Below are 139,617 nucleotides of genomic sequence, written 5' to 3'. Positions count from 1 at the left end.
ATTAAAATAATATAAGACTGTTTTCAGTACCTGAGCTACAGTGATGGAAGAAGTACCCAGATCCTGTACTTACTTCAGTAACAGTAAAACAATTTTAAAACACTTTCTGTTACAAGTATTAAAAATTCTACTTGAGTCGAATCACAAATTAAATTAAATGTTCTTAGTATGTAAGCTTCCAAAATATTGGGAGTTATTCCCTGTTCCCAACATTTATCTTTAATAATGCTTTGCTTATTGAAAAGTAACCAGTAATGACCTCTGTCACATGAATGTGGTGTAGTAAAAAGTACAATATTTCCCTCTGAAGTGCAGGGGTTTATCAGTACAAAGAACATATAATGCTTACTCGAGTAAAGCACATGTACCTAAAAACGGTACTTAACTCCGGCTCTTGAGTAAATATATGGCTATTTTGACACCTTTTCTATGAGGCTCATGTGAATGTTACACACACATTTAAATGCACAGAGCAAACAGAAACCATTTATCTTGCTGCTGCTGCTGCTGCTTCGTTGTGCCCTTGCTTTCATCTCAACAGTTCAACAGGGTTCTTCCCATGCATTAGGATCATTTTCTCAAGAAGATATTCAAACGATATTCAAGGTTTTCTTTCTAAGAAATGCATATTACTTTTGGGAGAGGGTGGATGGGCACAGAACAAACAGCAGTCTTATCTCAAGGCTGCAAAAAGAGGGAAGCCTGACGTGGGAAGTTTTTCTGTGACCCAGAGAGCTCTGCAGCCGAGCAAAGGGTTGAGGGGTGCAGGGCAATGGGGTTAAAATGTGAAATTAACCATCCACATAAATACATTTGGCAGCATTAAAGGAAGCTTTAAGGCTGGTGTTTAAATACATTATATTGTCTCATTTAATGGGATTCTAAGCTAAATGTAATTGACAACCACCGGTTAATAATAAATAGCCAACAGATCAGCATTTGATTCAATTATACTGTAATGACTTGTGTATCAAGGTCAATAACAATTCAATACCTGCTCTCATTTAAACAATCTAACTTTTTTTTTAAAGCACTCATTTGGTCAACATTTTCTTTTAGGTTCCCGTTAATGACTTATTGAGTATTTTCTTTCATCAGTTAATTAGCATTCAAATACAGAAGGTACTTAATTTCAAAGCAATTATCGCCTGATTGGTTGGCCCACATGAAAAAGTCGCCCACTCTTCGTTCAGTTAAATCCTTGTGGATTTCTGCTTGAACTGATTTACCTGTGTGTGTGTGTGTGTGTGTGTGTGTGTGTGTGTGTGTGTGTGTGTGTGTGTGTGTGTGTGTGTGTGTGTGTGTGTGTGTGTGTGTGTGTGTGTGTGTGTCTTGGTGTGCTTGTATATTCACACAGGGCCGGTAAATGTGTGTGTCTGTGTATATAAGTACAAAAATACCTTATACCCTTGACTGCGTCCAAGTAGCTCCTTGACTGTTTTATATTCTCTCAGTCAAGCAGGCAGATACCAAGTAGCAGGTGGACAACATCTGCTGTGCAAAGTGAGGCTACAAATGGAAGGAAACATGCAAACACAAGGTATTCCATCAATATAATTACTTTCACACAAATGGGCACCCTCACACATACACACAATGTGGATGTATAACATTAGGCCTTCAGAGAGCTCTGGGATCATGGTCTTTCTTGTAGTGCGAAGAGATAAACAGAAAAAGCTTTCTGCAGCAGTCAGCTACTTTGTCCTATCAACCCCCGCTCGGCATTTATCTGCAAAGAATCCCGTGTACACATGCTGCAAAATGCCTTGAGATTTTAAAAGTTAATTACAGCATCAAATTAAGTGCATGACAAGTGCCAATAGAAGGCCAGTGGAAGGGTCTTTAATCCCCTTTGCTCCACGGCACCTCAAACGCCACCTCAGCTACTGTTTACCAAATTAAAACAATCCCTGCAGTAGAAGGCAATCAACATGTGCGTGGATTTACGATACTCCATCCCCCTCACTTGTTTGTTTGTGTGTTATTGAAAGGAAAGTGACGCATGATTTAATTGAATGAGGTCCCTTTTTGCAGTCAGTTTGAGAGGTAAATTTGATTGCAGTTTTAATTAACCAGCATATAGTTCGCCCTTTCATCGGTCGAAGGGATTACAATTATGAACACAATGAAGCAGCAGTTGCGTGGTGATTTTGTAAAGGTGGCTGCAGTGGGAATTTAAGGGCACTTTATTCCAGGATATGAAGATGTGCAGTTCAATATGTATGCAGAACTGTTATAAAAAAAAAAAAAATTAACTGTTTAATGGTGTATTGTAATAATGTTTGTAAAAAGGTTATTTATTTTATTCTTATAATATGTATTTATTCTGTATATCTTGAATTGTATGCTTGCCTATAGACACATTTCCCATTTGTGCACATTCTGTAACGGCCGAGAAATAACAGCAGGCTTAAACCCAAAAGCATCACTCACAGGTGGACAGGTTAAGATAAAGGTTCATTTGAATCAGAAGAAAACAGGCAAACGTATTTAAAGGGGGAAGGCAGAGAATAATCAGGCAGAAGGTCAGCAACAGGTAACAAGGGACAGGCTCAGGATCAGGTGGCTGGAAAGTAAAGGCGTAAGCATCCCTGACGATCTGGCAGGATATAAGTGGAGATGGGCCGGTATCCTGCAACGCTGGTTAGGGAAATGAGGACCAGGTGATGGAAAAGGCAGGAAAGGGGTTACTGCAAGTGGCTGGGTCTGCAATGGCAGGAAAGTTAGCAAGGTGGCAAACAAACTCACAGGGCAGACAACAGGAGGAATAATAGGAGGTGGTTGAAGTTGTGACACATTCAGCTGACATGTTGATTATTACACTAAATTACACTTAATTAGATATTAAGTAATTAAGTAATTTTCTCTGTTTTACCTATAATTAGTGCTAAATAACAGTTATTATCAGGGAACTTCAGTGGAAATTATTAATCATTTATGGACTTGTAAAATAAAGCATAGTACTACATAGCACTAGTATATCACAATGTATTTTATGTACCTTCTTGATGCAGAAAAGGTTGAAATAGTAGAGTTTAGTCAAATGAACCACAAAGAGCTCAGCTATGTTGGCTTCCCTTGTGCAGAAAGAAAGAAACTGCCAGAGTCCTTTAGTAATTCGATTTCACCACCTGGATTTTATCTCACCGGTGCTAATAGGAAGCTTTCCTTCTGTTTGAGCTGTGGGCCAGACAAACACTCTTTGTTTCTCTGCATCTCCTTCTTTATCTTGTTCCTTTAACAACAAGGAGGGATGTTAGCAGAGAAGCTGCTGTAACTTGGTTCAAGGGCCACTGATCTTGATTCTATAAATGATATTGCCTCATTGAGATTATAGTTTGCTCCATTGGACGTTTAATATGAGTCATTACACAAATAAACAGAGTCACTTTATAGTGAAAGTGGTAACCGTCACTGCCACTTATCAGATGAACAAGAGTTGCAGTGACACATGGGAACAAAATAAGATTACGCAACAACATGGCCACGTTACAACATTTTCAGTATTTATACAGTATTAGAAACGTTTTACACTATAATGCTTAACAATAAAACAACACCACTAACTACAACCTCATGAATTACAATGAAGTAGTTGAATCATCATCTGTTTGATAAAGTGACGACAAAAACTGAATAAGCTGAACAAATTAAAACCTTGTTGGCTTCGATTTAACAAAAATCAACCATTTCATTGACATCTTTTCATACAAACACAGGTTACACCTTTCTTCATCTATTATTCATACATTAGATATAATTTGTTTTAGAGATGTCATTCTAAATATATTTTCCGTTATATAACATCTGTGTTTTCTTTTCAATCAAACATTATCTCTTTGTTTTCTTCCCAAAAATACAAAGTTAGGATTAATATAGAATAAAGATTTGTTTATTATCTTTATTGAATCAGTTTACTTTGGTGCAGTTACACTTTTCACTTTAAAAACAGAAGAAAGAAAAAAGAAAAGAAAATGGATGTATTCATGGGAATGTGAATGATGATAAAAAAGGTGTTAAAAACCAGACGTGTCGCTTTAGCCTGTATTTTACTCTAAATGGGACCATAATTTACTAAATGAACATCATACTGCATTGAAGAAGACTTGAAACTAGCGATTGAGACCATAAACTCGACAGGAAAATGTTTAGTGAGGTAATAAATCAAGTGAGAAGTTGCGTCCTTTTGTCATAGACCTCTAAACAACTGAACGTAAAGACAGATGTTATGGCAGGGCTGTTTTATTGAATTGCATCAGATTGTAAAGGTGTACCTAATAAAGTGTATATAGCACCAATAAATGCATTATGTGTACATGGTATTTTACAATACGTACAGTATATGACATGGTATGAAGACTTGCTATACCACGAATATTGCAAATATCACTTAACTGTTTATGAGTGTGATGGTGTGTGCGGAGGAACAATTCTTGTGTCTGGTTGTTCTGGCGTGCAGTGCTCTGCAGTGCCTACAAGAGGGGAGAAGTTAAAACAGGTGACATCCCGGGTCCCTGTACAGGAACATTAAACATTCTGGAGAAGCCTCACGTGCAGTAACAGTGTACTTAATGTTCAACAGATGATGCTCAAGTTGCGACGTCTCTCTCTCTCTAACGGTGCTGCTAACAGCCGGACAAGGTCAAGAGGGCGAGGCGGACACAGACAGAACCTCCCCCTTCCATACTGTAAATGAGCAGAGCTGGTGTAGATCAGCTCCTCCTGGCCAAATGGGTTGTGTCAGCTCACAGAGAGCATCATCATCATGCTGCTTAGTTTAGACTGGCACTCTGCTGGGAGGAGTGAGCTAATGCATTACAATTCACAGACACACATGCACATGCACAGCATGCACGGCACACATATGTAAATGCACACACACACACACACACACACACACACACACACACACACACACACACACACACACACACACACACACAGAAAGGAGATTCAACAGAACAGAAAGACGGAGGTTGCTGCAGAGAGGTGGACAGATGTTGGACGGAATTTAGATACATTAACAAATGAAGTCATGTGAAGGCTGATTTACCTTGAGACTTCAAACACACACACACACACACACACACACACACACACACACACACACACACACACACACTCAATTGTACACTCACTGAGGCACACATCCAACATTATCCTTCACATGAAGGATACAACAAAAACAAAAAATTGGAATAATGTACCTTCATACACGTTCTCTTTCTGTATGTACAGTTTTGTGATACGGCACAGGGCCCTGGTGGCCGTGTGGGTTTAATGCCACACTGATTAGGTCAAACAGAGAGGGGAGTCAGGTTAATTGGCAGCTGCTCACCAAAACTCAGGTTGAACAATGATTACAATTCCTCCAAATGTTAACGGGAGGGGGGGAAGGACAAATATAGCTTCCAGTTCAGCTGAATGGGAATGTGGAGCAGTGTGACGACAGGAAGAATCTTCCCAGGAGATACTATCTCTCAAAATTAGGTTATGATACCGTACTAGATAGAGGGAGGGACAATTATCACATTTCCTCCCATTCAACCACACTGAGTGATTGATAAGACGCCCTGTGGGTCCGACTGTTGTTCGCCAGGATCCGACAAAGTCAAGGGTGAAAGTAGCATTCAGTCACTCATATCAGTGTGATGTCACCGAAGTAATTCTCTTGTGTAGTTTGGGGTATTTCTAAAGCAAGAGGAAGAAAGTATTAAGCACATATACTCAAGTACATTAAGTTTTTGAATTTCCAATTTACAGTATTATTCTAAATATTGTATTTGTAAATTAACCACATAAAATAATCAATCAATAATCAATCAGAACTGCAGTATTTAAATGATGGTCAGTAATAGTTAGTTTACATATAAAGACTTTACATCAACTAGCTCCAAGTCGAATATAACATAAGCTCAATATGACACTTGTAGGGCCAAAATATTGTAATACAATAATGTTGGTGTGTTAACAGAGCCAAGAGTTTGTGAGCGAGTGAGCCTGTTCCTGCAGGTCACACTGTCTGGAGCAAACAGAGAAGAAACACATCCAAGAAAGAGATGGAGAAAGAGGAGAGGGGGACAAAGGAACCAGAAGATTGAAAGTATGTTATTGGACTTCATGCTAACATTCTGCCTTTCAACAGAAGCAGGGTTTTAACTGAAGGCAGGAATACACAAATATATCTTTTTAAATGGAGCCACATTACACTGTTGTTTGATTTTTGTTGTCTTTTTGTTTTTTTGTCTTGGTAGAAACTGTGCATCAATTCGGATCTCAACAGCTTCAATTTTTCTTCTTCTCTCTGACTGCACATCCCACACACATACACTCACACCCACACATAAATGTATGATTTTTTTCAGAACACTTCCCACATCTCTCCACCGACATTCCCTTCCTCACAGAGATAGCAGCACATGTATAATTGCAGTGTGCAACAGTGCGCACCTTAGAGGAAATAATTACCACCATAAAAAGAGCAATTACTAACCTGGCAGAGAGTTGCAGTGGATTTTAATGCTTCTGCCAGTAACGTCTGCTCACATACCGCTCTTTGTTTGTTTGACTAATGGTTTCTTTTGAAGGATAAACAAGCAACATTTAGCAATACCCAAATGCTGTCTGCACACAGAAGTAAAAACACAGCTTGCAGGTTCTGTGACAATCAGAGTGAGCGTTGGAAGAGAAACAGGGCTGAAGGTTAATATGAGTTTGGTTCACGTAACCAAACATTAAAGAGTTTTTATAAGAAATGACTGTTGAGAGGATCCTGCTTTAATTCAATGCTTAATATCCAGTTTTGATTAGCTCATGTGTCATTTCAATCCCTTTCATGTGTGAATAAATGCTTGCCAAACCGGCTGTCAGTGTAGGACACTTATTCATTTTCTTCTTAAACGTCATTATGAGAGGATCACTAAAAAGATGAGAAGACTGGAGTGAGTGAGTGGCTTTGTAATTTGCATTACAACCGCTCAGCTCTGCGTGCAGAAAATGAGAAGATGCATTAAGGCGCATATACTGTTGTCACACACACCATTAACAGAAAAAAAGGGGAAATAACTGCAGCAATTGTTTTTACTACTTCCGGCAAATCACTTTGTTAGAGAATTAATCACAATCTGTTCCCTGCCTGCTTCAGAGAATACGACCATCTATCAAAGCCTTCGCTCATCCTAACTACATCACAGTATTTACTCGTCATCTCACAACTATTGTCTCTGGGCTTCAATGGTCTGATTGATTTTTTAAGACAGCTACTGGAGATTATCTCGGCATCATATCCTGCATCATATCCTGCGTGTAATTGCACAGTATTGACTAATGCTAACTCATAGCCAACGTAAGTATTGAAGTAATGAGTAACAATTCCTCTGTCTTCACTGGTCATTTGATAAAATTCAGGAGTAGAAGATCAATGATCCTCACCTGAGGCACAAACTAAGCTTAAGATTGTTGAACATTTTGAAACAGGTTTCACTTTATAACAAGTCACCCTTGATAAGGAGCTTTTAAGTTGTAAATAATGGCTTTTTTAATGGTTTATTTATCAAATTATAACATCAATAGGGGGAAAAAAGTCATGCAAAAGAAATGGTTTAATTGACGCATTGACAGTCAGCACTGAGTGGATTAGAGAAACAATATTACAGCCATGGACTTGGTCAGGTATCAAATCTTCGATATGAAAACACAATATCATCTTTATTCTAAAGCCACAGGCTGCTGCAGGAGTCACACACCTGATAAATACAGCGTCAATAACTGTAAAAACATGATTACAATTATAGAAACAGTTGTGTTTTTTAGTGAAATATTTCATCAATTGTTGGAGGGATTATCTGGAAAGTTTGTTCAGTCCACATGTTGCCTGCAGCACGAATGGTTACAACTAAACATTTTCAATTTATTTGTTCAGTACTTTGGTTCATAACTGCACAACTAATTACATTCCCATCATCCTCTGTTGTTCTTTTTGTGTAATGATGATTAGCAAATAATATCATTCTAACACGCTGGATTAAGATGGTTTACATGGTAAGCATCACACCTGCTGCCCATCATTGGTTAGCATTGTCATTGTGAGCATGTAGCATGCTGACAACAGTGTTTAGCTTTAAGCACCGCTGTGCCTGAGCGCAGGCTAGCATGGCTGTAGACTCATCTTCCCCATTAATGGTTAGATGAAGCAAAAAAAGTGTCATTAAGTAGTAAAACTGACTGTGAGCATGTGATAGTTTTTCCCAAATCTGCTTCTTTTTAAAAGTCATAACTTCCTCCTATAAGATGCGTTTAAAATGTCAGTTTAATTATTCAGTGAGTTTATTCCATCCAGTGTAAAACAGTAGTACTGTACATTTTCAAGCGAGTTTGGGAGGGAGGCCAGGCTTTAAATACTACAAGAGCACACTCATGATCACATTCCCACGATTCAGCACGCTAACAGATTGCTTGCTGGGTTAGGGAGCGATCAGCGTCGCTCTTGCTAGCGGTTTAAGTAACACAATCTGGTGTCTAATTTCAAACAGCTGTCTGCTCCGCCACAGGACAAGAGCGGGGGCAGAGGGCCAGAAACACCTTGATGATTCATGGCCTGCGAAATGAAGATGAATATTTTATATAAACTGGCATTAAGAGGTTTCAACACAGTCATCCAGATCAAACACAACAGCCTGGCAACACAGTTCTACTGTCTGTCTGCGAGGCTGCCGGCTGTAACACAGTCAATTATGTAGTGGGTTGGCGTAAAGTTCAGCTTTAATATGCATAATGGAGTATTTGTTCTTACTGGAAATTAATGACACATACTAACTGATACCTGTATTTTCATCATTTAATGTTCTTAATCCAGTTAACTAATGTGGATTGCATGTTTTTACGGATGCATGTGTGTCAACAGCATACATACATGCCACCCCACAGCATGTGGATGCCGCCATGTCTGTTCCCTCCCTAACTAGGTTTGCAGGGGTAAATTGAGTGTGTGACTGCAAATAATTCACTCTCAGAACAGCCCGATTTCCCTCTGCCTGCCTGCTTGATCACACTGATTCAATGCAACGGTAGCAGCACAAAATCCATACCAATAAATTTCACCTCCAAGGGGGTTGCATGTCCCATCAGCCAGGGATCCCCCTGCTAGAAACCAAACCATAGCTGGTTAGCCACAAGAAGCAGGCTGCAATTGCCCCTCTGTGCTCATCTCAGGGTGCTTTTACCCTTTTTCCATTATGGTTTTATTGTTATGATTACTTAACCCTGGACCGAGCTTTCAGAACACATCCACACTCATCCGCCACTATCATCAATGTGTTATAATATGTTGTTAAATCAAGGCAAACCCACAGGGCTGACTGCGTTGGTCATCTCATTTGGTCTGTAATGGCCGATCGCTGTCCCCATGATGGATTCTTCTTATTTGACGAGCATCTCGACGAGGGTCACAGGCCAGGCTTAGATCAGCCACAGCAGTCAGACTTCAATACTCAGATGTGATGCATGCACCATTTCTACAAGCAACAATCTGGATTTTATACATAACAGTCCCTTCACACACCATTAACCTGCCCAGGGTCTTCATGTCATTATCGATTCTCAGAGGCTACATGGGCTGTAAACATTCCCGATGCCCTTCAGAGATATGGCTCCTAATCACCCTGGGACACTCAAACGTGCGAGAAGAAAAGGAGACACTAAGCAGAGAGGTACACTGTAATCTCATGCATGCCATCTTATTGTGTTCATCAAGTGTGTGTGTTTGTATGCCGCGTGGGTGTTGCATGCAAAATGGCGGTTTGTTAATAAAAAAAACCTCTCTGCTGTTACTGAAACAAAGCCATGTACTGCTTTCACACTGAAGAGCCACGGAGGAAAACAAAGACAGCCAAAGTGAGAGCTGAGTGATTCAACAATCTGTCTCAACAGTTTGGCCATTTTTCAGATAGGAGCCACAAGCGCTCCCTCATCACTCTGCTGAGATCCCTCAGAGTCCTTATTAATATTCACAGATGAGACTATAGTTTAGCAAAACATTATCACTGCTGATTAACTGGGGATTGCAGCGAGGGACAGATTTTCCCTGGCATTTCGATTCATGTTTTGATTTTTCAAGCATGTTGAACTGTGGATACGGTGCATCACCAAGGTCCTAATTAATTGTAATGAGTCTAACAGCGCAGACTGAGATAACAGCAGTGTTCCTTTTTTATATTCTCAAGTATGCCTTTGCAGACCAGTGTGCTGTAAGTCACCTCCTGTCATGGCCGTGCTAGGATGAGGCTATATGGGGCCATAGCCACGCTATGAATTACAATGGCCTCACTGTATATCCACCGATGCCGTGTTTCATTAGTAATTTCACTTCCCCTCAGCCCCTGGTATTATGTAACAGCATGGAGAACAGAGGGAAAGTTATATTATAATGCACCTGCCCTTGTACTTTCAGCAAAAATTGTCGTGGATCGACCTCATAAGCTTAACGCTACACTACTACACATCATTAGATACCTACCTGAACACTCATTTCAATAAGGCGAAGGCGTCTTCTGTGGATAATTGCGATACGTCGGCGCTTTGTAATTAGCTGCATTAGTTTCTCATTTAGAATTTTCTGTTTGTGAGCTCTATCATGATTATCTTAATGCTACAGATTTATGATATCATGTAAAACATCTAATTTTTCATGCGTTTACAGGTAATGTTGGTAATAAAGAAATCACACAAGCTGAACAATTCAAGTAAACAAGTCGTTTTTAACTGTAATTAGTTATGTGGCATCTTTCAGTAAAATATCAATTTCTCAATGAGATTTTCTTAAGAAACTATCTGCCTATCTGAAACTAGATATACTATATATATATATATATATATATATATATATATATATATATATATATATATATATATATATATACTATACAGACCTACAAGATATATTAGAAAAACTGAAAAGCATTTTAGAACATATTTAGACATATAGATATGTATTATATTTCATTTTTATTTCTCATATGATTTATTTTCCATTTTATTCATTGTGTCCTTCTTTGGTGTTAAGCAACTGGAGTTTTACGTACTTTACATCTGCCTAACCACGGATGTATTTTCTTTCCCCAAATTCCCAACTGCAATGCATTGTGGGAGGCATACACCACTAGAGTGACCATCGTCGCTCCCTCAGCCCTGCAATGGTCGATCTCACCATTTCATCAGTTTTTCAGACAAATGTAACGACACTTATGATGAATGAATTCCAAAGAGGTCATGTTGAACGACTAATGAAGCGCAGCCCAAGACATTACCAGATGTTTGACATACAACATCCAGTCTGCTTTCCTTTATTTCGCTGTCGTTTCTCCAATTCTCTAGTTCACCTCACCCAGTGGAGTTCATTTTGCTCACGTCATGACACGTAAGATGTACAAGGAACAAGCTGTGTACACAACACTGACATAGTACTTTGACGTTGATGTGCGGAACTTGTTAGCAAATAGTTGCTCATTTACACATTCAGCAGTTACAAAACAACATAAGCAAATAAGCCATGTGATGAAAGTAAGACCAATATTTAACATCCTTTTTCCTTTTATAAATATGTGGGTGTCTGTTTGCTGCGCAGGTAGCGTACAGTCGTTTTTGAGAGCAATAATGCTGAAAACAGCAACGTGCAGCTGAGAACAAGTTGATGAGAGCTGTGAGAGTGAACCAAAACAGTAAAGTTGTGGCCCAAACAAAACAATGAGCTGAAAGACTGGGTGTGTTAATACTGCGATCCTTTTTACTAGTTTAACTATCTTTCTGAGGACAGTGGTGTTATGCGGCTCTTCACTGATTACATTTTTCTTCAGTACTACTAGTAGTACTAGTAGTTCTTCCGTTGCTTGTCTACTAGTACTGTACACAAGCGACCGAAGAAAATGTCTTTTAAATCGTTTGGCTATTGCTCTCTGTAGCTGTGAAGTTTATTTTTGGTTTGTAGAAGATATACTACAAACATTTGAAATTGTCTTTTTATTAGTGTATTGACAAAAAAAGATCCATAGCTTCACCAATCATTAATGAAGCCCCAGACTATCCCCAGCCAGAAAGAAAATCTAGTACAGAAAATACAGATCCCTGAGTTGTGCTAGTAAACTTGACTGCATCATGACCTTAAACCTTGTGAATGACTGTTGTTTTAGGCACATCGTTACCCTCTGGGAACTCAAAAAATATGGCAGGTTCCCGTCCAGCTCGGGAAGTGATATACTTGATAGATATCCACGCGTTTCACGCTGTCACTTGGTCACTAATGGACCAATAAACAGGATGATGGGAAGAAATGGAAGATGATGGAATAAATGTATTTTTCTCTCTCTCCTGCGAACATGGTCAACTGTGTTATTACGCCTAGCTTCAAATTTATACTCCTATTATGGATGATAAGGCTTATGTCTCCCATTAAAGTGTCCTGAGCAATGAGCCACCTAATAGTAAATGTGTATCTTAAGCTGCAGTTAATATCTCCAAATAACATTAGCAGTAGCCTTATTAGATAACACTATTAATGCTTAAAGAGTGTATGAGAATGGATGATAGCCTTTGCATTAATGCTGAAGTCCACTTGTCATGTATTGATTCATTGTGAAAACTGTCTTCTATTCAATGAGGTTTGACCACGTTGAGGTGTGTGCCTTTATGTTTGTGTATTGTGTGTGAGTGATGCAGCAAATTGTCCATTTGCAGTATATCCGATGGGCTCAGGGATGTCATTAGTCACAGCGTGCTCGTTCTCATTAAATGGCCCAGTCGCCATGGCAGCCCCACAAAGGCCAACCCCTCCTCCTCCTCCAGCGCACGGAGAGTGACAGGCCAATTAGAGCAGGGCGCTGTGACATGCAGTCTGCTGTGATTATAGCTCTGAGGGGAGAGGAGCAACGCAGGGGACACCATACACCGGCAAGGTCCCAACAAGATCCATCTACAAACAAACGCGATGAGCCGGGGCCCTGGAGGTCATGTCTGCTGCGAGAGCGCAACATCCTCATCCCTCCATTACATGTGGCACCTACCATCAAGAGCAGTTAGTTACGATACCAATGGGGAGAGCAGTAGAAACTACACCACCCAGAGGGCTTTCGGCACACATTGGACGCCAAGAAGTTGCGTTTATTCTGTGTTGGAGATCTTCATCACCTTCACACACCACACACACACTGCTTTGCCATGATCCTCTCAAGTCTGCATCTTTTAGGTAAACCGTGTGAACATTTAGTCAAATACCAGCAGACGCAGCAGGAGACAGGAAGGAAATATTTGAATCTCGGCAATAATGAAATGGAGTGTGGCACCGAATCTGTCAGCTTTTCTCCGTGATGCATTCAAGGTATAACAAATACCACTACAATGGCACTCAGAGAGCGTAGAACTCAATCAAGGCCATGACTTATTTTGCAATGTTAACGAAAGTGAAAAATAATTTGTATCCACCCTGTGAATCCGCTCCAAAGATTCAATGTACTTTGTGGTGAGATTGCTTTGACAAACTTGTGTTTCTAAGGCCAAGAATGAATTTCACTTTAAGAAGAATAGAATATGTCACGGTCCATCTATAGGTTTTTTTTTGTAACTTTTGAATGTATACCACCACTTCCCTCAGTTGTCATCATGTGACCTGTGTGCAGAACTTGATAACAAATCAGGTGGACTGGAAAGGTGTCAATGTCACCTTCAAGGACTCAGTTAGTAAACATGCGGACTCATTTTTAAAACCAAATCCTCAAACTGACGTCCAACAACGTCTGTTCTTCCAGAGAATTATTTATTAACTCTTTAAAAAAAAATGTCAATAAAAACTCTTTCAACGTGTGCACAACAATGATGACTCCATGTTCAATAGAAGTTTCATTAGTCTGGTCTGTGGCTTGATTTGGGAACCTGAATCTGGAGAATCAAAATAGGTTTGGCCGACTTGTCAAAGTGGCCAGAAAATTGGGGTGAGTCAGCTGCAGCTCTCTGCACTCCACTATAGGCAGGTCTTAACAAAACACTTGGTAGAAATCCCACTGTCTCTGATTTTTTGTAGTAATTGGAAAGGTAATGATGAAGTAATGACTATTTAGTAACTATTCAGTATTATGTATTACTTCAATTGGGGGAGGGGACAATAGCTGCTGTTTTAGAGTTAATCAAGATCAACTCATGAAAGAGGTTAAAGTGGTAAAATTGTAAATGGACTAATGAACCCCCGACACTCTGACTGGTGGATGACAACTTTACCTCCTGAGCCACAGCCGCCCCGTGGTCAGTATGATCGATTCAGATATATTCATGAACAGTAGTTCATTACTTAATTATTCATTAATACAGGATCTCCCAGTCTGTGCTCTAGAAAGTAATCATTATCTAAGTAGTTATTAATGATTCATCAATTATCAAGTCGTTCCTGATTCGTTCCTCAATCAATTTTCAATGAACTAATCCTTAACTAATCATTAGCTACTATATGAAATTTGATTTGGAGTTACTCATTAAATAATGGTTTAAGGCCCCCAGGAGGCGGGGCAGGATGTGGGCGGTGCCGCTGAGGAGGCCGGCGCGGAGGCCGGCGCGGAGGCCGGCGCGGAGGCCAGTGGAGCCGCTCAGGAGGCTGGCGGGGAGGCCAGGCAGGAGGAAGCACTAGGGTCTCGGGAAGTGAGGGGAGTGAAGGGTTCTCAGGAGAGAGGGAGCGAAGGGGTCTCGGGAAGAGAGGGGAGCGAAGGGGTCTCAGGGAAGAGAGAGGAGCGAAGGGTTCTCAGGAGAGAGGGGAGCGAAGGGGTCTCGGGAAGAGAGGGGAGCGAAGGGGTCTCGGGAAGAGAGGGGAGCGAAGGGGTCTCGGGAAGAGAGGGGAGCGAAGGGTTCTCGGGAAGAGAGGGGAGCGAAGGGGTCTCGGGAAGAGAGGGGAGCGAAGGGGTCTCGGAAGGAGATGGGAGCACAGGGGTCTCGGAAGGAGATGGGAGCACAGGGGTCTCGGAAGGAGATGGGAGCACAGGGGTCTCGGGAAGAGATGGGAGCACAGGGGTCTCGGGAAGCGATGGGAGCACAGGGGTCTCGGGAAGCGATGGGAGCACAGGGGTCTCGGGAGGAGAGGGGATCACAGGAGCTGGTGTCCCGAGGGACAGAGGGATCACAGGGGCTGGGGTCCCGAGGGACAGAGGGATCACAGGGGCTGGGGTCTCGAGCGACGGAGGGAGCACAGGGGCTGGGGTCTCGAGGGGCAGCTGGTGAACGGCTGGGATCTCAAGGGGCAGCTGGGGAACAGCTGGGGCGGATGTCAGCAGAGATCCAGCAGCAGGGATGGGGGTCTGCGGAGGTCCGGCAGAGGGGGTCTGCGGAGGTCCAGCAGCGGAAAACTGGAGTCTGCGGAGGTCCGGCAGCGGGAACTGAAGTCTGCGGAGGTCCGGCAGCGGGAACTGAAGTCTGCGGAGGTCCGGCAGCGGGAACTGAAGTCTGCGGAGGTCCGGCAGGGGGAACTGAAGTCTGCGGAGGTCCAGCAGCGGGAACTAGAGGCTGTCGCGGCCCAACAGCGGAAACAGGAGGCTGTCGCGGCCCGGCAGCGGAATCAGGGGGCTGTCGCGGCCCGGCAGCAGAAACAGGGGGCCGTCGCGGCCCGGCAGCAGGAACTGGAGGCTGTCGCGGCCCAACAGCATAAACAGGGGGCTGTCGCAGCCCGGCAGCAGAAACAGGGGGCTGTCGCGGCCCGGCAGCAGGAACTGGAGGATGTCGCGGCCCGGCAGCGGAAACTGGAGGCTGTCGCGGCCCAACAGCGGAAAAAGGGGGCTGTCGCGGCCTGACAGCAGGAACGGAGGGCTGTCGCGGCCCGGCAGGGAGACGGCCGGGGTCTGCAGAGGCGGCAGGGGGACGGCCGGGGTCTGTAGAGGCGGCAGGGGGACGGCCGGGGTCTGTAGAGGCAGCAGGGGGACGGCCGGGGTCTGCAGACGTCCGGCTGCAGGAACGGAGGTCTGCCGAGCTGACGGAAAGGCAGACCAATCGGCAAGGTTGAGGAAATCCCTGAGTACCTCAGGCAGAAGACTCCTCAACCAGGGCTTCTTAGCTACCTCCCCACGGGCCTCTCGAAGAAGGGCCTGCTGGTCCCTTCCACAGGCGGCCTCTTTCCATTCCCGCAAGTAATATATTATCTTGACATAAAGACAAAGATAATCCTCGTCGTCAAGCACTGCTGGGTCCATTTTTGGTGGGATTGTACTGTCACGGTGTGGTGAAGGTGACGACCCAAATGCAGTTCACACACACGACGATGTTAACAAAAAAACGAGCTTTATTGAAAACAAAGCCGAAGCTGACAATGTACAAAAATATAAAGTAACAAACAACACAACCGAGCAGGACACGAGCAGGACACACGAGCAGGACACGAGCAGGACACGAGCAGGACACGAATGACAATCCCACAAAACACACTGGGGCAGACAGGGATAAATACACAGACACCAAACGAGGGAACAAGACACAGCTGGGGAGAAAGGCAGAAACACAAGGGCAGAGTAAATGGACACAGGAGGAACACATTAACAATCAGAAGGGGAGGGTAAAGACACAGACAGGAAGTACCACTAGACATATAACAAGGGGGAGTGAACACTTAAACATAAAACAGGACACCAAAGAACAATCCGATTGTTACATCATTTGGATTTGTTGGACAGGCCGCTCCCCTTCGATATATACGACCACTTGTTATGACGTGACCAAAGTTTGGTGCTTAGGTTACATAATGCTAAAGAAGGCCGAGGATTTTGTTCAAAATGAACGTTGCGTTTGGAATAATAAATTGGAAATTAAGCAGACAACCAAGTTAAGCTGATTTATTCAGATGATTTCCACTGGAATCAACAATTATTTAACAAACATAACAGATGTAAACATTTAAAAGAAAGATGAAGCCCCAGTATGTCTTTTGTGGCAATGATGCCGCCATCTTACAGTAACCTGTGACATCACGGTTGTTGGCTTGGCTGAGTTCAACAGATACAACGATAGAGCCAGTGAAAGATAGAGACTCATGAGTTACAGGACAGAAGAAGACAAAAGAAGGGCCACTGATATTGATACTGATACTTTTTCAACGCAAAGTGTTGATCGTCAACAGTCAACCAATGGAGGCGAACCAACCCCGTGTTCCCTCGTCACTCCAAAATGGGGGCTCAAGCTGATTTCAAGCATGGTAGTTTTTCAAATATATTTGACATTCAAGTTTCATCTCATTTTTTACATTAACTGAATCCCACTACAATAGAAAAGAATAGATATAGCCGGCATGCAGGTATGTTCATGTGTACATGGAGAGAAAAGAGCAGAGTTTAGCTGCTGAAGGCCATGTCTGCAGCGAGTAGAAGAGTTAAATGCCACTTAAAGCTTTTTCTGTGAGCCACCAAAGAGAGAAAAAAGGGAAAAGAAAAGAACATTCTGTGGGCAGATCGAGCAATTGGCCTCTCTCACTGCACATCTTTTGTATTTCTGGGAGAATGGTTCACTGCTTTTTGACAATAAAAACCATGGGAGAAAAAACACATAATTTTCTTCAGGCAATGCTGTCTTTCATTGCTAGCTACTACATGAACAGCTTCACAAAAAGCTGGAAATATGCATTTTGGTTGCAGTTTTGTGTGAATTGCATTTCTACCCGTACATAGACATACTGATTTTTTTTCATCCAAAAGAGGCAGAGACAACATGGTACAAAGGCTGCAACAGAATAATGCTTTAATTGCTGGCAAGGAGGAAAAGTAAGCAAATGCTGTGATTTTGTTTTCCAATATTTATCTTGTCAAATAGAATTACACCCCTAACACAAGGTTATAACTACAACACAAGCATGCGCACAACAAATTCCTTCATGGGAAGATTATCCAGAAATACTTTGTTTAGCAATAGTTTAGCGAAAATTGTTGTGTTTGGATTTCTATAAGGACATGAATGGATAGAAATAACTGAGATAGTAGTGCACAGGTATTCAACGTTTTATAACCTTTTTTAGTCTTTTGTTCAGACTCCTGAACACCTGAAATGCTTTTTCAGGTGCTCCGCTCTCCTTAACTTTATTCATAGAAACCTTTTTCCGGGAACATAGAGAGCCTAAGGAGGTGAGTACTATATGCATATATTATACTATAATGCTATACTATATACTATATGCAAAAAAACTAATATTTGGTGAACTATTCCTTTAAAGGATAAGAAAACAACATTTGACTCCAATATGAACAATACCTCGCCCCTTACCTTGCCTTCTGCCTCATGACCTCAGCACATTTTATATGTTACGACCCTGCCATAACATCTGGGGCTACACATGTTTGCCCTAGAGCCTGACACACACACACACACACACACACACACACACACACACACACACACACACACACACACACACACACACACACACACACACACACACATAAACAAACACAAACACACTCACAAACAAACACACACACACACTCACTCAAACACACACACACACACACACACACACACACATAAACAAACACAAACACACTCACAAACAAACACACACACACACACTCACTCAAACACACACACACACACACACACACACACACACACACACACACACACACACACACACACACACACACACACACACAAACATACAATCGCTTAAGGACTGTTTAGATCATGTAGGTGTAAGTAAATGTTACTCCAAACAAAACAAATGTGATACCTATGAGCTTAAGTGTGCACAATCTTAAATCTCATTTACATAGCCAAAAATATGCAGATCTGAATATTGCACTCCTATGTAATTGTAAAAGTAAATTGTAAACGCTATTACAACAGCTTACACACTTCTGGGAAGACTTTCTACTTGATGTTGGAACCTTTTGTATATTTTACATAACGGGCTCACTGCTTCCTGCACTGGCTCTGCACATGTGCGCTGGACATATATTGTGTGGAATCGTCTCATATGAACTGGGCTGTGGACTATTCTCCGACTGCAATCCTGCATACAGATAAACCAGCACACCAACAGTTTGTTCAGGTATCCAATATTATATTAATACAATATTAAGACAGTCATCCGTTATGTTCGGCAACCTATTGCTGTAAAGAACATTGCTCTCCTTTATCTATTTCTTTCAATCTTTTGCTCTCCCTGAGGACACAAAACTGACTGAAATTCAAGATGACAGGACAAGGTGAGTGAGAGGAGAAGAGGCTCTAAGTGACTTAAGAGTAAGAACTCCAAAAAAAACAAAAAAAAATGAGAGGGTGACACAAGCCAAGAGTGAGAGTCGAAAGAAATGTCTTTGAGTGGCAATAGAGTGAGGGAGTCCGGGACTTTGAAAATGAAAGGAAAAGTGTAAAGAGAGAGAGAGAAGGAGACAAAGAGAAAGAGAGAGGACAGTGGTAGAAGGGTTAAAGGTGAAGTTGGAGTCTATGTGACAGTATCAAAGCCACAGGAGCAGCAGAGAAAAGCTGTTAACGGGAGCTCACCGTGCCTTAATCGATTGTGAACTGTGCTGCAGAGCACAGCCAATCACAAGAGCTCCTGGAGACTTCTCTGGGTTAGAGCACTTACACGCTGTCTGCCGCCCGATCAGGGAGACGACACAGGGAGAGGAGAGTGAAAGAGACAGAAAGAGAAAGAGGAAAAAAAACAAAGAGATGAAGAGAGAGGGTGGTGTTAGTCAGGGAGAGAGAACTTTAACATTATGGTTTCGCTTTTTCATCTTGGTGACCTCTAAAGCCCTTGTTAGGGGGTGTTTCTTGGAGTGAATATGCATCAAGTGTCCTTTCTCTTGCTCCATTTGTCTGTCTTATATCTATCTGCCTGATTACCTTTCAGATGTCTTTCTTTAACTTCACATGGGCCTTTTTCTAGTTGACAATACGTTGTATGCGTGACCTTTAAAGGCACGTCACATGGCATCAAAAGAGGATCTGAACATTATAACAGCACATGACATTTTGTAAGGAACATCATGAATGGACAAATCTCTTTGACGTGAAACTTCTGGAAAATTTTGCTCTTGCAGAATATAAAAAAGAAAAAGCCCCCCAGATTTGTCTTGGATACAACGTCTGCACTCACAAAGAAAAACCCAGATGGAATAATATTTTTCCTGACATAATAGATGCAGCAAAGCAGCTTCTATGATCTAGTTCTGTCATCTTCATTTATTTGTTTAATCTAACTAGTCCAGGTTTTGACATTGCAACTGTCTCATCCAATAAACGCATCAATTTAAGACTGATGTGACTTGAGACAGAATTAACTGACTAAAGCTACAACGTCTCTTTTTGACAACTCCAGGACTAATTTATATACTGCTTCAGCCTTCAGTCTAATTAACGTTTGCTTGCTGTAATTGGAATTTTGTAAATGAGCGTTGTAACATCTCAGAACTGACTCAGTAAATTGTCGCTTTTTGTTTATTTTGGGTGTTTTGCAGCAGCCTGCCGGATACCCCGACTGTGAACCCAAACTGCTCACATTTATAAAAAAAATATGAGTTTGCAAAAATGATACGACAGCAATTTTGTATAAACTAATCTTTCATTCGGTATGTTGTCAGTATAATTTACTGACAATAAGATATTTCTCTGTACATCATGATAGAATAATCTACAAGGGGAACGAAGAGTAGCAAGTCTTTAAGTACTTAAAATCCCCCGCAGACATTTCACAGGAAGTTATAAGTTCAGAAAATAAATTGAGTCCAATCTACTGTACCTATCCAATCTAATTAATCACATCTCGAAAGCTTTTTGGAAAGAACTACATTTTAAAATTATCTTTGTTCTTTTTTAAAGCATAATCGCTGTATTTGATTCGCTTGAGCGAAAATGAATAGAATAATGGAAATGGTAAAATTCTAGTTAAAAAATACACGTTGAATAGAATCCAGGCTGGACCAATACAATCGTATCCTCACAGTCCAACATTAAATTGATTATTTATAAATTGCCTATCTTGCTCTAGAACCGGCTTCTTGGGTAAATAAAGTTGTGTATCATCAGCGTAGCATGTAAGAGGATTATAATTAAACCCACATCAGCAGTGACACTTACTGACTGAGAATTCTAGTGGCGCATTTAATTGATAAATGAAAAAATTAGCCTCTTTATAACTGTTTTACTGAAAAGAAGATTTTTAATGCAGATTGTTAGAATGCAATCATAGATTTTGTGTATTTACAGTAATTTTTATTTAAAGGTCATTTTCATTTATATTCATTTTTAGAATAGATCCTTGTGGGAAAAAAAACCTTTGAGTTATATACCAGAGCTCCTTTTTTTTCTTTACAGGCAACCTGCCACATGTTACAAACAGTTGAACAAATCTTCGTCACTGACCAGCTCTACTTGCCAGGAGTACCACAGTTGCTATACGAGTCCCCATGTGGTTTGGGAAAACGTTAAAGATACAACACGGTAAACACAAAGGCTGTGAATTACACAATTAAAAACTGCGTAAGTCCTAGAACCTTACTGAAGTACACAAGCAATGTACAAGAAAGAAGAACATTTTTATAGTTATTGTTTTTGTTAAGGTGCACTCTTTTTTGCATTTTTTACCAAATACCTCGATAATGATACTGCAACGATATTGTGGGGTTGACTATTGGTACAACGTTTCCCCTCAAATTCACAGTGCACAAGTGTTAAAAAAGTAATTACTTGTGTTTCGATGAGAAAAGTCATTAGTCTAGTAGAGGTTCTATCAATGGGTGAAATATGATGGTGATTAAGTATAAATCCAGCTTGAAAATAAGGATATCTTGGACTATGCTGCTTCAATCCTTCAAATGTTTGAGTCCAGCAGTCTTTTAGAGGTGCAGTGAAGTTAATTTTTAAAGCATAAGAGCATCCCTCTGTCATTTACGTGCCACTTTTAAGGTACAATATCAGTTTCTGCAAAGAGGCAACACCTGTGCAGCTATTCTGAGGTGAGAAATCTCATTATTTGTGCTTCAAATAATGGTGTTTCACTTGTAAGTGACTAATTTAGCCATAATCCTCAGAAGGAAACAGGAGATGGGCTGCCAGATTGAGACATAAGGCTCTGTGTTGATAACATGGAAAACCTTGAAGGAGTAGGAGGAGGGGAGAAAATTCTCCTCCACATACATCTTATGTTTTAATTTTAATTTGGTGGTGTGGTGGTTGTACTGCAGGGTGCCAAGGTCTAGATAAACCTGTTATTCAGCTTCTCAACTGGCCTGCTTGATCATTTCAGCCACAATCCAAATGTAGGCTGCTTTGCTTCATTACACAGTATGACTCAAATCCATCCTCAGTGGAAATATTTTCTGGAAATTAAAATGTAAGATTGTTCCACCCTGTTCCTCCATCCAAAAGGAAACGTTCACTTGCAGTTTGCAGTTAACGTTGTTTGTCCTTCTACAACATCCAGCTATCAGCTGCCATACAGGGACAGTAAGTTTGTAGAGAGCTTCAGGGGGAAATTATGAAACAGTCACAGGTTGAACCAAACAGTTTTCAAGTACAAGCAGAGTGCTGGTCAAGGACAAACAGTCAATAACCAGAGCCGCCCCTTGCCCCTTTAAATGTCAGTTGTCTTGGAAACAGGTGCAAAAATGAAACATTTGGATGGTGACTGAGCAACCAGGGAGCCATCGTTTAGCAACGCCCAAGAACAACAGCATGCCAAGCCGAATGTCACCCCGTGGAGCCACGCTGCTTCACTGAAGCACTGAAAGATGCAATTCAAGCAAACTGGGGAGTAGAGGAGCGTGAAAAACAGCAGAGAGACCGCCTGATGTTATAATCCTCATCTTCAGTGTAATTCATGGAAAATAAGTGTGGAACTCACAAAACATGCAGAAGTAAACTGTTGAATGGTTGTTTAAATCGACATTTCCCACATGCTTCTGTGGTGAAATTCTCCTGCAGTTAACACGCATGTCTTCGAATTCATACATAAATGAATACCTAATGATAAAAAAGTCATATTGAATTCTTTGCCACCAGTTCCTGAATGTACAATTCTGGCACACTGCCTACCACAGCCTTACATCTGTTTGTATTTTCAGAGATTACTATCACCTATAAGCCCACTCATCACACTCAAATTGTATTCCACTACAAGAGGCACAACAATCACTGGAAGAAAAATACAGACGTATGAACTAGCCCAGAATTACTGAATCGCTGTAGACTTTGTCTCTCAGTAGAAACATTATTCACTACTGCCCCCTGCTGTGAGCATAGATGTGAACCTGGACTCTAATGTATCACAAGTGAACACTTTTAGCAGAGGTGGACATTCTTCCTATGTAGAAGTAATGTAACTACACTTTATATAATAGTGAAGTAAAAGTTACGTGTGATGAAAACTATTCAGTAGAAGCACAAAAGCAGCTTATTTGAGCAGAAATGGTCACAAATGAAAACTGTTAAGTGATGGTTTGTATCAGACATTAGGCACTCCCCTCAACAGATTCCCACTGTAACCAGGTCTAAGAATGATGAGGACTGTCAACCACCTAAACCTTAACTATCCAGGTTAGGTCAAAGGGTGATCGAGCGTTTGCTGTACTGTTAGTATTTTTGATCTGCTGACACATTTCTTTTCTTTTCGCCTGACAACTAGTCTCATTTGTTTACATAAAACAGCTGTTATGCAACCACCTGATTTAAATTTTATTTTAATAGTTTGACTTGTTCTGTTGTTGTTTTTTATGCTTTCTATGGAAATCATGTTGTGCTCTCAGCTTGAAAAGTGCTTTACAAATAAAATAATTATTATCTTTCTTCCTAATTGAATAGTCCTTGACAACCAGCCCTTCTCCTATTCATTGATGCTTTTTCAAATGTCTGACTTATAAGATAAAGGAAATTCAAAGCAAAGTGAATATCTTCACAAACAGATGCATCTTATTCTATAATTATTTCAATGTATTGAGTAGTTCAGTGTAAAAAAAAAAAAATCATCAAAAATCAATGTAAGTAAAAGAAGAAAGGGCTTCAAAATAGTTTTATATAGATAGGTATCTGTGTAATTATGTTTAATTTCTAAAACATTGTTTAGGATAATCAGAGATATAAAGTACCTGATTTGTCTCACATATTCAGCAACAGAGCAAAGTTTCAAAGGCTGGAGTCGTTTTAAAATGTCCTCTCCATCCTCCATCGGAAGAATCCAACAGGGTGACAAATTATTTATTGTAGTGCAACAGAGCAATGTGCAATAAATACACGAGCACTTTAGCACTTAAATTCTTACAGGTTGTTTTTAAAAGCTGCCTTGTTGTCAATGTCAAATATCTCTTATGTTTTAAGATGTTTTCATGTTGTTTTTCGGATGTTTTCTTATGTAATGCTGGATTGTAACACTGTTTGAGACAAACTTCTACTCGGGGACAATAAAGTTTATCTATTTTATCTCTCAAACTGTTTTAATGTCCATGAGTCACCTGGATGCACTTTGGGTTTAATGTTGTGTTATCACTTGATCTATGTTTTATGTGGGTTTATGGGGTGGCGCGGCTCGAGGGATTGCATTGATGATTTATAAATTAGTTGGTCAGTTGATGGGCAGATACAACACTTTTGTCCTAAAATATCTTTACGACTTTTAGAAGGATTGCCATAAAAGATTGTTACAGAACATTTCCCTCAAAGCACCACTGTGCCTAAGTACAGCCTCACAGGGCTGCTAATGTGTTGACTCTTGTTATTATACATTTTATGTTTCTTATTATGTTCAAGTCTGTGTGTGTTCTGTGTTTCACCTGGCTGCAAGACAAATCCTCCCTGGAGAACAATAAAGTTAAAAGTAAGTCACAGTAATGAACAGAACATGAATACAAATGAATTATTAAACCGTTTCCTTACTTTACTCTACCAATAAGTGTTATTATCAACGTGCCAGAGAAAATAAAGATGGAGTTAAGATAGAAGAAAGAATCCCTGCAGCTGTCTTTTGTTTTTTCTTCTTCTTAATGCAACATGGTTTATGTAATGCAGATCTCCATTTGTCTATCCAAGTTGACATCAAGGACATCCTCTGATCTGTTTGGTTTAAACAAAGAGCTGGCATTGTCACTTTCATAACTCATGACCTGTTGTGACAGATACACATGTCAGCACTTCTGCAAACACATCTGCCTCTAATACCACACCAGTCTCTTCTCCACACAGTCCCTCTCATATGCTACTCTCCTACCATTTAAGCTAAGATTTAAAATAAACAAGAGCAGCTGAGACATGTGAAAATAATTTGGCAGCACTTTATTTGGATAGTCTGCCTACAAATAGTTCATATTTGTAAAATTTCAACATCTTATTACAATTCAACTGTTTCTCTTTAAAACACACCTACATATTCTCAGATTGATTTAGTTAAACTTCAAAGTTCAAATTCACCTAAATTATTCTGGAATATGTAAGGAGGCTATGTTCATGAATTGTTCATATATATTCTAGAGATAATCTGTTAAACATCTACACACAAAGAGAAACAGTTGAATTGATGAATCTCAACTAATAAGCTGTTCAAATACTCTATAAACCTTTTGTAAGCGGATCATCCATATAAAGTGTTTCCATTCATTTTTTATTTATTTTCTGTCACGTTTCTTCACATCCTCCATCCTCTCCTTTCCCAACAGACCCGGCTCCTATTCTCCAGCCACAGCTGATTAATTGAGGGCAGGGAGATGCAGATATGGCGGGACAGATGAGATCCTTGAAACTTTGCAACGTACCGTATAGTGCTGGTGTTGCTGAACTGTGGAGGCAAGATAGCCAGTGGGCATGACTTGGATGGGGACCTTTCAAATCCAATCGCATCGCGTTTGGTGCTCCGTCCCGGCCCCGCCATATTAGAGCAGATAATGTGCTCCAGTAAAGGTTACGACTCACAATGACATTTGTGTTGAGACCCAGCAATCCTCGAATCCTGGGGACTAATCTGGAAATCATATAAGTGTGTGTGTGTGTGTGTGTGTGTGTGTGTGTGTGTGTGTGTGTGTGTGTGTGTGTGTGTGTGTGTGTGTGTGTGTGTGTGTGTGTGTGTGTGTGTGTGTGTGTGCGCATGGGCACCTGTTGTTGTTTATAATAAAAGTTGGTAAATCAAAAATAGGAGGAACAGACAGTCGATTAAGATAGTGAAATAGGAGTCATGAATCCCATTAAATCACATTCAGCCTTTATGTATTTTAGTATCAGAGACCACAACACTTTCCAGAGGCAGGAAATGACTGTTGCACCACTTTGTTGACCTTATTAATAAATATAATAATATAAAGACGTGGAATCATCTATGAGACTTGCTCTCTTTAAAACTGTAATTTGTCTACTGAAAATGTAGGAACTGAGCTTTTTTTTAATGCACGGCATGTTGAGTTGAGGTGAAATAAACATGATAGGAAGACAATCACTTCAGTGCGTTAAAAATAAAAGGGAGATTATGGTATCTGAGCTCAAATTTAATTTCACTCACAGATGTACAATAAAAACATACATTGTTTCACCGTCTCTGACTTCTTTGTGCAATCATGTGTGTGTTACTGTGCGTGTGTTGTGTGTAGTGCATGCTAAATCATGACTCTAGAAAGTTTATGTGTTGACTTTTCGAGGGGCTTTTCAACAAGAAAATACAGCTACACAATATATGGCCAAGAGCATGTGGAAACCTGAACAATACACAATATTTTATATTTTTACAACTGCATGTTACTATATTCCTCTCCAGGAACCATCACCTTATCGTGGTGGAGAGGTTCGTGTGTCCCTATGAACCTGAGAGCTGTGTTGTGTGGAGCCTTGTGCTCCTGGTAGTGTCTCCCAAGGCAAATTAGTCTCAGACGAGGGGCCAGACTAAGAATGGTTCAATACGACCTCATGAAAAAAAGGGAAAGAGAAGGAGAGACCCTACCCGGAGAAAGCCCGGGGCCCCATCTGGAGCCAGGCCCAGAGGGAGGGCCCGACAGTGAGCGCCTGGTGGCCGGGTTTGCCACAGAGCCCGGTTGGGCACAGCCCGAAGAAGCTACGTGGTGCCTCCCATCCATCCATCCTGTGGGCCCACCATTCACAGGAAGAACCGCTGGGGTCGGGTGCTCTGTCACACGGGTGGCAGTGATGGTCAGGAGCGGGAGGTGGAGCGCTACCAGTTGGATTTGGTGGGGCTTACCTCTACGCACAGTCTTGGCTCTGGAACCGTACTCCTGGATAGGGGTTGGACTCTATTCTTCTGCGGAGTTGCCCAAGGTGTGAGGCGTCAGGCGGATGTGGGGATACTCACAAGCCCCCGGCTGAGCGCCATTACGTTGGAGTTCACCCAAGTGGATGAGAGGGTCGCCTCCCTACGCCTTCGGGTTATGGGGGGATAACTCTGACTGTTGTTTGTGCCTATGCCCCAAACCGCAGTTCGGAGTATTCAACCTTCTTGGAGACCCTGAATGGAGCAGGGGGCTCCAGTAGGGGACTCCGTAGTCTTGCTGGGAGACTTTAACGCGCACGTGGGAAACAATGGAGACACCTGGATAGGCATGATTGGGAGGAACGGCCTCCCTGATCTAAACCCGAACGGTAGTTCACCATCTGGTGGTGAGTTGGATCAAGGGGTGGGGGAAGACTCTGGACAGACCTGGCAAGCCCAAACGGGTAGTGCGGGTGAACTGGGAATGTCTGGAGGAAGACCCTGTCCGGGAGATCTTCAACTCGCACCTCCGGCGGAGCTTTTCAGACATCCCTGTGGAGGTTGGGGGCATTGAACCTGAGTGGGCGATGTTCAAAACCTCTATTGCTGAAGCTGCGGTGAGGAGCTGTGGTCTCAAGGTCTTAGGTGCCTCAAGGGGCGGTAACCCTCGAACACCGTGGTGGACCCCGGTGGTCAGGGAAGCCGTTCAACTGAAGAAGGAGTCCTTCCGGGTTATGTTATCCGGGAGGACTCTGGAAACAGTTGCAGGATACCGACGGACTCGAAGGGTGGTGGCAGAGGCAAAGCAGCGGGTGTGGGAGAAGTTTGGAGAAGCTATGGAGAAGGATTTTTGGTCGGCACCAAGGTGCTTCTGGAAAACCGTCCGGAACCTCAGGAGGGGGAAGCGGGGAACCATCCAAGCTGTGTACAGCAAGGGTGGGACCCTGCTGACTTCGATTGAGAAGGTTATCGGGCGGTGGAAGGAGCACTTTGAGGAACTCCTGAACCCGACTAACATGCCCTCTATGGTAGAGGCAGAGCTGGAGGCTGATGGGGGACCATCGTCAATTTCCCTGTTGGAAGTCACTGAGGTAGTCAAACAACTCCACAGTGGCAAAGCCGCAGGGGTTGATGAGATTCGTCCAGAAATGCTGAAGGCTTTGGGTGTTGAGGGGTTATCTTGGTTGACACGCCTCGTCAACATTGCGTGGAAGTCTGGGACAGTGCCTAGGGGGTGGCAGACCGGGGTGGTGGTTCCCCTATTCAAAAAGGGGGACCAGAGAGTGTGTGCCAACTACAGGGGTATCACACTTCTCAGCCTCCCCGGTAAAGTCTACTCCAAGGTGCTGGAAAGGAGGGTTCGGCCGATAGTCGAGCCTCTGATTGAAGAGGAACAATGCGGATTCCGTCCTGGACGTGGAACAACGGACCAATTCTTCACTCTTGCAAGGATCCTGGAGGGGGCCTGGGAGTACGCCCAACCGGTCTACATGTGTTTTGTGGATCTGGAGAAGGCGTATGACCGGGTCCCCCGGGTGATACTGTGGGAGGTGCTGCTCCCTTAGAGATAGGGTGAGAAGCTCAGCCATCCGTGAGAGAGTCGGAGTAGAGCCGCTGCTCCTTTGCGTTGAAAGGAGCCAGTTGAGGTGGTTTGGGCATCTAGTAAGGATGCCACCTGGCCGCCTCCCTAGGTGTTCCAGGCACGTCCAGCTGGGAAGAGACCCCGGGGAAGACCCAGGACTCGGTGGAGAGATTATATCTCCTCACTGGCCTGGGAACGCCTCGGGATCCCCCAGTTGGAGCTGGCGGATGTGGCCCGGAGAAGGGAAGTTTGGGGTTCCTTACTGGAGCTGCTGCCCCCGCGACCTGACCCCGGATAAGCGGTAGATGATGGATGGATGGATGGATGGATGGATGGATGGATGGATGTTACTATATTGTCATTCCTTATTAGTTTATACAGCAGTCTGATATACTGCCTATAAATGCTAAATAGGGGGGGATTAAGTTCATTTAAAGTTTTACTAACCTCAACAACAACAAGACAAACTTTAATAGTGTTGGTGGTGACAAGTCTTCTAGTCTACAATCCAACATGGAGACTGGCTCTTTGGTGCTTTGTGTATAAAACCCCACCTTCTTATTTCCAAAAACACCCGGCTCATCGCTCTTGACATTCAAACTTTGTCCACAAAAAAATTACAAATCATTATTAGTATTCTGCATTAGATTAAATCTAGTATCCAATCAGCAATTTCCCCACTGAGGTGACCAGTGTGACACTCCTTAGTGCCACTGCAGTCTCCACTCTCATAACAAAAGCATTTTTCTTCTGAGATCCACTTCATTACCCGGACTAATATGGAACAAAATATTTATTCAAATGAGCCTAGATCAAATCCTTTAAAATGAATGAGGAAACGCTGAAATGGATTATGCTTGCAGAAGAAGAAAAAAATCACATTTGAATTAATTAGAAACTGAAAGGACGCTTGGGTTGAAAAAATGCTTATTCTCTTTCCACTCCCTTAGTTTTTTTCTGATTAGCTTGCATTTATTTACTCTCATCATCCGTCACCGCCCTACGCCATCAATATGTGTCCATGAAACAGGAGAATAATCACACTTTATCAGGATCAACATGACAGCGACAGGCATTGTGAGCAACCGATTGGCCGTTGTTTCAAGGAGAAAGCACACAGTGAGCTTTTGATTGGCCACTACCAGAGGAAAGACTTTCTATTAGCAATTGATTGGGCAGTGTAATTTTCCACCTGAATGGCTCCTGAGGGCGCACACAGTTACTGTGTGGCTTTGGCAGGATTCACCTTTGAGTGAATGTGAGTTTCCTTTTTGCTCTTAAGCTCTGATGGGGTCTTGCAGGGGGGGGGGACAGTGCTGCCCGTCTCAGGATAAGTCACATGGGACAGTCTGTCAGGTCACCTCTCATCAGGAGGCATACAGCAGAGAAAGCAAATCCTCAACAGCAATAACACACACAAATTACACTTCACACACACACACACAAGACACAGTGATCTGTTTTTGCTGCACATCCTTACGATCTGATTTATGTGCATTAATACATTGATCACCGTCAGCTTGTCTGCGACTCCTGCAGGATGTGGTCTGACTGCTGCTGGTGGTGATCCTGCCCGTCAACAAACTAAGTGCAGAGATATCAGAGCTCCATCTCTTGAAGAAATAGGACACTGTGACCTCTCTCACACTCGCCTTTCATTTCATGTCTCCGATTCCCTGCTCTGATTTCATTTACGTACATGGAGATGTGATAAAAAGTGATTCAAGGACCCATCTCCGTCGGTTTTTACAGCCTACTCACTCACAATCGGTAGCTTTAAGTGTGAAATTGTGGCATGTTATTCCAGATCATAAAAAAGGTGTGGTTTACCATCTGCCAAAAGCAGATAAGTACGGAAGCCCTAAGAGGCAAGAAAGAATAATCTTTCTAAATTCCTTCATTTCCATCGATGGAAACAGGTGAACAGGTTTTTTTTAGGATAAAAACATTTACTTAGAAAAATTATCCTGGCAAAACCTTTTTTCCCACCAGTTCTTGAGTCATAAACACAAGAGAGAAAACAATTATATTTTTTTCTCACTTGACTTCCATAGATTTCATTACAGGAATAGTTCAACATTTTGGGACACATGTTTCTAAAAATAAAATAAAAACAATTAAAGAACTTAGAAAGATTATCCTGGCGAAACCTTTTTTTTTTCCAGCCCTGAAAGTCTAGTAAGAAAATAAATGATGTTGTTGTCTCTCTTGTGTTTATGACATAAGAACTGGTGGGGAAATGTTTCCAAGAAATTTTTTTTAACCCAAAAACAATGTTTGCCAGTTTACACAGATGACAAAAGAAATTAATCCATAAACAAAGGAGCGAAAACAAACAAACAAAAAGATTCCGTAGATTTCTATAGATAGTGTGCAAACACGTGACAAAACTGTGTGACGTATGCGTGCGACTCCATTTTGGATGAATAACAAATCAACAATGGCGTCTAAAGCGAACAACAACAACTCTGACTTCTTCAAAGTATTTTGACTCTCTGGAGTCCTCTGCAAAGTCAAGATTCAGAGAAAAAGTCCAAATTTGCAGCCGTGACCTGTACACGCTAAAGCCCTCGGATTATATTGGCGATTTAGATTCATTACCGCCGACTGAATATCCGGATATTGTGAACTACCTTGTGCTACAAACGTTGTGGGCAACCAACGCACAAATGAAGGCATACAAGAGCTTAGATGCTTATAATTTCTTTGTTTCTGGCTGGGTTGGTAGTCTTCTTACCAAACCAGTGAAAGATGACAGGGTGCTCGTCCATGCCCGTGTAAATCACTCTCAAAGAGCTCGAGATACACCGCTCAAGCCGTGGTTTGTGAGTGAGAAGAGCGGCGATGTTATCCTTGCACACTGTGATTGTATGGCTGGAGTAAGCGAAGCATGTTCTCACATTGGTGCTTTGCTTTTCGCAAGTGAAGTAGGCTCAAGAATAAGCAAAACAAGAACATTCACAGAAGAAAAGAGCAAATGGCTGCTATCACATGTAAAGAAAGTGCCTTATTTACCAGTCAGCGATACGGAGAAGTAAGGTCTTACAGTGTTCGGGTACAGTATATCTCAAAAGTGAGTACACCCTTTAGATTTTTGCAAATATTCTGTTATATCCTTTCAGGGGATAACATTATCCTACTGAAACTTTGATATAACTTAAAGTAGTCAGTGTGCTGCTTGAATAACAGTATAGATTTATTGTCCTTTGAAAATTACTCAGTACACAGCTGTTAATGTCTAAACAGCTGGCAACAAAAGTGAGTACACCCCATAGTGAACATGTCTAAATTGTGCCCAAAGTGTCAATATTTTGTGTGACCACCATTGTTATCTAGCACTGCTTTAACCCTCCTGGGCATGGAATTCACCAGAGCTGCACAGGTTGCTTCTGGAATCTTCTTCCACTCCTCCACGACGACATCACGGAGCGCACGGATGTTGGACACCTTGCACTCCTCCACCTTCCTCTTGAGGATGCCCCACATGTGCTCAATTGGGTTTAGGTCTGGAGACATACTTGGCCAGTCCATCACCTTAACCTTCAGCTTCTTCAGCAAGGCCGTTGTCATCTTGGAGGTGTGTTTAGGGTCATTATCATGTTGGAAAACTGCCCTACGGCCCAGTTTCCGAAGAGAGGGGATCATGCTCTGCTGCAGGATGTCACAGTATATATTGGAATTCATGTGTCCCTCAATGAAATGCAGCTCCCCAGTGCCGGCAGCACTCATGCAGCCCCAGACCATGATGCTGCCACCACCATGCTTGACTGTAGGCAAAACACATTTGTCTTGGTACTCCTCACCAGGGTGCCGCCACACACGCCGGACACCATCTGACCCAAACAGGTTTATTTTGGTCTCATCAGACCACAGGACATGGTTCCAGTAACTCATGTTCTTGGATTCATTGTCTTCAGCAAACTGTTTGCGGGCTTTCTTATGCATCGGTTTCAGAAGGGGCTTCTGTCTGGGGCGACGGCCATACAAACCGATTTGATGCAGTGTGCGGCGTATGGTCTGGGCACTGACAGGCTGACATCCCACTTCTGCAACCTCTGCAGCAATGCTGGAAGCACTCGCACGTCTATTTTTGGAAACCAACCTCTGGATATGACGCTGAGCACGTGGACTCAACTTCTTTGGTCGACCCTGGCGAGGCCTGTTCCGAGTGGAACCTGTCCTGGAAAACCGCTGTATGATCTTAGCCACTGTGCTGCAACTCATTTTCATGGTGTTGGCAATCTTCTTATAGCCAAGACCATCTTTGTGAAGCGCAATAATCCTTTTTTTCAGCCGCTCAGAGAGTTCCTTGCCATGAGGTGCCATGTTGTCCAGCATTCAGAGAGAATTGTGCCCAAAACACCAAATTTAACAGCCCTGCTTATCATTTACACCTGAATCCTTGTAACACTAACGAGTCACATGACACCAGGGCGGGAAAACAACATCATTGGGCACAATTAGGACATGTTCACTATGGGGTGTACTCACTTTTGTTGCCAGCTGTTTAGACATTAACAGCTGTGTACTGAGTAATTTTCAAAGGACAATAAATCTATACTGTTATTCAAGCAGCACACTGACTACTTTAAGTTATATCAAAGTTTCAGTAGGATAATGTTATCCCCTGAAAGGATATAACAGAATATTTGCAAAAATCTAAAGGGTGTACTCACTTTTGAGATATACTGTATATCATAAGCACAAATGTTTAACGTAAACATTGAAAACATAGCTTTAGCATGAGCTCTTACCAGATATAAAGTGGACGCCACACACACGGGTGAATTGTGCTTTTTCTTCTGTTAAATCCTCACGAGTTATGTTGCTAAACCAGCTTACGGCGTTCGGTAGACAGCAATTCATCCCTCTTTTGTGGATCGTTGTTTTTGATGATTGTAGGAAATCTAAAGAACCGTTTCTCTGGGTCACGAGTAGCGTTATTACCACAATTATACACTGCGCACAAGGTTGGCATTTTCTTTCAATCTTGGACGTTTAAATACAAAGAAAATTACGAAGCAAGTGTTGCAGCAACTCACACATGAACGGGCGCGCAGTCTTGGTTGTGTATACATCCAAAATGGCTGACTTACGGGTTGGGAAATAAGCATGACGTCACATGCACACGATCTATACAGGAATAGTTCAACATTTTGGGACAAACACTAGAAACAGCTAACATGACGACCGGACCCTCAAATTAACACGTTACATCTTGTTTGTTTAATCTGTACAAAAACCAGCAGACAGTCCAACAAGTCTCTACTTCCGACCAAGAAATAGTCCAGCACATAAACACTTGGTTACAGTGAGGGAATGACTACGGTCACAGTTAAAAACAAATGTTGACTGATAGGAAACAGGAAACGATCTGGACTTCGTACCTCACACACAGCCAGGCTAAGAGTTTCCCCGTGTTTCCAGTCTTTGTGCAACATGCTGGTTGTAACTTCATATTTAAGGTCCAACTCTCAGCAAGAAAGCAAATAAGCGTACGTAGATCTATTCCTTTAAGTCACACATTTAATAGCCTGATCAATGCACACCACCATGTCTTTGGTGACATGTACGCACATAAATCATGTAAACAAGCGTGCATCAGATCTTTAAGAAACCTGATCAGAGAGTCGACTCCTCTGAAGGACAAAGACACAGAGCGTGACAAAACAGTTATTAAACCAAGTGCAAGCGAGACGATCTCTAGACCGAGCAGCAGGGAAAGGGGAGACGTGACCATGGAGGGGTGACAGAGCGAGACGCCAAAATGAAGAAATGCAGAGATGAGAGGATAGAGAAATAGAGGGCCTGCCAGACTTGACAGAGGGTGGAGGGAAAGAAGAAGACCACTCACACCCGATAAACAGATCACACTGGTTCTGTTCAATAGTCCCTTGACATTGAAAGGCAATTTTAAAGTTTGTGATGTCATTTAAAAAAGACTGCTCGTAATGTGTGAAATTCACCGTGTTATATTAAATAATTATGCAGTTGAAGTTTCAACCTATTGGGAAATGTCAAGTTTTTCTTTTGAATGTTCACGGTCTAAATGTGCAAACAAAAAAGTGGAAAAGTTTGAATATGACAATGCATTTGAAATATGATTTGAATATTGTAAAAATTAAAATAAAAAAAGGTCTTCAATAAACCCAAGCCGATTAAAATACAACACATAATTATTATAATTCCGTCTCCGTATTTGGACAGAGAGAGTGGATTTTCGGCTGCAAGGATGAAGAAAATAATAATAACGAATAGACTGACAAGCAACATTGAATGTCAATCAGGAGGAGAGCCTTGTTGTGTTTCGTCCTGCCATTATCACGTAACTACAGGTAAATATAGGATGGACAGTAAATTCTCTCCTCTGCATTTGAAAGCAAATTGTTTGTTTGGTTCAAGACACTGCACAATCAAAAGACCAAAATTATATTTATAAAAAGCACCTCGGCTGTGCCTATCTCTCCACAGCTTTCAGAAAAAGCCTCCATCTCTTCCTCATTTCCTCACGATGCAGCCGGTGATGATAAAGACGGAAGTAGGAAACAGTGGGACCTTGTGGGAGTCTGTTCTTCCAGCCTGCCGATCCTCGGGGGATGGAGGAGGGAAATCACAATCAACAACACCAGTTTGGACCAGCGGTGGCTATCAGATAAGACAACACTGTACTCGTAAATCAATCAAGGTCACCTTGTGCTCTCTCTGCTTCTGTGTCATAATTTAACCCATCATGAACACTTCAGCTGCAGAGTTGGAGTATAAAGTTAGCAGCATGTGACGTACTGAGTCAAAAATGTGTTTTCCTCTCCAGTGAATTGACTCTTCTAGTGATTACTAACACCCAAAGCTCTGACCTTGATGTCTCGTGCATCTCTTCTAGTTAGCTGTCCCACAACGCCACCTGCTGGTCAGAAACATTCACACAAATACCTTTTTAATGAAAGCCACAGCATGTTACTAATAAGCAAGTGGTGTTTACTAAATTAGCAAATGTTCCAATATAATGTTATTTCAATCAACATTTAAGATCCCATCATAAAAATACTCCATTACAAGTGTCCGGCATTTAAATTACTTAAGCAAAAGTACAGAAGTATTATTCATCAAATGTACTTAAAGTATCAAAAGTACTTATTATGCAGAATGGCCCCTTTGATTCCAATGAAATATTCGTGGTAGTTTAATCTCCTGCAATGAATAATATTTTACTGCCTGATCATATGCTGATGTATGCTTTCTATTGTAAAAACCCTAATCTGTAAAGTAACAGTAAATTCAACTGAGTAAAAAGTACAATAGTTCAATGAAAGATATCCAGAATATATACTGTATATGCAAATATTGTCAACATCAAAAGCTGCTGCATACAATATGTCTCCTATACTACACTGTAAAGTTCATTCTCAGTGCACTGGAGGTTTTCAGTTTCCACATCACACTTGTTGTCCAATAATCCGGCTCGTATTTACGCGTTGAAATCAGATTTAAGATGAGTGCAGACAAACCTTCACCGTGAAGGTGAAAACTGTTTTCTCGAGTCAAACTCTTCACATACATTATACTGCACAGTGACACTCACACATCCAAGTGAAGTGAATCAAGGGACATGTTTAAAAGGTAATTTATTAAGAAAACACACATTTCCTCATGAACTCACACAGGCCTCTGGGTTCATGTTCACACTTTTTACAGACATGACTGCTATTTATTAGAACAATACTGCCAGTGTCCTTTAAGAAAAGTCTTTCATCCCTGAATCAGTTTGGAGCAGCTCTCCCCGCCCCACCCTGGGTAACACTTGCACTGAAACTCAGACTTCATGAATGTTACCTCACGTGTTCTCATCTCTCCTAAAACAATGTAGTTCTGCCCTCCCTCTGGTTTCTTCTCAGACACTATCTTCCACACAGCAGGGTCCAGGTGGAGGTAGGCCCTTGAGTTCTGGTTCCTCCTCTGGCATCTTCCATGAGAGGAACACATGGTCTGGCTGCAAAGCGTGGCGGCTGCCGTGACGTTCACCAGGTAAGGACCCAGAGTCTCGTCGATGTAAGATTTGACAGCATCACATGTGGACTAAAGGAAGGAAAGAAACGAGAGAGTCAACGATAAATAAATTACACCTCTGTCTTAATGACAAAGAGTCAACACTTTAACACATAGATGATGCCAGCTTCTAATCAGGGCTGAATGTGAGCCAATACTCATGCAAAAAACTACTACTACTAATTTCCTCACAGTTGAAATATCATATGACTTACATGTGATGGGATTTATTGACAATAGAAGAGATACAGAATAATACCAGATGTTCTTTTAGAAGAACATTTTCTAAGACATTAACTAAAGAACAAGCTTCAATTTAACAGTTTCTTTTATTTTTTTAAACCATTGGGTAAGAGGTAAATCTCCATAACATATAATGGTACAATAAAGTTCACTGAAAGGATCAAGTTGCTTTCTTAATTGTCTAATTGTAAGAACACACAGAGTTTAAATTAAAACATGTCTCACAGCTCTTCTCCAGCTTTAGGTTTAGTCTTTTTTTTTGGCTATCTTGCCCTCATCTGGGTGTTTCCGGTTTCCGTATTTATCAGTCTTGTGACTCATAAATCACCATAGTCACTTAGTAAACAAAACAACATCATCATCTTTTTTGAAAAGCAAATACAAAATACTCTTGATTGATAAAGAGAAATACAAACAACCATAAACACAAAACGTGTATGGAAACATACTGTGTGGATGATAACAGGTCAGTTACTGTACCTGAGATTTGGAGAAGGCGTGGTCGCCCCAAAGCACCACCCCTGCAGATCCTAAAGCGGCACTCTCTCCAACCGTGTAGACCAGGTGCTCCTGCGGGAAGGAAAAAACAAAGCAGAACACTCAAAGCATGACCACCCCAAAAGTGCATGGAGCTAAAACATCTGCCACTTGCCTGCGAGAGGAAATCTAACGTGTATGTGTAGACGATGCGAGCGTAGGGGAACACAGGCGGTGCTGATGGAGCTCCTGCTGCTCTCATGGCCTCCAGGATGCGGTGGTGGGTGTAGAGGAGCACTTCTCTGCTGAGGTCTCTCAGCTCAAGGCTGAGGTAGATGTCCGGATAAAAAGCGGAGGAGACGTTCCACAACCACGACAGCTCGTCGTTCCTCTTCAACTCTACGGGTGGACACTCCCCTGTGTAGTTTGTGCTTTTGTGGCTGTAGTAGTTGTAGCAGTTGGGGAAACCATAATAACCCCACAGCCCATTTGGTCTCTCCTGCTGCCCCAGCTTCAGTGTTTCCTCCATGAACTTCCTCCCAGCTTCCTCAAACTCCACCCGTGCTGCGGCATCGACCTGTGCAGGGCTCCAGTCTGGATGCCTGGACTTCACTAGTGCCGTTGACTCTAACCAGTACACCTGTTTACTGTCCCAGTTTCTCTCCCATACAGGTCTCCAGCTCTCCCAGTCCACCACAGCCAGGCCCTGGAAATCCCTATCAGGGATCCAGGTGTGGATATCTTCAGAGGCCACTCTGAGGTGCTCATCAAGACTGGCGTTCTGCGGCAGCCCGCCATTGATAGCCTCTGCTTGGCTGGAGTACCTGGGATACAGACCGAGCTTTTCAGAGTAAAAGATTGTTATGTTTTCTCCCATAAAGGTCTGGTTCTCGTTCTGAACGATGCTGAACGTGCCCAAGTCAAGGTCCACGCCATATTGCGAGAGACAGCTGGCAGTAGGGGCATTCCACACTGTGAGGAAAGGCACCTGGGAAAAAGATGATTTTACAAACTGCAGCCCTGAAACAAGGCTGATCAGATTTAAGAAAAGCAGCACCTCATGATGAGAGGAACTCATCCCTGTAGAGAAGGGAAAGACAACACTGCTGATGTCACTCAACTGAGTTTTGAAACTTTGAAAGGATATTGCGAAATTATTATCTTCAATCAATGTTTGTTGTTGTTTGGTTGTATGTTGTGAGGCAACTGGAGTCTCAAAGTACAAAATTCTAAGCAAATTGAGATTCTTTCGGTTTTAAAAATCTGTACCAGGCACCAAAACATTTAGCTTTTGACCAAATATGTTCTTTTCTTTGTCTTATAATCCTGCATGACTTCCCAGATAACCACACATGTTGTTGTGGTGTAGCTATATGGGACGAAAGTAACAGACTATAATGTAATTTAGTGATTAAAAAAAGAGACGTTTGGAGAAAATGACAAACAGTAACTTACCTATTTAACAACTGGATAAGGATTTTTGGTTTGTACTTTGTGGTCTGGACGTGCAGTGAAAAGCAACCAGAAGTCTCATGATCTGTATGACACATGCATGAAAAAAAAAAAGGGAAGGAGCAAAAGCAGAACTACCTCTGGGAATTGTAACAACCAATCAGAGGTGAGCACATAATCTCTAACAACCAATCACAAGAGACATGCAGATCATTTAAAAGAGCAGATTTAAAGTCGCAGGCAAGTTTAAAATGGTTGTTTCTGTCCTGGACACAGCTTTTTAATTTTGTCTAACTGTAATTAAAAACAAACAGTTTACTGAAGAGCATTGACCTGGCAAGAGAATTTAGTTCTACTTTAAGTGGCTGTCAAGCAAGACATAATGAACTCATTACCCTGCAAATTTAAATGCATGCCTTGCTTAACTCTTAAAAGTAGTAAAAATAACTCTTGGTTTATCAGCACCCTGCAATTACATGGGAAGGGGGTTTGAGGCAGCAGCCTGCAAAATGAGTCCTTCCCTGAAGATTAGCTGGCTTTGCCTCCCCTCAGTGGACAATGATGACATGTTGTTCCCCCAGAAGCTTGTTTTTATTGACTACAAACAGCAGGACCATTCCTCCAATATCTGTAAACCTCTCCGCTCTTTATTGCGTTCAATACATTTTAAAAGAAATTACAAAAGGGCCTGAACAAAGAAGTTTATTTAATTAGACAAAAGTGTCAGAAATGTGCTTTTTACATTGTGCTTCTGATGTAAAATATCTGCTGAAATACAAAAAAGACTGTTTAAGAGAAAACTAGTAGTCATGTTTTGGACACAAAAATGTAAAAACATCATATAAAACACCTAAACATACATTCAAATAAATAGTAATACTGTAATTGCCTCCATAAAAACATCAGATGTCAGAGAGAGATCATGTTGACAAAGGATCAGGCACTTTGAATATATATTGTGCTATTACCAGATTTAAGTGCATCAATTCCATTTTCATCACACACTTACTGACATATATCAACTCGTTCATCACATTTCCACCCATAAAAGGTCCTCCCTATAAGAAACATGGAAGTTGACACCTCAGGAAACAGTTACCGAGAGGAAACTGAGAGAAAAATGTAAACAACGTCATTTCCAGCGAGCCCTCCATTGTTTAAAAAAAGATAAAAAGTTCTAAACAAATACAACTTGCAATTTCCACAGTGTTTCCATAAAGTTTCACTTTGTCATCCATATTTTACAGCAATTGAAACAATTAAAAATGACACATCTCACTCCCTAAAATACCCTCCCTGTCATCTCGTACGCTCCAGTATAGACGTATAACATGCAGCCATGTCTGCAGTATTTATGGTGTACTAACAGAGTAGCAGAGAGATAATCAGTAAGATCACACATTGCAGTTTTGATTCCATGATTTGAGATGCCGTCCCTCTTTGGTGAAGAGGGTCTGTCTGATCGCAGCCCTCTCCCTGGTAGCCGCTGTAACACTGGCACTGAAACTGGGTTAACAAACTTGTCTTTGCTAAACTGCCCGTCTGGCTGTCTGGATCCAGATGCAAGTAAACATCGCTGTCTGGATTTTTGCGCAGGCAGCGGCCGTGAGAACCACACAAGGTCTGGCTGCATAGCTCTGCTGCCGTGGAAACGTTGCGGAGGTATTGACCCAGCGGCCCCCGCAGATACGCGTCCAGGTCAGAACAGCTGTTCTGGAGAGGAAAAAGAAAAACACAGTCATCACTCACTTAGGTCAAGTATGCACTGTTTGACCTTTAACACCAAACCTGCCTGTCTTTCTATTTACATTAGTTATGTCTGTGACTTTAAAGTATGTTAACAGCTTTCTGTGAAACATTTTAGTATTCAGATCCTTTACTTAGGTGAAAGTAGTAATACCACTATATACACATAAAAGTACAATTTAGTGCAATCTAAATGTTACTTAAATAAAGGTACATGAACATAATCAGTAGAGTGTATCTAAGTGTCAAAGGTCAAAATACTCACTTTGCTAAATGGTTATATTATCATTATATGATTACATTATTGGATTCTTGTTAGTGATTGATTGAAGTGTCAGTCGCATTTTAATGTTGTAACTGGAGTTTTAACCATACGGTTAGGTAGTTTATTCTGTAACAATGCATCATATTAATTATATTAAGTACAGTACTAGAGCAAGCCCTTATCATTGAAAAGAATTGTGATAATGTACGTTTTAACTGATTCAGGACAAACTTTCATTGCAAGAAGTGATGCAAAAACTACATTCATGAAGTAAAAAAGATCCTGAATCTAAACTGCAACATCCAGAGTAGGGTGTGCTGAATAATCCAAAATAAATGCAAACAAAGGAAGAACACAATCAGGATAATATGTAGCATACAGTATATTCTATGTATTATGGAGAACGTATATATTCATATCAAAAGATGAGGACAACCAAAACATAACACGTGTTTATCATGATGAAAGTAGAATAAAGAGATTTCTCTCCAATGAATGCATGTCCAACCTGCACATTTTAAAGAAGTGTGTGGTCATTTAATGTGACAGCTATTTAAAAACTGATGAATGGGCAACGTTCATTCAGACAAATGCAAATCAACCAAAAAACATTTTCCCCTCTTTTTCTTCAATTTGAATGAATGCGAGTTATGCACTGTTCATAACTGATTTTAAGATTAGCTCCCTAAAATGTGACAAAGAAAAACCCACACAAACATCCCCTGTGTAGCTTGCCTATCTTAAGACCTCCATGTGACCAAAGACATTTGAACTGGAGCCCTGAGGAATAATATTTAGCTAAGAAGTGACTGCACACACTTATCAACTTACCAGATAACAATGTTTAAGGTCAAATGTGTAAGTAGTGTCTGATTGATTCATGTGTTTGTTGTATAATTGGCGTGTGGGTGCTTACTTTGCTGCTGGCATAAACTGCATCTCCCCACATGATGATTCCAGCTGCTCCCAGAGCCACGCTCTCCCCGATGGTGGAGACGAGGTCAGTCTGTAAAAGGTCAAGCACAAGAACAATACACTGTTCAGTATCACTATAACAAGGTCAACATTTTAGTGGGGCATGAGCTACTGTATGTGAAGTGCAGCATCAGCGCTTATCTGTTCATTATCCCATAAGGAAATGGTCGATAGATTTTCAACTTGACCAACACCCATCCTGCCCACTCCACATAAATGAGAAGTAATGGGGTGTCTGTCACCTACCAGAACAGGAAAGGACTGCGGCTGCCGATAAGGAAAAACTGAGCAAAAGCTCCATGCAGCATGCACTGATCAGAAAGAGAGAGAGCTGAAAGTTATAGAGTTAATCTCCGAGCAAAAAGTTTACATCCTCCGCTTCCTAAATGTGTATTATCGACTGCACAGCAACACATTACTCATTTTAACCTAGGTAAGCATGATATGGATTTTTTTCAGCTGATAAGATAAGTCATAGTTTTACAGTTTTGTATTTAAAAAAACAGTTCATAACCTGTATTGTATGCACAGCTGAGGGTAAGAAAGTGTAAGATGTAGTGAACTAAGAGGATGATTTAATATCCTCTAGCTCTGACCAAACCAAATCGAACTGACATCACTATTGTTAACACAACAAACTGTTGCGCTCGTTCTTCTTCTTCTCTGTGTTTGCGAGTCGAGATCGTGAGTGTGTGGATGCTTTGCTTGTTAATATAATGAGAGCAATTTGGCTTCGTATTATCGGCTGATAATTTATCATTATCTGAATAATATACAATACTATAAATGTACGATTATCGGCCCGGTATATATAGTGCATCCCTATTCTAAACATCACCAGAATGGGAAAGAAAAAAAGTTTCAGGAAGACAAACAGAACTTAGGACCAGCAGTGTTTCTAAAGTTAGAGCGTCACCTCTGTCAGCTGCTCCAGGGAATTGCTGTAGGTGGGCCGGGTGTACACAAAGACAGGACGCGCCAACCCATCGCCTGATGACGCTAAACGCATCCCCTCCTTCACTCGGTTCCGGACAAACTGACGTCCAGAATTTGAGGAACGCAGCACAGGTGCCATGTAGATGGAGGGGAAGAGAGCTGTGCTCTCAGTCCACAACCATTTCAGCAGCTCGTTGCGGGCCATCTCCACATCAGGACAGCGGCCTGTGTAGTTCTCCAGAGTGCGCCTGTAGTCGTGATTGTAGCAGTCGGGGAACAGGTAGAAACCCCACAGCTGGTTAGGCCTCAGGTTCTTGGCGTGCCTCAGAGTCTCCAGCATGAACTTCCTGGCAGACATCTCAAACTCCTGCTGGGCCACTTTTCCTATCTGTTCTGGAGGCCATGTCGGGTTCTTCTGACGCACCAACTCACGAGAATGTCTGCGGTAAACATCTTTTGTTTCCCAGTTACGTATCCAGAGTGGCCGCCACTCCTCCCAGTCAATAACTGCCAGGCCCTTGGCCCCTGGTTCCTGGATATACTTCTGCACTCCCTCGGGCATCTTCTCCAGGTGCTGTGTGAGACTGGCCCCCTGCGGCAACCCCCCGTTCACTGCCGTTTCACCTGGCTTAAAGTAGGGGTACAAGCCCAAGCGGTCCCCATAAAAGATGGTGAGGTTCTGCCTAACAAAGCCCTCATTGGGTGAGGCCACGATCTGGAAATGATCCAACTGAAAGTGAATACCATGCCGCGGGCCACAGTCCTCAGTCGGGGCATTCCAGGCGAGGACCAGAGGCTTTTGTGAATACAGTGGCCATCTCGTGGGTTTCAGTCCCAAAGCACAGAGACAGTCCCATAGCAGCACAGTCAGCAGCAGTACTTTCCAGTCAGGCAGAGTCCAGTGCAACATGTCTTCAGATTTGAATGGACAGATAGGACTGTCGCTCTCTGCTCTAGAAGTCACAGAGGAGATTGAAATGTAGTTTTCTTTTGTTATACTTTTCAAATAAGTGGCAGTCCCTATTACATTCCTTCATTAAATGTAGAGAGCCCAGTGAAGTTTTGTTTTACAGATAATTAATGCTACAATCGGAAACTAATGTGAACTGGCAGAAAGTCACTTTTTATAATTCAGAGGGAATTTAAATATGTTTATTTTATTTTTTTAAGTGGTAAAAATTCATTTATTAATCAATAGTTATCATTAATAAGCACGACAAAAGAGTACATTACATAATCAATTCTCAAAAAGCAGCCTCGATAAATAATGAGAAAACAAAAATCTAATCTTTTTTTTCATTTATTTTAAAAACAGAAAAAATATTTCCCAATAGTTTCATGTGCAGATAGACCAACCCTTTCTGATAGTCTATAGTTCACATAAACTGGCTTAAATTATATTACTTTATGGGCCTTTTATAGCAATGAATGACGTCAAGTCAACAGCATATTAAGTCTCAGTGCAGCTGGACAAACTTACCTTTACAGGCAGACTGAGGAAGCATTCCCAAAAAACAGAAGCCTGCAACTTCAAGCGGAGGTTTTTTTTGTGTGGCCTCAAAACAAATTGGAAAAATTCAAAATGAGCATTGCTTTGAGTAAGAAAATGACCACAGGGTGCATTTACATCGGCACGAGTAGCTGGTCAGTATCTTACAACTTTTGTCGGTCGGTAGAGAGAAGTGAAGTTGCCCCCTGCGATGTTGTCAGTTGCTACTCAGCGAGCCAAACCACTTTCAGGATGTTCCATTCACATCGGGAAAAGGGGGGAGAGGCGAAACAAACCAGACATCCCAACAACTCCGTCATCGTGTCCAATGTGTAAAAGCGACGTGCTTCTTTCACCTCGAGTCTACACATAACCTCAGGTATAAGTTAACTGACCGTAGGCTTTGATTTGATGGCGCTTTTAAAGACATGTCCCGTTTCCGAGAATGACTCAGTCCAAGAAGTTAGCCTCCACAGCCGTGAAACAGATACACTGTAACGAGCAATGTCAAGACTCAGAAGGTCACGGGGCCAGTATGCCACATCCCTAAAAATAAGATCATGCCCACAAATGATCACTGTATTCCCGTGACCTTTCAGCTACATTACAATCAGATATAGTTTATGAATAATATAGTATTTAGAAATTATGTGAAAACTTTATTCTAGTTTTAAAAAAGGAGGTGTATTTTGGTCCTTAAAACACCTAAAAACGAGTTTTAATCCACTCATTTCAAACCAGAGAGAGCACAAAACACAGAAATGTCTTCCGTAGGAAAAAATCTATATTATTCTATTTTTTGCTAGGAGTTAGTTCGTGTAGGATCCAATTGCTTATAATAAGTTAATAAATTATTCAAGACCTTTGAACCTGGTCCCAAATGCACAATTCAAATTCAAAACTATTGTTTAGTTTTAGAGATTAGAAAAGGAAAGTTCTCAAATCTGCTGAATTTATTTTATTTCTAATTTGTGAGACTTTTACTCCACAACATTATCATTTGGAAATGCTTTTACTTAACTTCAACTCCAAGAAATACATAAAGCCCGTAAATTATGACGCACTTACGATGTATGAAAAATGTTGCAGTAAAGCACCACACAGCTGGAAGAAGTATTCAGATATTTTTAGTCTGAATATGAGGATTTAAGTAGCAATACCACACAAATACTCCATCACAAGTATAAGTCAACAGTCAAAAGTAAAAGTACTCATTATGCAGCAGAACTTGTTAATGCATTATCATTCAGACATAATGTTATTGGTGTAGTAGGCAAGGTTAATCTAAATTTGAATTACTTTATATGCTGTTTGGCTGTTTAGTTAAAAGGTGTATTTGCCTTAAAAACATAGTAAGGTTCAAGTATAAAGTAACATAAAAGGGAAGCAAATTAGCACTTGTTTAAATGTATTTGAATGAATGCATTTACTAACAATACACCACGACAACATTAAAGGACTGCTAACACATATCATTGTATCAGTCACTGTGTGAGGTGACTGTTCATAATGAGTCCTTTTAAGATCATTTAAAAGTGGAAATTCGGAAAACAGCTTTGGTTACTTTACAGGAAATCTTTTGCTACTTTGCTGCGTGAGTGAAGTGGCTTTAATGTTTTTTCCACTAATGCTCCGAGCACACTTCTGACGGTGGGCACAAGGCATCTGGCATGCAGATGTCCCTGCCGCCCAGAGGCAAGTGATGACAGCCAGTGGCAATGGTTCAGTGAAGTAATCAAGTTCCACATGCCAACATGTTGCCAAGTACAGCCAATAAGACGGTGCAGAGCCGGGGGTAAGACCTGAGGGATGATGGCCATGGGAGAAGAAGGTAGAGGCCTCGTACTGACACGTAATTAACCAAATTTAACCACCGGTTTTCATACTATTGTGTAAATTGTCAAATGTTTCTGTCAATAAAATGTTGAAGAACGCTGTTCCTCTCAGGGTTGTTCTTTACAGATACACATGAGCTGGAAGATCCCACATGGGGTGAGGTGATGGCCTGGAAGTGAGATGATTTCCTGTGTCCGAGTCTGTTCCGCAGTTTGTTTTCCAAACTTTGCTGACTCACCTCACCATGTCATCAGTTTCTGTGTGTGTGTGTGTTTAAGGAAAATGCAGAGCATGAACGACCCATGTGAAAGAACAAATAGCTCGGTTTCCCTCTAGTCTCAGCTTGCCTTTGACCTCTGCCTCGTGGACATTACATTAGCAGAAATCAGGGACCTGCCAGGAAGCGAAAAAACAATGGCAGGGAAACTGAAAAACACACCCTGCCACCTTCACTTTGCGTCCCAAACACTTAAAGCATTGCGATACATTTAGATAATCGTGTGAGAGGGAAACAATTTGGATTGACATTAAAAGTTTACTATCTCACCAAAACACCTTATTTGTATGTAAATAAATGACATTTCCCCTGCTGCTGTTTGCACCTAAACCTACTTTCATGTGGCTTATTGTATTGATTAGATATACAGGATGTTACAGTACATTTTCGAGTTGCTCTGTCAGTCAGTCTGTGTATGATCACACTCAGTAACACACTGTGAATTGAGATAAAACAGGCTACACCAAACAATGCATTTTTAACTTTAAACAGCTACAGTATGTTAAGTGATCCCTGAGGAAAAGCAATATTGTTCTTTTGTTTGTAATTTAAGGTATGTTTTAGTTCTTTTTCAAGGCCGCTGATCATTATACTGACTATCTCTTTTAACCAAAGCCACATGGACAATGTGTCCCTTTTATGAAACACATTACACATCACAGAACACATTGGATGAATCAACTGAGCTGTACAGTGTCACATTCATGAAGTTCATACATTTTTATGGCTTTACAAGAAGAGGCTCATCCTATAATACAAGCTGGACTTTAAGCAGAACATCAAAGACCAGTGGAGAGGAAACACATCAAAGTGACTGACCTCTGGCCCAAAAACCCACACAATTACAGACACCAGACAGTGCACGCAAAGGAAGCCCTACCCATTTTGTGGGGATTTGTTAACTATGCACTGAAATATGTTTACATTGCTATTAAAGTTTGATATTGTGCCAGTTGGCAAAAGCATCCTCAACTGGTCACGATTTGAGTCTTTGAGCATTCAAATTTAATTACATCTTCAGCCCTTTTGGAAAGTCTAACTGCACAGCATTATCATTAGAGGTAAGAGAGTAAACATATATGACACAACAAACATAATCACACATGAACTTATTTAAGTTAGCACAGGTGTAGACTTCTGCTGCCATCTAGAGGTGGCATAACTTACATGTTACTGAAGTGTAAATGAATTGTATTTCAAAGTAAAGTCTGCAGGTTCTCTCTATTTTATCTCTAAAAATAAATAGAAATCTGGCTTTAGTTGCACACAGCGAAATTCAAGAAGGCAATAAAAGAAAAGCTAAAAATAAGACATGAGATATCAGGGTTATACTTACAGCTGTCATGGAAGTGCAGGATATGCTGACTACACTTTAAAAGTGACCACTTGATTGAATGCAAACTAAACTTGTCTATTCACACCCAGCAAACTAAAATCATTGCAGAGTACACCGAGTTTTCATTCTGAAACTGAGGTTCTTTCGGGGTACTTAAAGGAATAGTTCAGCTTTTTTGGTGATATGTTTAATCACTTATTTTTGTGGGGAATTAGATAAAAAGATGAACAACACTTGGAATTTGTATCAATCTTCTCATCTTATTTCCCAAGATGTTGATATATTCACTATTTCACTGTATTTGGTATCAAAAACCTTTGACATTCGGAGAGTCCTCTGGGACTTTGAAGAGGTTAAATGTAAGACGTGTATGGAACCAAGAAGTCAAATGTTGTTGTGTGATTGGACATAACTCAATAATAATAGAAGGCCATAACAAACATAATAGAACAAATATTGACTCCAGATATTCAGCTCAGTAAACCATTTATTCAAGTATTTCCAACTAAGAAATCTGATATTATTTACAGTACATTATGTTCACTAGTGCAGGTCTGAGCTCCGGTAACTGAGACAGACTCAGACGTGACAATACAGAACATGACCATATATACAATAAATTTCACAATCCTTCCTTATTCTACCCTGTAACTACATCTTCGGTCCCTCTGTCACACACATTCAAGCAAACAAACCTAAGTGCACACATGTACACATACAAAGACATACAGTTTCACTCTACGTCTCACAGAAGGCATAACACGTTAAAGCCTTTTCACATCAAGGATGTTTTTCCCTGCAAAAAACTCACAAGAGAAATACAACTTCATTCGATGTATTCTCTAAGACTGCTTACATATCAGCTGGGTAGTGAACACACAACCAGTACCAACACTACTTTTGTGAATATCAAAATATGGATATATGAACAGGGCACCCTCTGACAATAGTTGAATTAAAATGTATAACATTTCATTCAATATATCAGTTTGACTTTTTCTCACCAGACCACAACTCCAATCTTGACTGTAATGCTTGGACACTGGGACCAGACTTTGCTCCGAGAAGAGAAACTGTGGCTGCACTTCATAGTAGATCAGTCCTGTGCAACTTTTGACACCTCACAGAGGATGATGGGGAAATCTACATGTATACACGGGTGGTCGAGCTTCACAACTCCCTAAAAAAAATATACAAATTGACAAATCGTACAAAACATCAATCAAAAAGATCATTGCCAAAAATTGGTTCCTAGCTCACCTGCGGAATCAGATTTTTCTGGATCCTCTTCAACTTGGACTTTTTTCTGCCATTTTTTGTCACCACCGTCTCTTCATAGAACTCATGGGCAAGGTCACCGTCCTCGTCATAGTACAAAGAACTGCCAACACAGCAAGTAAACGTCAGTCGGAAACTTGCACCAGATCACATTCAAGGGAATATTATAAAGTCAGTTTACCTAAAACACAAAAATACTATAATTTATTGTCCTCACTTAAACACAATGGCAGCCAGCCAAGTTTAATGTGCAGAGGTTTTGAGATTACTACCCCCACTTCCCACTGCTGACTGATACGCCTAAGAAGTAGCACTTTTGTTGTTACTATGCACTTTGAACACTTTTTAGTATTGTTAATAGACTAGTGTGTTGGACTTTGGGAGATTTGTTTGCAGAAATGGTAAATAATACATATAACTATGTTTTCATTTGTGTGTAATCCGTAGAATGAGCCCTTCATATCTACACAGGGAGTGGGTCATCTTTACAGAGTACGCCATGTTGCACAGTCATGTTCTTACAGTAGGCTAGAATGGACAAATCAAACACTGGCTCCAGAGAGGGCCATTCGTGTTTGTATGTTACCTGAAGGCCACCGTAAGTTCTCTACACGCTTGTAAAGGGAGCAGTGAGAGGAGCGGTTTTCTGTTGGTTGTTTACTGCAACATCATCGCTAGATGCCACTTATTCCTACACACTGGGACCCTTTACTATTTATTGCATTATTTCATATTGAGCTGTGTGTGTGCTCTACCATCTACTCTTTTTGCCCCGCTGTGGAGGAATTAAGTTGTTAAATTTTAATGATCTGCCTGGGAAACCTAGTATAATCCACATACCTCACTTTGACTGTTTTTCATTGGGACTATTTTAGTTTGGAGCGCCCTGGTGGCCTAGGGGTTAGGGCGCTGACCATGATTCACAGCAATCCCGGTTCCAGCCATCCTGAGACCTTTGTTGCATATCATTCCCCATCTCTCTGTGTCCCCTCAGAGGGTGTAATTTCTCAATTTTCAGCTATATAATAGAAGCGTAAAATGCCTTTATTATATAGCCATTGACCTCCATTTTATCTCCTTGATATTGATATCCCAAAACCTCATTAAAAATAATAAAAATAAGTAAGAATATATATTGTGTTGTGGGCAAACTGATCATTTACCATTAACCAATAATGTATTATTTACCTCCTTCTGGTAAAAACAAATGGTGCTGCATTTCTGGAACTTTTGAGGCGGGCCACAGACTGCTCGTTCCCTTCACTGGCTGAATCCCCTCCAGCAGCTCCACTGCCTGAGAAAGGCCAGACACCTTTGGCTTTGGATCCACTTCCTCCCATTTTCAGACATAAGACATAGTTAGTCTCCAGTTAAAGCTTTCAATCTGGTTGGTGGCCAGACGCTGTCAATTTCTTACCAAAGCCAGGATCTGAAAATTAAAAGTGCACAAAGAACACATTCCCAATCAGACGTGCATTTCTCTGCCTGGTGGTGTGACTACTTGTGCATCTCTGCTGTCTACTGTAAAGCACTAAGTGGCTGTTAACTAGGTGGATCTAATTCTTGTTGATGAATGGTTACAGTACACTGGATTAAATGCCGTTCCTGCTATTTTACCCTGTAAAATGTCAGTTTGATTCAGAGATGCAATTGAATCAAAGATGCCGAAACACGAACTGTTGTCAAGCTTTACTTCGATGAAGGCACTATAAAAAATATCAGCTCACTAAACATGACAGTGTCGAGGCGGTCTGATTTAAGCTTTACATGAAGCTAACACTGGGCCATACAACTACTGAACCTAAAACGCAAGCAATCTGATTCTAAACGTTAGTTATATTGCTAAATTAAAGTATAAACACAACTGTCCTTTTATACCTAAAGCACTGTATACGTTTAATAAAAGCTAGCTAACTGTAGCTAACGGCACCTGCTTATTTAGGTGAGTTAGCCTGTTAGCTTCTGCCACTGACGCAGGTTAGCTTACATGAGCTAAATGATAACTAGTGAGACGAGGCAGCAATGTCTCCTAAACGAACACAGGGATATCTTTGCCCTACACAGCCAACAACGATGCGTTTAAACGTACTTCAGATCAATTTTCCTACCTTATCCTACAGTATTAAATCGCCATTTCCTTTCATAACTTTTACCACCGGCTATGTTGAGCTAGCGTTAGCTGTTTTGGTCCTTACGATAAGGTGATCAGCTGATCTGACAGACGTCGGCACGGAGACAGTTGAAGCAAAACATTGTAACCATTATTTTAGGGATGTTAATTAAAATAATGATCAGAAAAAAAAATGCATTTAACTCTAGGTCTAGGATTGGAATAGTGTTAATAGTTTAGTTAAAGGGTATGTTAAATTTCCATATTTTACTTTTTTTCGAAAAATATATTTTTCAATCACGTAAGATATCTGAAGAAATACAAAAACTTATTTGAACTGGAAAAAATGTTTTACTGAACGCCGTGCACATTTGTCACGACATTTTGAATTTTTGCTTCTACATGTAAATATGTGCATAAACGGATACAATGATAGTGAACTGAAAAACAGAAGACAAACATTTTCTTATAAAGGACAGAAAAAAACAAAGATATAGGGAATGAAAAAGTAGTGAAACACATGTATACCAATATTCATTCAAGATTCCAGTCAACCAGAGTGACACTGCTCTCTCTGACATTCATAGTTGCATACAAATGTCCATACATCAGTCAAACTCGCAATTTGACAGTAAAAAAAAAAAAAAGAGTTGCACCCATCAGGGGTGTCGAGAGGAACTGGCAGATTTTTGAGCCTGGGTCAAATGAAAATCCAAATACCTTTCAGCAACAAATGTGTATTTAACTTTCTAACAGGATAAACGAAAAATGTCAAAATGGACGTTGGTTTTTAAAGTAGGTTTTCAAGGACCAGATTTAGTTTACACTTGGCAGTAATGTCATGATTGGACAGGTTACCAATTGTATATTCTGGAGGAAAAAAAGGAATGTAACTTCCAGACGTTTGATTATCAGCTCAATTATAGCACAGGGCATGAGTTAAGTACGGCACCTAAAAATGTATAATCAACATACTTATTTATACCTAAAAATGGCAAAACCATCATTGACATTTTCTTTAAAGTTAAAGTGACACAGCTGAGGTATATAGGATAATCAGATGGTACCCAATAGCAAAAGACGTTACTGGATACAACCACAGTCTCATCTGCCAGTATTCACTTCTCTCAACTCATTCTCTCAGGCACATCAGACTCTCCAGGTGTAAGGCACTTCTCATCTCTCGCATCATTTCACACGCACATTCGCGCTAGCTCTCTCTCATTGTCTTGCGCCCTGTCTCACTCTCTCGTTCACCCAAGAGGTGTTTTGAGTTGTATTATCTGGGATCTTTGGATGCAGCGATGACTGGTCATCTTAAGGTGTCCAGCCAAGAGGTGCACGTTTAACCCCGAGCGCAGAGTCGTCTCAGCCGGGAGTCGATCCAGCCAGAGCATCCCGCATCTTAGTGCGGGCCAGAGCGTACCGCTGCACTATCTGCTTGACGTGCTCCTCCTCTTCACGCTGCAGAATGCGCAGGAAGTTCTTCAACTCAGGCATGGAGAAGGCATGCCACTGTAAGGGATAAACAATTGCATTAGTGTATGTACACTTTATAAACTAACCACATAGTTTGGATTCCCTTATTCTCAGGTTCATGGTATCTGCACACTTAAGAACAAATGTAATGACTTTTAAAATACCTTTTTAGTATCTCTAATTGAAAAGAATACCATTACTGCAGGCCGGAGGCAAAAGAAAAATCGACAAACTACACTATACACCGTTATTGATTTGGAATAGCTAAAATATTCCGTGCACAATAGCCAACATCCTTGCCTTCTCATTAATGAAAGTAAAAGAGGCCAAGTCCAATGGAAAACAATGTCCCATCAAATAAACATAAGAGTACACTGTAAAGACAACTTAAACTAATCAGGAGTGAAAAAAGGTGACAAAGATGCAAACCCCATATAATTAATGTAATCTCACTGCTACAAAGGTAATGCAAAGGGGGCAATAGTTAAGAGCACTAATAAAAAATTAATAAAAAAGATAAATGCACCCCAAACCCGAGACTGTTTAAGAACCATGGAGACCCTGATGTTGCACTCACATTGACTTCTCCAGTTTCATTCTCTTTCAGAACAAAGCTGAGGACCTTTTCATTGGGCCCGGTACACAGACGCAGACGGAGGGGGCGCTCGTTATCAGACACCTTGCGAATATAAACTGCAAGAGGCAGATAAAAAGACAACATTTAGTATTCAGAACGCAAATTCTGATTTAAATTAAGTGAATAACACTGCAGGAGTTCAAGGTGTAAACATAATGAAAACAGTAGCGGTACCTTGCTCATGGCGCTCGCTGCGCTCAAACAGAGCAAACTTGCCAGGATTGTCTACCACAGTAAACTTTTTCAACAAAGCCTCGATGACCTCACGAGCAGAAGTGCGTGAGCTTATGTGCAGGTGCTTGGATGTATCCTTTGGCAGGTAGAAAGAGGTGCGACGCTTCACCCCGCTAGCCCTCCCCCCCCTAGCAGCATGACCCCCTTTCTTTGGAGGTGGAACTGACACAGGTCGTGCCAACTTGAACTGCACTTTTATGAAGCCAGTGTAGGAACCATCTTTGTTCTGTTGATAAAAAATACAAATGTTACACTGAAGGAAAAACCCCATTACATAAAAATGTCATGGATTTGTTGAGTCTCATTAGTTCTCACCGTGTTCATGAACAGATTGCTGTTTATCTGAGCGTTGTATTCCTTCACCTTCTGCTGAATATCTGCAGTCGTCAACTCCTGCTTTCCCCATTCAATCTGTTCATCCTGGAGGGAACAGTGACAAGTTACAGTGTTAAACCACTAGATGTCAGTGCTCACCTTCAAACCACAACAGGAACAAACCGCCCCCCACACACACACACTTCTTCAAAATGTCAGACATTATGGACGACTTAAATTGTTCTTACCAACCCTCAAAACATGTAGGAAGTGTTGATGACCCTCTTTTACATTGGAAATACTTTCTTTAAAACATGCTGCTGTTGTATGAGAACATTGTAAGTCTCCAAATAGGTTTTTTCAAGAATTGAGAATGTGTTAAAGCATTACAAAGTTGGAAGGTGTGGCTCTAGCATGTAAAGGAAACAGTGGTGTGATCCAAATTAGATTTTAACAAGTTCTACTTTCAAAAATATTGCTGAATGTTGTTTAGAAGAGGTTTATAAAAAGCCACACTTTAGTTAAGGTGTTGTTAATTGACTTTGATAGGCTCCTGTTATTTCTAAGAGGAAGCACCAGTTGCATCAGATTCTCAACTTCCTGTCAACGTAGCAAGGCAAAAACGATGATGTCAGCTCTGCCCAATCCTGTTAGGCTGCTCCAATTCATCTGTCTAGGAGGGATAGAGGAAGGAGGGGTATGTGCAACTCGCAGCTGTTTGCAGTGACTGCGACCAACTGCATTACATTCCTCAACTTGGTATTCATGTAAAAATAGGCTCCTCTCTGACTCTCACAAGTGGGAGAGACAATGCCCTCCCTTGTTTTACAGGCACATCCTGTGAAGTCAGCTGCCTCATCAACCGCAAAATCGCAGTCATGTTTCAGGCCTTTATCATCTGCATGACCGTTAGCTCAATTAGAGCTTTTCCTGATTTCCTGAATTAATTTTCCAGACTGTACTACAGCTAGTTCCACGAGGTGGATAGGAGCAGGGGGGTTTCCTGAAGAGTAAAATCCTAATATGTATAACCAGCATCTATGGATGGATTTCTCCATTATTAAAAAGTAGCATTTCTGCATAAATGTATAGTTCTTATTTGAAAATGTATCCAATTCTACCCTGCCTCCATCTATTTACATGACCTCAGATTGTCTAATGAAAAGCAAACCAGGCAAAGTTGCAAGCTTTAAAAAGGGCTGGGTAGTTCATAAAATCGACGTCAAGCAGAACAAGATCAATAGTAGCAATCCTTAGGCAGATTGAAAGACTGTAGAGTTAATATGCTGCTGCTAACAAGTCAATAAATCAATAAGAAGGCCATGTTGAGCTTTCCCATATGGTAACAGTAGGAGGAAAAACATGCAAAAACCGTCTCTACATGTCCACAAAAGGAGTGTCACATCAAAAACAGAGTTGACAGTGCCAACAACATAAATCAAAAAATGGCTTCTGTACAGACAGCGAATGGTGAATGTCACTGAGTTTTACAACAAACAGCATTTGTTTCTCCATGAAGAAAGCTGATACCCGTGTGGGTGTGTTTGACAAAAAGCCAAAATAATCCATGATTCATCTGTGATTGAGACATTAGTATGAAAAACCTGAATAGTCAATGAATGGTGGGTGTTTGGCTGGAAACTTGAGAAGCCGGTGTGCGTCACAAAAGAAAATGACATTTGGGTTGTTTTTATCATGAGTTCAGCTGTGGGTATGTGATTGTTACAATTAAACAGATATATTGTGTTTTCACGCCCAAACTCTTAACTTCTTCTTTTTCCACCACCTCCCAGTGCTGACATGCTTTTTTATTATAGGTTCCCACAACTCAAGTCTGTTTACTCAAAACTGGAGGAACCAGAACTCCACCCTTAGAAAGCATCCTCTCTGCTGGGGTGCCCTTAAGCAAAATACACGGGGAGACTGACCTATAAAAAGTATGGATGAAGTGAGGTTACTCAATTTAAACAAACAAAAACTACCAGAAAGAGAGCAGAAATATCAAATCACGCGAGAGTTAACCAGCGATCACCCATCTATCTGGTTCCACTTCCCCTTTTTACATTGAGAACAGGACTTTATAATTCAAGCCTAAACGTTTAGTTTTGTTAACTTGTATGTACTTCTCACCTGCTTTACGTTAGCAGTAACGTTAGCAGCGACGTTATCTTTCCGGGTTTTGGGGAAGAAAGATGTCTTGGCCGTGAAGTACTGCTCAAACTCGGAGTCGGACTCCTCGTCGCTGCAGTAGCCGCTGCTGGTGGAGCTGCCCCAGGTCATCTCGAAGGAGGGAGTTTTGTCCGAGCTGCTGGCCGCGTTTGTCATTCTGACTACCGGTTAAACCTTTAACACTAGAGTCAACAAGCGGAATGTAAGATACGACGACTAAAAGTGTGACAATAAACCACTCTGGTCTCAGTTAGCGCAAAACAAAACCTTGTCTTAACAGAAGGTCTGGCTGAAATATCTAAATAACGGCAATTAACGGCTATTAACGGCTAACTTCAACTGGCTAATCTCTCGGAGGATGAAATATCTGTAGCGCCTTGGTAACAACTGTCTCTACTCGAAAAGATACCACTGACTTTTTTTCTTCCAACTTCAACCGGGCCACGTTTCCACTGTACAAACTCGGTCTGTGTGAAACAGGATGTATATTCAGGCCCCCGCCCTTGGTGCTTTGCTTCGCTTCCCCCACCACCCCCGCGCCGATGCCCCACCCAGGTCCGTTGAGTTGAGTTTGGAAAATACACAAAATCCCCGCAGCCGGTCGCGATTGGACGGCCAGGGGAAATGCCAAATACTCCCCCCCCTCTCTCTCTCTGCCGCATCCCTCTCCCACGGATGCTGCTGCCGCTGCTCCTTCCCCGCTGAATATGTCATGTGATGATCGGTCAGTCTGGTCACAACCCAGTCACACCACATCCAGAGACAACATGCGAGTCGTATTATTTCCCTTCTGCATTAAATAAACCTATGATTTGATAATAGCATCTTATTTAAATCTATTACTAAACCCATCCTCAACTCTATTATTACATTACAGTACCGTTCATTGATCTGATGCTTTTGTCCAAAGCAACTTACTATAAGTGCAAACAATCATGAGCATACAAACTCCGAACAGCAATAATCTTGTTAGTACTTTAGCTTCAAATAGATGAAATAATTTAAAGTGCGGTACAATAGCTTCAAATAAGCCAACCCGATGTAAATGCAACATACAGAAACAATAGAATAAAAACTCAACCATTAGCTTCACATAAGCCAACCAATGTAAGTGCTACATACAGAAATAAGATTATTGTATTTCATTTATTTTAATTATTGGCCAAGTGGCTGTCGAAACAGGTGGGGTTTCAGTCTACGACTGATAATTAATTTATCCAATGTATGTATTATTACTTTATGGCTTGATTCACCCGATTGGCTTTGCCCAAAGGTTCTTCAGCTGGAAAGCTTTTCTCAAAAGGACTCGTAATATACACAAATCTATGAAAGTGGTTTAGTGTTTTTCACAATGAGTTTTTTTCTTAAACGAAAGCCCCTAAATGAAAAATAAAACTGCAATGGAACCTTTCAGCACAATACAATAATATGATTTACCAAAAAAGCTCTAGCCCTTAATTCTTTCCTTAAGTCTTTTTTTTGTATGCACCTGATCCTATTGTTCTAAAGTTCTTTAAACAAATGATGTTTGTACATGAGAAGTTGTTTAATAGAAAAAGAGCTGTAAAGATATTGAATAGGCACCAAACTTAAATTCTAAAACGTAGACTGTCAAGTTACAGACTTCCTTATCTAGTTTGAAAAGCTTAAGAGTGGTGAAAACCATAACATCAGGGGAAAAGAGAGAGAACCTGAGGCCCCTTAAATGCCACCAAAAACATACTGATAGTATGCAAACACAATCACTTAGTTGATAATGGAGTGATGTTTTCAGTAGCATTGAAACATTTGGGCACTCCAGCGTTTAGACTTCCATACGGGACTCACAAAAAAGAATAAGATTAAAAAACAAAAACAAAATTGAAGCAGCAGAGGCCGCGATATCCTAACTTTTAGTTGCCAAATTTTTCTTAAAACACTGGATCCTACAATTCCCATAATGCAGTTCAATAGGCTCATTCATGCCATCGTTGGAGTTTCCAACTTGTAAAGAGTGTTAACGTCAACTTCCAAGTCGTTGATGTGGCGGATTTAATAAGTATGTGTTTCATTAAGGGATATAATAAAATGTGTTCTGTAATGGGTTTTATTAGTACATAATTGTAGTTTGATGGTTTATATATATATATGAATATATGAATGTGTGGTAATCAATTGTAAACCAATTTAAGTGGGAGAGGACAGCCCAAGCAAACATTCGGGGAAAAGGCCGAATAACAGCATTTAAGAGGTGAGAGTGTAAAGAAAGTCTCCCAGTTCATACTCGTAAAAAAGGAAGATTTATGAGGCCCTTTATATGATAGGGATAAGAATAACAAGCCCGGCCGGTGCCTGTCAAACTAGAATATACCAAAAAAAAAAAAAAAAGGAGATTCAGAGACACATATAGGGGACAGAACTGGCAGATTCCAGATACAAGAATCAGAGGGCATAGGTCAGAACATGTCAGATTGATTCACCGGATTGGAATACACTCTCTAACCTTTTAGGCTATAACCTTGGTTTTGTATGTACATTTCAGCCCCGCCATTTAGTTTCACCATGTGAAACAAGGTATAAAGAGGAGAGCTAGACCAGTACTTGGTTAGTGCGCAGCTGGCTGGGTACTCAGAGTTTGTTATGTACTTACGTGTGTAATAAACGCCACTTTGTATCTAACTTTGGACTTCTCCAGTGATCTTCTTTTCTCGGATGGAGATCTTCTTTTTTCTGACTAAGTATTACGTTAAAGAGAGACTGAGTTATACTAGATTTGCAGTAGCCATAAATAAGTTAAAGTAAATATTAGTGGTAGGAGTCCAGTCTTCTTCGCTGGCCCAGAGGACAGATTTTTATCCACAATATCGTAAACTCCAAATATATGCGTCTTGGCACGTACCAAATGTTTAGCTTTTGTAGTGAGAATCTTGCTATGGAAAACTAGAATCAAATGTTGATGAAATTGTCTTTAATTTCTGCTAGAAAATGAACAGCATTTAGTGCTGAGATGAACAGCTTCTGTTCAGTAGCTATGATTTTGAGACAGTTAAACAATCCTCTTTTTCCCCCTCCTTTTGTTTATCTGGAACACGCCATCCATAGCGTTCCCTTTTATTAATTCATTCAAGTATTAACACTGAGAACATAAAAAAAACAGAGGCCACGTATCCAACTGGTGAAGACATATCAGCACAAGTATTGGCTAATGCGTACTGGCAGGAAATACTAACCCAGAAATCCTCCAGCTGTTCTTCTTACATTAAACTCTGATTGAACCAAAGCTAAAACATTTCAGTGGGACAAACCTTACAGAAATGAAAGTGATAAAAAATGATAAGAAAACAATCTTGTCTTGCATGTTTTGTTTTGCAATAGATTATGTTTAATGCATGATATTTTAGTAACACGTGTTATTAGTTATAATCCTTAAAGCTGTTATTATTATTAGTCATATTTTCATAGTTGTTATTGTCGATAATCCTTTTACTAGTCATATTTACAGTTATTATCATATTGTTGACAACACCAGGTAGCAGTTTGATATCCTCCTGGATCCATCTTTTTCATACATGTTCACATTTTCATTTTGGTCATTAGGATTGTCTATGTTGTCATTTTAATTTGTAGTTAATTCTGTACACTCGACATGTTCCCAATAAAATTGGATTAATTGATGACAGGTGTTACCAATAACGTTAATTGTGGTTCTGGTACTTTACACGCTGACTGACGGGCTCTGCTTACTGGTGCACTCCCCTCAGTGGTATATTAGTTCCACCTGTGCGTTCCCTGCTATGCCAAGTCAAAACGTCTGCTGTGTAAAAGGTATATGCACACAAAAGCCCAAGCACCAAGAACATATCCAGCCATGTCTTCACACTGTAAATACTCAGCTGTAGAGCTTTCTGAAGTTCTTACATTCCTTCATCCTTTGATAAGCAGCAGGTGTTTGAATAAAACCTGTTACCAAGAGACCAAACCCCGCTGCCTTGAACAACTACTGGCTCATCGTAGCCTTGACTCCCTTTTTTTTTTTTTTTTATAACACTGTGGTGCCTGAAAAGTGAGGAGTCTTCTTCCAGTAAGATTTTAGATGTACAGCAGCCAGGACTTTACTTTGTATGTTTTATCTGGAGAGGGTATATTACAATGGGTTTTGGCACTTGTTATGCCTCTATAAAAAAAACTAGCATAGACATAAAGATCTACAACTACAGTGAACACATTTTATGATACATCATACTAAAAAATCTTGGCACATTGACTTCCTTTACTTTGTTGTTGCATTTGTTTCACTTAAATGTACAAAACAACATGTGTCACAGCATGATCACGGACTCTGCAAACAGATGTTCACTGTTTTAATTAAATAAACTGAACCAGATTTGGCAAAAGGTGTTGCCTGTAACGTTTGGTGTGTCTCGACAATAACAAACTTCCCCAGTGTGCAGTTAGTGGAACTGGATTAACAGTGTGTCCTCATTGCGTTCGAAAATGGTTCCCTTTTTTTGCCATTTATTTTGTTCCCTAAAGCATTCGTGCAGAATTATCAGGTAGCACAAACTGTAACCGTAACATGCAAAGTAGAGGCTTGTGGAGGCTACCAGAGTCCTCATTCATGGTCTCATTTTTAATGGTAACCTTAGTGGCACACTATGATAATAACTTGTTGATGTTGAAGAAACAGTGACGACTGACACTTTTGATTGTCTGTAAGACTGCTTATGATTGAAGAAATTAAAGAATACCAAGCCAGTCATACTGCCAAATACAAAGGTCCTTACCACATTTGTGTCCGTTTCTATGGTGTGCTCCACAACATATGTGTGGTCAGCCGCAGAGCCTCGGTCCCAGCTGCAGTCCAAGCGGATCCCATCGCGACAGCGGTGGTGGCACGTGAATCTACAATCTGTAAGTGCAGAAAATCAGAGTTTAGACAAACACTGCCACATGAAAACATACAGTTAGGTCCATAAATATTTGGACATTGACACAATGTTCATAATTCCGCCTCTGTACACGACCACAATGGACTTGAAATTAAACAAACAATATGTGCTTTAAGTGCAGACTTTCAGCTTTAATTTGAGGGTATTTATATCCAAATCAGACGAATGGTGGAGGAACTACAACACATTGTATACGTGGTATCCCCTTTTTAAGGAACCAAAAGTAATTGGACAAAGTAACATAATCATAAATTAAATTGTCACTTTTAATATTTGGTTGCAAATCCTTTGCAGTCAATGACAGCCTGAAGTCTGGAACCCATAGACGTCACCAGATGCTGGGTTTGGTTCCTGGTGATGCTCTGCCAGGCCTCTACTGCAGCTGTCTTCACTTCCTGCTTGTTCTTTGGGCAGTTTCCCTTCAGTGTTGTCTTCAGCAAGTGAAATGCTCAATCGGAGTCAGGTCAGGTGACTGACTTGGCCATTGCAGAACATTCCACTTCTTTGCCTTAACAAACTCTTTGGTTGCTTTCGCAGTGTGCTTTGGGTCATTGTCCATCTGCACTGTGAAGCGCCGTCCAATGAGTTCTGAAGCATTTGGCTGAATATGAGCAGATAATATTGCCCGAAACACTTCAGAGTTCATCCTGCTGCAGCAGTCACATCATCAATAAATACAAGGGAACCAGTTCCATTGGCAGCCATACATGCCCACGCCATAATACGACCACCACCATGCTTCACTGATGAGGTGGTGTGCTTTGGTTCATGAGCAGTTCCTTGCCTTCTCCATACTCTTCTCTTCCATCATTCTGGTACAAGTTGATCTTTGTCTCATCTGTCCACAGGATGTTGATCCAGAACTTTACAGACTTTTTTAGATGCGTTTTAGCAAACTAATCTGGTCTTCCTGTTGTTGAGGCTCACCAATGGTTTACATGGTGTGGTGAACCCTCTGTATTTACTCTGGTGAAGTCTTCTCTTGATTGTTGACTTTAACACAGATACACCGACTGTACCTCCTGGAGAGTGTTCTTGATCTGGCCAACTGTTGTGAAGGGCTTTTTCTTCACCATCATCATTCTTCTGTCATCCAACACAGTTGTCTTCCATGGTCTTCAAGATCTTTTGGTGTTGCTGAGCTCACCAGTGCGTTCTTTCTTTTTAAGAATGTACCAAACAGTTGATTTGGCCACACCTAATGTTTTTGTTATTTCTCTGATGGGTTTGTTTTGATGTTTCAGCCTAATGATGGCTTGCTTCACTGATAGTGACAGCTCTTTAGACTTCATATTGAAAGTTGACCTCAACAAATTCCAAATGCAAATACCACACTTGAAATGAACTCTAGACCTTTTATCTGCTCCTTGTAAATGAACTAACGAGGAAACAACACACACCTGGCCATGGAACAGCTGAGCAGCCAATTGTCCAATTACTTTTGGTCCCTTAAAAAGGGGATACCACGTATACAATGTGTTGTAGTTCCTCCACCATTCGTCTGATTTGGATGTAAATACCCTCAAATTAAAGCTGGAAGTCTGCACTTAAATCAGATATTGATTTCAAGTCCATTGTGGTCGTGTACGGAGCCAAAATTATGAATATTGTGTCAATGTCCAAATATTTATGGACCTAACTATGACATCCTCAACGGTAAACATGCATGTGATGTTTTTGAGGAGTGAAATTCTCTATGGGGGATGTCCTACTCAGTCCTACTTCAGTTAATCTAAGTTGGCTTCCCCCTGCTTTCAGTTGACATTGTTGGAAATTTATATATTTAAATGTATGTTTAACATTGAGGTCATAGTTAAAGATAATGGACTATGTCGTATTGAGAGGTGTTTCTAAGCTTTTGACTTGCTATTTACATGCATGAGGGGGCAGAATATTAGAAACACCTCTGAATATAATGCAGCTCAGTTCAACACCACCTTTTAGCCTATATACTATGACCTCAATAATTAACATACTGCATAATTGAAATTACACATTTCTGACAATGTCACCAAGAACTGAACATTATAGACATCATAAAAAATACACTTTATGGTAGAATAGTTGTATTAGATCGTCTGTGTGTGTCAGTGTTTCATTGTGATTTGATTGCGGTTTCATATTTAGGTTACTGTTAAGAAGTACTTTTTTCCTGCATGCTTAAGGCTTTACACAAACCACAGCTACATTTCAGTGGGTTTCAGTTGATGAAAGGAAGTTAAACACTAGTGCAATTGAAAGATGAGTCGTGAGCGAGAAGAGATACAGGTCTGAGCATCGATAATGATCTCACCACCAAAACCACTTGAACAACTGCATGCATGTTCGCTACTATTCCAAAAACAATTAACAACATGGAGAACATTTCTGGCAAACCAAGCAGAGAAAGTAATGATTTCTGAGTACAGGGTTATTTTTGGCTTCATCTTTCTCTGTTTAACCAAATTTCCTCCTACTCTCAGTCTTTGTCTCATTTCTGATCATGCATATGCACAGAGGCAATCACACATGCACACACCCAGGCGCACAAACAGCCTACTCACTGACACACCGCAGGCTCTGCTTGTACAGGCCCCAGATGAAGTCTCCACACAGGTCACACCACGTGGGCTGAGCGTGGCTGCAGGGCTGGAAGTTGTGTCCCTCTCCTTTCTCCTCAGTGAGCTGGGGGTCCTGGGTGCTGCTCAGGACTCTGATGATGCCCGCCCGGCTCAGCCGGTCTGGGACCTTCCCCGGGCTGATCCTTAGGGCGTTGGCTCTCTCCAGGCGTGGAGGTGAGCAGGGCAAATGTGAGCCGTGTATCAACTCTATCGTCTCTCTGTCTGCCCTCATGTCACGGAGCTCGATGAACTCCCCCCAAGACATTATGTCACCTCAGAGCCTGACTTCCTCCATTATCACTGACAGGCAGAAAAAGACACAATAACACACAGGTGCCAAAGACTCAGATGATCCATCAAATTTCACTTTGTGAGTTAGTCACAGGAACCTTCAGTGTTCAACCTGTTGTTGGTTATTTGGTGTTTTCAAAAAGGTTTTAAAAGGAGTACACAAGTATTATTAGCTAAATGTAACAAGTACTCATTATGCAGCAGAATGGCATATATTACACATACATACATACACACACATATACATATTATATTTCGGAGTTGTAGCCTCATGATTGTTTGCACTCAAGTCGCTTTGGTCAAAAGCGTCAGCTAAATGAACTGTAATGTAATATTGTAATGTTATATTGTAATGTTATAGCCAATCAACGTGGAGCTAATTTAAATTTTAACTCCTTTATTGGAAGTTTAATTTGTAACAATACATCATATTTTATAAACTGATCTTACTTGATAAAGTACAGCTGTCATACAGTAAAAAGTATAGTAGCATAGAATGGAAATACTCAAGTAAGAGGAAATGTATTAATTTACTTTGATTATAAATATATGGCGTTCTATTATATAATGTTTGTTTTTTTAGTTTTTGGACATTTTTATTTAGGCTACAGTAGATTTCAGACATTTTCTCTAACGTTCATTAATTTCGTATGATTGTATATGATGGTTTAGTAACCGAGTTTTGTTTATAGCACGTTAGTTTGTCATACATCCGTTAGCCTACAGTATGTAAGTAGGCTCATTATATAACAGTTCATGGTCTGCTAACGTAGCATAAGCAGCAGGGTATGAAAGTCGCCATAACAGCCTCATGTAAAACAAGTTACTGTAACATTTGAATGTATAGGCTACGTTTTACACAACTAAGTACTGTACATAAAGTAACTGTAAATAAAACAATGCATTTACGAGGAGGATGGACGTTGACTCCCAAAGAACACATTTAGTAAATTACAGTAATAACTTCCGAAACTTCAAAGTAAAATGAAAATCTTCAGTCTAACTTACCAAAACAGGGGAGAAATGCGCCCCGTGGCAGCCGCTTTGTCTCAAAACTTCTTCCATCCGAAGAGAAAAACTTTCCGCACAAAACTTCTGACGGTTTCCAAGTAACGGAGGTGTGCAGCCGCCGCTACATCTCTGGAAATAATCTATCATCCCCAGCGAGCGACGGAGGAGCGCCTGCTTTCTTTCAGTGTAACCGCGGTGTCTGAGCACTTCTGAGGACACTAACCATCTTCTGACTGTGTCACACGGAGTTGTAGAAGGAAGCAGCTTATCATAGAGTTTAGAGAGCGAGATGAGGTTGAACTGTACCGACATCCGGAATGTTTTCACATCGGGGGTGCTCCACCCCTCCAACCACTGTCTCCATAAACTGTGATGGCTCTGGTTTCATTTACCACTGGTGACAACCTTAGATGTATAGAGATGGAATAAATACTCGTTTAGTAATCTTTTTTCTTAAAGTAGCAATACTACAGTGTCAAAATTACAAGTAAAAGTCCTTCAACCTGCCCTTTGCCTGCTACCTATTGGTTCGTCCTTGTGGATTATTATCATCAAGCTGTGGATCTGTTTACTCGGCTATAACCTGCTCCTGACTACAAATAAAGGTCATTACCAATTATCCTTGGTTTCCTGTGTGCTGCACTTGAGTCCATCATCGACTTGTTGTGACACTTGCATTCCTTACTCAAATAAAAGTACAAAAGTATTAACATAGTAATCAAGTAGTCATTATGGAGAAGGGCCATTTCAGAATTATATATATATATATATATATATATATATATATATATATATATATATATATATATATATATATATATATATATATGTATATACATATACATATATATATATATATATATATATATATATATATATATATATATATATATATATATGTCACACAATGCCATCCCCATCGCAACACATATTTAAACTAAAAATGCATACAAATTGACGTAATCACATTAAAAATGTTTTGTAGTTTGTAAAATTGTGCAGTTATATGTACCATTAATTAATATTTTTTGAAAACACAAGGTATATTAAATCTTTTTTCTTTTAAAACAACTTTTTGTGGTGTGAAGGAAATGATGATTTCCTCTGAAAAATTGTATATTATTAAAAGAAATTCAGCATAGCCACTATCAGGAAGTGTTAATACACAGGATGTAGAAATATAAACATATTGAAACATTTCTCTAAATACATTTCATTTTTTCTCAAAAGTTCCAGACCAAAATGGTCCGTAGTTGAAGAATCACCCATATATATATATATATATATATATATATATATATATATATATATATATATATATATATATATATATATATATATATATATATATATATATATATATATATATATATATATATATTAATTAATGGATTATAGTTATTGATGCATTACTGTAATCTGTAGGCCTACGTATTGCAGCTGTTAAAGGTAATCATTTATTGTTTGATTATATATTTTTATTATTATTTATATTACTAAAGCTGTCAAGTAAATGCAGTGCAGTACAATATTTGATTTCTAAATTTAGTGTCGTACAAGGGCCTCAAAATTGTACTTAAGTATTGTACTTATTTACATTCCACCACTGAAAATATAAAATTATGCAAATATGAAAACATACATACTGTAAATAATCTGCAAGACTTCAAACTAATGATATTTATAATGCTTAATCCAACAGCTCGTCCTGTTATGTATTTACTGACAGAAAGTCAACAATCCAACATCCAGGCAGGGTAAAGTCTGAACAGAACTAGCAGGAATATTAACCAAGAAGAGGAGCCACAGCTTCACAGCTACTTTAACTAGGTGAGTATAAATATAAGTGATTCTATAGGTTGCACTCATTTGAAAATACCTATATGTCTTTGTTCATGAAGAGAAGGTAGAGAGAGTTATTAAAGCATTTTATTTGCTGCTGGTGTACTGAAGATAAATGTGTCGTGTCCACTGTGTTGAATAACACAATCATAGTAGAGAAGGAATCTCTTTCATTAAATACACAAATTATTGGTTAAAACAGAACGCCATAATGCAATAGGAATGCAAATTTGCATCGTGCACATGCAGATCTTCAACAGTCTCTCTCTGTTAGCTGCTGATGTGCAGGTCCCTCTGGATCTTCTCTGCGGCCCCAGCCATAAGCTGGCAGGCTCTCTTGTGTTTGGGCCAGTGCTTCACCTGACATTCTCTGTGAAAAAACAAGAAGATGGACGAGACTTTACATCAGCAGAAACATATCACACATTCATGAATGTTATCAATATAACAAAAACATTTATTAGGATATTCAGTATTACAGGAAAGTATGTTTGCCGGCAGACGTGGCAGCAGGTAACTCACACGTCCTTCTACCTAGACACATCCTCCTGCTCCTGGGTGACACATCACTGAGTCTGTCCCAGGACAGTTGGAGGTGCCTGGAATACTTCTATAAGGAGGCTTCCTAGTCAGATCCTCAAACCGCGGCAGCAGGATGAGTTTTGAAGTGAAGTGAAGTTTTTTTAGGATTTCTTTTTTGCCATTTTCTTACCAAGAGTGTAGATCCATCAAAATGGATCACTTTATTTTCATTTGAATTACACGATGGTTGATTATGATTGGATAAAGGGTCAAATGTTAGACGGCGTCGGCTTAGACATTATCCTTTCAACCGAAGGGAGCAGCGGTTCTACCCTGAGCTTCATCCTGATATCGGCACAGGAAACTAAATTCGGCAGCTTATATCCCAAACCTTATTCTTTCAGTCAAAGCTCTTGATCATAAGTGAGGGTTGAGTAATACATCCATTGATAAATTGCGACCTTGCCCCCAGGCTCGGCTCCCTCTTCACCATGGCAGCGTCTGCGTTACTTACTTATATCTACATATGTCTTACCTGTGACAGTACCATTCTCCCTGACACTGAGAGCATCTCTTCACAGCCTCTTTCCCGCAGGATCCACACTTTGGCTTCTCAGGGAGTAAACTCTCCAGCACATCCAAATTGTACACCCGGTCCAACCTGGTAAAACAATCTCAGTAATAATCACAGAGCAATTGGATGGAGTTGATGTCTGCGTATCTTAGACTCGTGTTTGAAGTATTACCTCTGTGCCTGCAGCCTCAGGTCCCTTTCAGATGGGCTGAACGTTTCTTTGACTTGATACTTTGCTATTGCCTTCCACTTGCCATTATTCTCTCTCACAATGTGGTTCCACATTTCTGGGATCTATGTATAAAGCAAAGCAGAGGGTATATACACAGGGGGACATAGTTACGTATAGAGAGATATGTGTGCATGTGTGAGTGTGTACCTGTTCCAAAATGAGTTCTTTTCTGGGGGGCGCAGGGTCTGTAAGGGCGAGATGAGCCAGGTAACGCTGCAGCTCCACCAGGTTTGGCAGCTGATCCATCAACACCTCTGTCAAGTAACCCCGGAGCTGTGGCACATCAACGATAAGCCCACAAATAATACAGCAGCAACAAAAACAATGTCAACTTCTGCACTATTTTCTACAATGAGCTACGTGGACTTCATAAGGAAAACAATCTGTTTACAGGAGGATGCACAAGGCTCTGGTTATATAACTAATGCAACAGGAAGAGGATGAGAAAGCGAATAATAGGAGGAAACATCTTAGTCAAAACAACCCTTGAAACTGAACCTGTGTTTTTAACAAGCAAGGAGATCAGATATGATGTTGGAGGACAATGATCTGGCACTCACACACTTCCTAAGCCTCAGTTTAAGCTAATGTACAACAGACACTTGGAGGAGGGGTTGATACAATTTAAAAACTTTGATTTACTAAAATAACTAAAGCAACACGGCACAAGAACATAAAGGAATAATCAAATGTGATGTCAGTCGACCTTTTATTGGCAGTGTACCTTAAGAAGCTGGTTCTTGTTGAAATTGTTGAAGTCATATTTCCTTTGGCAGTCTTCCTTCAGCAGCAGATTGTAAAGGGAAATCCAGATCTGACCATCCAGTTTTGTCATCTTTAAACGGTCCTCAACAGGAATCCTCTGCCATCTGCCATTTATGTACTTTTCTGCCTCGCCTTCAGTGGGAGAATGAAGGGTTATATATACTGCAGGTATATATATATATATATATATATATATATATATAGGGCAAAAATCACACGTTTTACATTTTTCCATGCACAAATTTAAGGACACATTTGATACAAAAGAGGTGTGATATACCTTGTTGACAGCGACTCCAAGGGCAGCAGTCAATCAGCTGAACCAGCACGCAAGGCATGTTGTGGGTGCACAGCATGCGATTGATGACACTGATACTGTAAAGCAAAAATCATCCATTTTCAAGCAAAAATGCCAAAAAATCCTGAATCCCAGATCCTCAAATGTGAGGATTTGCTGCTTTTTTTCTTTTATATTATTGTAAATTTAAAATATTTGGCATTTGGATGGTTGGTCAGACAAAACAAGCAGAAGATGTTAACCTTTGTTCTGAGAAATTGTGACAAAATGATTAATACAAATAAATAAATAATGAAAATAACTGTTATATAATAAGTTTTATTTGTATAGCACCTTTCATACAAGAATTGCAGCCCAAAGTGCTTCAAAGCAAAAACATAACAATTAGTACAAGGACAGCATAAGAGCAGTTCCAGTACAATAATCACAGTGTTGATGTAAATGAGTCTGAAGTACCATTTTAAAAATAGCAGAATTAAAATAGCCTGAAATAAAATAGTATAAAATAACATTGGAGCATTGTGCCTATCTGTGCAGTACTTAATGACCCTCCTGTCAGGGCCATATTTTGAAAGCATGAGATCAACAATGGGCCCCTGTGGCCCTTCAACTGGTTTACTCCCTTTGCTACCCATTATTTACGTTTACAGCGTCAACCTCTTTATTGACCTTTTAACGTATAAAACACAGACGTCTCTGGGAGTCCAGATTTTTTTTGGCAAAATCTTGGTTAAAGCCCGCTTCATAAACAAACCCCTGTTTGTTAAGTTTTATGAAACCTATCTGTTAAAGCCAGTTTTTCTCCAATATATTCTTTAATCTTTCACTTTTCCACTAATTATGTAACACATTTATCAGAGAAACGTCCTCTTTTTCCCGTGGTAACACAGTATTTGATCTCAAGTTTTTCAAAAATACACACTCTGAAAATGTATCCTAGTTACCTTTACACATTCAATGTTAAACCAGTAATAATTCACCATTAAAATGCTAAAGTAAAGAGATATGTTTTTAGCTTACTTTAGAAGATATTGAGCGAGCTTGCCTCCCTAATGTCTGCAGGTAAAGTGTTCCATAGCTTTGGTGCATAATTGCTAAAGGCTGCATCCCCAATTGTCTTTTTGATGTTTCTGGGAACATTTAATAAACCAGTAGTGGATGATCGTAATGTTCTTGGGGGCACATAGTTTATTAGAGAGTTGGCTCTTTGGCCTGTTTAGGGCTTTGTATACAAGAAGGAGGACCTTAAAGTCAATTCTAAAAGTTACTGGAAGCCAGTGTAGAGCGGCTAACACTGGACTGATGTGGTCTCTCCTCTTGGTTCTAGTCAGCAGCCTCGCTGCAGCGTTTTGGATGAGCTGAAGTCTCTCCGTTGTTTTTTTGGGAGGCCGGTAAAGAGTGCATTACAGTAATCGAGTCGGTTTGAGATAAAAGCATGGATTAGTTTTTCTGCATCCTTTTGATTTATAAATTGTCTGATTTTAGCTATATTTCTAAGGTGGAAGAATTATGTTTTTGTCACCTTGTTTATGTGGGATTTAAAGCTTAGATCTGAGTCTATGATAACACCAAGACTTGTAACTTCAGGTTTAAAGGAGTAAGTTTCCCCATGTTATTCAGCATCATCTCTCTTTTTGTTACAGGACCTACTAGTAGGATTTCAGTTTTGTTCTCATTTAATTTTAAGAAATTATTGCTCATCCATTTATTTATTGCTGACAGACATGTGGTGATGGAGTTAACAGCTGTAGTATCATTTGGTTCAGCAGAGATGTACAGTTGTGTGTCATCCGCATAGCTATGGAAGCACACATTGTGTTCTCTAATGATGTCCCCCAGTGGTAGCATGTATAGGGAGAACAGTAATGGACCGAGGCAGCTCCCTTGTGGAACTCCAAAGTCGGCATCATGCTTCTCTGACACATGATCTCCAAGCCTGACAAAATACTTTCTCCCTTTGATATATGTTCTGAACCAGTTTAATACACAGTCAGAAAGACCAACCAGTTTTTCTAGACGATTAATTAGGATGTCACCTTGATGCAGAGGACTGCGGAGGGGTGGGGGCAGTGTTCAGTAGTTGGTTAATAGTCGAGAATAGTATTCTAGAATTTCCAGCGTTCTCTGTGATAATCTTAGAAAAGTAATCCTTTCTTGCCAGCTGCATTGCTTTACCATAGGCAGCCATGGATTCTTTGTAGATATCATAGTTAACTGTGAGCTTAGTTTTCCTCCATCTTCGTTCAGCTGCTCTACAAGTCCTCTTAGTCTGAGTAACATTGCTGTTGTTTAACCATGGGGAGATTCTGTCAGTGGATTTCTTTTGTACCTTTAATGGAGCAACAGTATCCAGGGTAGATGACAATGGTGTTGTTTAGATTTTCAACCATGAGATTTAGGGAGCAGTGTGAGCATGGCTCAAATGATCTCATGATGTTAGAGAATGTTTCCTCTAGTGTGTCATCTAGTATTCTTTTTTTTAACCCCTATCTCTCTTTTGGTCTTTGTTAAGATTAGGTTAGCATCAAAAAACACACAGTGATGGTCAGATATTGGTAATTCGATTACTGAGACCTTATCGATGTCCAGCCTTGTCGTTATCACTAAGTCTAGTGTGTTACCATGCTGATGAGTGGCTTCACTGATATTTTGTTTTAGATCATAGCTGTCTAGTAGTACCCAAGCTGTCTTGGGATCATTCTTCTTATTTACGTGAATATTTAGGTCTCCATGCAGGATTATTCTTTCACGTGATGCTGAGTGAAATCAGCTCTGAGAATTCCTCTAGAAATAGTGCTGAATATTTTTGGTGGCCTGTACAATGTGATGATGAGCAAAGATAATTCTGCTTTGAGCTCAATAGCAAGATATTCAGATGATGTAAATTCACCCAGGTCAATGTCATTACATACAAGCAACGCTGTTAAGATAGCGGCAATCCCTCCCCCTTTCTTATTTTGCCTGACTGCCTGATAGTATTTATAGTTTGGAGGACACGTCTCAGTCAGTGTTGCCACACCAGTAATGTTGTTTAACCAGATCTCAACTAGAAACATACAGTGCAAGTTCTTTTGAACTATCATATCATTAATCAAAAAAGATTTGTTAGCCAGTGATCTGACATTCAGAATATGCAGCATTAGTCAGCAGCACTCTTACTATCTCAAAAGATTTAATGCAATGGTTGAGCTTGAATTGTAAATCCCTAAAAGTATCGGAAGATTTCTCAGCTTCGAATCATTAAACTTTATTGATGATCCAGACACGGACGTACCTCTCGGTGTGATCAGTGATGAAGCGCAGCACAGACACAGCCTTCAGGGAGATTTCAAACTCCAGTGCAGCACTCTGCATCTGCAATTCCTTTACCGAGAGAAACGCATGATGTGACTGATCAGTGTAAGTGTAAGAAAGACTCCTCTGCAGTAGACTGAACACTAAAACTAACAAAAGCACCATACATATCAGACTCCTGTACCTCTATAGAGGACACACCTGCCTTCCCTGTCAGGCTGTGTTGGCCCTCCCTGGTCGCTCTGCTGGCCAGCAGGGTGAGTTTGCGGTGGCAATAATCCACCAAGTCAAGAACAGAGTCACCAGCTGCCTCACAAGAATCCTGCACACACAAAACTGTTTCAACATATCCCAAAAAGCTAAATTCATAACAATATTTATAGAGAGAAAGATGTCTAAACTGCCTTACCGCATGATTATTTCCAATGCTTTAACACATATAAATTATGCAGAGTAATATCATTTAGGGGTTTGTTTTTGTGTACACACTGACCTTATTATACATTATCGTTTCAAGTAGGTTTATGATCGTGGCTTCATGGTGGATCTAACAAGGTTACATTAAAGTACACACACAATCAGTTATGAGCACTGCAAGCTGATCATCATTTTTACATCTCGTTTTAAACTCACCACCATGTAAAGATGAAATGTGCTCTTGGGATTAAAGTCCTGCAGCTGACATAAAACGGGGAACACTTTGTGCTTCCACACTTCGACAAGGATCATTTCATGGACCAGAACAGGTATCTAGAGAGGGACGAGGGAAATAAAAGATATTGTAGATAAAGGCTTTCTTTAATGTGCTCATCTTGCTATCATATATAATTCTAAGCAATAGAAACAACCACAAAAATTGTTTCGAGAGATTTTTTCTTTTCAGGGCTTCTCTAGATTCCACTGACATTTTAACATCACATGTAGGTAGCAGTCACCTTTCCATATGACACCAGGAGCTCCTCGACAAACTCATCGTGCATGACAGAAGCACTCAGTATCGCCTGCATGTTGAGTTTCTCGATGTGCTCATGCTGTCTGAACCACCTGTCAACACACAAAGAGTAAAATCGTGAAAAACCACTGAGTTAGACTTTATGAACAGTGCAGACCACATATCTGAAATAAACTCCCAAAAAACCTGAGATCTGCTCCGACTCGACTATTAATTGCTTGCTTATATCTTACTCGTTCATATATTTACTTCTTATGTTAAGTTGAATTGTCTTGTTCTTGAAAGGTGCTATGCAAATAAACTTGTCTTGCCTTTAGAATAACAATCTTGAAACCATCACTCACAAAAAAAGAGCCTGTTTTTAATTGACAGTTGCAGTTAAAGCTCAAGAATTCAACAGACACTTATTAATTCCACCAGACACCAGTACTCACACAGTTTCACAATCAGAACATGTTAACGTATTTATAAAAAAATATGTTGTGTGCGGTAAAATTGATCAAATCTATTATTTAATTTCAGTTGTTTTGTTTGTACTGTATTGTTGTTTGTTTCTGACTTGACATGGATGTGTGTGAGGAACTGACAGGGGAGATAATTGCCTTGAATTAACTTTTCTTTTTTGCACATCCTGCACAAGACTCTACAGCTCTCTCATTCTAAAACAATATATTATATTATATTGTATTGTACTACATTTTATGGTGCATATTTGTTATGGTATAGTCTTTTTAATAGTACATTTTTCGCGAGAGCGTGGTTAACTAATGTACAGAGGTTTTGTGTGTTTCTGAGTCCCAAGATATATCTTCATTGAAGTAGCTATTATAAACTGTTGAATGTAGTTTCCTCACCTTAATTTGTTTTTTTGTGTCAACACCTGCTGCACATGTAATGTATGTAAGACATAGATATACGTTCGTATATAGCCTATAGATATATATGTAGGTTACGCTAACGTAATTTAAGTCTTGCTAACGTTAGCATAAGTGTGTGTTAGCTGGTTAATTTTACCTCTCAGATCCCACTTCCTTGAGAGAGAAAGTTTCCAGACTTTTAACAAACGCTTCTGCTTCGATAGGTAGAATTACAGACGAGTCCATTTCGCTATAGGAAACTACTCAACAACCTATGAAGTAAAACAATAAGAGTTTCACTCTTCAGCAGTTTGTTTTGAAGTTAACGATACCCTTCTTTTTCTGTGGTTGTCATGGTGACTGTACACCAAGCACACCCCGCGCGCAGTTCCTCTCCGCCGCCAGAGAGGGGCGGTGCTTCTTCAAGTAAAACCAACAGCTAGCTGAGTATGAAAAGGTCACTAAAAAATTATAAATTGGCAAAAACTATTAGATTATTTAGACATTTAAATCGTAATCCAATTATTCAGCAGACCCCAAGGGTTTTTGTTATTCTTCTTTCCTTTTCTCTACATTTGTTGTACAATTAATTTATTTTTATACTAAATATATTTACTGCAACTTTTATAATGGAAAACGGGACCATGTTTATTCAGAGTATGTATTGGATCTTTCTGAGTATAAAAATGTCTAACATCAGCAGTGATGGAGGAAGTATTCAGAGGCACACACTATAAAAATAGACCATTACAAGTAGCCTAAGTATTACTAACAAAGTGTACTGTATTTGTACCCCTTTTTTTACACATTATTTATTTTTATACAACAAATTGTTTTGATCTGTTTTCTTTTAATTTATGACTTATCCGTTATATTTTGCTGCCTTTGTGAAACACTTTGTAACGTGGATTTTTAAAAGCACTCTATAAAGATTATTATTATTACATTTTACTTGCTGATGTAATTCTAATTAGCATTTTTACAGTTTACAAATAAAGATTTTACATACACAATATATGATCAACTTTAAAATATAATAAATTGTTAAAGATTAATCTACCCACCAGTTATAGTATAAAAGGTAACTATAGCTGTCAAATAAATGCAGTGGTGAAAAAGGTTTTCCAGAGAGTAAAGTACAAGTAGGCCTTCCTTACAGTACAGTGCTGAAGTAAAAGAAAAAGGTGAAAATGTATATTAACAATGTTTCTTATTGTATTTTCCAGTCTGATTCTCGTCTCATTTTTTATGGCTGTTTTAATCCCTGTTGTTTTATGCACTGTAATTTAAGACAAACTGTCACATCGTGGTATAATCTCTTTTATTAATCACAAATTCTCTTTTGTACAATATTAATAAATATCACTGTCCTCACTTAACCTAAACAGAATTGATGTTAATTATTCATGAGGACCTTTGTAATAAAACAAACAAACACTTATCTAACACAACGTTTACAAAATACTACTTCACGTTCACTGTAATGCCAAGAAGAGAGTCTTCCAGTCATTAAAGGCATCTTTGGTGGAGGCATCTCTGTATCTTTCAGTCTGTTTTCAAGTCACTTCCAGCACACCACGATGTTGGGATCATTTTCCAAACGTTCATCCAGCTCCTGGTAACTGATCCCTGTAAAATGATCACATTGTAAGCCGTTTTCTACCATTATTTATTAGGTAAACCAAACAAACCGAGAGAGCTTTAAAACCTGCCTGTTTTGCAGCAGATCTCATCATAACTATGACAACCGGTATAGAGTCGGGGCAGCCTGCTCCTCTCGTCACGGATCACCTTCACCGGATATTTCTGTAGCCGTCGAATAAGAGACTTCATCAGTCCAAATTGGATCAGCCTCCTGAAAGGCAGCACATGATGACGTGTCACACGTGTAAATACATGTCACTCTGACTTTTCAGGAGTTATGAAGTCTTGTCAGGAACTGATAAGGTGAATGATGCCAACCTTTCATCAACCCTTTGAAGCTGCTGCGAGTAGCGAGAACAAAGGTCTCGGACTGTGGTTCCTGGACTCAGACCACAGTACAGCTGGAAGACATCTCTCAGACCGGCACGCTTCTGACCTGACAGACAAGAAAACAATGAACGTAACAAAATAAAAGGAAAACTAGAATTACTTCCCCCAACCTGTCAAGTTGCATATGAACTCTTGGGTTATGGCCAAAATGTGTTTTGTGAGGTCACAGTGACCTTTTTTGACAGCCAAATTATAATCATTTCATCTTTGAGTTCAAGTGGATCTGGTGCCAAATTTGAAGAGAAATGCTTCCAGGTGTTCTTGAGATTCACGAGAATGGGACGGACGGACAACATGAAAACAAGATGTTGCCGGCACGGAGGCATAAAACCAACACAACAATCATGACCCTTATTTACCTTGCTTAGTGACGTAGCTGAGGCACTCCTCCTGAATGGACTTATCATCTACGAGGTTCTGGACTTTGGGGGTGGTGCAATAAACATTGGAGTACTGGAGGGAGGGGAGAAGGCACGATGTCGATTACCAAAATAAACAAACCCTTGAATAGTTATGACGGAAAATTAGGCCACTGTTAGGAAAAAGTAGTAGAATATAACTACTACTACTACTACTACTACTACTACTACTACTACTAGCTACTACTAGCACTACTACTACTACTACTACTACTACTACTACTACTAGTAGCACTACTACTACTACTACTACTGCTTCTACTACTACTACTACTACTACTAGCACTACTACTACTACTACTACTACTACTACTACTACCACTACTACTACTACTTCTAGCACCACTACTACTACTACTACTTCTACTGCTAATACTACTACTACTACTACTAGTAGCACTACTACTACTACTACTGCTTCTACTACTACTACTGCTTCTACTACTACTACTACTAGCACTACTACTACTACTACTACTACTAGCACTACTACTACTACTACTACTACTACTACTAGCACTACTACTACTACTACTACTAGCACTACTACTACTACTACTAGCACTACTACTACTAGCACTACTACTACTACTACTAGCACTACTACTACTACTACTACTAGCACTACTACTACTACTACTACTAGCACTACTACTACTACTACTAGCACTACTACTACTAGCACTACTACTTCTACTACTACTACTACTACTACTACTAGCACTACTACTACTACAATTTGTTTCTTGTAATACTACCCCAATACCAAAAATAGTACCACCATACCTGAAATATTGACACCAAGGTCACAACACCATAATACCTGTGAAGTAAAGGAGGATTTCAGTATCTCTCTTTTCATTTCTTTTGAAAATAAAAGTTGTACAACACTGAAGTGCAACACAAACACTCACATTGTATACATTTTCAATTAAAGAGCAAATGTATTAAAAGAATTGCTGCTGACGGCCAACAGCACAGATAGAATAGAATAGTGATTTGTCATGACATTTTGATTTGGATCAACCCCCGGGCTTACTGTCCATAAAAAACAATGGTTGAGGGTGTTTATATGCACGTTAGCTGCCGCTGGTGTGTGTGTTGCCATTTATTCACTGAAATGTACTCACAAGAGATTCTGCACCGCAATGCGAACAAGATTGAGCTCAACATCTGCTTCAGCAGAGATTTTCTGGATGTGTCTAAATCCATCAATATAGGGCAGGATCTGCAGTAAACATCATTACAGTAGCACATTATTGAGCTGTACTAAACTCAATGACCGGACTTTCTGAATTAAAAGCAATTCTTCACCCACAAAATGAAATGATCATTTGTATATCAATTACTGACCCGTGTTATCTGGAGTTATTTGAAGAAAACTTTGTTCGTCTCGCATGCCTCTACTGTTCACACTGCTGCTTAAACAGTCTCACGCTTGCACAGGCGCGCTACTCATCCGAGGTGTTTTTAAAAGTACGCTATTAGCGGAAAATGTTCAAAGCATACGACTAGCAAAATGAGACTTGGATTATAGTGCACGAGTTGTGTGAGAGTTTGTAAACAGATGTTTTAATATAGTTTTGCTGTTAATCGTGTCCCTCATTTACTTCAATTCATCAAGACTTTTCTGCGTTTTTTGATTCTTTGTTCACCGTCGAGGCATACGAGAAAAACAAAGTTTTCTTTAAGATATGAAGGTAACACGGGGTGAGTAGTTGATATACAAATGGTCATTTTGTGGGGGAAGAATTCCTTTAAGCAATAGATATCAAAGATACGAGTGTTTCAGCTCTGAATATCCCCGACTGTGACTTCAGTGATTTGAGTGCGGCCAGTGTTGCAATGTTGCAGCTCAGGAATGCAGACACATAGTCAATTGTATCCACATTAGTATAAACATGTTCTCAGTATGGATTTTCATCACATCTCTCCTCCCCACACCTTCCCAATCTTCTTTGAGCAATAAAAACTGCTGAAGTGCTCAAGCAGTAATTTGATCTCATGCGCCTGCTGACCTCATCTCTCCCAGTCAGTGTGGAGCTAATTGTCTTACATCCCACTTCTCCACCACGCAGGGAGTGAAGGTAGCACCAAGTGCTTATTTCACTCAAACGTAACACTTCTAATTGCATTATTAAAAGTGTTGAAGTATACATTTAATAAAAACCTGTATTTACATGTAAGTCAGCATTCTGTGTCGTACAAACCCACTTTGGACTGTGATGAAAAACAAAGAAGATGTGATGATATATTTTAACCAGGAAAACCAAGTCAAATTAATCTTTACGTTTGTTTGTCTGTTAGTGGGAATTTTGGAGTTACATTGCCCATGCGCTGTTATAAGATGCAATAAAAGTGACTAACATGTGGAATCTACACTATTATTCTTACCTGGATCTTGTAAGTCTATTACAGCAACACCACATTATTGTACCAATGAATGGCCCCTTCTCCTACAATAAAGCCTCCCTTTCATCCATAAAATAATGGGTGTGAAACAAGTGTCACTTCATGCACATCTGATAACAGGCCTTTAATCGCTAATCTTTCTCCTTTTCTTAGAATTTTAGCATGCAGTATATCTTATTATCAGCCACATTCCTACCTGCTGAGTGGTGAGATCCCACTGAGATTTGATGAAATGCTCTTTGCACTGTGTGAAGACGGGCACGTCGTACTCCTGGACAATCGGGGGGTCTTTTCGCAGCTGGATCAGCTTTAAGTGGATGGTGTTGGACTCGTCTGAAACATTAAAAGACACAGACACATTAAAAATAATCTTTACCACTATTATTAGTTTTCAAATGCCAAACCATGAACTTTAGTGCTCGATACTTTTCCTAAAAGAGTTCATCACAGTTAGAAGTCACTTTTTTGCTGCTAAGTCGAAAAAATATTTAAAGCATTGGTTAATTATTGTGCTTTTGAAGGATCAGTAAATGTTTCAAGCAATAATCTTCATTACTTCTAATCAGGTTTAGAAAAGGGTCTAGTTAGTTTGTTCGCTACCACAACTTGAAGATATATCAATATCTAGGAATAGATTACGGCATATTTTAGGACTCTTTATCATGAAATAATAAATGTGAGTTTAAATGCTGTCTTTAAACAGCAGTCTTTAACCCTAACTCTAGAAAGATAACTACTATTACAAAGCTTCACAACAACATACTGTCACCAGCCCATCCCTGAAAAAACACATTTTTGTCCGTTGGTCATGACATCATGACAGCTCATGCCTTACACTGCAGCTTGCACAGTGGTGCTGCCAAGTCTTGGGCCCTTACTTGTCTGTAATAAAACCAAAAGTATCACTAAATTCAATTTTTGGTCACTTTTGGTGCTGCTGTCACATCTTCGAAACTAGTCGGAACAAAATCAGCAGCTAAACAAGATGTTTTATACGAACACTTTCTCAACACGCACACAATTTGCATTTCACCACCTTAAGCTTGTATGTAAAGGCCCTGTCACACATATCCGTATGACAGAAGCGTATGCCGGAGCATACGAAAATTTGTCAGAGTCCAGATACGCATGTCTAACCTATTGATAGAGTATCACTTACTTATACAAAATGTATCAGACTAATGCATAACGTATACACAAATATGGCGTATACAAAATATCGGCAACACGCTGGTGTACGTTGATATAAGGTATAAGTAGTATTCGTTAAGAGCTCAGTGTGTTACGCTGGGGTGCGTTGTTGAACGCTGATGTTTTGAGCATGTTCAAAATTACCGGACGTACCCGACGTGTGCAGACGTTACGTGACGTTAGACATACGTGAATACAGAATACATACTGAATACCTACCTACGTAAATAAAGTACGTAAATACCTACGTGACTACATTAGAGGAACGTTAGATATAGGCTACGTCGGCTGACGGTGAATCCTTCAGCCAATTTATTGATAACGAGTGGATAACCTATTCCTACCCTATGTTAACATTATGCCTGACGACGGAGTAACTTATTAAACGTGTTTCTACAGTACAGCTAGCGTTCAGCATGTTAGCCGTTCTCCAGCATCAGCATGACGTGAACCAAATGGCACTTTTCCAGCTCCGTTGGCCAGACGCTCCTGATACGTTTTAAATAAGTAAGTGATACGCTATCAATGTTTGACATACGTATAATAATTTGTTATGTAGTCGTTATGTATACGTCAGCTACAACACCGTTGTGGAAAAGTTGGACGTATTTGGACTTTGACACATTTTGAGCTACTTTTCATATACGCCGGAATGTTTCTGCCATACGGAACTGTGTGACAGGGCCTTTAAAGAGACAGATGTTTTTTTGCCCTATGGTTGTGTATACAATACAATATGTTGTATGATGCAGGGGTTACGATACATTGCGATAGTGTTAGCAAGGTGACATATAGCACAAATATAATAAGCACAAACTGCTATATGCATAAATCTGAGAAAAACTTTTAAAAACTTTTTCCATGCAATCTGAACAGCTCTGTATTTGCATTCAACTCTTTGTAACTTCCAACAGGATTGCAGGATTCTTAAGGTAAACAAATATAAACAGACAGTGTTAGATACATATATATAGATGGTGTATATATATATATATATATATATATATATATATATATATATAATTTTTATTTTTTACTATATTATATATATATATATTATTATAATTTTAGTTTTTTCAAACATAATATTACGATACTCAAGTGTTCGATATTTTCTTACTACCTAAATAGATTAAACTGGAATATAGACAGTAAAATACAAAATAAAATACCTATGGGTAGGGTGCAGGCTCCTGTGGCGTTAAGTTCTTCTAACAAAGTTGACATAATGGGTAAAAGTTTCTGCTTGCTCTCCTCGTTGGATATAAAACCACTCTCCAGCTGCAACACGAGGCAGAAACATGTCAGATCGTATGAGATGTCTGAAAACAAACATCGAAGCAATCACATGTGACAAGTACAGATGTGAAAATGCATCATTCTCTACCTCCAGAGTTGTGAGATACCCAGACAGCTTCTTGACGATCGGCTCAAGGGCACACGTGTTGGTTTGGGCGTCACACACAAGGCCGAGGTTAAACAGGAGGGCATTTCTGCTGTACTTTTTATGCTCGATGCACACAGGACACCCGATTAACTTTTTTCCCATGGCAGTGCTAAAAAAAAGATTTTAAAAAAGCATTGAAGATAGTTTGACACTGAAAAAAGAGCAACAACAAAAAACAATGAATCATGGCAAGGAGAAAGAAGCATTAGAGGACATACACTGTTATCAATTTGTTTTGCAGTTCTGGCTTGGTGATGATATAAACCTGAACTGTGTCAAAGAGCTCTCGTGAAATGTATTCCTCTGGGACCTGTCAGGAAAGGACACAGGGGACACTGTATGAAAATACATCCTATAATATACACTAAGAAGATGATGTACGTTTCACTTCCAAGGTCAAAACCACACACATATGTAAAGGGATTAATACCTGGTAACCATTAATAAATATCCATTATTATTATTATTATTATTATTATTATTATTATTATTATATATACGGTCAAGCAGACTGTCCCAGATGTAACTATTTACCAAGATTTATGGCTACTTCTGATACTATTTTGAAAATATATGTCCACATACTTAAATGACTAAAATGATAAACAACACATTACACTTAAATGTACTTAATGATTATGATTTCAAATGATATCATAACTTTACTATAAGGTATATGTATTTGTTTTCATCGCCTTGTTTTACCACTTTAACATTGTATTATTATAGTGCCATTGCTATGTTCTGTTTTAATAGTTACTTTATTGTTTTTACTTTTGCCTTAGTTTGTATTGTCTTGTGAAGCACTTTTCAACATCTGTTTTGAAAAGGGCTATATACGTACATACATACATGTATTACTATTTGTATTACAATATAATAAGGATATTTATTGTTGGTAGTGATTATGGTAACTAATAGGACAGTTGTGCTCATTATATTACCTGTTCCCTTGTTAAAGAAAGCATTTGCTCACTTACCTGATACGTTATCTTTGGACCCAGGGTGGGGTGAAACTCACTGAAAAAGATACACTCTATTCGGGTGGTCATGGTCAACATTGAACCTTTTTGTCTGCGCAAAACTTAACGCAGATAATTCACCAAATGTTCAGTTTAACTAACTTCAACCAAACCGTCTGTTTCACAGGACAGCCTCCTGTTATTAGCAGCTGAAGCTAGCTGCTAGCTTCCTGCTTTAACGTTGAAAAACAAGCTCGTGACCTTCTGAGAAATACATTTAGCAGCTCTAACGTCCGGACAAATCTGTTTCACTGTACGTGAAATACAATGCTGTCAACCTAATAGCAAAGCATCCAACAACTCTCCATTACTCGACACATTCATTCACACCAGACTGCTAGGGAACAACACTACTGATGTCTTCACGAGCTCCTCGTAATTTACTAATTCAGATAACGTACGTTGTAAATACTAGTGGAGGATGTGTTTTTTAACAAAGAAGTAATAATAATAATAATAATAATAATAATAATAATAATAATAACAATAACACAATGTATTTTTCCCCCAACATCTTTGGTACATCTGCAGTTACATTGTTCTGTGGAAAAAGGACATTTTAAGGTTGATACATTCACTACCAGTTGTATATATACATTTTACTATCACCTGTTCACAGTATTTACATTATCTTGGTGTAATAAATATCAAAATTATTCGGGGTTTTAGTGCTAATAACTATATTGCTGGGCTTTTCGTGGTGTCCATACTCAAAAAACTAGTAATATTCGACAGTCCATAAATGCAACACTGTTCACCAGGCTCAGTGTTTTAAACATTCAATCATACACACATTGCAGACATGTACTCAACATAATGGTACAGAGAAACAAGAATATGAATCTTAATAAGAACATTTATTAGATTGTTTTATATTTTAAATATTAAGTGTACACAGCATTGCCAAAATTACATTTGTTTTCCAAATCTAAGAATTTGGAGGAATTTAGATTTGCTAGATATGTATTATGTACATGTTAGTTTTGCACTTCTTTAAGCTTGTTGTAAATACAGAATTGATATGATAATAGCATACCCTTATACATTCATGGTTCATTACCTATGATAATAATGTCGTCCCAAAAAGCTTTGCCTCAAGGGGGTCAGGTCGGCGCAGTGTGCGTCGCATTTGGAGACGTTTTGCGTCACGTCAACAGCGGAGAGGTTTGCTGCTCCATGTGTAGGAAATACTATCAACAGCACCAACGAGCGTGCCATCCGGCTACAGAAAGTGTAGTTTAATGTCCATTTAGGGCGATACAAGTGACCTTGAAAGTGTACATGTAGCACAACAGTAAGGATGCAGCGAGTACAGTTGATGTCTACACAAACTGTATGTTCCCGTACAGCTAAAAGAAGAATGATTTAAAGGTGGTGTGTGTTTAGATTAATCATGTGGAGAAGTGCAGGCTACAGATGCTTTGGACCAAAGGTAACTAACTAACTGGTCAAATACATGTTGTTGTTTTCAGGGAGTCCTCTTGGTACAGTAGATGTGATACTAACTGTTTAGCATAAATATTCTTTGTAGCAGCTAGACAACTAAATTGACTGACAAGTGCATATATATATGTATATGTATATGTACATGTGTATATAGCCTTATGCTTTATTTATTTATTGAGCCATTTATTGCTTGATGTGCGTTTACATTTGAGTGGATTTAAGATTTGTATTTAAAAGTGTACAGTTTTTATACCTATTTAAAAGTTGTCTTACTTAATATGGGTCAGGCAGTGGCCTCTAATTGTTTCTAAACAAAGGTTAAGATTTAATTTTATCTTCAGAAGGGACACATCTGTGTAATCACACGAACAGACCCATCAGCATGTATGACACGTTTATTAATCCTAAATGCAGTGAGGTAATATAACATTTAATTCTATTTGAAAATTTAAGTGGTCTAAATGTTATAGTAATTTTTAACAAGTGAAGAATGGGCTCATGTGTTTGAAATAAGTATGGCAGCCATTCATTGGAGAGTGGAGACACATGAAAACAAAAAAACCTTGTCAGATGTATAGTAATGGCTCAGAAACACGACCAGCTTGAACCTAGAAGTTGACAAAGACCGTTAAAGATAAAAGTTCTCGGTCAACGGTCAAAACCAGGTACTCAGTCCAAACAGGCCAAATTTCATCTTACAGTCGAGCAGGCGTAAACAAAGTGTGGACAGCTAGGACGGATGCAAACTAGATAATGTGGCAGTGAATGAGTGGAGATGGGCCAGCATATATTGAGGCAAATCAGAGATTTTCTATTAACAAAGTTGAGGGTTTTCAACGTCGACAGATCGCTCTTGAAAATGTTTTATTCATCTTTTATTGAGTTAATTTGAACTTTTGCAATAAATTGTTGGTTTGGCATCCTCAGAATGGTCAACATAAATAGGCTGGGAAACTTTGCCAAAAACCATTGGCCCTAACTTGAATGATTTTAGCCATATATGATGACATCTACTGTATGTTACATTTATTTAGGCCTCTGACTTTTGTTTATCTATTGTATGAAGTATATTTGTTGTGAAGATTTTTGTTTGCAAACCAGGGCTGCAACTAACGATTATTTTCATTATTGATTAATTTGCAGATTATTTTCTAGATTACTTGATGAATAATTTGGTCTATAAAAATGTCAGAAAATAGGGAAAATGTCCATCCCAGTTTCTCAATTTAATATGATATAAAACAGAGACAAACATCAAGTCCAGAAGGGGAGTCTCAAGGGGAAATCAATAAGTGCCTGTTAAACCAGAAACTCTATTTAATTTTTTAGGGACTTTTGGGCTACCTTGCAGTGCGTACATTCAGCGCTCCAGCCTTACCTGCAGGCAGGATCACAGCACTTCAGGCGATGGATTTCTGGAAGAGACACTTTGTGGAGAGAGGCGTGACGGAGCCTGACCACTCGAGTCATTACATCCTCGCTTATCTGCTCGGGGCTAAAACTGTAAGTGGAAATTTGCTGAGCTCATTCTACATTGCCTGATGTCTGGCCCGCCCACAGAAATGTGCTAACACAAGCTAATAGTTGGTTAAGATCAGTACATTTACCAGGCCATGTGGCCGCACCCAAGTTTTCTTTCTGTTTGTATACAAAAAAAAGACTGAAGTAACAATGAATACAATGTACATTTTTTTTGTTTTAACAAGTAATGGTGAATATAAATTGGTTATCATTACCTACATTTAGGATGAACATGGTCCTTGCAGCCCCAGAAAGCGTTACCCTTTTTATCCCCTCATGACTGATGTATGTCTGAATAGCCACATTCACAATTACCTTTTCCTGTACTTACATGATGTTTCTTTATCCAGATAGAAAGTCTTGAGCAGCGGAAGTTAACAGAGTTTCTCAGTCCAGAAAAAACAGAGCAAATGTGGAAGCTCTGCTCTAGACGCCTATCCAGGTATAAAGTATTAACACATACCTCTGTATAAATATATATTCAGATGTTTTTTTTTACTCATCAATGTGTGTGTCCGGCGCAGGATGCCTGTACAGTATGTGATTGAGGAGTGGGACTTCAGAGATCTGACTCTGAAGATGAGACCTCCTGTGTTCATACCAAGACCTGAAACTGAGGTTTGACAGAAGAAAATCAGGCCCTCACAAACGTAGTGAAATCCCAGTGATTGATCACACATAACCAGAGCCGTGTTTCTCTGTTGGTGCAGGAGTTGGTTGAACTCGTGCTCACTGATCTGCAGATGAAGTCCGGGACTGGAGTCGGTGCAGATAACCAGCATACATGCTTGGAAGTCGGATGTGGCTCTGGTGCCATTTCTCTTAGTCTGCTGAAGAGTCTGCCTCAGGTGATGTTAGTGTTTATTGTAGGACATACATTGTTATTCCTCTAGGAATGTCAGTTTGACTTTTCCTCTTGTGCCACCAGTAGGTCAAAGTTTTCACTTATTCAGTGAAATATCTTGACAATGAAAGATGTGTTGGCACCAAACTCTGTACAGACAATTACGACCTTTCGTCTAGCAACACTATGAGGTCAACAGTTGTGACCTCATTTGTGGTTTTGGGTGAAATATCTCAACAACTATTGGATGGATTGCCATGAAATTTGTTTCAGACATTCCTGTTCCCCTCAGGATGAATTGGATTAACTCTGGCGATCCCCTGACATTTCATGTGGTGCTAAAGACCTTTAAACTAATGACATTCAGTTATAATTAGCTAATGTTAGCATGCTAATACGCCAAACTAGGATGTTGACATGTGAAATGTGACACCTGCTACTCATGAGCATGTTGCAATGCTGACATTAACGCTCTCCTATGACATTGTCAAGATGTCGTCCCTTTGGATTCCATGCATTATTCTTGTTAAAACCTGGTGCCTACATTACCCAGAATTCAACATGACCACCAGCAGTTAGGTTGGAGCAGCTACAGAGGTCTGGTAAACTCAATTATTTCTTAATCCACACCCTTCTTTAACATATAATATGTGTGTAGGGTCGTAGTCTTGTTTTGTAAGTGTTGAGTTGATAAGTCAGTCGAGTGATAAGTAGGTTGAGAGAGAATGTATTTATTACAATTATTAATTATAATTAAATACAAAATTTGGGCTGGTTTTATGGTCTGGTGTATAGTTTGTCAGTTTCATATCCATATATGTTGAATACGTTGGTGTTTTAGGCTGCTGGTCAGACTTATTAAGTAATTCTGTTTTGGTAACAGGTGATAAAGCTTTAAAATCTCCCAATAGTATGCACAACCAGTTCTGTCGTAGGTAGGTAGGTAACATTAGTGCATACATGAGGGATATCGATTGATTATTTTCTCGATTAATTGTTCGTCTATAAAATGTCCGAAAATAGTGAAGAATGTACAAAACAACAAAAGTAGGAAATCTCCACATTCGAGAAGCTGAAAACAGCATTTTCTGCCATTTTTGCATGAAAAATTAAATTTACGATTATCAAAATAGTTAGGGGATTATTTTTCTGTCAATCGACTAAGGGATTAGACAATCATTGCAGCTCAATATCCAAGGTTTAGTGGTTACTGCAGTTACCAACTGAGAGAAGAGATGTTAGGTAGTTTGGAGGCTTCAACAGAGAGTTTTATGAATTAATAACACAAGATGGATATTTCTTTTTGACTGTAAGGAGCTCCATGTAACCGTTTAATACAGAGAACAATGATGAGTCCAAAATGAGTCTTTTGTGATGAAGATTAACGCACTGTGATACACGTATCTGGAATATTGATGGGACAGCATGACAATACTGAATATCTCTATAGTCAAGGACAGATATGAAGGATGATCGCAGAATATGATGATGATTAATCGCTTGATAGTAATAGTTTAATAGAATGATAGAAACGTCAGGAGGTTAATTGATGATGACAAACAAATTATTAGTTACAGCTGTAGAATAGATACACGTGGCAAAGTAAAAGGGCTTCATAGTAGAATACATTATTGTCTTCACATCACAAAACACAGTACGTATCATCAGCTCACTGACGCAAATGTACTTTCCACGATAACAATGTACTTTTCTCGACTATTAAAAGATCGTAAAGTTGTAAATATGTCTTAACCTTCTCATGCACACTAATTCCCCCGAGGTAGTTGTATCCAAACAGTAAACAGCACTTTTAATTTCTGTTTTTGTTTTTCTCTCACTAGCTTAAAGCCATTGCCGTGGATCAAAGCCAGGCTGCAGTAGATTTAACCGGAGAGAATGCGTTAAGGTAATTGCGTCATAGCACACGCAAGCAAGTTGTAAATGTTCGTATTGATTTACTTTTATTGTGGTTAAAGACTTACAATAAATGTGTTTTTTAATTGGGGTGTATGGAGGAATGCATGAAGTCTGATGAAGGATTTTCCTCTGCAGGTTGGGGCTTCAGGACAGATTACAGATTCATCATCTAGACGTAATGAAAGGTAAGCGAAAGCAGTAAATTGCAGTTATTCAAAAACAAACCTAAACATACTCCTGATGGATCATAGCGTATTATCATTCCCATAGTTGTAGTACATTATAACCTCATTATAGTTCATTATAATCACTATTATGAATGTATGTACAAACAACACACAAAACGTTTTCCTTTACATAAAGCAAACAATGAGCACTTAGAGTCACCTGCCAGTGACTGTTATGAAATATTATTATTATACTCATTATGAAATGCTTTATAATGGGTTATGATTATTGTTATAAAGTATAGTGCTTATAACTATAAATATACAGTGCTAAAAGCAGTTTATAAAGCATTATAGACAGAAAGTCATAGAAAGTGTTACCAAAACTTTTATTTTGTGTTGTGTTAGAAGCAGAAACTGTGCTGAGCCTCTCTAGCTCTGTCTCAGTTTTGGTCAGTAACCCCCCGTACCTGTTCTCAGAGGATATGACGACGCTGGAGCCTGAAATATTTTGGTGACTAAAACACATTCAGCCTCAATTAATACATTGTTTGTTTAACCCTTGTATTATGTTAAGGCTCAATTTGACCCATTTCAGTTTTTGAGTTGACCAAAGTTCTGGTTAACTCGTCATTTTCTTCCTGAAATGTTGTGACTTTTCCTCATTTAGGGTGATGAACTGGGGTGTAATATCTGAACACTGATGTTTAGTGGAAGGTCTGTGCAGAGTTTGTATACAAAGATGATGTTGCGGGTCATTTTGACGCAGACACTTTGATGTGGGTAGGTCGCTGTTCAGACCCAAAGAAAACATGTCTCTTTGAAGCAATTTCTTTTGATTGCATTTGTTTACATATTGACTGGCTCTGAACACCCATTTAGAACCAGGTGTGTGTGTAGATGAGGAGGAGGAGGACTTATCTTTCTCACGCTTGTCCTTGTCAGTGTTGTAATGTCATCTCTCTAAAAAAAAAAAAAAATGAGCTCCAAAAGATTTACAACTGAAGAAGCTTCATCACAGATTCTGGACTGTGATAGTGTAGAGGAAGAGGTTTTAGAGACCGAGGATCCTTCAGAGACCGACGACAATACTATTGACTATTCCGGATTATGAATATTCCTACGATGAAGATGATTCAGAGGACGATCCTGCCGTAGTCTCTCCATCAGATGAAAACCAAGGAATGCAGCGATCCTCGACAGAAGTGACACGTACATCTAAAGATGGTAACATAAAATGGTCAACATCACCACACCAAAGCCGAGGCAGACAGTCATCTTCCAATGTCATCAAGATGACTCCAGGTCCTACAAGATTTGCTGTCACACGAGTTGATGATATTCAATCAGCATTTCAGCTCTTCATATCCTCACAGAGGATCGTACATGACCAACTTGAAGACCAAGAGAAATGGAAGCCACTGGATCAGATTGACTTGCATGCGTACATTGTAATCCTGGTATTAGCCGCAGTGTGCAAGTCAAGGGGAGAAGCAGCTGCCAGTCTGTGGGATGAAGAGAATGGAAGGCCAATCTTTGGAGCAACAATGTCTCTGGAGTCATTTCACATGATAACTCGGGTGATCCGATTTGACAACCGTGACACCAGAACTGGTCAACGTGAAAGAGACAAACTAGCTGCGATCAGAGACGTCTGGGATAAATGGGTCGAAGCTCTTCCTTTGTTGTACAATCCTGGTCCCCGTGTTCCTGTAGACGAGCGCCTTGTTCCATTCAGTAAAACGAATCATCATGTGGAGAGCTGTGAGGAGAATATGTTGAGAAAAAAGTTACATTTATGTGTGATGAGGGGAAAAATGTTATGTAAAGAATTGTTAAATATATTGTTGGATGATGAATAGAAAATGTATTGTATGTCCCTTTTCATATGATCTAAATTGAAGTTCTTATTGGTTTTACCTGGATCGTGTATTTACACAGTAAGGGTCAATATGACCCTAAACATAATTAACGTAATTTCTTTTCAACATAATACAAGGGTTAACCTCCACATAGCATTTATAAGCAGTATAAATAGTTAATAACACGCTATAATAAACTATTATGCAGATTAAAAGTGTGTATTAATGGATTTGTCATCAATTACAACTCTCCCTTTGAAGTATCCATAACTGGAGAATAAATATCTTACATCATACACGCATGACCTAATCCTTATAATGTGCCATGAATTAATGATTTGTTAACTGTTCACACATGTGACTCATTCCCATTTATATGATTGTGGCAGTCCCTCATAATGTATTACTTGTTTTCATTTCCCGATTTATTTTAGCTGAATGTCACAATTCCCCTGATTGGAGGGTAACTCAGATCACCTGTTGGGGACTGGCTCCTAATTAACAATTGAAAGCAGCTTGGTGCATTTTACTCTTTTGACCAATCAGGGTGTGTTGACCCCGTTTGTTAGGGCTCCCTCCTTTATTTAATGCAAACCTCATTTCAACAGATATTGTTAGACAGAAACTCTGGTCTTTAGGTCCTCTTGAGACTTCGTTGCTGACTTAACTTTTCTGATTGAGAGTGATTTTGAGCATCCTAGCTGCAGTAAATATTTAAAAAAACACGTTTCCACTGGACGTAACCTGCACCCGGGCAAATATTAGTGCTATTTATTTTGTTTATTATTATTATTATTATTATTATTATTATTATTATTATTATTATTGAAGAGGCATTTTTTCAGTATTATTAAGGAGGCATTTTTTCATGTAAAGGCACTTGTGATATGTTTCTCACAGTAAATTTGTAATAAATTCTGTATTTTGTAGTCGGGAACTGGTTTTCAGTACCACCACATGATTACAATATTCATCAAGCATGAACCTTTTATGTACCAGTTATAGTTACAGAGAAATATGTGATCTTGATTAACACTGCACAATGTGTTTTTATCTTCAATAGCAGTAACTACAGAGAGAAAAAAAAAAAAAAAAATATATATATATATATATATATATATATATATATATATATATAAAACAAAGTAAATTATCAAGATGTTAGTTAATCAATATTAATATGTTTCAATTACAGGAAATGGCTATGGGGGGAAAGTAAATTAAGCTTTAGCTTGATTTGGCTGTCCTGCTTTAGCTGTGTGTTGATGACTGTTTGTTTTTTTAATTGTGTTTTGTAGTAACTGCAAATTTAACATACTGTTTTCTTTTAAATTAAACATTTCTCTGGCATAAAGAAAAGTTTAATTCTCAAACAGATGTCAACAAGTCTGATTCTGATCTTTTCTAAATTTTGACTAAACATAGGTACTTAATTTGGCTTTGTAGGCAGTACAGTGTGCTATAATGTGCAAAGAAAACATTTAATTAACTGTTTATAAATGCTAAACATGGGGGTTGAAATATAGTCATACTAATCATTTTATATTTATAAAAAGAAAGTGGTATGTTCTAAATTTGATTCCAGAGTAGCCAAATCACACCTTTAAAATTGCATGAAATGTCTGCAATTAATTTGCTTTATTATTATTAGAGATGAATTCTTTGGCATCAAATGTATTTAAGTGATTTATGGATTACTGTGTAACCAGGTTTGAAGACCACGCTGCTTTAGATGGAGGCAACGATGGCCTAAAAGTGATCAAACAGATCTTGACTCTGGCTCCACAGATTCTGTCAGATCATGGGTAAGGAACCCCACTCCCGGACACACACACACACACACACACACACACCTGGGTTTAATTTCTAAACGGCGACGGCTTGTCACAAGAACAGCATGTTCGGAAAAACACGGGTATCGTGTTGCCTCTTTAAAGAGTTCATCTTTTTTAAAGACTTCCAGTGAATTCAGTTCCAGACATGTGTCACTGCTCTCATCTCATCGTTGCTTCTGATAATCCCGTCCTGTTGATAACTCATTTTTAATCCATTTTGTGTTTTCTTTCTGGTGAATACCAGCCATGTTTACTTGGAGGTGGATCCCAGACACCCCCCGCTCATTCAACGGTGGGTGGAGGCGAATGTTGAAGACATGCATTATGTGGAGACACGGCACGACATCTGCGGCAGGTTTGTGTCTAGAGCTCTCAGCCTCTATGTCTGTCACCTGGCCATCATTAAATCAGTTTAACCTGCTGTAACTTTATGCTCAAGTGTTGATCTTAAGGCCCATCACTGTCCTTTTGATTTAAAGTAAAAGGCTACACTGTTAAAATCTTAGTTCAATTACAAAATTAAGCTCAATTACACCCCAGCTTTGTGCTTCTTTTGCATTTGAAGTCCAAATTCAGAGTCTATTTGTATTTGTTTCTTAGGCCGCGATTCTGCATCCTTCAGAGAGAGGAGTCGAACAGGGACCACAAACTGGATCTGGATTGAGAAACTGCGATCCTATTACGCTGGCTTTGGCCCAGGTCTCCACAGCCTCAGCTCCCCTACCCCCACTGAGCCGCCTAGCTCGCGCTCGCACCGATTTGATCACTCAATATTCACAATTTGTAGAAGCTCAAATCATTTTCATGTCACTGTTGCACTTTTAATCTGATAACACTTGTGATCACATCCTGCCCCACAATAATAATAAAACATGTGTGCGAGATGGCACAAAAGCAGCTCAAAGCTGAAGGTAATTACTGAGGCTTTTCTTAGAACCCTCCCTCTCAGAATCTCCCCCCTCCTCCCAGGAAGCATTCAGTAGTTCTGTGAATCCACTGATGAACGGTCCTCCCCTTTGCTCGTCCACTCGCTGACTCAGATGCAGGCTGTACGCATTGTTGAGCAAAAACACACACACGCACACAATGTGGCCTTTACTTCCTCACACAATCTGCGTCTCTCACACACTTAAAGCTCAAAGGCCACAAGGTCTTTGTGTTTCAAAAGGTGATTTGAAGCAGAACATATTTTGTAAAGAAAGTGTGGCAAGAGCAAGCCATCATGTGGTGGTGAATAATACAAAAGAATATGAAGATAGTATTTCTCTGTGAGTGCAACTGGCATTTAAAGAGAGAATGAGTTAAAGGACGGCAAGTTAAATGGTTCTTTTAATAGAAAAATGTACACATGTAAAAAAGGTAGAAAAAATGTTTTACTGAGGAAAATAAAATGGCGTAAAAGATGTCTCAATGGAATCAGTATACTTCTTGGAAACAGTATGTACATCCAGAACTGATGAGGTTAAAACAGACATGGACAATTCCCACACCCATCGTGAAATAAGTGATTACAGTACTGAGGTTTGCTCACAAGTCGTACTTCATCACCCAGCTCTCTTGACGAATCAAGTCTGGAACCAGGCACGTCAGTATTAACTGAATTTATACACATTTCGTCAGCAAAACATGACCTTGTGTCCAGTATTTTCGTGACTGGCCTCCAACTACTGGGGCAGCGATGTCATTTACAGGCACAAAGGACCTGTTTGACAGTTTTTTTGTCCTTTAATTCATAACAACTTGAGGGCCCCGTTATACCTTGAAGGGATAGTCCTGAATGTAACGCAGCAGAGGCCTCGGGAGTGGGAGCTGGTCGGGGCAGTCAGAGTGTCTGTTTATGACGAGGCGTGTGAGGTGCTGTAAGGAGGGGAGGCCCTGCGGCTTGTACACGGCCCGCTTTAGTTTTAATACCACAGAGGTCTCCTGCATTGTCTGCTGACAGGGTTTTGAAGGGGCCTCCTCCACCACCTTCCCCTCTTCTGCTTTCCTCTCTGGTCCCATGTAGTGTTGCACCAGGCTGGGCACGTTGGGGAAGGACGACAGGCTGGGCCGTGCCGGGGAGCTGGAGTCGAGCAAAAACTGTGCGCCGCTGTACTGGATCCGTATACTGGTGGGACCTCGTGCAGTCCTGACCGAGAGGGTCAACATGTACAGAGGGTGGCTGCTGTCCCGTATCAAAAAAGCTCCTTCAGATGCCTCTTGAAGTGCAGCGTGGGCCTGAGCTGCAGTTACAGCTCCCCAGTACCATCCTACACACACAGATTCCTAAATATTAGTCACTCTGTACAGTCTGTACTTTTATACACTGCCCTGTAAGTTGCTTGATTTTACAGTTAACAGTCCACAATTATGACATTTAACTAAATCTGTTACAGCAGAAGATACAGTTACTGGCACAGTTGTGGATTTTCAAGAATCTTGTTTTTGGCTTTAAATGTTTCACAATTTTCATAACAAACCTGAATTTTCTAGATAGCAGAAGTTGCTGGCAATCGCCCGCAAGTCCTTTGTGGGGTCCCATAGCGGAGGGGTGCTTTGAAGGCAAAGGGTAGGTGCAGTTCCTGCCCGCATCCCCTGTGGAGTTTCAGTGGACGGAGCAGCAGCCAGAGGAGCTCTCGGACTAGAAATAAGATGGAAAATATGGTTTAAAAACCCATACAAGAAAACAGTAACAGCAGGCGTTCCTCTTCAATGTGAATGGATGAATCCACTTCATTATTTGTAGTTCAGTGTTTACTTCTTAATAAGAAGAAACAGAGGAAGACATTTACTTGGTCACTTCTTTGTCCAGTTTGAACTTGAGAACCACAAAATGTGAATATTAAGTCTTACTTATGATCACATTTTTATGTAATTCTAATTTTGTGACATTTTGTCTTACTTGTCTTTTGTCTGTTAATGATGGTCAGGACAATCTTGTAAAAATAAAAGTTTAACCTCAGTCAGACGTTCCTGTCTAAATAAAGGTTAAATAAAAAAAAAGCACTTTTTAATTAATAGTACTTAGAGGTTTCTGATGAAGACCATTTTAATTTTGCAGGCCTTTGCATTTGGAATTGGTAGACTTGAGTTCAACAGTCCTAACCCTTAGAAAACATGTATAATTAACGCTCTTATTTAAAGCCTTTAAATATAACGTAACACTAATTAAGAGTACAATTATTTTAAAGATCATTGTTTTTTTATATGCTTTTAACAGACAGTTAAAGAGAAAACTAAGAAACAAAGAAAGTCAACTCACCCTGGTACACAAAGAATCATGCTATTTTTTTTAAGATCCAGTCAGTATTTCTTCCTCAGAAAATAACGAAAACATAGAGAGACTGAGCTCTGTCTTAAGAAAGAAAGAGAAGAAAAAAACACCACGAGAACATAAGCTTTAACATCGGCAAAGGGACTGTAAAAGAGCTCCGTGTACCCAGCCAGTCAGTGTCTTGTCCTGTAGTTTTTTTATAAGAACAACACTGGATATAAAAAATGAAAACAAAACATTTAAAACGTGAAAATATCCGTAGCTGCGGGTTGGAGTGTGTTGTCACCAGAACGGGATCCTAATGTGTGAGGAACAGAGTGTAAAGGCTTGGCTTTTAAAAAATACCGTTTCCTAGAAGTCTATTCTGAGAACAGCACCGGCGGCTCTGACGTCACACCGGCCGCACCAACTCCCATTTCGCCGCCGGTCGTCTCGCTCTAGCTGCTCCGGTATTGGCAGAGCTTTTGCTGGTAAAAATGTTTGTTTTCTTTCGGCTAATTCGCAGGATAACAGCGAGGCGACACCTGTCATTTTTTCGGCTCGTGTTATGAGACTTATCTCTCCCCTGTTCTTCTGCCGCGGGCGCCTGCCTTCGCTGAACCGAGCGCTCGCTCCCAGGAATCGCGCGGCAGCTTCTCCCTATCCGCTTTCCAGGAATAATTGCTGGGTTTGACTCCGCCCCGCCGGGCGGCCCTGACAGAGCTTTCTTTCTGGGAATTCACCGCCTCGACATTAAAGATAATATGAATGCACACACAGGCTGTTTCCAGTAATATAGATTTCCCCCAATCCATAGTGGAAAAACACGGCGAGAGCTTTTCTCGGAGGTTTTTCGGAGTAATTACGCTCCACACAGCAAGTTGTTATTGTGACAATAAACTATAAAACGGGTTAACTCTACTGCTAGGCCAGAGAAAATGTCATGCTGCTTACAGTTTGTTCCACCTTCTAACCCTGTCTTTTATGTTGGATTATGCTTGATTTGTTATGGTTGAGAGTGAAAAATCTTTTCTAGGGAATATATCTAGGAAATCCACTTCAGAGCAATCTCTCTTACTTTGAATTACTACATTCAGGCCAAGGCTGCCGACTATAACACTGATGCTGGATTTTCTCTACTAACTATTTATCGTGTGATGACTCAACAATAGTCTGAGCCATCACACACACACACACACACACACACATGGTAGCAACCAATGAAACTATTATGTATCATAATCAGAGCCTGCTGATACAGAATATCTCAATCTTTTTCCAAGAAATCCTGAAATATGCTTTTTTTCCCCGCAAGACGTTTTATGGACTTATCTATCCCTGCTGGATGCACTTAAACATATGGGTTTTTTAAAGTTCAGGACAAAAAAGAACACTGCAATTATTATTATTGTGAACCTTGATTTATTCTATTAGTTGGTATGGAAACGGGTGATCTCTTTTGCTAAACCTCACCAAACTGGAAACATACAATTAACAACAATCACATGTAGCACATTAAAACAGGACCTGACAGACACGTGATAAACCATATTTAAAGAAATGACATTCCTCATAAAGGATCGTTTGAATGTGGTGTTTGAATGCTTGATACAATGGCAGCATTTCAAACTGAATGTTGTGCGTCTTGATGTGTATAATATGAAAAGGCAGGCTTTCCAGGATCGAAGAGACTCCAGAGATAGGATCTAGTTTGGTAATTGGAGAACATTGTGCAGGGAAATCAGGGAAATTACCAAGAATTTTAAGATTAAAAAGAACATACTGTATGATCCTTCCTAGCTCTATGTACCCATTAACATCTTATGTTTGCTTTTGTTAGGGAACAAATACATTACAAAAGTTTTTTTGGAACTGGGAGTTTACTAATTGACTAATTGTTTCAGCGTGCAGAGCGTTACTTTTTACAAAACGGCAAATGGTCTTTACGCTGTTTATATACAGGCTTGTTGCTGGTTTGGCCTTTTCATATTGTACGTTTTCCAGTAAATTCTGGTGATTGTGTTTTTTTTTTTCCATCTTGATAATAAGATTACAAATTCTATGCAAGACAGGCAAGGAAAACGTAAGTGGACTGTACAGTATTTATGGTTCAGTAAAACCTCTAATCATTGTTCAGGTACAGCAGCACATATTGTGTATTAATAGTACATAACTAGACAGTAAAACCACTATTGACGCTTCACACAGAATATTTCTGTCTCTCTCTCTCTCTCTGTCTGTCTGTCTGTCTCTCTCTCAACATACCGAGAACATACTAAGTGAGATAATCAGTGAGATGTTTGGGACCCAATGAATAATGGTTGGCCTCTTCCAATGTGGAGGATTTTGGCTGTTTCCCAGAGGATTTCTGAGAAAAGCTTTAATTGCCTGGAATCAGCAACATAAACCTATCCGTTGTTTGTTGAGAGAGAGAAAACTTTTCATCAGCCGAGCTTTGTTAACAGAACAACAAGGCTGCCCTCCACCAAAGACGTTCTTTGTTAACTTAAACAATTTAAACTATAATTTAGTTGATTTATTTTGCAGATAAATGGGACAATGTTAAAAATGCAAAAAATTATTCTTTTTGCCATACTAGGTAGCAGCATTGCTCTAGTCTGGAGACAGCCTAGTTGATCCATCGCTTTGGTCCAGACAGAAATAACTTAATAACTATTGGATGGATTGTCGTGAAAGTTAATACAGAAACTCGTGGTCCCAGAGGATGTATCCTTTCGGCTTTGGTGTTCTCCTGACTCTTCATATAGCTCAACTATCAGGCCAACATTTTACTTTGTCCAGTTCTTTGGTTTATGACCGAATAGTCTAAAGGAATAATATAAATATAATAATAATAAGCTTTATTTGTATAGCACCTTTCATACAAGAATTGCAGCCCAAATTGTTTCACAGCAAAAACACAACAATTAGTACAAGGACAGAATAAAAGCATTTACAGTACAATAACCACAGTGTTGATGTAAATGAGTCTGAAGTACCATACTGAAGGAATGAAATCCCTATCAGCCCGTACTGTTGCACTTTGTGCTAATCAACACGTTAGCACGCTATATTAAGATCGCCAACATGGAAGATATTATACCTGCTAAAGATCAGAATAGGATTGTGAGCATGTCAGCCCGACTTTCAAAAAAAGCAAACATGAATAAATCTAATTAGCTCAAGATGTCTTAGTTACCCATGACCCTTTATGACCAATTAGTTCAAACCGACTAAGAGAGAGCAGCCCCTCTGCTGTGCATGCACATCATTAGCGGCAGTCTAAAAAGCGACCATGAGTCTGTAGTCCAGTTCCTCGCAGGCTTTGCAGAGGTATGTGGAAGAAGTTAACAACATGTACACAGACAGATCCAACAGCTGAGATGATTTTAAGATCTGTTATGAAAATTGCTGTTGTAACTAAGAATCTTGATTTGTTATTTGATGACGTTTCACATTTGTACTGTTTTCTGAGACAATACTGGCCAGAGCGACTGCTGAATTGAGTTTGATGCAGTTAAATCAACACAGTGCCGTCTTTCAAACACTGCAACCTCACTGCGGTCACAAGAGGGTTGTTGTCTGGATGCCTGCATGGACAGCTGTTGATCTAATTTAAAACTTCTCTAATGGGAGATTTAAGCAACAAACAACACTAAGTCCATCCTAACCATGTAGAATATTCAAAGGCACGTAACAGGAAATGTTTCCATGAATTAACCCCGATGCCACACTAACACGCTTTTGGCTTCTAAAATGTTCAATAATTTAAAGTGTTAATGCAAATACACATTTTGATAAAGTGTGTGTTGTAATTCTTTTCCTACGCATTTTGGAAGTTCAACCTCAGGTCCTATAATAAGTCTAAAATTAACAGTGTAGCCAAAATACAGACACTCAGACACTTGAGGACAAAAATATCCCTATTAAAAACACAAGTCGTGACCCCACAGCCCACACAGCATATAATCAGGCACTCTATTTCACCAGGCTTTCAATTTAGAGCCTTGGCTTCAAAATTGTAGTTTTTTTCAATTATTTTCCACCAGATTGAGACATTTCTTCAGGTTTGCCCTATCGCGCAAATAAATGCTATTTTTCCTGGTCTCCACTTATTGCTGCTGTATTATGTATTTGATACAATGCGTCAAAGTCAGTGTTGTTGCCAACAGTGGCATTATGTAAACAAACTGACACTTAAAGGGTTAACATTCTGAAAATGAATAAATATTTAGTTGTAAACGATTTAACTCAGTGAAATTTAAAAAACATTATTATTTTATATGTATTGTTATAGCCGTTTTAGTAATGGGAGATTTATTTTCCTTTAAGGACATCAGAGTAACTTTTTTAAAGTGAGGCACGAGGCTTAAACATTGCCTGCTGAATAAAAACACACAAATCTGTACAAAAAGGGTCTAATACCACAGTATAAACAACATTTATTTAGAATTTCCTTTCATATTGTCTTACAACCATTGTTGATACAAAACTTGTATTGAAGAGCAGACATGAGGACTGAAACATCTGGCTAAGCATTTACAATTCATTACGAGTCTATTATATTGTAAACTGCAGGTCTATTGCTATAGAATTATAAAATAACCAGACAGGTTAGATTCACAATAGCAAGGCCGCTGGACTGGTTTCAGCCTGATAGTTTTTGTAAATTGTGGAAGTTATCAATACACATGAGAGATTTTTGTTGTTTCTTAGATGTGTTACATATAGTATGTCTTCATATTTATTTACCTGTGGGAGAGACGGATCATTTATTAGCACATTTTCACCAAAAACATGTTATTTATATAGCACAAGTGTTTCAGTACACAAACAGCGGAGCAAATCCATCACTGTGCTCCTTCCTCTGGGCCTGACGAGGTGTTAGTGGGTCTGGGGAAATGGGGAGGGCTGGAACTGCAGACTTGACTACGGGAGAAATGTGTCCGCCTCTAGCTGCTCTGTATGGCCTCTCCTGTCCCCTTAATGAGGCGCTTGTGTCCCCTTTTTCCTGCTGGGCCTCTGGGTTTAGCAAAGGCCTGTTTGTGAGCGTGCTGCTTGGGATGGACCTCATCATACAGAAAGTCCTCTGTCAGTTCATCTCCGTTATCAATCTCCAACTGCACATACACGCAAAAACAAAAGAAGGAAATAAGCATGCAGGGGAATGAAACGTAGTTCTCAGAATTAGGCTGAACCTAAATAACATCTGAGGTTGTGTATACAACCAAGGCTGAAACCAGGATTTTAAAAACACTAAAGAGGTCATTTGTACAAATTCCCCCAAAGCACCCCTCCATATATTTTCCATTATTTATATTTTTAAATACTTTATATATTAACAGTTCAGCTACATTTTCCAACATGAAGGTCTGTACATCTGTCAAAGCCCCTCCACACGGCTAAGAAAACAATTCTAGCGGAGAAACACTGATTATCCTTTATTTATTTATTTATTTATATATGCATGCATGTCTAAAAGTAGTCAGATGTAAAAACACAGAAATCAGCCCCTAAGATTCTCACACACTGTGTGAAAAATGACAGAACACAAGACCTCAGTGTTGCCATTAGTAGCTACAACCCTGTATGACACTGTGTTATGATATTTCTTTATCTATCCATCCGTTACCTTTTTAGCAACTTCTAAATGGTAATCTTTCTCCACGTCCTCCAGTAGTCGACTCTTGCAGCTAGAATACAACATCCGCTCCTTAATGCTACAGCTGTATCCGGGCATGGAGTATATGAACACTGCACAGAGGGAAAGAGAAGATGATTTGTTTTATGTTGATGTCGATCAGTGGTTTGAAACCTTGGGACAAACCCCTCAAAGACATCCCAAGATTGATCTGGAGGGGCATTAGATGATTAAAGGAAAGTTTTTTTTCTTGTGAAATACTGATTACTTCCACCTCCCCAAGCCTGTACAAATCCCTGAAGTGAAACAATGAGAGAAGGAAAATTAATATTTGAACTGCTCACAGCCCGTCCACAACAACGTCATTTTCTGTTATGCAGGTCACAAGTAACTATTGCTTCATTTTCAAATAGCCAAAACAGTTGTTCTCTCTCTCTCTCTCTCTCTCTCTCTCTCTCTCTCTCTCTCTCTCTCTCTCTCTCTCTCTCTCTCTCTCTCTCTCTCTCTCTCTCTCTCTCTCTCTCTCTCTCTCTCTCTCTCTCAATGCCTCTCAGCATCTGCAATCCAGGTGTACCTCCTTGTGCGTGCTTGTACATATTAAAACAGATGTGAAAAGAGGAGAATTTTCAGGAAATCAGTGACATACCGACAGATTCCAGGTAGTCTCCTTCGTGGGAGTGTTTATAAAGGAAGAAGTGGTATCTGGGGGTGTCTGTGGGAACTCTGCGGGGCAAATCACGAGTTTCTGTCGGGTTAAAGTGGACCAGCTCGATCGTCTCCTTCTCTACATCCAACCTCTGAAACACATCAATGACGCACAGTTTACAGGATCTTTTAGAAGAAAACTTCAGAAGTCTAACATATCAACACTGACACCAAACTGCTCCGGATGATGACTTTTTGGCTCAGGAATTTTTTGGAGTAAACTCACTCTCATACTCTTAAACTCAACTCCTAAGGCTCACCAATTGTATGTAGTTAATGCGTTTTTGGGCAAGTTGCTGCAGGGCTTTTTTGGCTGTCTCCTGCAGAGGGAAAGCTAGACTCTGAAGTGTCTGGTGCTTACTCTCCACGCTGTTATCTGTATTCACCTGCAGAGGGCAGCAAGCACACATGCACAAATCTTGACTTGAAAAGTTTAATGGGATTAACATGGCTTTACATATTCTTTATTGTAGTACAAATGTATTTTCATAAATGATCACTTATTAAAATAATGAATGAATGAGGTTTTATGTGTCATGTGTGTTATGTGTCAATGAATGAATTCATATGGAAGATATAAAAAATGATGTACAAACATACCTGTTTAACCCGGCCCTGAAAGAAATCACAAGAAAAAGTTACATTTTAAATAAGGAAGTTACATTACAGAAACAAGGCACATGCAACAATGACAACACTGCTGAGGGCATGTTGACCTCTCACCTCTGTGAATTTGATCCTCTGGAGTTCCTGCTCGGCTAATGTGAGCGGGGCAGGACCCGAGCAGGATGACACGTGACGCTGGTAGCCCAGCAAACAGATGTCCTCCTAGTGTTGCAAGCAAACACGTCTAAAACACGTCGTCACAGCAAGACAGACACTCTGTCACGGTAAATAAAAATTAATTTAATTATGTCTGACCTCGGCTGTGCCAAACAGCTCATACTTCACATGGCCACCGCCAAACTCTTTCTTTACTGTGGCACGGGTGGCAGCATACAGCATCTTCTGTTTCACCTGCAGCCAACAGAGGGGGAAATATATGTACTGTGTGTATGTACTGTGTGTATGTACTGTGTGTATGTACTGTGTGTATGTACTGTGTGTATGTACTGTGTGTATGTACTGTGTGTATGTACTGTGTGTATGTACTGTGTGGTGCTGGCAGGTGGAAAAGGTTTTCATGGAAAGATCGAATTTATGACTATTTTGCGGCAACACAAAACAAGTATTCAGATCTTTTACTGCAGTAAAAGTATCAACTTACTCAAGTGAAAGTATGAAAGTATTAAATAACCAAAGTAAAATGTATTATTATGCAGAATGGCCCATTTCAGGATCATATACACATATTACTAGATTAGAATTAGGGATGCATAAAGATGAAACTAGCCAAATACTCTGTATCTGATAATAATGTATCATAGCTTGTTGGTTTATTTATAATTTGTATTATTAATCTGAATTTGCAAAGTAAGTAACAACAATGGCACTGATGCTGTTTGGCTGTAGGAATTATGTCTGCGGACCAAAACATGGTTCATAAAGTGAGTACAAGTGATCGACAGTTTGCAGGAGGTTTTGGTTCTGGGAGAAAGAAGGACAGGACTAGTGAGTTTAAATCAGGATATTGCGATCATTGCTACTTTGCTTTTGAACATTATTTTTGAATCTGACTCTTGCAAGTCCCCCAACTATAGGGAAGTGCTAATATTGGTGGAAAGATTTCCTTAAAGTGGCGTTCACTATCAACAGCAATGTGTGCATGTATCTTCAGTATGTGGTGCAGAATGAAGAATATGTGGTACGACATACTGGAGACTGATCAGGAGACCACGATATGAAGATCCACTCGTAGCCCTGAGCATTCTGGGAGTCGAGGCGGTAAAGCATGTAGCAGGGCTCCTGGTCGTCCAGGAGAGAAAGCAGGAAGTGATCATAGTCCTGGTCCCAGCTCTTTTCGGGCTCTCTGCAGGCACCCAGCACCAGTTGCTCTGAAAATCAGACCACAACTCATCACATACCTTACCCCCCCCCCCTTATATGTAGCATGCCCTTTGCAGAGCACGTTAACACATACAGTAAAAGTAAGACTAAAGGCGGACAATGATCATTTACATGTAGGGGGATTACTGAGCAATTTAATACACAACCTATTTGATGTTAAATAAAAGTGACATCAGAAAAGACTTAACTCTATCTTCTATCTATCCTCCATCACATTTTTATATCTGTTCACTAAATTAGTATTTTCTTTTTCTTTTTTAAACACATGAGTTTTTTTTCAATCCTTTAACTGAAGTACAATGTTTTACTTTACAGAGGAATGTTTCTTGAACATGCACATTCCTCTCGAGTCGTATTTTAAACAACCGTTGGATACTTTCGGGTAGTCATTTCTTTTTGACCTTATACATGATCTTTACAAACTAACTACATCACAGTGTAGCATTCATATACAAGTACAGTATAAACAACTTCAGTATGTACTCATGTGGCGGCATTGAAACACAAATACAAATTCCAAAACCTGGTCCACGTTGTCAAAACAAACCAGAGTTATCAACTTTCACCATTCATGACACCATGAAATTCATTTCAATATTGATTTTACTGACGGCTGTTTTCTCCGTAAACAGATCAGTGGCTTGGTCTATAAAATGTCAAAATGCACAATTTTCTTTGGTCCAAGGTGAAACCTTGAAATATCTTCATTTTGTCTGACTCACAGTCCAAAATGTACAGTGACAAAAGCAGCAAATCTTTTGTTTTATTATGAAAATATTTTCCATCAGACTAATTCTTTCATCTCCATGTTCAACCACAAACACAGTCTCAGCGGTACTTCATGTGTAAACTCATAAAATCAGTCTGAAAACGTCAACTGAGAGTCCACAAGGTCTCACATGTGGTAGCCCTCACCCTGGTGTGAAAGAAGGTCAAGACTAACCTCTGGTTAACAGGAAGAGGTTAAAACAAAATATAATAATAACTTGGAAATCACAAAAGCATACACATAAAGTCTAAAGTCCTTGTGGGGCGCGGGGGGATTTTCTGACGGTCTCTTGGGGCTATTCTGAGCCACAACACATTCCAGCTCTGCACACACACATACTTTCCATCAGCCATCTTAGTCCATCTTTATAGGTCCATGTGTGTAATGCAGTGCATGTGAATGACTCACTTTACGTTTGTTTTTTTCCTTCAAGCTTAAAACAAAGTAATAAAACCATAAGCTATCACGGATCCTTGATAGGAAACCAAGTGGCATCCCAAAGCCAGCGGTGATGAAATCGACCAGAAGAATCTTGTTTCTCTTTTGAAACTGGGACAAACACGAGTGTCAACGGGCAGCAGCGAGCAACCGTGTCACGTCACATGTCGCTCAAAATATCCGAGTGACGCCTGGAAAGATCCCAGTGCTTCAGTAGGGAAGTAGAAAAGGCCTGTCACTCTGTGTGAGACGGTCTGTCTCTGTAGCACTAAGCTTGTCTCTGTTGACATCAATACTTCAAATATGCAACCAAATATTTGATATGAGAGGAACAGTGCACAAAGATAGCCCCAGAATGCGTCTGTCATGAATCAGATTACAGCGTCAGATACCAAAACAAGATATAAACACCTCATGAATATATCAGTCCTCCTCCATAATCTACCTATTGCCTCACTGACCATTTCTCACTGCTCAGCTGACGCACTGGATGTCTGTTCTCACACGGCTGCCGCCATCCTGGATGTTAGATAAAGGGTGTAGCTGTGGTTTAGCAACTTTGTTTTTGGTTTGTGACCCCTTAATATGAACCACGTCTACTTGGGATGCCTTGATGCAATTCTGACTCGCATGAAAACAATCGGAGAATGTAAAACGATTCTTTCATTGACCCAAACAAAGACAGTAGCTGCAAATAACATGTCCTTGCTAAATAAATAAAATGTGGAAATGAACCAAATGTAAAAATAATGTACAAGTTACATTGTCATTGTCTATACTCTTGTGTTGTTCAATTCTTTCAGAGTAAATAATGTGTGTCTTTCTTTCTATTTGTGCATGTTGTACAAAACAAACAAGGAGGGATGTAATTTCTGGCTACCTGCATGAGGAGAAACAGTCGCAACCTAAGAAACTGGTTAAAAATCATTTGTATCTGCGGCTAACAGCTCTGTGACTGGACTGTAACATGAGGCACAAACTGGAGATACATTTAAGTGATCTTCCGTTGTTTCATGTGAATGCATTTTAGAGGGCTTAAGAAGTTTAACTAAATATAAGTATTTCACATGAAAAAGTGCAAAGATTAGAAAAGATACATAAAAAATAAACATCATTTTGTGTTTTAATATTTCCTACCCCTACAATCATCCTGTGACCACTAAGAATAATCTCACGACCTCTTGTGAGGGTCCCGACCCCCAGGTTGGAAACCATAGGTCTTTAAGGACAAAGAGTTAGCAGCTCATGAAACAGTCACCACATGACTGGTTTGAAAACCTTTTGAGCCGCTCGAGGACTCTGCAGCCATGTTTCAGGTGTAGCTAATAGGATAAAGTTTTAAGGGAACAGGTTTATAGGGACATTTGTAATGATTGTATTTTTCTAAAATCGTGGCATGTTTTTGAATTCCATGATTGTTTTTGTTGAACTTTTTCTTTCTTTGTCTGATAAATAAAATCAATCAGAGAGAACTGATCCTTGTTGTCCCAGACGACAGTGAGTGATTTGTTGAGTGTCAACTTGTAACAGAATGTGTGAGATGTTTTTTTTCTCAGATTTAAAGCAATCCACCTACAATATGTTAGAAATCAAATAAGTGTACATTATATCTTACATCCCACTGAGGGCCGGCTCATCCCCATGTTTGACGGCTCCTCTGTGGGTCACTCACCGTCTTGGATGCACACCTTGATGAGGCGCAGTGATCCACCTCTTGCCCTGGCCAGGTACTCCCTCAGCTCTGGCGTCACCTCTAGTGCGAGGAACATCGCGAGTCAGCAGTCTCTTCCTCCCACCAAGCACTGCAGTAGGGGGTGTCGAGAGACAGAGAAAAAGCAACAGGCAGGAGTGGAGCTCCACAGCACCAGTCCCAAATATTCAGTCCTGTCAAGAGACACTAAAGTCCAAAGAGAAGAGCCGGTTACAAAAAATTAAAAAAAGTCCTTTACTTCAGATGACTAAATACAGTTCTGACTGCTGAAGAAGAGGATCGCTCAGTGCGTCTGAACTCGTTGAGAGAGTGTGACTGTGTGAGAAGGAGCATCGCTCAAGTAAGTAGGACAGTATCATGTGCACACAGACCTGGAACCTGATCACCTCGCTCCCAAATTTAGCTCCCAATGACTGAGTGTCCAGCCCAGGCACTGGCCTGTGTCACACAACCACCCCCCACCATGACCTGGAGGAAGAAACTTTGACATGCAAACCTAGTTACTTCTGAGCCAAGAAGTCAGACGTATTGTCACAAGCAAGATTTAGGATGGATGGTACTCGTAAGGTCTCGGAGGCCCCACAGGCCTGCTCTCATCTTCTCACGAGTTTTATCATGTCGTTTGTGCAAAAACACCAATATCCTGCAGTTAATGAATACAGAACAGTGAATTGGGCTGAAGCAGCGGTTTAATCATATTTCATAAGAGCATATTGTTTTGGAAAGTTTACCCAACTTATTAGATCTTAATTTAGTCCACACATGACAACCATGATGGTCAACAGATTGTGTAAGATGTTTTTCCGTTACAAATCGCCTGAACATGGTGACAGCGTTTCCCCATCTCAGATCCAAAAATCTAAAACAGATATTTAGAGTACGTAATAACTATTGCTTCACTTTATACAACACATGGAACTCTAAATGTAACCTGAACATCCAACTAAAACTTTTAAACTATTAAAGTCATAGGAACTAGATCAAAATCATTGTATAATGGACCTGTAATGTAATGTATAAATATGATTTTTATAGCAAAGATTGTAAAGTTCACTATATCATCTTCAGGTTTCGGCCATTTTAAACTGACTTTCTAAACGGATACCAAAGTGACTCAGGACACAAATATAAAACATTTTATTTGGTTTGGATGGATTCATTCAACATTTTGTTGAATTAGTTGTTGAATTAAATATAAAATATTTCTGGCAACATGTGATCTTTCCATGCCTTGTGTAATATGCATATGCACCATAACACAACACCGAAATAACTTTCCACACACACACACAATATCTTAAAAAGAAACGGGTTTATTGTTAAATATAAAATATAAAAAAAGAATAGACAAATGATCTATTTCTGCAAACTTATTTACAATTTATAGGCAGCACTTCCTGTGAAATTTACACCGAGTTGGCTGTGCTGACCGCTGCTGCTCACTTTGACTTTGGCCTTCAATAGAAGCTGTCACTTTGTCGTCGTCAGTCATCGATGGTCGGGAGCCAGAATGCCTGAAAGAAGAGAAAGCATTCAAAATGTTTCATCACGTTGAAACCATTTTGTGTTTGCTGGTGTTTTTGTGTGCGTGTGACCATAAAGGTTGAGATCCTCAACCTAAAGAAGTACGCATATCAAATACATTTTCATGTGATTTTGCGTTACAATTTGTCTGCTGACAAAGACTGAAAGTCATGACACTCACACACACAGTTCTATCACGTGTGTACAGTTTTAGATTGGAGTTCAAGTTCAAGTTTTATTAGTCATATGTAGTTCCAAAGAGGGTCAACGGTACAACAAAATGTTTTTTGACGAAAGAACAGGTCACCTTAGCAATAAAAACACCAGTGGCATGCAAGAGCACACGTCATAAGATAAAATGAGGAAAAAAAGATTAAATGACATTAATAACAGAAAGACATGACACTGGTTTTAAGATTTTAAAGACATAAATAAATAATAATACTATTTACACATGAGAAAATGAGCATTGTGTTCACGTAAAAGTTATTGTGAGCTCCAAGAGTGTTACAAAAAGTAAAACAAAAGTGTAATAATGTGACTAAGAAAAAGATTATTAAGGCCATTAAATGCTCAGTTTAGTAGAATAATATTGCATAAACAGGTTATTGCCAATACATTCCCCCAAAACAACTCAGGTGACAAGTTGAACGACCTAATGCAACTTCAAAACTAATCGTGAAGCTCTACTCACCATGTTGGAGCAGGCACTCGCAAACGTCATGAACTTGGGGTTGAACTGCAGGCAGGTAATGGGTCCCGTGTGCTTCCCGTCTAATAACGCCACCTTCATACCGCTTTCTGCATTCCACACGTGGATCTTTCCGTCCTCGGAGCCTGAGCCACAAGAAAATAACACACCGTTATATGAGGACTAATCTAAATGCCTTTATTTGTCAAAAGAATGGTGTTTGAGAGAAATGTCATAAATGCTCCGTCTCCAACACCACTGAGCATAAGGGCGGCGTACTGTTCACACCAAAACCCAGAATGTGTTTGTTTGTTTTAATACGCATATGTTTGTCCTTCAAAACATTCCTGTTATTTGTTTCTTTGTCTCTGCACCAGAGGAAATTGGGAACTTACCAATCATAACAAACTGAGAATCCGGCGTGAATGATGCCTCCAGTGTTACACATTTACTGTTGTTGTAGCCCTGTGGGTGAATGAAAAACAGCATCCATGAGGAATTATTTTGTGCGCATTAGTACTGCAACAGTGAGCTATTTGTTAGGAAGTTTTCAGATCCTAATCATTCTTAAAAACATGAAGAAAAAAGACTACACAATGCCGTCACTGTCTTACTGTCTTAATTGAGCAGTTGGGATTTGACAGTGAGAGTTTTCCCAACGTTTATCATTTTCACTGACACATTGTCCAAACTGTGTGATTGAGATGTGACATCTGTCTTAGTGTTTCCTGACATGTTTTCACACATCGCGTGTATCAAGGAGTTCTCTCTTACCACAAAGGAATGTACCACAGCACCCTTAAAGGCATCTAAGACCCGTAGGGCTCCGCCATTAGTAGAAAGAAGAATGAGTTTTCCGTCATTGCTAAATTTGAGTCCCGTCCACTCGCACGTCCGGTCATACTGAAGCTTGAAGGTTGCAAATGGACCCTGTAGACAAGACCAATCATGGATGTGTTAAATCAAAGCTATTTATTTCAAATACTAAACAAACATCATGAATTACACACAAACACTTCTTACCTTGTCAAACGATCGCAAATCATAAAGTTTAACCATCTCTGAATTTATGCCTGCAGCGAAAATAAGACCCTCTGGATCAAACGAGCACACTGGCTTCCCCTGGAGGTGCATCAAACCCTAAAATTGATAGACGACAAGAGAAGTTCAATATCAGCTTTATCCCTCTTTTACAGTTTCATATTACATATTAGTGCAACATCAGTAGATGCTCACCAAATTACACAAAAAGACACTCACCTGGCAGTTGGGCGACCGCAAATCCCAGAGTCTGATTGTTTTATCTAATGAGCCAGAAATAAATGTGTCGTCCACAGGAGACATGGAGAGAGATGTCACTCTGGTGTCACACACACACACAAAGAGGAAAACAGATTAATTTCCAACTCAACATTTTACATCGAATCAAGGTACAGAGAGACCTGCATAAATCCATTCCTCACCTTTTGTTGTGCCCAGGAAAGTAGCGGATGTATTTGTTGTCGTGAAGAGACAGGTACCGGATCGTATCTTAATAACACAATAACAAAATTATCGCGTCATACATCAAGCATGACCAGCAACACAAAGAAACAAAGCGGCATCCAAACATGAAGTTGAACACAGGCAGCTCTGATGATGAGTTGGACTCAACCGTGGGCAAGGCAGTCACTTGTACAGTTAGCTCCTGTATGGGGCAGAATCACAGACCCTCAAACTGTACAAACAACTACCTCAGACCAAAGTCAGTAGTGCGTCCTTCGGATTGTTTCAGACTCGTGTGATCCAAACGATTCCAATAACCCCGGAGCGTTGTTAAAGTAAAATGTATTGAAAAAAGATAGATGTAATCATTTCCAAATGACCAAACAGGTTTTTATCTTACAAAATATTCAACCTTAATCCATATTGTTGGCGTTTAGCCTTTAAAAAACAACATTTTCACTGCGGTTGAAAAACAGTTTGCTCTACCTCTAGCGGTACACAAAAGAAGGCTCGGACTGATGAGGGATATTCATTAAAGAAAGGTGATTCAATAAAAATACTAACTCATTTAATATAATGAATCACTTTATTCAAATTGAGGATTTCCTTTTTTTTTTTGGATGAACTCATAATATATGACGACAGACTTCCAAAGCTTAATTAGAAAACCTCCATCTATGCTTTGAATGTTAAAAAAGGACGTTCTCCTGCATTACACTGAAACGATTCACCTCTCTGGATGTAATATGACAGCTCTAGCTAAGTGAAATACACACCAAATATTTCTACTTGTTTGACACTATATTCCCATTATTAATGACTTTCCACACTATTTATGAGCACACATATCACATTATCAAAAAAAACAACACATTGTGATATTTGCAATATAGATGAATTCCTCATTCTGTGATATATCAACAATATGACATCAGACACAACATGAAACTATTCATGCTACGCTACAAAACAGAGGATTTGTGCATCAACATACCATCGATTTTGTTGGAACTGTAGACCACAGTGTTTGCAGCATGTGTGTACCTGATCAAATCCACTCCATACTTTTTGCTGTAGAGGGTCCTCTTGGGTCTGCCATAGATCAGATGAGAGAGAAAAGATAGCAAATAAGAATTATAGTTGCTGATTGCTATTAATCCATGCCAACATATACATTTAGTTATCTCATTATAATCATTACTTGACATTTCACAAAAATACTGAACACATCAAGGTAAGAGACTCAAAGCACAGATGATTGCTTTTTCTTTGTTTTAAATCTTTATGTTCTGAATACTGAGAGACTTTTTGGACTGATGGTCAACATTTTAAGGCACTGCTTTTTAAGCCCATTTAATGGTGATGTTTGTCATTTTAACCTGTAAATCAGATAAATACTGATAGATTACTGTAAGGCTGCAACTAGCAATTCAACTCATTGTTGGTTATTTATTTTACATTGATTAGTTGTTTGGTCTATAAAATGTCAGAACACAGTGAACAAATCCGTCACAATTTGCTAGCTTGTTTTGCCCACCACAAACTCAAAAGGAGATATTCAATTTACAATTGGATTTTTAAAAAAAATAGAAAAGCAGCAAATGTTCACATTAGAAAATATGAGATCCTCAAAGGATTTACATTTTTTTGCTAAAAAATAAATGACAGATGAGTTAGTAGCAGCCCTGATCCACTAATAAGGATTTTAATCAACTCAAACATACGTCACATAACTAGCCGACGTAATTGCAACGTTACCCCACGTAATGTTAACAGCATACGATCTACTTCCAACAATGCGATGGCTAAATATAACTACTTACTACATAATAACTTAATAGACTAGAAACTGACAGAATTAATGTTGCAGGTTTACAAACCGCATGCACATTCAGACATTTTAAAATATTGTACTCATACAATCGCTGCTTAGCATTATCGCAGTGCAGCAGGCCTCGCTAGCTAGCATAGCAAGTAGCTAACGTCAAAAACAATATAGCTAAATGAACAGAAACCGCTCTTACTTTCCCTCTTGGCAGTCGTACAAAACTAAGGAATCGTCGTCGCTGCTGGAAATAATTGTTTCTCCGTTTGAACTGAAGTCAAAACAATTGATTTTGTCTGAATTTTCTCGAAACACCTTAGCAACCCTGAAGCTCCGCAGCACATTGTCCGTCAGCTTCATGATGGCCTCTAGTGACTGAGGGGAAGCAGGCCCTCGTTTTACTGTAATTCGGCTTACAGATGTCACTTATTATAATTCGGATTTATATATATGAACTGCAATGGCGCTTACAGCTCTTTTTTAAAAGAAGTATAGTTCAAAAACAGCGACGAAATCCCGCCTGTGATACTTCTGATCCACGGGAGTGAGGAGGGAGGGAAAAGAAGCACCGCCCTCCGCCGTCACGCCGGGGACGCGCATGATCGGGGACGCGCATCACCTGACACGCGCATTGGTCGGAATCTATGCAATATTATAGTTATCGCGATAGGTGAATCATGGAGTCATAATCCATGAAGGAAGCCGTTGAAACAACGAGCATACAGTTATATTTTACCCGCAACCATCTGGACAATCTATCTATCTTTTTCCCCATCATTTTTCTGCCTGAAAAGTATATGCAGCTGCTGGTCCAGCACTTTCTGACACATTTGTCAGCCTGTCTCACAGACTGGAGGCTATATAAAGACTGTTTTGACTGTTCACTTTTCTGTCCGCTTCTAGGTTTTGCTCTTGACAGCTAAATGGACCCAGTAGTTTTGTCTTCACAAAAAGGAAAGTCTGAGGTAGGAAAACCACTTTGTGTGTTTTTGTAAAATGTGAAGAGTGCGGACATTAGCTCGGGCAGTCCATAGTTATCTTAAAAGTTGTTAAAATACAACCGTTGGGACGCAGTGTAAAATATCGGCAGTGACCATGGTAACGTACACATTCAGGCTCATGGAACGTCCCAACGGATACACAGGATGAATATTCTACAGAGTATAGCACCATTTAGTCACAGCACTTGATGGGCCACTAATCCAAAAAATCACAGATATCAAATTATGTGACCTGAGTAAGATTTTCGTGCTACAATGTTTCTGTAAATGCTTTATTTAAAAAAATAAATTAAAAAAGATAACATACATTGCATTTATTTTGATAGCTGTTACCAAACATGGTGGTACCATAGTATTCAGATAGGCTGTAGTATTGTTAACGGCTATTTCAGGAATAGTCTGTCTGTGTTAATGCCCTGCCTGATTGTCATTTACATTGTGTTGATATTTTATGGGATGAAAAATCAAGTTTTCATGCCCCATAATGACCTCCACCGACACATTAAGGCATGTAATGAAAAATAATGTCATAGTTTTTATGTTATTTCATGTATCCATAAATAGCAAGCAAATGTTTAAAATATGTTTATTTTAGATTTAACCAATTGTGGCTGTAAGGGTAGGTAATATGGATACAATTCTTTATCACGGTATTTGCAACATTGCCCACAATGGCCTCATACAACCAGAGATGTTAAAGGGATAGACAACACAGTATAAACGATATGACAGTGTGACATACATAGTGATGTAGCACTACAATACTTCAATACACAGGAATAGACAAGACGAGACAAAACAAAACAATGAAACGAGACAGAACCAAACATAGCAAAACAAACACAAATAAATACAAATAAGAATACAATTAAAATAATGAAGAAATGTCACACTTGTTTTGTGTACTGCCCTGTGCACAAATTATTGTTTTTGTTTTTTAAATAAAGGGTAAAATAGCTGATGGTTGATCAATTTATCATCCTCTCCCAGTGTGCTATTTCTTAAGATGTGCCCCAATCTGTTAACATAACTTACAACTTATATATGTTTCAAATTATGACAAACGGTCACACTTTTCTTTTGTTTGAATAAGCACAAAAACATACCAAAAAGACAACTTTCCAACATTATGACCCAAATGTGTATGTCAGGGTTTTCTTCTATACCAAAAGTCTGTCAAATTGACCTGCCATTTATACAGGTGAGAATAAGGCTCTTCACAAACAATGTTGCTTATGCTAACATGCCTAGTTGACATGTTTGGTTTTCAAACAGAGCACGAATGTAGGTCTCTTCACAACTCAGAGAAAACAAGACTTGCGACCATTGTGAGCATGAATTCAGTGTAAACTGGTTTTAGGTTGTGTACCCTTTGAACTCGCACGAATGGCTCCAAAGTCTCTGCGGGACTCCTCTTTACTACAGAGACAAATGCACAGCTGCGTGTTCCGTTCAAGTCAATCATTACACACATGTTACACAACTCCAGTCAGTCTCTGGTCAGATTGCTGCTACGCTGCCTGACTGCTGACTGCTTACAACCTTCACAGGTAGGCCGTATCATGAGTCTTCGGAAAGCACAGTTTTTGTGTAACTGACTTAGGTTGTTAACAGCGTTAATCTATGTAAGGCTTTGGTTGATTTAAGCACAAAAGGCAGACAACGCTTTCTTTTCAGCCTTTAAAAGTGGGCTGACCGACAACACAACACAAATTATTCATTTATGTGAGCGAATAGGTATACAACAGCACCACACACTACTCCTGAAGTCTTTAGATTTCAACAGAGCTACCAATCAGACTCAACAGGTTACTTTGATATAATGATTTAAGTAGAGATTTCTTGTGGCCTTGATTTGATCACTCACTGTTAAATGTATTACTTTGCTGTTGAATCTTTGGAGAAGTTAATGTGTACAACTTTAAAGTTAACCTTCTGATTTTCAACATTTACTTGAGGTAAAAGTGGCCTTCAATATCCTATTGTACTTGTTCCTCTCTACACATTGTAATATCCTATATATGTGGTCTTTTAAAAAACTATTTATTTTGTGGAAACTGTCGTAAACAACAATTTACTTTTTAATCCCTCAGGCAATTTCTGCTCAGACCCAGTGAACTGTCCATGGCCCGTGTTCTTTCCCTGTTTCGGCCTCAGCCTTTTCTGGCCCACGTGGGCAGAAGAAAACCTACGTTGTGCAAAATGTCAATGGACTCACGGGCACGCATGGTGTTTGCAGCTGCAGTGGAAGCTGTGCAGCCAGACACGGTGGTCCGGCAGAGCATAGAGCGCAAGGAGGACTTGGTCATTATCAATGGTCACAAATTTACACTCAAACACAACCTGCATTTGGTGGGCTTTGGAAAAGCTGTGCTGGGTATGGCTGCCGAGGCAGAGAGGATTATGGGGGATCATTTAGTCAAAGGAGTAATAAGCGTACCTCATGGGATGCAGCAGACTTTACAGCAGCATGGCAAAGAGTAAGCAAAAACAATAGGATGTAAACAACAAGTAATACACACAAATAAAATGAAACAGCATAATAACATTTCTCACTTCCATCACAGCCACCTCTTGTTAAAAGAAAACAGTCGCATCAGAGTAATGGAGGGAGCTAAACACAACTTGCCTGATGTTGATGCCCATCAGGCCGCTGAAGGGATCAAGCAGTTAGCCAGTGAACTGACGGAGAAAGACCTGCTACTTGTACTGATTTCAGGTAAAAAATATATCTTCTTGTTGCTTTTTCTTTACCAAATCATAACTTGAAATGTAAATCTCTAATGCAAAGTTTCTTTGTATTGTTTCTAGGTGGAGGCTCTGCGCTATTACCTGCACCCATCCCACCAATCTCGTTGCAAGAGAAACACGATGTTACTCGCAAACTTGCAGGTGCTGGTGCTACTATTCAAGAACTGAACACTGTGCGACGCGCCCTGTCTTTATTAAAGGGCGGAGGGCTTGCGCATTATGCTCACCCTGCACAGGTAATATACCTTTCTTTAATCAGCTATTTTTTGTATAACTCAATCCGGCATTTTACTTTCAATATCACTCTTCTAATGACTCTTCACAGGTGGTTTCACTAATATTGTCCGATGTAATTGGGGACCCTCTGGACTTGATAGCCAGCGGCCCAACAGTGCAGAGTGAGGTGTGGCCTGAAGAAGTTTTGTCAGTCCTTGAACGTTACAAACTGTTGAACTCTCTGCCAGCCTCAGTGAAGGATGTCCTTGGGAGACCAAGTCCCAAGTGGAGGGAGAAAACAGATGAATCCAATACATCAGGGAATGTTCTCAACTCTGTGATTGGCTCCAACAGCGTTGCCCTCAAGTGCGCAGGTCGTCGTGCTCGAGAGTTAGGTTTCCGCCCTGTTGTGCTTGCACTAGGAGTGTGTGGGGATGTAAGGTCTGTCTCCAGACTATACGGCCTCCTGGCCCGCTTTGCCTGTTCTGAAGAGGAACCTCCTCCAGAGATTGCTGCTGAGCTGCTGAGGCTGGGGCCTGAAGTAGGTGTGGAGAGCTGGGACCTCTGCCGTACCATGCAAGTCTTGGATGAAGGGCGTACAGAAGGATGGGGTTCCACGTGTCTGTTAGCTGGAGGTGAGCCCACTGTGGAGCTGACAGGCAAGGGCCGAGGTGGTCGAAACCAGGAGCTGGCTCTGCGAGTAGCACTGGAGCTGAGAGGCCTGAAGCTCCCACCTAACGGTCCGGTCTTCCTGAGTGGTGGAACTGATGGTCAGGATGGACCCACTGAGGCGGCAGGGGCCATCACTGATGGGGGATTGTATGAAGAGGCACACGCACAGGGGCTGGACATCGACAACATCCTTACCAACAATGATTCTTACACTTTCTTTTCACGTCTTTCTGCTGGGCAGCGCTTACTTGTGCCTGGCCTAACCTGCACCAATGTGATGGATGTGCACATGCTACTTATTCCACCAATTCCCATTAACATAAGATAAAGCACACAAAATAAAATGATCCAAGTCCAGTGGATCTGGATAAATAAAGTTCTCTATCAGATTATCTGACTTGGCATTGTGGTTCCTGTTTTTTTGACTACACAGACATTATTAGCATTATGGGAACAAAAGACTTATAATTATTAATAACTTTCTTAGTGGAAATAGTGGATTTGCTGATTATTGCATTTTAAATCACTGCAAACGTTTTCTTTACAAATCAGCTCTAGTTATTGCAGAGTGTCTCTGACATCAGTATTTTCAAACACAACACATTTAATATCAATCAAGCATTTGCACAAAACTTGCAGTCGTAGTATCTCCCAGCTTTGTTGCTGGCCTCTTCAGGTATGTCAAGGTATCTAAAATATGCTGATGATTATGTTCATTGTTAAACATTTCTGTAAATAAACACTGTAGAGCATGTGTTGTCTTTACCATTACATCAGTATTAAGTGTCAGTTATAATAGCAGATTATGAGATGGCTCATACAATGCACATAGAAAGTATACAACCCCCCCTTTGAATTTCTCATGTTTTATTATTGTACATTAAATCTTAGTGAATATAACTACACTTTTTGACACATACCAGAAAAAAAAAGTCAAAATTAAAAAAATTGTTCAGCACAAGTATATAAAACATATTAATCCTCAAGTAAAGAGGCACCTTTGGCAGCAATTACAGCTTTGAATCTACCAATTATGGATAGGTTGGTTTCAGCTTTGCAAATGTGAATATTGCATTTGTTCTTACCCATTGCTGGCGTGGACACTGAAATGACCACTGCAGGACAGCAGTCCATGTTTGGCTTTGTTTTCTTGCTAAATGCAGCAGCTTTTCCTTCAGGATTTTCCTGCATTTTGCAGTAATCATTTTACCTTCTCCCATCAGAAGCCACTAGAGCCTGCTGTACAGAAGCATTCCTACAATGTGCCACCATGCTTCATGGTGGCTTACTGGTGATTTGAGGCACAGCCTAGATCTCGTGCAAGTTTTTTCCCCCTTTAGATGTTAAACTACAACTTGTAAAGCATGAGGGCAAAAGATGTATGTGCAGTGTCTCCCTCCTCAACAACACAGTGACAATGCCAACTGCACCATGGATCTTTAATTGTATCCTTTCCCTAATTTTTACTTTGTTTTAAATTTCTTAACAATGTTCATTTGTCTTCATGATGTAGTTTTTGCCAATAAATTGATTAACCAGCTGATGGTGCTTTCAGATACATAGCGTAAAGTCACACCTCGATTACACACAGGTGATTTTCATTCAAAAAGATGAGTCATAAACAGTGTGAATGAGCTTGTATAATTATAAAATTATTTTGCATTTTATTTTATAACCTAATTTTGATCAGTTTGTAGAGATTTGCTTTCACTTTGGCACAGGAGTTTGCTGTGAGTCAATGTTGAAGAAATAATGACACGTGAAAAATTCAAAGGATGGTAAATACTCTAATCAGGCATTCTGTATCTCCCATTAAGCGCACACAATCACTCCTTACAGATTATGAGAAACAATACTGTCTATTGTTCTTGAAAAAATTAATGTCTGCCATCATCACAGTGTTCTTAAAGCACCCTTAGTTTACACACAAACTCATCAATACATTTGTAGTGAAACCTCTTGAATGAAAGTTGACCAATAAATCAAACAGATCAATTTAAGTATTTACTCAGAGTAAGGTTCTGCTAAATGACCAATGTTGACAAGCCAAAATATATATCTCACAGCACTATGTAGTTGATATAGTGGAGATCAGTGTGACACTGTTGGTATGTACAGCAGATGTTTCTCAGGGCAATTGCCAGAGGGTGCATGCATCTTGAATGCACGGGATGTCACCACAATTTGAGGGTGCATTCAATGTCTCATCATAGGAGTCCAGCTCTCACTTGGATAAAGTCCAACACCATTGCCTTGTTAATCTCGATGAGTCTTCAGTGCGTCTCCTTCCTTGCCTTCCCTGCAAGAACAACAGAAGGCCATTGCTAACAAAACCATTAAAAAAAGCAATATTAAGTATGAAAAAACATATAAGCCTATAACGCTATTATACACTGTTTTGCTCCACCACCATAAGCAACATGTTAACAACAAATGTTGTTACAGTGCGTTCATTCAACTTTTCAACTAGATACAATGTCCCTTAATTATTAAATGCTCAATTAATTAAAAAAGCACCCTTGGCAATGTGGGCAAAGATCCCAAAACTAGATGTTGCACTAATGGTGTGGCCTATCACAGCTGAAGCTTTAGAGCAACAGACAGTGTGAGGAGGATAATCTACCTATTTGAAGCGACAAGGATACTCGGACACCTACCATCCACTCAGGTGAGGTGCTGTATCAGGTGTGCCTCCGTTCTGTCCAGTCCCTAAACATCAACACACAGAGATGAAGCCAACGTGACAAGCGGTAGCAAGCAAGTGATACAGATTAGCTCAAAGAAAACTCACCTTGTCGATAATACATATCGTTGACTGTATTCCCGTAAATTTTCCATGCAAAGTGAATTGCAATAAGACTAAAAATTAACCAGCTGAGTAAGATTTTGAATATGGAGACTCTCATATCGTTGGCGAGCCAATCGTCAACAAATTCGGATAGGAACGACAAGCAGCTGTCGGCGATGCGGGACAAAAACTCAAAATCCCACGGTTCCTCCATAGTGTCCTGTTTTCAGTTTATGTGAAATCAACAGGGCGAACTCTTCATCCGATGGGTAGTTTTAAAAAAATCGCTTTGCCTGGGTAACGTTAGCGATTGACATCCTGGTCGCCATCTCTACCGTTACGTTGTTTGTCAGTGGCGATGATTGAAGAATCGTACAGGACGTAGGTTACGTAGCGTAGCCCCGCTAGCTCACAACGACAACAACATCTTTAAAAGAAATGATGTTAGCTTTACCATTTGCTAAACTACACAATTAATTATTGCTATACTTAAATATGTGACTACAATACATCCCACTATTGGAAACTGGATGCCAATACCAGCACGCTGAGACCACTGTTTGTGCCTAATTAGATCCTGGCTAGTTAACGTTACATATTAAAATGTCTTCGTTGAAATGTCAATCCCCATCCATATTTTATACTTTTATTATAGAAAGCGGCAATTATCTCATGTTTACTAGTGACGGTGAGAACTAATCGCTGAAACATCCTTAAACACTTTGTATATTTAGCTTACCCAGCTAAATGGTACGTTACTGTGTGTACGCAGTGCATCTAGAACGTACCATGAGTGGGCGGGGCTAACCACCGCCACAGAGCAGCCTGATTGGTCAGTTTAGCTTGTCATCAGAGATTCCGGATGTTGTAAGAGGAAGATTTGTTTTCTGCTTCTCATTCTTGACAGCTTGTTTGCAGCCGGGCTGGTGATGAAAGTTGATGTAGCGAATTAGATATTCAATTGAACGTTTTGACGGTACAAAGTCGTAAGTTTCATTCTTTATCTCTATTCGCCTCATCTTAGCTGACCACGATTGCTTGCATGCTCACTGTTAAGCCGAGGCCATGAAATTGATCTGAGAGTGTCGCTTGCTAGCAGGTAATGTTAGCCATGCAACTGCAGCCAGCAGCATTTACTGAGTTGCATCAGAGTTAACAGTCAAATATTTATCAGAATGAAAAGTAAGCTTTCGTGACTGTGAGCCAGTTAGCAGACAAGCTAAGTAAGTTATAAGTAAGTTAAGCTTTTATCAAACAAACGTTAGTTTCTTTCAGTCCTGGCGGTCAAATAACAATTACTCTCTCCGTCTAACCGACTGACGTTTTTCTGCAGTGGAACATTAGCCAGGCTGCTTGAATTTGTATGCAGTGTTACATTCCAGTCTGTTTGGTATCTTGGAGTTGGAAACAGTTTTCCTCGGTAATCATGTGACCTGTCCAGTATGAGTGCTCCTATTCATAAGAGATTGAGATGCATGCATGGTTCAGCTACAACCACTGAATACATTACTTATAAAGCTGTTTATTCCGAATTGTTTGGTTGCAATATGTTTTTGTTTTTTACTCTCCAGTGACTGGGATGGTATCATGGAGAGAGACAATCATCAAGAAGGAGAGGCACAGGGAGTAAAGATTTGTGATCTTCCCCGTGAGAGCAATCCACCTGGTAAATTATTTAATCTTTCATTTAAGGCTAATCATATTTTCAGCCTACACGTCTTAATCTTTATCATTCATAACATCATTTAATTGTTGTTTTCATTTTAGCTGATGCTTTGGCGACTTCTCTCTCCCTCTTGGGGAGTCACATGTTTCCTGATCCGGTGGAGAGAAACAACAGTATTACTGTTAACAAAGAGGAGCCCGCAGATTCACTGCCAGATGGTACAGCAGAGGAGGAGAGTCTGGATGCAGAGCCCCATTCTAACCAGGTAACAGAGCTAGAGACTGAGGATACAGAAAGCACTGAGTGTCAGAACAATGTGTCCACCCAGCCGTCTGACATGGGAACTGAGGATGCTGCCACTGACAATGACAGGAGTGACTCCGGGGAGTTTGTTGTTACAATGCTGGCCAAGGCCAAGCTGGAGGAGCAAGGAATAGGCGTGAAGGGAAGATCTTCTCCTTTGTTGGAGGCAGGCACCCAGGAAATCCCTGCTTTTATGTCTCATCGTGATGAGGATGTGACAGCTGACAGCTGGCGGCAGCACAGGAAGCATGTTTTTGTTCTGAGTGAAGCAGGCAAACCCATCTATTCCCGATACGGCAGTGAGGAGGCTCTTTCATCTACAATGGGAGTCATGATGGCGCTGGTTTCCTTTGTTCAAAGTGGAGATAATATCATCCGCTCAGTCTATTCAGGTGAGAGCATTAGTGTGATTTTTTTTTTTTATCTCCCCACATAACTTTTGAAACATCATTGTAAACGCAATTTTCTATTTGGATAAATGAGAGCAAGTGATACATTTCACAGAGGATTGTGGGTACTAGGAGCGGCCAGTTAATGTGGCTTTGGCTTGCCTTACAGGGCAAGTTAATTATTACCAAATGTCAAAGAGTGCTGCACCATTTAGAAAAATGTTTAACAAGAAGAGGTTCATTCATTAACATAATTGTTTTACATTCACTTCGTATTTAGAGCAACATTTTATTTTTGAAATGTACATATACACTCCTATTCAAGTCCCTAATGTGTCCAATATCTTTGAGTGCAGAGCTGTCCATCATTAGGGGGAATTGTTAGTACTTTTTTGTTTTGTTTATTTGACAATTCATTAAAAAAAACACCTACATGGTTGCAACACCAATACAGTTAAAAGAACATCAAGTATAACGCAATCAATTCACAGGACTTATTTCCAGTGTGTGTGTGTGTGTGTGTGTGTGTGTGTGTGTGTGTGTGTGTGTGTGTGTGTGTGTGTGTGTGTGTGTGTGTGTGTGTGTGTGTGTGTGTGTGTGTGTGTGTGTGTGTGTGTGTGTGTGTGTGTGTGTGTGTGTGTGTGTGTGTGTGTGTGTGTGTGTGTGTGTGTGGGGAGAGATGGTAGAGTACGGCATTACTCAAAGCACCAAAAACATCATTATACAGAAAATATTCACATTGGGTATTAACAGGTATTATTCTGACAACTGGCTAAAATACTCACTTACTATTATTATATTGAAACTGGTCCATTAAATGAGCTACATACAACCCTGCCTACACAACTTTTATGTGAGTAGACATTCACTGTCATACTTCCAGTATTATCCTTCATGTTTGCTGATGTCTTTTCTTCCGTCCACCAGACGGGCACACCGTGGTGTTCTTACAGAAAGGACCCCTTGTGCTGGTGTGTGTCTCGAGCAGTCGTCAGACTGAGCAGCAGCTGCGTGGAGAGCTCCTTTATGTGTACTATCAGATCATCAGCATGCTCACCCAGGCCAGCATATCCCGCATCTTTGAACACAAGAAAAACTACGACCTGAGGAGACTCCTGGCGGGCTCAGAGAAGATCCTGGACGGTCTTCTCAACCTGGTGGACTCTGACCCCAGCTTCCTGCTAGCAGCAGTACATTGCTTGCCCATAGCTTCCTCTCTCAGGGACGCTCTCAGCCAGATCCTGCAGAAAGCGATCACCCCAAATCTGGTTTTCTCCATCCTCATTGCCAAGAACCAGCTGCTCACCATCGTCCAAGAAAAGACAGTCATAGAGGACACCAGGCTGGAGCCCGCTGACGTCCACCTGCTGCTCAACCTTATCGGAGCCTCCTCCGCCTTTCAGGCTGGGGAGATCTGGACTCCCATCTGCCTCCCCCTCTTTAATCCTGACTGTTACTTTTATGCATACATTTCTTACCTGGACCCTCCAGAATGCACTGTATGCTTGCTCCTGCTCTCGACAGACAAGGAGGCTTTCTACGCCGTAGCTGAGTGCAAGAAGAAGATCGAGGAGGCCATGATGGCTCAGAACGCACTGAGCCTCATTGCCAAAGTCCAGTCGTACAGCGTGAGCCAGGTGGGCGTCTCAGACCTCAGACACTTCATGTACAAGCCCTTTGACGTGCCAGACAACTACCGCCAGCTCACTCAGTTCACCAGGTGTGTGTTTGTGTGTTTTGTGTATTTGTCATTATCTATGTAACTACAGGAGGGACATGTATGAACTTAAATTGGTGCCTTATGTTTAAAATATGAATATGAGGGGAAAAAAGTCAGTACTGTTGTGCTTTTGTAAAATATTATAACACAAATTGCATGTAAACAGAGTAGACGGGGATATTTGACTCGATGAATAATATCTTTTTGTTTTTATAAATACGTCTGTGATATCACATTTCCTTGAAACCCCGTTTCCTCCAAGTAAAAATACAGCTTAGTGTGGTTGGTGTTTACAAATGAAAGTGTCCTGTTCACAATATTTATTTTTATATATATATATATAATATTTGTAATATTTATTTAAATATATATATTAATTTTTTTATATATTTTATATATTATATATATATATATATTTATATTTTTTTATTTATTTATTTATTTTATTTATTTATTTATTTATTTATTTATTTATTATTATATATCTTCCAGTTACAAGGGCACAGAGAAAATTAAATTGTAAAAAATATTAAATTGTGTTCCACTAATCCTGCCACTTCACTCTGAACTAAAAGCATTTTGTGTTTAATTACAAATGCCAGCAGCCAATCGAATCCCTGAAAATAAAAAGTGAAATTATACAAATAATCACTGCTCTACACTTTAAATAATCTTAATAATTTGATTTACATGGCACTGTTCTGAATAATGCTACAAAGAAAGAACAAATCAATAGATTTAATGATGGTAGCCCTTGTGTTTTTGTATATCACTGTAACTTTGTTGATGTGCAAACTCTGTATGCCTTGTCGGTCTGTAACCTTTACTCTACGATGTGTTGCTGCATGTAGCCCAGAGATGGAGGCACCGTACAGCAGTGAAGAGGAGAAAATGAGACTGCTGGACCTTTATCGTTATATGCACAGCCGCATCCACAGCACCTCACGACCCCTCAAGCTCATCTACCACGTCGCTGAGCGGGAAACCCTGCTAGCCTGGGTATGTAGCCCTGTGTATCACAGTCGCTATATACGTCTTCTGAATACTGTCTTTGCTTGGGGTTATGTGCCGGACTAGTTCTTGGCTGTATATACATAATAGGGATGCGCGCTGTATATCTGGCCGATAAATTGTGTAAACCTATATTATGTATTCTTCCGATAATGAAATTATAGTCGATGACACCTTAACAATAACACCTTAGCCTTTCTCACCCTCAGGTGTGCATAAACTACAGGGTATGAACTCTGAAATTAGATATTATCTTATGAGAAGCAGCAGGTAATTATCGGTGTGTGCTGAAAAACAACCCATATTGCGCATCCCTCATACATAACCTGGTAATTATAAAATACAATAAAAACTTTTAGACAACCAGGCTGGCTGTTTTCAGTCTTTTTGCTAAGCTTAGCTAGCTGCTGACTGTAGCTTTATATTTAATGAACCGATACGAGAGTATCAATCTTCTCATCTAACTCAATGAGAAAGTGAATAGGAATATTTCCCAAAATGTCAAACTATTCTTATAATCATGCGGACACTGATTGATTCAGTTTCCTTGTAAAAAGTCAAATATCTAAAATGTCCATTTTCCTCTGGTTCCTTTAGGTTACAAGTAAATTTGAGCTGTACACCTGCTTCAGTCCTCTGGTGACAAAGTCCTGCGCTATTACTGCTATCACCAAGCTTCTACGGTGGATTAAAAAGGAGGAGGACCGTCTCTTCATCAGATACCCCCCAAAGTATTCAACCACCCCAAACCCCAGCAAGAGCTCTCGAGGTGGGAAATCTGACCAGCAAGACTCCACAGATAACGGCTTCTTATCTCTTCTATAGGACTCTTAGTGCTCCGCCTCATTCAACAATAGTTTGTACACTGGTTCCAAGATCTTTTTGAACCCTCTATTGAAAGTTGTTGGACTTGACAGACATTGACTACAGGAATCAAACACTACAAACGTTTTACACTATTTATGAAGGAATGAACTCTTTCAACATAGTATTATTTCTTTACCTTTTTAAGAAGAACGCATGTCATGGCATCAGGGCAAAAATAGCATTAGTACGTTTTAAATTGAAGTGTGGTAGAAAATAATTGCAATGATATTTAAATGTTTTTATATTGTTTTATTACTGCAACAAGACAGAAAACTTCCTCGCGGACAGTGAATGTATCACACAGATGACCGTTCATTCATATGCTATAACTATTCATCGCCGTAAGTTATGTTGAGGAGTGAAATGAACTTAAACTACCTTTCTTAGACTAGTTCTCATGAAACAGCAGCATCCCAATGTTACGAAACAAGATATGCAAGACATGAATGCATGTCGTGTTTTTGGGCTCAAGATAAACCGGAATAACAAGATTTGGAAGTGCCAGGACAGGGATGGGCCGCCGTGAGTCACACGGGCTCGGCCCTCTTGTGGATTTGACTGCACGTCCCTGTGACGTAACTTGGAAACGTGGCGTTGTTTGCTCGCCCACTGATGTTTCTATTCAAATTTTAAAATGATCATGATCATTCATGTTACACTTTGTGAGTAAAACAAGTCGGAGATTCAGCCTGTTACTTTACATGATCATCATTGTCATCTAGTTAAGCTAAAAAGATGCCACTGAGCTCACGTAATGATTATCAGACGACTTAATATGGTGACTTCAGGCGACTTTATCTTTTTTTTTTGGGATAATAGTTTTGTAAAGATGGTCTATAAACAGTAGCCTCATCCTGGTGTCCTTTGAGGAATTTCTTGTCGATTGAAGTCTTAAAGAGTATGTCTATAGTATTATGAAATAAATCCCAGGTTGCACAAATTTACACGCGTCCTGATTTAGGTAGAGATGTTGTGAATAAACGTCATTTATTTAAAATGACAAATTAGCATTACAGTAAATTATGCTTGATATTTCTGTCATTTTTCTGAGTTTTTTTGGATTGTTTAATTTGGTACTAGGGCTGTCACGATACCAGATTTTCACTAGACTATTATCGTGGCCAAAAGAATTTGATAAAGATATTATTGCAATATTATAGAACATTTGAAGAAATTGTGCATTTTGTCTGTTTCATGGCAAATGAATTACTCCCTTGGGTGTTGGGGGAGGAAGACAAAGTGAGAATATAAAACTATTATTATTTTCATGATATATGTATTAATAATTGTTAAATATCACGGTTATTGTCGATACCTGTATATCCAGATACACTTAGTGTTTTGTACTTGCAGGAAAACAGAGACGGTTAGTAGACTTCCAGGTAATTGCTTGTGTAACCTTGAGTCTTTCAGTCAGTGCATCACAATGTGTCTACAGGCGAACCTGCAGTTCAACAAATAGAATAAAGTTTCCAATGCTAAATAAACAGTGAATGAATATTTACATTTTCAACAAATTATACTATAATTAGTACATAGTTCTTTCCAGGCAACAGCCAAGGACATAAAGTAAAGCTCAATAACATTTAATTGGTACTCAGTCATGTCAACATCTCCAGGGATGTCATTTGCGCTGTGCTATTAATATTCCACTCTAGCAAAGTGTAAATACCAGCGATAAAATGAGATGCTTTTAATGATAACACAATATTTACAGTACAAGCTGTAGCGTGTGACTAATACTTTGTGGAGACTTGGCAAATATTGCTTTATTATTTTCAGTAACTAACTCAACATATTCAGGATCAAGAACTGTCAGTGAAGTTTGCAGCGGGCCGGGCAGGTGACCAGTTCCTACATACTGTCTAGTAAATGTTAAAACTCCTTCAAGGTCTTTTTGTCAGGCCAGGACATTTGATTTGTTTTTAGACATTGCACAAAATGTTGCATCAATAAATTCTTCTGAGCTATTTATATAATAATATATTTAGTTTACAGATTAGCTTGTTTTCCTAGCCCCTGGTACACTGAGAGGGACACTGTAACATCAGACCTTCATGTGCGCTTCTCTTAAAAAGATACTTTGACCTTAAGGAGGGAACTCGAGGAGTCGAGCAGGTGAAACGTTAATAGACGACATACACACCAGCAGTTGTTTCAAACAGCATTTATTCTTGTGTGAGAAAATATTGTCTCAGGCAGATTATAGATCTTTCAGTACAATTCAAATGACAAGATCAAAAAATCTCCTGTGCCACCCAAGAAAAAAAACGTCTCTTGTAGACTAGTGCGGTCACTGCTGCCTATAGAGCTCCGGTCTTGTGCCACCTCACTTCTAGAGAATATATTCTGACATGTTGGTGAATACCATCACTATTACAAAGAGCTACTTAGCATCATACATAAATCTTTTCAATATTTTTCTTTTTAAATAACACTCTCGATTGCCACAAATTATAAATTAAAATCTAAATTTGATTTTTGCATTCCTTAAATTACTTCATGTAAGCCAATATAAACATATATTTACATATTTACAAAACTATACACATGCACCTTTACTACACTGAGGTTGTATTCATATATGTATATACTGTACACACACACACACACGCACACGCACGCACACGCAGTTTTGCCACATATGGCTCCAGGAGTCACCAATCCTATAAGCATTTTTTTAAAACGGACTGATTGTGCTTTTCAAGTCATTTCAGCCAGAGTTGCAAACAAATTGCAAGTTCTTCAGTGAGTGATCGCAGTAGACTTTGTCATAACCACAAACATAACCAGCTTCACTTTTTGTAGCGGCTTCACATCTCACTAACCAAGTAGCTGCACCGGGTACTCCAACATTCTAGTATCATAACACAGTTTCACAATATGGAAAAATAAGTAAAGACCTCTAAAGTCCCACCTGCAACACATCACGTCATGGCTGGACTAAAAGTTGAAGAATGATTGCGTTGGCAGCCAGTAACAGTAATTCAAATTGTTCTTTGACACTTATCCTGCTGTATCCACTGAGCAATTCTCTGAATTGTTGAATAAAATGTGTACACACTCAAAACAATAACATATCCTATGAGTTAAATGTAGTTATGCTGCACTGCAGCTTTTAGTTTGAGCAGGTTTGGTTATGATCCGTTTAATATCCATGGTGACTAAAAGGCTGCGTGATTTAATGGAGGGCAAATCTGAAGGAATGGTTTTAAGTTAGGAGCCTTTTAAATGTATTTTAAAAAATTAAGTTTCTATACATACCACTCAGAATTAGAAACTAATTTGTTGATGGCACAATTTGAATTATGGTCCATATCCGTCATCGCCAAACTTCTGTGGAGTCCAAATATGACGTGAACATTAAGTGGGACTTTCACACTCCATTAAACACAGTGACATTTCAATGGCAAATACAATCTAAATATGTTTTTGAATCAAGACAATCCCTTTTGACGATTTCATATTTACACTTTTCCTCAGCTAAGTCTTGACTCACTTTGGCCTAAAATAAAAACTTTATATGAACACATAGCAACAGTGGTTGTAAAATCTTTTACAAAAATTACAGGAATAAATGGAACAAATTCATCTAGGAAAATGTCTTCAAGCACTTTTTCTCTCCATATTATCAGAAGTCAGAGCAACAGTTCTATGCAGAAAACCTTCAAATACCATCGACTGTTGGAACTGTAACGCTTTGTTCAACAGCATTGATGAAGCATCTATACATATATCCAGACAGCCTGTTTTAAGATGATAAAACAACAAAAAATGTTATATAAAATTGGAGGGAGTGAAGTTTACATTTCCTCTCACGTGGTTTAAATGTACCATGGCCCGGTCGTATGCAGTGTGCACAGATTTGCGAACGCTGGGCTTCTTGCCTTCCATTAAGCGCAGTTTGTCTACAGTGTCGTCCATCCCCATCTGCAGTAGTTTGTTCCGAGGGAGCCATTGCCTGAAAACCAAGAGGGACAATTTTCTAAATGCTCCCGATTGTTTTACATGAGGTTGAGCCTGCCTGTCTGAATCTTACCAAGTTCTTTTGGTGTCAAAGAAAAGCACCAAGAAGAGCTTTTCGCCTACTTCCGTTTCTCTCCATTCGCCCAGTTTGAGCACCTCCACGGGAGGCACTGGAATGGGGATGCCGTTGTGAAGAAGCCCTTCCTGGGGCATGTCTGGGTCAACGATCTGTAACAAGAAATGATGTCAGTTAAAGTTGATTGAATTATCACGCCCTTCCATGGGATGCTATGAGGCCTTTCTCTTTATGTCAGCTCTGACATGAAGCACACCATAAGCTGCAAGATCAATACATCCTCACCATTGCTGGGTACGATGGATATCCTCGGCATTTGGCCCAAACTAGGTCCAGAGGTCCGAGCTCGGTCTCACTATCTGAAGACAGAAGTGTAGACTGTCCTGTGAACAGGACATTCAGATACATTCAATTAATTTGTATCCAGGACCTCTTGAGCCCAAAACTGAACATTGTTATGAAGTTGTATTGCTCATAAAAAGGTTTTTGGGTGCAGATTCTTTCATTACGCATCCAATAAACACTTAAAAACTGAGGCTTTTCACTGTATTTTGATTGCCATCTCATCATACACACCAGACCCACAGATGTCTCCATTCTCACTGCTAGGAACTTTTGCCAATGCAGGTTTACCACGACTTCGTTTTGGCGGGGAGACACTACAGCTGTAAACAAGAGGAGAGAAACGCAAGAGTGGGAGACTTTTAAGTTAAAGCGCAATTTATGCTGAGACTATAGCTGCAATTCAATGGCTAAGAATGTCAAAGACATTTTTATAATCTTATGCTAAACTTCTTACTTTTTCTTAGAGGCTTGCTTGTACAAGTGTTTGATTCACCAAACTTGTCTTGTAAACAGCTCGTTTCAGCCTGATGAATGCCACCTGATCATGACGAGGTGCACGTTCGTGAGATTCGAGGGGTTAGCATAATCGACAGCTCTAAAAGATTTCCACATAAGGCTACTTGTTCCGCTCCGTGTTGAAGTTTCAATCTCAAAAATGTTACCAACAAATAATTCCACACCGCAGAGCTTAAAGTCCTGACATTAAGATGAGTTTAGCAGTGTCAGAAGTGTATTCGAGGACCCTTAAAAACGCTTGTACATGCCACTTAAGAGCAAATCGGAGTGGTTCTTGCATGAGGCCCATTGCTTCTGTGACTCCATACTCACTTTAGTTTTTGGTCGTCATCATCATCATGATCTGCAGAGGTGTGCTTTCCATTTGTCAGGCCTAGTGAAAAACAAATGAAATAGTGACAAATATGGACTTTGTGGAATCTCTGGCTGTAACTTATTGATGCATTTTGTCCTTACCTTCTTCTCTGGGTGGTGTAGGGAGTTTGTCTGCTTCACTTTCTGAGCTGGGGCCTCTGGACCTCAGGTGGTGTGAGGAAGGAGAGGGAGGTGTAGGGGAAGCGTTTGGAGTGGGAGGTAAGGTGATGTTGTTGGTCACACTGGGTGAATTTGGGGTGGCAGGGGTGCTGTCCAGCCCGTTGGTTTTCCCCTCAGACGTTTTCCCGTTCTGTTGTGGTGGCGACTTGTTTTTTACCATTCGCACCCCATTTTTAGCTTTTTTAAACAGAACGGACGTACGACGACCTACTCCAACCAAAGGCAGAGTCGGGGGTGTTCCCAGCGGAGTGACCTCGTGTACAGCCTCCGTTTGTGAAGACGGTGTTTCACCAACTTCAGCCTCATCTTCCCCTTGGCTTTTGCTTCCACTGCGGGATGACCTCTGACGCTTGTAGGAGCGCCCAGGAGACCTTCGCCCTCCAGGTACGATTCCCAGGACGGGAGGTTCGAGAGGAGCATCTCCTGGCAGCGGCGATGAGACTGGACAGGTGAGTTCTAGCACAGGTGGAGAGTCATCTGGATCAAAAGAGAATTGTATTTATTCATAAATACAGCTGAAACAATTAGTCACATAATCCTATAAGTGCACAAGTAAAATCTCCCAACATTCACAGGTTGCAGCTTTTGGACTGTTGCTCGGACAGAACAAGACGTCACATTGTACTTTGGGAAATTAAAATGGCAGATTAATCAATAATGAAAATATTCGTTAGTTGCATCTCTATAAATACAAAAACAGGGTATTAAGTGTCGTTACTGATTAAATGATATTAGCAATGGCCAAATGGCATAACATATATTAAAAAGGAAAGATATGTTTTACCTGTCCCAGAGTTTGACACGGCTTTCAAAGGTCCATTTTTAACATTTCTCTTTTTCTTTTCCTTCTCCTCTTTTTTTTCTTCCTCCTCCTCCTCCTCCTCCTCCTCCTCCTCCTTCACTTTGTCCTCCTTGTCATTACCATTCACAGACTGAGAGTTTTGCTGCTGCTGGTTCATCTTCTGTTTGAGAGTGTTGATCTCTCGCCGCAGCAGTCTGATGCGCTTGGTTCGACCCCCACTAGTGCGCATGGATGCAACCATGTCCAGCTTGTCCAGTAAGGCCTTTAGCTGCTCGTCTGTGGTTAAGTGCAGTCTGTTGTCTGGGTCCAAGAGAGAGTCAACTGTAGAGAGTATAAGAAGACAAAAAAGGCACATGAACCGACGAGGCATGAGGGTTATTATCGCAAAGAAATAGCTAGTTCCCAGTCTCAACTCACCGTCATCCCACGTACAGTTGTAAAAGCCATGTTTGTTCGGAGAATCTGGGAGATGCATGCCAGTGCTGGGATCCAGGCCGATGCTCTGAGACTGCCTGTGGGCGTGACGGAGAACGGCTCCACCCACCTCCCGGAGTTGTAAGGCTGTCTTGTGAAACATGGTGTCCTTGGAGTTGTACTTGAGGCAGTTGGAGATCATGAGGTTAAAGTCCTTCTCTAGGTCCGCGATGGAGCAATAGGCATGTCCCTCCAGTTTGGTACACATGGTGGAGAAGTCCATGGGTTGGGAAATAAACTCCATGTAATCTGGGACCTCAGTAAATCATGAAAATATGACTGTTAGCCGAGTCAAAGCCAAAGCAAATATGCTACTTGATGTAAAGCATGTATTTGAGCAGATTGCTTTCTAACTGCACCAACCTCTGATAGATTGACAGGCTGAGAGAAGATTTTTGCCGTGTCCTTCTCCTGCAGTTGGTCCAAGGTGGATCGCAGAAGCACCAACGCAGGGGTCAACTTCAACTCAAGAGCAGCCTGCTGAATTTTCATCTGAGGGGGTGATGACGTAAACACACAGGAGAGAGGAGCGTAATCACAAGGTTACTCTACAGGGTTCAAGTGAACAACAAATGATGAATAGAACAGAGATTAAGGGTGCATCTAACGACCTCACTGCTCATTATTTTCTTTTGAATGATTAATCGTTTATAAATAAATAAAATTTATAAAAAGTATTCACAATTGAGAAGCTAGATTTTGTCTAATCTACTATCAAAATGGTTTTCAGATTAATTTTCTCACTGTGGCCTGATTACTTAATACGTAATTCTTTCAGTTCTAATAGATATGCTTATGAATATACTCCAAATAATTATCTAGCACTTCCTCTTTTATGCACCTGTTCTCTCTTTAGCCTCTCTCTCTTGCGGATGAGTTCCACCAAAAGCCTGGCTCTTTCCAGGTCTTGCCTCAACTTTTGCCAGTATCGTAGCTCCTCTCTCGCAGCACAAAGCTTCTCATCAGGCTCCCTCTGAACACATAAGGAACAAGCACAAACAAAAACAATCTGACTTATGTTTCAGTTTTAAAATCCATCACAATCAGTGTTTCCTCCAGGTCTGTGTTGGAGATATACTGGCTCAGACTATACACAAATTGGAACATTTATTTTCACATTAATTGTTTATTTAAACATTAATTTAAATTTTAGTCCCCAAAGTTTCCAGCAACAAAGAAAATCATAATGATCATGTCACATATCGTGTAATGAATTTCAGTTAAAAACAGATGGATAAAAAAATTCATAATAATATGGATAAACATTTTTATGAAAATAAATTAATCTATATATTTAACTAAATTACAATTTTTATAAATGTCCACCATTGGGACATTCCTGTAAACATATATGCTGTCAAAAAGATGTATTTTCTCAGCCACTGTGGATACATTTAATTTTAAATATTTGTTTAACCTGCATTACATATTTTTATACACCTTAAAACAGCTTAAGGCATCCCCTGCAATCATAAGTGAATGGGATATAAATTAAAATACATATCCATAGCTTTTTACACGCCGTCGCCCTCTGCAGCAGTGAAAGGTCCACAGCAAAGACGACAGAGCTGTGAAGGGTTGTGTGAAAGCCATCTATTTAAATCAGCCATAACAAGTGTGATGTCCAGGCTTATGTTTGGATTTCAGTGTGTGAGATACAAACATGGTGTGAAGTGGTTACATTCCAGTGACTTGGCTGAATGTCCTGAACAGACTTTATTGGTTCTTTAAAGGCCTGATACTCTAATGACTGTAAATGTGCATGTGCTGGTTTTAATAACTTATGATGCTCCACCAAACGAATATATTAGGTCAAAATCAATGTACAATCAGCTTAAACTAGGGGTGTAAGAAAATATCTAAATATATCAAATATTGCAATAGAAGGTCATCTTTGCATATGGTATTTAATTTTTTAATTGCAATGTATCGTCTTGCTTAAAGTATGGCAATATATTGAATCATAACCCCTGTATCATGATACGTATCGTGTTGCCAAATTCTTGCCAATACACAGCCCTAGTTTTAGAGGATTTGTTTTATTCCCTAATTTTCATTTTAAACGAACACACAGTCCATGATCTCTCTCCTCACCTGCTCTGTAGTCCTGTGGGCCTGTAAATGGGAATGAAGTCGGCGAATTAAAGGCATCCCATTTCGTGACTGTCGTTTCAGTAACCAGTAGTTATGAAGCCTCTGCATGAACTGATTCTTCCTCTGGACTTCAACTCCTGTGCAGATCTTGTTCAGCCTGTGGAGATGATACAGTTACACATTTGTGTGGCAGTACTAGTGGTCATACTAATAACACTAACTTATCATCTTATGGTTGAGTCATTTAAAGAATCAATACATGTGCAAAATACTCTCTCTTGATGCACTGGATCAAAACCTAATTATATTAAGAGTGTTTCCTGTGGAACTCTGAAAGAATACTAATAATAATAATCTCTTTTAAGGCAGGAGACACTACAGTAAGTTAATATGCTGGGTATGTAAATTTCAACAGTATGCAAATGTCACACCTGTGAGAGGGGATCTGAGGCACGAGCAGCACAGGCACAGTTGAGCGACGTGTCGACCGACCAGACCCTTTTGTATTCTTCTTCTTTTGGCCTTTGGTAGCTTTCTTGTTTGGTGGTGGTGACGGGGGGCTTTGAGTATAGGACCTTTGACCACGATTACCCCTGCCCCCCACCAGTCTCCCTTCAACTGACTCGTCTCCAGACCCGTCCCGCCGAGACCCTACCGGAGAATGATGCTCACAGAAAGCAGTCTTCTTCACAGAAAAGGTGGTACCGTTGACACCTGTCTCCCGGACTGGGTCTATCTTCATAAACAGGCCGGCCTTCTGGGCGCAGGTGACATGAAAGGCCCTGTAACAATTGGCTTTGTGGCACTGAATGGATGCTCCTCTGCCTTTCTGCTTACACAGGTAGCAGGTGAGCTTCCAGCGGGCAGGAGGGATGTTCTTGACCCCTTCAACGGGCTCCAAAAACACTGTGTTGGCAAAGCACACCTCCGGGATCCATATGGCACAGACAACATGGGCCCAACGTCCATCACTTGTCTGTTTGAAGGCACCTCCTCGGTTGGGACAGAGCACACAGTCTACAGGACGGGAAGGGGACTGCAAGCAGCAGCGGCACAGCCACTGACCCTCTGGTACGTAGGGCACACCGTAACACTCCTGGTGGACGGCCAGGTTACAGATGTCACAGAACAGGATGACATTACTGTTCAGACATTCGTCATCCAGGCAGACGCAGCAGAAAGCGTCCTCGTCAACGGCGCTCTGGGACAGAGCCTGGTTGCGAGACTCCAGGATTGATTCCCTCTCCAGGCGGTCAATCAGCAGCTCAAAAGTATCTGCAGATACTGAGGCATGACCGTCACACACCCTCTTTTGATTAACCATCTCCAGCCAAGCCAGGTCCTCCTCATCCATGTCGTACTCGGCCACACTGTCCTGTTCCTCCATTGACTTTTCTATGAAACGATAGTAGGCTGTTGGGAGAGGATCTGCCTCTGAGGGGCAAACTGAAGTCAGCACACGAAAGATGGGCTCGGGCAGAGGGATTTGGTGAGACGGCTCCTGGAGGGAATTAGTAGGTCCTGTGTGCTGGGAGCCGGACCGTTGGTTCTGGTGAGACGCATTTTTACCACTCTTCCTGCTTTTACTGTTTGAGGGCTTCCTCCACGATCTGGTTTTACTCTGCGTTTGTTCACTGTTCTCCTTGTTGCTGTTGCACTCAGCAATGTCCTGGGCCATCATCTCGTCCTCGGTAATAACTGGCAGAGGATCTGTGATGTTAATCCGATGAAGCCGTCCTTCTAGGTCCACTTCCACTATTTTCTGTGCCTGAGCATACGTCAAAGTCTCCCTGGATGGAGAGAGCTGCAGTCTGTAGGGCGAGGGGGGGCGCAGCCGGCCCGACGATCCCCTGCCCCTTCCTCTCCCTCTGCCTCGGCCCCTACCCATGTTGAGTCCGTTAACAACTGTCTCACATTCCCACCTCCTCACCTTCCGCATGGAAGTTTACACCCTAACAGATACAAAGGAAGACATTTTTTTTAATGCAATGTTAGTCAACACTTTCTACTTTGTGTAATTATCTATCAAGGTTTATAGTAGCTGTCACTATTGTGTTTGTATGTAACCATGTTCTTGAGTCAATAAAATCTCAAACTGAGTTTACTGGGAAATAACTAGTTCTAGGTAATCCTCCCACTAAAAGTAAAACCCGCAATGTTGAATTATAGATTATCATGAATTTTCAATGTTTGGTAGTATTACTGTGTATTACTATTTAAATTGAAAACATAATGCCATGACAATTTCATGGATACCATTTACCCACTAATGCACAGGTCTAGTATATCCAGCTATCCCAGATGACCAACTGTAGGACTGTGTCTCCCATAGTGTGTTTGTGTGTATGTTAATTCATGCAACCAAGGCTGTTCATTGCTTTAATTTATCCATTGTTGTTCAAATCATATTTTCTTGATAACAAATCCCAAAAGGTTAAAATGTTATAAACAATTCATTATAAAATATTGCTTTTATCTATTAAGTAATAAATTGGTTATAAAATGTTGATATATTTTTCCCTCAGAGCCTGTTTTTTTTTCTATTAGTGTGCCTATGAACTTTGTGTTATTCTGATTAATTAATTAATCCTTAAATTAACTCTGGTGCTATTGTAATACAAACACAGCATGTCACCTCAAATACTCTTGCTGCACGAACACAACTACAGTAATAAGTAAGTAACAGTAAGTTGTACTGCTTGCATGTATGCACCTCAGTTGTCTCTCCATTGGTCCAATCAGGAGTCTGTAACAGTCCCACATTTCCCTCAGCCCAATCAAATGCCAGTATCCTCTATTTTCTTCCTTGTTGCCGTGCGTAGTTTGGTTGAAGAGCGCTAAATACCAACCCGAGTATCTAACATCTGTCAGCCATTTTAAGCGCACAACAGCAGAGACAACATTTGGATTGCAAGTTGATTAGCAGCCCAATTATACATGCCAACAGCAACCAGAAAGCAGACGCACTGTATGCACCGTGCCTAAATGCACAAATGACTTGCATGTATACATTAGATCACGACACCGCAAATATGCAACGTTTCGGCTGCTGCTTTGTACTCCAGACCCCTGCAAAAAGACTGTCTCTCTCTCGCTGTGATAACGTTACTCGGTCGGACAGGACACACAAGAAGTCGTGTAACAAAACGGCAGGTTTCCTAAGCAACTCTGAAAATACTGTATACATCAAGAGTGGTTTACCTTGTAAAGTCGTCCTCTGCAGTGCGAGTGCCAAACGGAATAACTGCACCTAGCTAAATGTCAGCTAGTGACAGACTACAACCAAGGCGGACATGCTAGCCGTTAGCTTAGCTAGCCGGTAATTCAGGAGCGACAGCGTCATCTTCAGTACTTCAGTTCTCCGCTGTGACTTCGGTCGAACACACAAACTCGACCCGGTTTCATAGTTATGGTTTAAACCTTTCAAATGGTGCTTGTTCCCAACTTAAGGGTTGCAAAATCCCGAAGATATCAAATTAATGTTCCTTGGATGAGGCTAAATATTCAGACAAGATGGCTTGAAAAATACGCCCCTTTGGAAAAAAACACCTCAGCCAATTGTAGGTGGCCGCTTCACCTCGCGCGCAACGCGCATCGTTTTCGGATTGGTCAACGCGATATACCGATTGCATCGAAGTTAATTTGGAGCTCATAACAGAAAGAAGCGATGAGAAAAACAACGAGGCATATATTGCGCGCCTTATGGCCTCATCTTCATATCCTATAGACCCCATATTGTACCTGTTATACACCTGCTGTCTCCAGGGAAACATTATAATTCAAACAATCCAATATCCAAATGTAATAACCACATAAAAAGACAATAATAACCAAATGCCAATGGACACATTAGCTTATTTTATATGTACAATTTGGGTTTTCAATCCTGCTGACACATTCACATTAAAAAAATGTGAGGGCAATATACAGGATTTTAGAAATACATGAGTAGCTACCTTTCACAATTAATATTTTATTTATTCAGTTAATTGTTTAATCATAGTGCTTGTAAATTCTGACAAAGTTAATGATTTTCCTTGTAAATAGTTTAATAAAACCAAACTAAAAGTACCTTTATTTGTGTTTTTGAGAGCTTTCAACCTGTATCACATGACACAACAGCAGATGGAGTTTCGCCAGTTGTCAAGGACATAGAATCTAGGCTTAAAAGTTCATAAATTAAAGTTCATGGAAACCTTCAAAAAAGTTAAGTGAACCTTGAGTTCTGATTGTCTTGTCAAACCTTTATTTCCAACTGTGAAGAAACTGTGTCTGCTAATGAAAACTATGTGATACTGCTGAAAGCTAGTGAGACGACCTTCAGTCGAGTCTGTTTGTCAAACATTTAGTTTCAAAGCCTCGTTCAGAATGCCACAAATAAATGTCTTGTGGGGAAATGCTGAGTCCTCATTTATTTATATTTTGCTTGCTTAACATTAGTCGAGGTTTCTAAAATTCCCAGCAAAAATACAGAGGGCATGACCTCAGTGTCCTAATCCTGCCCAGAATGAGCTTCTGTAAAGTGTTCAAGTCAAAAATACAACTTAATTATGCTTTTTTAACATATGTACAAATATATATTCTGTTTTATGTTTTTTTTCTAAGCTTTTCTCAGTTTGTGTCTTTGTTTGTCTCCTGCTTGACCTGTTAGCTCTATGCCTTTGTTGGTTTGTCACTGCACGTGGGTGCAATGAGAGCCTTTGAAAACCAAAGCCACGTTTACAAGCTTACTTGACTATAAAATTGACTTGGCATGATTTTTCTTTTACATTACATCATGGACACTAAGGTCATTCTTTGGGAATTTTGATAATTGAATGACCTAAATAGGAGTAAGCCTATACATTTTACCGACAAATTATAAAAAAAAACATAACAAAATAATAAAACAATAATGAATCATCAGCTGTAAGTGTGAAGACTTCTTTGAAGCAGCATTTAGTACATAATATAAGGAGATAAAATATAACTGAAAAGTTAAATGAATAAAAGTAATCTGGAATCTCTAACTCAGTATTTCTAAAATCCTGCCTGCAACCCTGCATTATATACTGTATATCA

The 139,617-nt window shown here is 39.9% G+C and overlaps 14 protein-coding genes across 27 annotated transcripts; 3 read left to right on the top strand and 11 right to left on the bottom strand.

Annotated features, from left to right (window-relative positions):
* Positions 1-36,362: 36,362 nt before the first annotated feature.
* On the bottom strand, positions 36,363-39,085 carry hyal1 (hyaluronidase 1). Of its 4 annotated transcripts, none has more exons than XM_029431802.1 (4): positions 38,976-39,085; positions 37,696-38,344; positions 37,524-37,613; positions 36,363-36,830 (listed from the first exon to the last, which is right to left on the bottom strand). In XM_029431802.1, the coding sequence occupies exons 1-4, from the start codon at positions 39,068-39,070 to the stop codon at positions 36,504-36,506; spliced, it is 1,161 nt and encodes a 386-aa protein (XP_029287662.1). In that variant the 5' UTR covers positions 39,071-39,085; the 3' UTR covers positions 36,363-36,503. The 4 variants fall into 4 exon arrangements, with proteins under 4 accessions (XP_029287662.1, XP_029287659.1, XP_029287660.1 ...); XM_029431799.1 differs by having other exon boundaries at positions 37,696-38,508; positions 38,976-39,073; XM_029431800.1 differs by having other exon boundaries at positions 37,696-38,600; positions 38,976-39,062.
* A 514-nt stretch (positions 39,086-39,599) lies between these two features.
* hyal2a (hyaluronidase 2a) lies at positions 39,600-44,886 on the bottom strand. Its single transcript, XM_029432528.1, has 4 exons — positions 44,375-44,886; positions 42,875-43,847; positions 41,900-41,989; positions 39,600-40,685 (listed from the first exon to the last, which is right to left on the bottom strand). Exons 2-4 carry the CDS (start codon positions 43,802-43,804, stop codon positions 40,335-40,337), a joined length of 1,371 nt encoding a protein of 456 aa, XP_029288388.1. The 5' UTR covers positions 43,805-43,847; positions 44,375-44,886; the 3' UTR covers positions 39,600-40,334.
* Positions 44,887-48,301: 3,415 nt separating this feature from the next.
* Positions 48,302-51,859, bottom strand: tusc2a (tumor suppressor 2, mitochondrial calcium regulator a). Its single transcript, XM_029431556.1, has 4 exons — positions 51,219-51,859; positions 50,299-50,539; positions 49,093-49,213; positions 48,302-49,012 (listed from the first exon to the last, which is right to left on the bottom strand). Exons 2-4 carry the CDS (start codon positions 50,448-50,450, stop codon positions 48,929-48,931), a joined length of 357 nt encoding a protein of 118 aa, XP_029287416.1. The 5' UTR covers positions 50,451-50,539; positions 51,219-51,859; the 3' UTR covers positions 48,302-48,928.
* On the bottom strand, positions 51,552-65,142 carry LOC115008174 (ras association domain-containing protein 1-like). 2 transcript variants are annotated; one of them, XM_029431554.1, is made up of 7 exons: positions 64,882-65,142; positions 63,526-63,882; positions 60,818-60,942; positions 53,886-53,990; positions 53,511-53,796; positions 53,277-53,392; positions 51,552-52,735 (listed from the first exon to the last, which is right to left on the bottom strand). In XM_029431554.1, the coding sequence occupies exons 2-7, from the start codon at positions 63,845-63,847 to the stop codon at positions 52,589-52,591; spliced, it is 1,101 nt and encodes a 366-aa protein (XP_029287414.1). In that variant the 5' UTR covers positions 63,848-63,882; positions 64,882-65,142; the 3' UTR covers positions 51,552-52,588. The 2 variants fall into 2 exon arrangements, with proteins under 2 accessions (XP_029287414.1, XP_029287415.1); XM_029431555.1 differs by lacking the exons at positions 60,818-60,942; positions 63,526-63,882; positions 64,882-65,142 and adding an exon at positions 56,016-56,548.
* A 1,663-nt stretch (positions 65,143-66,805) lies between these two features.
* Positions 66,806-74,542, bottom strand: zmynd10 (zinc finger, MYND-type containing 10). Of its 2 annotated transcripts, XM_029432222.1 has the most exons (12): positions 74,378-74,542; positions 73,347-73,455; positions 73,045-73,161; positions 72,905-72,958; positions 72,596-72,733; positions 72,392-72,480; positions 69,100-69,194; positions 68,779-68,951; positions 68,202-68,327; positions 67,995-68,116; positions 67,784-67,909; positions 66,806-67,096 (listed from the first exon to the last, which is right to left on the bottom strand). In XM_029432222.1, the coding sequence occupies exons 1-12, from the start codon at positions 74,464-74,466 to the stop codon at positions 66,997-66,999; spliced, it is 1,338 nt and encodes a 445-aa protein (XP_029288082.1). In that variant the 5' UTR covers positions 74,467-74,542; the 3' UTR covers positions 66,806-66,996. The 2 variants fall into 2 exon arrangements, with proteins under 2 accessions (XP_029288082.1, XP_029288083.1); XM_029432223.1 differs by lacking the exon at positions 73,347-73,455 and having other exon boundaries at positions 74,378-74,425.
* A 982-nt stretch (positions 74,543-75,524) lies between these two features.
* On the bottom strand, positions 75,525-83,111 carry nprl2 (NPR2 like, GATOR1 complex subunit). Its single transcript, XM_029431855.1, has 11 exons — positions 82,704-83,111; positions 81,942-82,033; positions 81,664-81,832; positions 81,449-81,557; positions 79,282-79,418; positions 77,804-77,901; positions 77,460-77,496; positions 76,614-76,707; positions 76,183-76,300; positions 75,933-76,075; positions 75,525-75,849 (listed from the first exon to the last, which is right to left on the bottom strand). The coding sequence occupies exons 1-11, from the start codon at positions 82,782-82,784 to the stop codon at positions 75,782-75,784; spliced, it is 1,146 nt and encodes a 381-aa protein (XP_029287715.1). The 5' UTR covers positions 82,785-83,111; the 3' UTR covers positions 75,525-75,781.
* Positions 83,112-83,886: 775 nt separating this feature from the next.
* On the top strand, positions 83,887-94,066 carry hemk1 (HemK methyltransferase family member 1). 2 transcript variants are annotated; one of them, XM_029431169.1, is made up of 11 exons: positions 83,887-84,177; positions 85,521-85,694; positions 86,063-86,154; positions 86,237-86,330; positions 86,423-86,560; positions 88,398-88,462; positions 88,609-88,658; positions 89,052-89,154; positions 92,212-92,307; positions 92,582-92,692; positions 92,938-94,066. In XM_029431169.1, exons 1-11 carry the CDS (start codon positions 84,139-84,141, stop codon positions 92,999-93,001), a joined length of 1,026 nt encoding a protein of 341 aa, XP_029287029.1. In that variant the 5' UTR covers positions 83,887-84,138; the 3' UTR covers positions 93,002-94,066. The 2 variants fall into 2 exon arrangements, with proteins under 2 accessions (XP_029287029.1, XP_029287028.1); XM_029431168.1 differs by having other exon boundaries at positions 83,888-84,177; positions 89,049-89,154.
* On the bottom strand, positions 93,649-96,230 carry LOC115007978 (cytokine-inducible SH2-containing protein-like). Its single transcript, XM_029431171.1, has 3 exons — positions 95,579-96,230; positions 94,797-94,957; positions 93,649-94,586 (listed from the first exon to the last, which is right to left on the bottom strand). Exons 1-3 carry the CDS (start codon positions 95,596-95,598, stop codon positions 94,090-94,092), a joined length of 678 nt encoding a protein of 225 aa, XP_029287031.1. The 5' UTR covers positions 95,599-96,230; the 3' UTR covers positions 93,649-94,089.
* Positions 96,231-99,986: 3,756 nt separating this feature from the next.
* On the bottom strand, positions 99,987-107,166 carry twf2 (twinfilin actin binding protein 2). Of its 4 annotated transcripts, XM_029431165.1 has the most exons (10): positions 107,105-107,138; positions 106,802-107,026; positions 103,731-103,909; positions 102,837-102,932; positions 102,639-102,743; positions 102,516-102,530; positions 102,176-102,301; positions 101,857-102,007; positions 101,202-101,323; positions 99,987-100,689 (listed from the first exon to the last, which is right to left on the bottom strand). In XM_029431165.1, the coding sequence occupies exons 2-10, from the start codon at positions 106,896-106,898 to the stop codon at positions 100,522-100,524; spliced, it is 1,059 nt and encodes a 352-aa protein (XP_029287025.1). In that variant the 5' UTR covers positions 106,899-107,026; positions 107,105-107,138; the 3' UTR covers positions 99,987-100,521. The 4 variants fall into 4 exon arrangements, with proteins under 4 accessions (XP_029287025.1, XP_029287023.1, XP_029287026.1 ...); XM_029431163.1 differs by having other exon boundaries at positions 106,802-107,166; XM_029431166.1 differs by lacking the exons at positions 106,802-107,026; positions 107,105-107,138 and adding an exon at positions 105,100-106,790.
* Positions 107,167-108,133: 967 nt separating this feature from the next.
* Positions 108,134-112,910, bottom strand: wdr82 (WD repeat domain 82). The gene is made up of 9 exons (XM_029431170.1): positions 112,565-112,910; positions 111,535-111,632; positions 110,519-110,585; positions 110,316-110,415; positions 110,079-110,195; positions 109,830-109,985; positions 109,451-109,520; positions 109,059-109,201; positions 108,134-108,354 (listed from the first exon to the last, which is right to left on the bottom strand). Exons 1-9 carry the CDS (start codon positions 112,723-112,725, stop codon positions 108,325-108,327), a joined length of 942 nt encoding a protein of 313 aa, XP_029287030.1. The 5' UTR covers positions 112,726-112,910; the 3' UTR covers positions 108,134-108,324.
* Positions 112,911-112,948: 38 nt separating this feature from the next.
* glyctk (glycerate kinase) lies at positions 112,949-117,918 on the top strand. Its single transcript, XM_029431162.1, has 6 exons — positions 112,949-113,158; positions 113,269-113,330; positions 115,460-115,846; positions 115,934-116,085; positions 116,178-116,353; positions 116,443-117,918. The coding sequence occupies exons 3-6, from the start codon at positions 115,491-115,493 to the stop codon at positions 117,331-117,333; spliced, it is 1,575 nt and encodes a 524-aa protein (XP_029287022.1). The 5' UTR covers positions 112,949-113,158; positions 113,269-113,330; positions 115,460-115,490; the 3' UTR covers positions 117,334-117,918.
* An 857-nt stretch (positions 117,919-118,775) lies between these two features.
* On the bottom strand, positions 118,776-120,585 carry tcta (T cell leukemia translocation altered). Of its 2 annotated transcripts, XM_029431173.1 has the most exons (4): positions 120,533-120,585; positions 119,797-120,220; positions 119,663-119,714; positions 118,776-119,304 (listed from the first exon to the last, which is right to left on the bottom strand). In XM_029431173.1, the coding sequence occupies exons 2-4, from the start codon at positions 120,005-120,007 to the stop codon at positions 119,262-119,264; spliced, it is 306 nt and encodes a 101-aa protein (XP_029287033.1). In that variant the 5' UTR covers positions 120,008-120,220; positions 120,533-120,585; the 3' UTR covers positions 118,776-119,261. The 2 variants fall into 2 exon arrangements, with proteins under 2 accessions (XP_029287033.1, XP_029287032.1); XM_029431172.1 differs by lacking the exon at positions 120,533-120,585 and having other exon boundaries at positions 119,797-120,475.
* A 56-nt stretch (positions 120,586-120,641) lies between these two features.
* Positions 120,642-127,020, top strand: mon1bb (MON1 secretory trafficking family member Bb). 3 transcript variants are annotated; one of them, XM_029431159.1, is made up of 6 exons: positions 120,642-120,779; positions 121,365-121,459; positions 121,561-122,154; positions 123,079-123,871; positions 124,723-124,870; positions 125,480-127,020. In XM_029431159.1, exons 2-6 carry the CDS (start codon positions 121,381-121,383, stop codon positions 125,705-125,707), a joined length of 1,842 nt encoding a protein of 613 aa, XP_029287019.1. In that variant the 5' UTR covers positions 120,642-120,779; positions 121,365-121,380; the 3' UTR covers positions 125,708-127,020. The 3 variants fall into 3 exon arrangements, with proteins under 3 accessions (XP_029287019.1, XP_029287020.1, XP_029287021.1); XM_029431160.1 differs by having other exon boundaries at positions 120,772-120,892; positions 125,480-125,707; XM_029431161.1 differs by lacking the exon at positions 120,642-120,779 and adding an exon at positions 121,195-121,213 and having other exon boundaries at positions 125,480-125,707.
* Positions 127,021-128,200: 1,180 nt separating this feature from the next.
* Positions 128,201-138,074, bottom strand: brpf3a (bromodomain and PHD finger containing, 3a). 2 transcript variants are annotated; one of them, XM_029431643.1, is made up of 13 exons: positions 137,758-138,074; positions 134,988-136,508; positions 134,557-134,713; positions 133,304-133,435; positions 132,826-132,954; positions 132,406-132,718; positions 131,971-132,309; positions 131,109-131,663; positions 130,965-131,025; positions 130,368-130,456; positions 130,077-130,174; positions 129,789-129,943; positions 128,201-129,710 (listed from the first exon to the last, which is right to left on the bottom strand). In XM_029431643.1, exons 2-13 carry the CDS (start codon positions 136,493-136,495, stop codon positions 129,527-129,529), a joined length of 3,720 nt encoding a protein of 1,239 aa, XP_029287503.1. In that variant the 5' UTR covers positions 136,496-136,508; positions 137,758-138,074; the 3' UTR covers positions 128,201-129,526. The 2 variants fall into 2 exon arrangements, with proteins under 2 accessions (XP_029287503.1, XP_029287504.1); XM_029431644.1 differs by lacking the exon at positions 137,758-138,074 and adding an exon at positions 137,270-137,395.
* Positions 138,075-139,617: the final 1,543 nt, after the last annotated feature.

Source organism: Cottoperca gobio, chromosome 5 (assembly GCF_900634415.1).
Source record: "Cottoperca gobio chromosome 5, fCotGob3.1, whole genome shotgun sequence".
Classification (NCBI taxonomy): Eukaryota; Metazoa; Chordata; class Actinopteri; order Perciformes; family Bovichtidae; genus Cottoperca; species Cottoperca gobio.
This window is presented reverse-complemented; position numbering and strand designations above follow the sequence as displayed.

Coding starts and splice junctions, on each gene's coding strand:
- nprl2 (XM_029431855.1), bottom strand. CDS start 82,784: ATGTTGACCATGACCACCCGAATAGAGTGTATCTTTTTCAGTGAGTTT. Junction 81,833..81,941: donor CAAAACAAATTGATAACAGT/GTATGTCCTCTA, acceptor TCTTTTTTTTAG/CACTGCCATGGGAAAAAAGT. Junction 77,902..79,281: donor GGGATCTCACCACTCAGCAG/GTAGGAATGTGG, acceptor TGTTTACTGCAG/ATCCTGCCCTATATTGATGG.
- twf2 (XM_029431163.1), bottom strand. CDS start 106,898: ATGTTCCTCGCACTAGAGGTGACGCCAGAGCTGAGGGAGTACCTGGCC. Junction 103,910..106,801: donor CAAGGTGTGCATCCAAGACG/GTGAGTGACCCA, acceptor TCTGATTTTCAG/AGCAACTGGTGCTGGGTGCC. Junction 102,933..103,730: donor GGTCTCCTGATCAGTCTCCA/GTATGTCGTACC, acceptor TGTTGGCTGCAG/GTGAAACAGAAGATGCTGTA.
- tcta (XM_029431173.1), bottom strand. CDS start 120,007: ATGGAGGAACCGTGGGATTTTGAGTTTTTGTCCCGCATCGCCGACAGC. Junction 119,715..119,796: donor CGATATGTATTATCGACAAG/GTGAGTTTTCTT, acceptor GTTGATGTTTAG/GGACTGGACAGAACGGAGGC. Junction 119,305..119,662: donor GCACCTCACCTGAGTGGATG/GTAGGTGTCCGA, acceptor TTGTTCTTGCAG/GGAAGGCAAGGAAGGAGACG.
- LOC115008174 (XM_029431554.1), bottom strand. CDS start 63,847: ATGTCTTGGGGGGAGTTCATCGAGCTCCGTGACATGAGGGCAGACAGA. Junction 60,943..63,525: donor GCAGAGCCTGCGGTGTGTCA/GTGAGTAGGCTG, acceptor CTGCACTTACAG/ATTGTAGATTCACGTGCCAC. Junction 52,736..53,276: donor ATGAAACTGGAGAAGTCAAT/GTGAGTGCAACA, acceptor TATCCCTTACAG/TGGCATGCCTTCTCCATGCC.
- glyctk (XM_029431162.1), top strand. CDS start 115,491: ATGGCCCGTGTTCTTTCCCTGTTTCGGCCTCAGCCTTTTCTGGCCCAC. Junction 116,086..116,177: donor GCTACTTGTACTGATTTCAG/GTAAAAAATATA, acceptor TATTGTTTCTAG/GTGGAGGCTCTGCGCTATTA. Junction 116,354..116,442: donor ATTATGCTCACCCTGCACAG/GTAATATACCTT, acceptor GACTCTTCACAG/GTGGTTTCACTAATATTGTC.
- hemk1 (XM_029431168.1), top strand. CDS start 84,139: ATGTGGAGAAGTGCAGGCTACAGATGCTTTGGACCAAAG. Junction 85,695..86,062: donor ATCTGCTCGGGGCTAAAACT/GTAAGTGGAAAT, acceptor TTCTTTATCCAG/ATAGAAAGTCTTGAGCAGCG. Junction 92,308..92,581: donor CAGATTCTGTCAGATCATGG/GTAAGGAACCCC, acceptor GGTGAATACCAG/CCATGTTTACTTGGAGGTGG.
- hyal1 (XM_029431800.1), bottom strand. CDS start 38,598: ATGAGTTCCTCTCATCATGAGGTGCTGCTTTTCTTAAATCTGATCAGC. Junction 37,614..37,695: donor CGTTAGATTTCCTCTCGCAG/GCAAGTGGCAGA, acceptor TCCTTCCCGCAG/GAGCACCTGGTCTACACGGT. Junction 36,831..37,523: donor ACGCCTTCTCCAAATCTCAG/GTACAGTAACTG, acceptor TCCTTCCTTTAG/TCCACATGTGATGCTGTCAA.
- zmynd10 (XM_029432222.1), bottom strand. CDS start 74,466: ATGGACTCGTCTGTAATTCTACCTATCGAAGCAGAAGCGTTTGTTAAA. Junction 72,481..72,595: donor CAGGTGTGTCCTCTATAGAG/GTACAGGAGTCT, acceptor CTCTCGGTAAAG/GAATTGCAGATGCAGAGTGC. Junction 68,952..69,099: donor TTGGAGTCGCTGTCAACAAG/GTATATCACACC, acceptor CTCCCACTGAAG/GCGAGGCAGAAAAGTACATA.
- LOC115007978 (XM_029431171.1), bottom strand. CDS start 95,598: ATGATTCTTTGTGTACCAGG. Junction 94,958..95,578: donor ATGATTCTTTGTGTACCAGG/GTGAGTTGACTT, acceptor TCTTATTTCTAG/TCCGAGAGCTCCTCTGGCTG. Junction 94,587..94,796: donor CTGCTATCTAGAAAATTCAG/GTTTGTTATGAA, acceptor CTGTGTGTGTAG/GATGGTACTGGGGAGCTGTA.
- brpf3a (XM_029431643.1), bottom strand. CDS start 136,495: ATGCGGAAGGTGAGGAGGTGGGAATGTGAGACAGTTGTTAACGGACTC. Junction 131,664..131,970: donor CGTGTCAAACTCTGGGACAG/GTAAAACATATC, acceptor CTTTTGATCCAG/ATGACTCTCCACCTGTGCTA. Junction 129,711..129,788: donor TTTGACACCAAAAGAACTTG/GTAAGATTCAGA, acceptor CTTGGTTTTCAG/GCAATGGCTCCCTCGGAACA.
- hyal2a (XM_029432528.1), bottom strand. CDS start 43,804: ATGTTGCACTGGACTCTGCCTGACTGGAAAGTACTGCTGCTGACTGTG. Junction 41,990..42,874: donor CCCTGGAGCAGCTGACAGAG/GTGACGCTCTAA, acceptor GACCTTTTACAG/ACTGACCTCGTCTCCACCAT. Junction 40,686..41,899: donor CAGTTTATGCCAGCAGCAAA/GTAAGCACCCAC, acceptor TTTCCTCTCCAG/AACAGCTGTTCTGACCTGGA.
- mon1bb (XM_029431159.1), top strand. CDS start 121,381: ATGGAGAGAGACAATCATCAAGAAGGAGAGGCACAGGGAGTAAAGATT. Junction 122,155..123,078: donor CATCCGCTCAGTCTATTCAG/GTGAGAGCATTA, acceptor TCCGTCCACCAG/ACGGGCACACCGTGGTGTTC. Junction 124,871..125,479: donor GGGAAACCCTGCTAGCCTGG/GTATGTAGCCCT, acceptor TGGTTCCTTTAG/GTTACAAGTAAATTTGAGCT.
- tusc2a (XM_029431556.1), bottom strand. CDS start 50,450: ATGGGAGGAAGTGGATCCAAAGCCAAAGGTGTCTGGCCTTTCTCAGGC. Junction 49,214..50,298: donor TTTGTTTTTACCAGAAGGAG/GTAAATAATACA, acceptor CTGTGTTGGCAG/TTCTTTGTACTATGACGAGG. Junction 49,013..49,092: donor AGAAAAATCTGATTCCGCAG/GTGAGCTAGGAA, acceptor TATTTTTTTTAG/GGAGTTGTGAAGCTCGACCA.
- wdr82 (XM_029431170.1), bottom strand. CDS start 112,725: ATGAAGCTGACGGACAATGTGCTGCGGAGCTTCAGGGTTGCTAAGGTG. Junction 111,633..112,564: donor TACGACTGCCAAGAGGGAAA/GTAAGAGCGGTT, acceptor GATCTATGGCAG/ACCCAAGAGGACCCTCTACA. Junction 110,416..110,518: donor TTTCCTGGGCACAACAAAAG/GTGAGGAATGGA, acceptor GTGTGACACCAG/AGTGACATCTCTCTCCATGT.